This window comes from Hirundo rustica, chromosome Z, assembly GCF_015227805.2.
Source record: "Hirundo rustica isolate bHirRus1 chromosome Z, bHirRus1.pri.v3, whole genome shotgun sequence".
Taxonomy (NCBI): Eukaryota; Metazoa; Chordata; class Aves; order Passeriformes; family Hirundinidae; genus Hirundo; species Hirundo rustica.
Genome location: NC_053488.1, coordinates 70671743 through 70815921, shown reverse-complemented (window position 1 = coordinate 70815921; position 144179 = coordinate 70671743). Strand labels below are relative to the sequence as shown.

General features: G+C 43.1%; 3 protein-coding genes and 1 long non-coding RNA gene across 8 annotated transcripts; 2 read left to right on the top strand and 2 right to left on the bottom strand.

The window, feature by feature from the left end:
• Positions 1-30736: 30736 nt before the first annotated feature.
• On the top strand, positions 30737-63416 carry MTAP (methylthioadenosine phosphorylase). Of its 5 annotated transcripts, none has more exons than XM_040091230.2 (8): positions 30737-30797; positions 35546-35632; positions 40814-40872; positions 43177-43344; positions 48403-48505; positions 52442-52681; positions 53215-53337; positions 62501-63416. In XM_040091230.2, the coding sequence occupies exons 1-8, from the start codon at positions 30762-30764 to the stop codon at positions 62537-62539; spliced, it is 855 nt and encodes a 284-aa protein (XP_039947164.1). In that variant the 5' UTR covers positions 30737-30761; the 3' UTR covers positions 62540-63416. The 5 variants fall into 5 exon arrangements, with proteins under 5 accessions (XP_039947164.1, XP_039947160.1, XP_039947161.1 ...); XM_040091226.2 differs by lacking the exon at positions 62501-63416 and adding an exon at positions 55519-56091; XM_040091229.2 differs by lacking the exons at positions 30737-30797; positions 62501-63416 and adding exons at positions 41205-41241; positions 55519-56093 and having other exon boundaries at positions 35603-35632.
• A 9863-nt stretch (positions 63417-73279) lies between these two features.
• On the bottom strand, positions 73280-75974 carry LOC120765825 (cyclin-dependent kinase 4 inhibitor B-like). The gene is made up of 2 exons (XM_040091018.1): positions 75837-75974; positions 73280-73576 (listed from the first exon to the last, which is right to left on the bottom strand). The coding sequence occupies exons 1-2, from the start codon at positions 75972-75974 to the stop codon at positions 73280-73282; spliced, it is 435 nt and encodes a 144-aa protein (XP_039946952.1).
• Positions 75975-85429: 9455 nt separating this feature from the next.
• LOC120765824 (cyclin-dependent kinase 4 inhibitor B-like) lies at positions 85430-89075 on the bottom strand. The gene is made up of 4 exons (XM_040091017.1): positions 89043-89075; positions 87712-88004; positions 85932-86192; positions 85430-85451 (listed from the first exon to the last, which is right to left on the bottom strand). Exons 1-4 carry the CDS (start codon positions 89073-89075, stop codon positions 85430-85432), a joined length of 609 nt encoding a protein of 202 aa, XP_039946951.1.
• Positions 89076-115259: 26184 nt separating this feature from the next.
• LOC120765662 (uncharacterized) lies at positions 115260-118452 on the top strand. The gene is made up of 3 exons (XR_005704489.1): positions 115260-115368; positions 115830-115943; positions 117523-118452. It is a non-coding gene; the product is annotated as an uncharacterized LOC120765662 (long non-coding RNA).
• Positions 118453-144179: the final 25727 nt, after the last annotated feature.

Sequence of the window (144179 nt, the reverse complement as noted above, 5' to 3'; positions counted from 1 at the left end):
GAAGGTAACAATGATGATTATGTATCTGATGCATTATGGAGGAGGACAGACACCACATAGGAGTGAGAGGCACACTGTATGGTGGGAGACGGAAAAGTTGACATAATGTTTTTGAAATGTCTAAAAGATTGCTTGGAGTTTGTTGTTGAGTGTTTCAATGGCAGCACATGCAAAAAGTACACGTGCTTTTTTTTCCCCCATCCTGCTCTTTTCCAGTTATCTGGTAGTCTCTCTTTTCTCCCACAGGGCTGTCCATGAACTCATAGCTTTGTTAAGAATATACCCATTTTTTTCTGCCCTCTTACAGGTTCTGATTTGTTAGAAACTTCTTATTAGTCATACTACCCAGTGCTCCTGCAGCAGGTCATTCTCTCTTGACCATAGTGCCTCAGAAGTATTGATTTTTTCTGATGGGAGAGGCTGACACCTAGAGAAGAAGAATTAATTACATAGGGCAAATTCAGTCTTTTTATTCATAGACTCCTCCTAACTTACATCACAGAGAATCATGTTAGTTTTTTTTTTTTTTTTTCCCCCAATGAAGAGACAACATGCATATAAAGGCTTTTATTAAAACAAATCTATGTAAAAAGTCAACCAGATGAAAAAGAAAAGCTTTTCTTTTGTTGACAAAAGCAGCTTGCTTCCTTTTCACATATTCTCTCTGTTTAATTTGCACTAGTCCTATGGTCTCCTTTAACCTTTGCAGTAATATTTGAAAATACATCATCTACTGTTGGAATTAAATTTAGGAAATGAGAGAGTTTTTCCTATGAGCACAGGTTTCATGAAGACTGAAGTAAAATTACATTTTTAAAGAGCACGTTCCTGAAACAGTTTAAAAAGACTCTCAGCTTTAAGCCTATGTAAAGTGCCTTAGGACTTGAAGGTTAATGATTTGAGTAATCTGTTGTCTCGGTGCAGACCTGAATTCATAAGATACTAATTCATAGCCAGAAGTGAAAATGCTCAGTTTTGTTCTTTCCACAGTAAAGATGAGAACACCAGTGTTTGTGGGCTTCAGTGGTTTCAAGACACGTAATTTCCTTCTGTTTTGAGCTACATTTGTATTGTTGGGAAATCTAAGAGTGCTTAGTTATGTTGTACTCTGAGCAAACCTGGAGTGAAATAACAGCTTTTTTGAGACCTGATAGAGCCCAATGAGGCAGCAACACAGATGCATCTGTCATGATACTAATTTGAGCCAGCTGATAGTAAATCTCACTAATGTGATTTGTTGTTCTCCTCTATGGGGCAATCAGAGAGAAAGTCCAAAGATGTTCACCTGAAATTGAGGTGGAAGAAATTCTGGCACTGTGAGCTGCTCTGCAGTATCAATTACCTTATCGATAACAGAAGAAGTAGAGACTGGTATGTGAAGAACCTTGACAGCGACAAGAAGTTACCAATATTTGGTAAGAAAGACAGGGAAAGAAAGAAGCTGTGTGGTGTTAAAAAAACTGAAGTGGTCTAAGCTTCAGTTAATATGAGAAAGTAATATTTTGCAGCAGCAAATCAGGAATGGAAAGGGCTGATCTAAACTGCTTGCCAGAGTCACAGATAATAATGTTGTGATGAATGTGTGGGATTTTAAGAGTTGAAGAAATGAAATGTGTTGTTTGGAATAGCCCCATCCCTGAGAAAGAGAAAACAGGCAATGAGACGATCTGTTCAATATTACAGATTGAGAGTCTGCAAGGCAGATAAGCATAAAGAAAGTAGAGAAAGTCTGGCAAAATAGAGGGATGGCTCAAAATCTCCTGAAAAGGTATGAAGGACATTCTTCATTTCTGAGAATGAAACTGGCCTAGAGTAGTCTGTGGCTGCCTTGTTTCTCTCATGTAGCCTTATCTTTTTGTAACTTTGAGGATTAAATAGGAATATCTCATATAACATTAAAAAAAAAATTGCAAACCTCTATTGGGTCAAGTGAATTTATAGACCTCTGTCAGCTAATCAGACATAGTAATGTTTTTACTCATTTGAAGAGTGTGTGAACTAAGCCTGTACAAATATTCAGTGATGACAAGTGTCAGGTGTTCAGTGATATTTTAACCAGGGGAAAATTAACCTAAATATTATTGGAAGCAAAACCATTTAACAAGAGACATGGTTAAAATGGTAGTGAGGATGGAGAGTTACATTCTGTCTTGATCACAGGGGGCCACGCCTGCACAGCAATGGATAGCCTCACAGGGACACTGCAGCTCTCTGAGCTTTCATTCCACTTATTTTAGCCTCTTATCTTAGCCGTGCAGGCACTGCTTCTGTATACATAGCCTGGAAACTGAACTGAAACCATAGGGTTTCAACTATAACTCTGGTGTTAGTTCCTCTCTTTGCCCATTCCTTAACAGCCTGTTACGAAATCTGAGTCCATGCAGCAAAGTTCAGAGATATGTTTCACAGAGGCAGAGGAAGGAGGCTGACAGTGAGGCTGCAGAGAGGAGCACCAGCATCCCTTGCACTTGTGCAAATAATGTTCAAGGGACCTCCTGGCCATGCACTGTCCTCTGCCCAAGCCGAGAGCAGGGCTTCCATCAGAGCTAGGCATTTCCCCTCCTGGAAAGAGGATGTGTTGTGATGGGAAGGGGTGAAGGGGATGTAGCACATTGAACCACATAAAACTGGCTTTTATTAGCTGTGCTCCTCACTGGCCAACTGCTCCAGCTGCAGTTTTTTAGCTCAGAATGAGGATTCCAGTGGGCTTGGGCTCTGCTTCAGGGCCATGAATGGCTCAGTGTCCATCTGTAGGGTCTTCAGTTAGCTGTCAAAAAAAAAAAAAAAAGAAAAAGCCGTACAGTATGGCATCCAAGGGCTTATGGAAGAGGAGGAACAGTTCTCTTACGGACTGAAGTCTTCTCATCTTTCACCCTCTCTCTCTGCACACCTCAATGTTCTGCCAAGTGTTCCCTCTTAAACAGATACACATCTTTGTCTCAGACTTAATTCCTGTCATCAGCTTCACTTTCTCTGCAATCATCATGTTGAAATCACTAGTGAAGTGTACAAATATACAAGAAATTTTTGCAGTCAGACATGCATCAGGTTGGCTTACAAACAAATGCTTGGAAAATGAAAGTTTTCAGCCTATTAGTGCCTCCCATCTTTGCTCTGTGTGGCAGCTGTGCTCATGTCATGGTTGCTCGTGGCTTTGGAAGACAAAATAATTTTAGATTATTGGCACCAGAAATAATGGAGGGACTGGCTCAGAAGTCTGAGCCAAGCTCCACGCTGATCACTACTCCTCTGGTTCAGAAAGCGGTGTTTGCCTCTGGCTCTTGCTCTACCCTCCACCCTCCAGTTCAAGAATTCAACCTTTTTACCTCAGACAAGAAGCATGGGAACACAGATAACAATTTTTTTATTATTATTTAAACATGATTATTGATCAAATTCACAGAGATTTTAAAGGCCAGCAGTATGTCCAGTGTCCCTCTTCAAAGCCATGCCCCCTTCACACTCACTAAACTGCATCTTGTACCTGTTTTTCAGTAGACACATACAGATACACAGCTGATAATGAGAAAGGTAAACAAGTGAGGCAGAAGCAATGTGAGCCCATAAATGACCTTGTGATGAAGGCGAAGTGCAGTAGTTTTTCTTCAGAACAGAAAATCTAATACCTTTCTTCTTCAGGAAGGTCTTTCTCTTAAGAGACCCTGTAAACACTAGCAGGCAAAAAGGCAGGGAAGGAGTAAGTCATAAGCTGGAGAAGTCAGATGATATAAGTAGAGCTTTTAGTAGACGGTAAAACACAGTACAGGCTGCATGCCTGTAGCATGTACAGCTCCCAGAAGGGCTTCTAGCCCTTTCTCTCTGCTGAGATAATGTTAAGAAGGTCCAGTACTGGAGAACAAGAGAAGGAAAGCAATACACTTCAATTCCTGGCTCGTGCCTTAGGCTATGCCATGGGTGAGATGTGGGTTACTGGAGAACAGGTGGTTTAGATGAAAAAATACCTGTAGGTGTGTGTCATGGTTTGATATCGGCCAAACGTCAGGCACCCATGAAACTGGTTCACTCACCTTCTTCTGCTACAGTTGTACAGAGGAGAGGAAAAAACAATTAATGAAGGGCTCATGAGTTGAGATAAGGACTGAGACAAAAATGCTAAGAGCAAAACAGGTTCAGATTTAAAGGTATAAGGTAAATGTACTATTAACATAATCAGAGGAGAATAATGAGAAGTAAAAGAGGCCTTTAAAACACCTTTCCCCTCTGCTCCCCCACCCCTCCTTCCTTCTCACCAATGGCACAGGGAGACAAGGCATCGAGGTTTTGGTCAGTTTGTTACTTGAGATCTTCTGCTCGCACAAGGAGAGGAGTCTTTTCTCTGCTGTGCCTTCAGGTCCCTCCCATGGGCAGTAATCCAAAACTGTTGTGCCGTGGGTCACTTACCAACAAGGTGAAGTCTTTTAAGGCTGCTCTAGTTTGGAGGCAGGGGCCCTCTCTCCCTATTCAGGTGTCCCACTGGATGACAGCTTTCTCTGGAATCCACCCACTTCAGTTGAGCACTTTTCCTATGGGGTGCAAGTGGATCTCTGCATCCTTCATGGACTTCATTTATTACAGCAGTATATTACTGTACCACAGTCCTCACTACGGTTTGTAGAGGAATCTTGGCTCCAATGCTTGGAGTACCTTCTCCCCCTGTTTTTTTTTCCCACTGACCTTGGTGTTGCTATGTTTTGTCTTACACATTGTGACTTCCTCCTCTTCTCTGACTAGGAGAAAAACTGCTAATCATAGGTACCACAGCCAACAAATTTCACCAATTCAAAGATTCCTGCAGGATCACGCAGTGCCAAGTGGTCCATCTCATCTAGGATCCTCGCTGGATACCTGTCACCTTTTCACCGTCAGCCAGGTGGCCCTGCCACCTTCGCACGTACAGTGGTGGCTGCCGTGGTGCTGGTGCTGTTTGGCATCTCTCTTCATGTGGGGTGCCGGGAAGGAGAAGCTGCTGGCACCACCCCTGCCCTTCTACCCGTAGCACAGTTGGCCAGGGGTGGCCAGGCAGGCAACGCCTGCCGCAGGCTGCGCCAAAATGGTAGTGGCCATGGCCATGCACTGCTGCAGGCTGTGCCAGGATGGTGCCAGGGCAGCGCCTCACCATCCCTGGAAAAAAACTGTGTTTGTGCTGTTTTGATTTTCTTCTTGAATATGTCATCACAGAAGCATTACCAGCCTCTCTACCTGGCTTAGCAGTGTTTCCATCTTCAGAGCCATTAGAGATTGGCTCTGTCAGACATGGTAGAAGCTTCTAGCAGCTTCTCACAGAAGCCACTTCTGTGGCCCTCCCTCGCTACCAAAAACCAGGTTGTGCCAAGTTAAGACAATGTGATATATATGATACTGCAAATCAACAGATCATGATGTGATTTTTGAACCCATACGTACAAAGATAATCCCTTAGTTATGGATGATTCCTTTGGTCTGTATGCATTGACACAAACACCTTGATGTATGCTGATGTGTGCTTACATGTGGCCATCAGGTACTCTTACAAGGGCCATGGGGCAAACTTCCTGTAGGGGTTTTAGTGTTTATTCTCATTCTGTGGGAGGGAGAGATTAGGAGGAAAAAAAACCAAAGCAGGCTTAAGCTTAAAAACGATCAAAAAAAAGTTTTACTAATGCACGCTAAAAGAATGAAAAAAAAAAAAAAGTTGAGTAAAAAACCACTTAAACTAAACTACACTAAACTAAACTAAAACAGAATGACACTTTAAAACTCGCTTCTCTCCTCTTACAAACTATTAGCTTTCTTATTAAACAACATATAAAGACACAACTTGAGATTTTTCAGTCAGTTTCACTATTTAGACATAACCACTCATTACTTTAGGAGAAGAGTCTCTCTAAGATCTTTTTCATGAAGATGTTTGCCATAAGACAAAATAGTCCAGTGCTCCCAATGTCACACATCTGCTGCTGCCCGGTTTTCACAGACTGTGATGTTCTATCAGCAAAGCTTCTCAGTGTATCTGGGGTACTATTTATGAATACTTCTTCTAGTCTAAAATTATCTTTGTCTTAAAGGCTGATACCCAGGAGCAGGGGCTTTAATGTTCCCAAATAAATCTCAATTACATCACCCCTCAATTTTGATTAGAATAGCATTCTACCCAGCAACACTAAGATGCTACAAAGAACAGTCCATTTCTCCATAGTTTACCTTAGAGAAGTCCGGTTAGAAATGTCCACTTCTTCAATCCTATTCCAATATTATTAGTTCTTTCACTTCTAATCTAACTGACTTCATTCAGTGTCTATTCTACGTACCCTCTGTTTTCTTTCTTCTTTCTCTCAAGGAAGAGTTGTGCTTTAAAGGTTCCATGTTTCTAGGAAAGGGTTAAATGTGTTCTGGCCTGCAAGAGCCACATGCACACCCTGGGCTGCAAGAGCTAAAGAGAATGCAAAGCTGTGCTGATGGAGGAAGCTGGTAGAGGTCCTTTTTTCCACCCCTTGGTCTCATCCAGGGCGGCTCGGAGCTGTTATGGAGCTGCAGGCTTTCTTTCTCCGCTGCCAGCGGTGATAAAGCTGGGCCATGTTTTGGCCCCTTCTGCTGCGGTGCGAGCCCGTGGCCAGCACTGCCGAGCTGCAGCCGCTCCTCTTCCCGGCCGGCAGCAGGGGAAAGGGGCTCAGCCGGCCCAGGCCCTCCCTGTGAGGGCAGCGGCCCTCGGAGGCCCGGCTGAGCCCGGCCTGGCCACCCACGATGTCACCTCATGCTGATTCCAAAGCGAGAGTGAGACTGATCTCCAGCAGATTAGTTTTAAATGTCCCCGCCAAAGTCACATCGACATTTCCCATTGGTCAGCTCAGCTGCCAATATCCCGGCCAGCTTTTTGATAGATCCCTGGCCTCCCCCCCAAACCACTCTACAGTGATGGCAGGGAAAAACATTTCACATTTCTCTATAACCAGAAAACAAAATTGTGCCAACCCATGATACTTCCCAAACAAACTAAGGTGTATATTTTGGGGTATGCTGCTGTTACCCACTCTACTTACGTGTAGTCATCCTGCTACGAATTTGCTCCAAAACAACCCGAATGCTTCCTCTGAAATGGAAACACGTGTATCCCCAGGGTTAGCAGGACAGAGAATTTCAGTTTATTCCTCTTACTAAATTTGATCCAGCTAATAATCACAGCTACTGGTGCTTTTGATTTATGATACACAATTGTGTTCAATGACCGCAAAAATAAAGATCACAAAAAATCAGGCATAAATTGAACAAAACACTTGCCGAATGTGAAGTCATATATTGCATTTTATGTGATGTACGTTTTGTGAAGAGTAGACTGTCTAATAATTTGAACACTGAAGAGAGAAACTCAGTATCAACAAGTCATAGTGTTCTCTGACATAGTGGAGAGACTACTTAACTGCTAATAGGACACCTTATATATCCAGGAGAATTGCAAATGAACATTTTCTAGGTCAAGGGTTTTACATGTTTGTCATGAGATTAATTTCCACAAGCTGTCAGGAAATTTTGTTCCCCTCTTTTAGTCATTGAAGAGGAGAGAGCATCCCCAAACATTAACTTGTCTCTTATCTGTGAAAGGCAGAGAAAGTGGGGTTTCTCATATTTTCAGCACCTTAGTGCTCCATTATCATGTTGAAGCCAAAATTTCATGCCAAGGGTCAGAGCTTTGGGTGTGGAACAACTGAAGCACTGGCCCTACCCCGTGAAACAATCTGTGGTTAGCTTTCCTAATCCCTTCCCTCTGATCTGTGTCAGTACTAGAATAGAAACTCCATCCACATATCCTTGGGTTTTATTGTCTCCCAGACAAGAGGAAACTCATTGAAGACCACTTTGTTCCTAGACTAAGAAATGTACATTTGCATTAAAAAGTCTCAGTTTGCTACTCAGTGAGCTGTGCTACAAGACCAATGTATTTGCCCCCAAACTGCTATGCCAGAAAATAGCTGGGTTAAGAGTCATTTAGTCAAACTGCTGGCACTGTTAAAACTTCTACTTGATAAGGAGAAAATTTTCCATGTTATTGCAGTTTTTTGTTGTCTTTGTGCATTAAGTCTTTCTTTACAGACTAGAGAATATAGCACTCTAGTCCAGAAAAATGAATTTGAATATTGTGTTCATGGTAGTATTTGAAATTGCTCCATCAAAACAGGTTTCTTTAGGTACTTATAATTAGTTGCTAAACTTAACATGCCATGAAACAGAACAGTAGAACCATCACTGGTAATCACAACACATCTTCTATTAGACTTCCTTTACATATATATATATATACACACACACACACACACACATTCTGTTCATTTACGTCTCCCTTTTTAGACCACCTGGAACATTTTTGAGAGGCAGACTTTGCTACAAGCTGTTCGCCCATTCTAGCATGTCAAGTTTCACCGTGTGAGCTGACACCATATTAGAGGCATAATTGACAGGTGCCTCCAGTGGGGGTGAAATGAGCACAGGCAGAAACTTTTACAGAGCTCATCCAGGAAATTAATTATGTTGCAGAGCTAGCAAGACAAGCTCTGGTGGTGAGGAGGCATGAGAATGCAGAGATATTGCCCAGAAAAAGAAAAACAAGTTGTTGTTATTAATATGCCAGGTCTGTATAAGGATATTTAATAGCATGTGCAGTGTGATAGCTTATGCAACTGTAATATATAAATATAATGCAAGCATGACAACAGTGTTTACAGTTATGGTGTAGCACTGTTCAATTCTAAGATAACAAAGAGATGACTTTGATGATGGCAGTGGGTATCTACAAGAGCCTCAGCAGCATGCAGTCATGGAAGAGTTAGCAGTACCTCGCTATGGTTACGATTGCTGCATCCAAATCCCTGGATTTTTCTGGTGCTAAGAGGTCTGCAAGATCCCCCTTTTGTTCCTGAGCATCCCTGTTAATATCTTAAGGCCTCAGGATGTTCCATATGGCCAGGATAATCTGTTAAAGGGCAGAGCCACCATAGCAGCTGACGCTCACGACCTGGTGGTAACAATGCTGGCCCACTCCTGCTGACCCCACCTTTGTCATCCTTGAGTTTTCCATTTAGCTGCTTAGACAACATGACTTATGGCTCTCTGGCCTTCATTCACTCCATTTTCTGGGCAAATTCATCATTACTGAATCACTTGCTGAGCTGCTCCAAAAGTAACACATCATAGCATCTTCGTATTATCACATCTTCATCCTGCAGCTCTTCCCCAGGGCAGACCATTCTCCGAAACTGCTCAAAGATCAGAGGTGATCTCTGCTTTCATCATTGCGCTACATATCCTAACCATGCTATTTTTGCACTTCCTTGTTCTGAGTTCTACAAATCATATTAAATGAGCAAGAGAATAAATCTCTTCATGACAATATCAGCAGTTCAGTTGTTGTCTTACAAATACATTGATAAGGACAATAAAACAGAAAAAAGTATTCTGATAAGAAAGAACAAAATAGCAGAGTTTTGAAGAAATAAAAGATGTAGTTTAAGCAAACAGAAGTCATGCAAAACACAACAGGATGCCATCTTAGCTTTGCAAGGTTGACAAAGCAGAAGTTATGCAAAGCAACAATATTGCACTTACTCAGAATGGGCGTTGATAAACAGGCACCTAAAAAGGACACTGGACATTGAAGACAAACCCCAAAGGATTTCCAGTAAGGTTTGCAACTATGTAAAATTAACAAATACACATTGTGTCCGGTTGTGTCCCCGCTCCCGCTCCCGGTGGGAGCTGACCCCCAGCTAGCTCGGGTCAACACAGACACAAAGTTTCCAGTTCGTTTTGGCTTCTCGGCTTAGCAGCTGGACCCAAAGGTGACAGTCAACAGCAGCAGAAGAGAAAAGGCTGTCTCTCAGCTTAGCAGGTTAAAAGATGTTTATTAGCAGAGATCTCCAAGCTCCGAGGCGAGCGGCTGAGAGCTTCCAGGCTGAGAACCCAGCGGCTGAGAGAGCCTCTTCCTCCCTCCTACCCCCTAAAAGCAGGGGAGGGTCCCAGGGAGGATACAACAAGACAACAAATCAGGGGATTCAGGGGGTAACAAGGTGTGCCCACCCCCAAGCTTCAGACCACTAAAATCCAGAGCCAAAGGAATTTCCCCCAGGCTACCTATCACCTGAAGCCCTCTCCTGGAGATTTCACAATCCGGGAGGGACCCCGGGAGTGATAGACAAACTGCCCCAGAGAGGGGGGTTGGGGCAGAGGGGATGTTACATGTCATGTGAGGTATGGGATGATTGACACAAAACACCTTATTATACAGACAACACAAAAGGGATACAGAATTGTGGATACAGTGAAACGAACCATAACATAAACTTCTTACAAAAATCTAATAAAACAGTTCTGCACCACCACAACACATACATCAAGTAAGCAGGGATAGCCAATGAGTATGTCATCAGTGTGTATGATAAAAACTCGCAGTTTTGAGCATTTACCCAGTGCTCAGGGCATTCAATTATAGGGAGGATACTCCAAGTGACCAGCATACTGCAATAAAGAATGCTGCTTCCTAGTACTGTGTTAGAAAGTTTTTATTCTTCCCAATATAATTTGCAATTTACAAAGTAAGCGTCACCTTATGAGCTCTCTGACCATATGAGCTCATGGACCATTTAAAGTGAACCAAGTTTACTTTTGACTAAGTATTTATAATAAATCTGATCCTACCTAAAAGGTTGCAGAGTTGGGGCTGAACTGGGCAAAACACCTACAGCAAAGTGTATGACTCATCAAGTTGGTTTTGCTAGGACAGGAGATGGTTGTTACTGAAGATTCTGAGAAGGAGGACTCGAGATGCAGGACCCCCATCCCTGTCACTCCCTCAGAACACAGCTGATTAAGTTCACTGGTGCTTTTCCTCTCACCCAGCCAGAATCCAGTGCGGCCAAGAGCACTTCAAGCATGATTTCACCTACTTTTAGGTTGTGTTTTGTATGCACTTACTGATATTTTCTAACAAAAAACTCCCACCCTTATCTGAATGCAAAATATCTTCCAGATGATCTTACTAGGAGACAATACTTGAGCAATGATTTCCCTGTATTATGACCTTTCAGCATTCACATATTTGTTTTCTTGTTCTTCCAAGGCTCTGGAAATGAGTATCATTCCAACCTGTAATTAGTGATTATTCCTCTATGAAGCTAAATCCAATTTCTAGAAGAGCAGTTGCATAGCTACTGCCTAGTAAAATATGTGACATATATTATATCTAATACATTACATTCTATCATACAATCTAATGCATTATATTCTATCATACAATATATTGTACTTACTACAATATATTGTATCATATATTGTGTTGTATTCTATTATGTCATGCAATATATTGTACTTAATACAATATATTGTATCTTTTTCCAAATGTGTGTGTATAAAGATATTTGGAGGGGATTTTTTGCTAGTATTTCTAACAAAACTGTAAAATAAAACCCAGTAAATGTTCCAAAAACTTTTTTTTTTTTTTTCCCCGCATCCCATTTCTGTAGAAATTGAGTGTTTGGTCCAGGCAGAACCTGTAATTTAGCTGTTCCATGGCTCACATCACCTCTGAGTCACATTCCCAGAGGGCCCTGCAGCTTGCACGATTGACTCCCCCTACTGCCTAGGTGTCTTTTGAGTAATGTTATGTCCCTTATCACAAAAGCTCTTTTTTTCCCTGGGAAGCTGACCCTAGAAAAATTTGGTGAAAAAGATTGTCAAACATAAATTTGGTGAAAAAAGTAAGGTATCTTAACATACAGCAGAGTGGAAAGTTATTCTGAAATATATTCTTGATTAGATTTTAGACTGCAAATATGCTTCAAACACTTTTTAGCTTAATAAAGTACATTTGGTGGAAGTAGCCATTTTTTCAGCATGAGGAATTTGAGCTTTCTTTTCTGCTTTTCAGTTACAGGGTATTGTGGCCTCACTCTGTTTTATTTACATTTGTGTTGAAATATCTCCCTACAATAATAATTTCTTCTAAAATTTGCATATTGTTAAGTACATTCATGAATGTATGTCTGTGCCCAATTTTCAGAGAAGACATTAGCAGATCGTTAATCATTTGCACACATTTGCTGTTAATTTGGTGATTGAATTTATGCCAGCCTTACCAGAATGAGTTGTCACAGAGAATTAGTCACCTTTTTTGCATTACATTGGTGACAGAGGAAGTAGAACTTCTGGGAACTATCCAAAGCTCTATTAGTGGTGGTGGTAGGTCTACACATCTTTCAAATACCTCCAGGGATGGTGACTCAACCACTTTCCCTGTTCTAGCCTGTTCAAGTGCCTGACCATCCTTACGTGGAGATAATTTTCCTAATATCCAATATAAACATCCCCATGTAAGACTTTTCCCCTCATCCTGTCACTTGTTACAAACCTCATGCCCCTAAAACCTCCTTTCATGTAGTTGTAGAGAGAGATGAGCTGTCCCCCAAGCCTCTTTTTCTCCAGGCTAAACAACTTCAGCTCCCTCAGCTGTTCCTCATAACCCTTGTGCTCTGGACTCTTTAATGCACTGGCTCTTAAATCTGAATTTACTGGGTTTTTGGGGTTTTTTTTAAGTAATTCTATCCTACACTTTGTCATTTACAAGACTCAATAACCTCAATAACTAAGCTGTCAATAAACTGGATAAAATCAGCATTATACCACTACCCAGTCCCTTTTACCAGTTTGTAAATATGTTTCCACCAATAATTTCAACCCTTAATCATTGCAGTCTTGCCAACAAATCTTGGTAGTAACAACCTATATAAGAAATTGCAATTCCTTTCTGTATAACTATGTCACGTAGGAAGACTTCCAGATCCTCAACATTTTCTTGAGCTTTATGCATTAATATGGAGGTAGCTTATACTAACTGCTCATTTTTCTTGCAATAGTTTTACCATTCAATTGTGATTATATTCTTCTTTCACAGATCTCAAGCTCCATCAAGGCAATGAAGTGTTTCCTGCCTGGAAAAGTCATTCCATATTTGTATACAAAAGTAATCAGAGTATCAACTGCTAATTATGAGGTGAATGTTTTAAGTAAATTTACTGGGTTTGCGTGGCCTGGTTTTGGTAGCAAGGGGTGGCTACAGTGGTGCCTTCTATGAGAAGCTGCTGGAAGTTTCTTCCATGGGCCAATCCCTGGTGGCTCCAAGAATGGACTTGGCGGTGGTCAAGACTGGGCCAATTAGAAATGATGACAACTCCTCTCTGATTACATATTTAAGAATTCAAAACAAAAAGGGGTTGCAGGGTCGTAATTTTGACTAGAGAAGAGCAGAGAGAGAACATGTGAGGAGAGCAATGCTACAGACGCCAAGGTCAGTGGAGGAGGGCAGGAGGTGCTCCAGGCACAGGAGCTGAGATTCCCGTGCAGCCCGTGGTGCAGATCATGGTGCAGCAGCTGTGCCCCTGCAGCCCATGGGGATCCCTGAGGGATGCAGAGACCCACCCACAGCCCATGGAGGAGCCCCATGCTGGAGCAGGTGGGCGCCTGGAGGAGGGTCCCATAGGAGCTCCAGTGGAGAGAGGGCCTTTGCTTCCAGGCTGGAGCAGTCTGTCCTAGGAGGACTGCACCCTGTGGAGGAGTGACCCACGCCACAGCAGTTTGAGGGGGACTGGTGCCCATGGGATGGACTCGCATTACAGCACTTCACAGGGAGCTGTTGCTCCTGAGATGGAGCCACATTGGAGAAGATGGTGAAAAACCATCTCCCATGGGAAAGACCCCGTGGTGTAGCAGGGGAACAACTCTTCCCCCTGAGCAGTAGGAGAAGCCTCAGACGATGAACTGATCAAAACGGAAATATTGAGTCAATTTCCTTTTATAGAACAGTTTTCCTTAAAAAAAAAAAAAAATTATATACTTTTCCTTAAGGGTTGTTTTTCTCCTCATGCACAATTTATGAATAATAATAATGTCTTACATTTTACAGTCTTTTATCAGGAAATACGAATTAATCAACAAAACAGCAACTATTCATTCTGTTTTGCGTTATATTGATTATGATGTTGGTGTGCAGCTGACAGCTAATTGGAGAGACAGAGAGAGTATTTAAATATCAAATACATTTCTTCAGCCTAGTCAGAAAAGTTGCTCTGCAATAACAAGCATTTCTCAGGCTGAAAGAAGTCAGTCAAATGATTGCCAGGTAAATCTGGTGAAAATGTGCCAGGCAGAGAGTAGTTTATTTGGAATAGTATGATCAAATACCTAGAAAATTTTATCACAGAATCATGAAAAATCATTGAAACTATACAAACTAAAATTTATTCCAGTGCATAATTTCTTGGAAAAGCTTGTTGCACAAATGTATTTGCCACAGTACTGGAAATAGAGTGTGCATCAAATGGTTACCAGAAAATCTGTGGGTTTTCTGATTTCTGGGGCATTTACTTTATTGTTGTTGTTGTTATTGTTGTTTTCTTCCAAAAACGTCAAAATAAATGTGGAAGAATTCGTGAGGCAAATTGGAAAGACAGAACGAGATGAGCAAAACAGAAACTGGGGAAAAAAAAAAGGAAAATGTGAAGGGTGATGTAATGGTGACATTGTTTGATGGTCATCATAGTGGTGATGCTAGGTTGATGGCTGGATTTGATGATCTCAAAGGTCTTTTCCAGTCCTAATGATTATATGATCCTAAAAGATAAGAATATATGATCTGAGCTTTACAATGAAAATAAAGGAAAAAAGTACAAAAAGTAATAAAATGTGCTAATAGAAAATAAAACAATAATGGAGTAAATCTGTACAACTGCCCTAGGATACATTTTTCCTCCTATTAGCCTGTGGGCTAAATCAATAATTTTTTTTCAGAAATTCCATTTTATTTTATTTTGCCCAGTCATTATACCATGCAGAGATGAAAAACATTATCTCTGTTCAGAAAGGCTACCTGTTACTACTTTGGCCAGAATGTAACTAACTAAAAGAAACCTGAAGACTGGTTTTCAGGTTTTTTGGTGTTTTTTGGTTTTGTTTTGTTTTGTTTTTCCTTTAACAAAAAAATAACAATGCTTCAGCATTCTCGTTTGGAAGAAGACGTTGGGAAGAATTGTTTATTAACTGTCTCTCCCTGTTCTAACCAGCCACATGTTTTCACAAGTCTCAAAGGAACCAGTATCTTTGAGACTTCTGTCCCTCTTGGATTGGAATGGCATTGGACAGTAATGTAAAAAGTCAATAGAAGGAGGTGAGAAAGAAAGGTGCAGAGAAACAGAGAGGCATAATGGTCAAACATGTCCAGTTCTCTCCAGGTAAATTCCCTAAAATAAGTATGTGAAGCAATACTTAAATTTTTTCTATTCCCCTATGCCTCCTTTCTCAATTTTGTAGAGAAATGTGGAGGCCAAAAACTGAATTGAATAGCTACATTTGTCTGTCAGAATCACAAGACTCTCTTCTCTCTGTACAAAGTGCAGAGATCCTTTCACATGAAACCAGCACAGGCTCTGTTTCCATAGGTCTTCTTCCTTTGTGGTCCAGAACACATGATACTTTGTGGTACCAGAACACATACAATGCAGAGCATGAACTCATAGTGTGAGTACTTTGCTTCCTTTTCAATTTCTTACGGCTTAGAAAGATAATTAAACAGAAATTTCCCTTAACAAGAATATCAGCTGAAAAATAAATTAGATATTAGGTCAAAGTGTTTGATGTTGTTGCTTGTTTTTCTTCCCTTCCATAGCCAATACCTTTTGTCTTATATAACAAGTTATTATTATTATTAGGCTAACTTCATTCAAAAGTCTGACTCAGCTATTAATAATACTGAAGATAAAGGAGCACTTACTGCTGGCTTTCAGATGGGTTTTAAGTTATTCTGCTCTCACTGAGTCAGGAGCTCTTTGCCAAGAGCTTTTGAAATCCTCCATGTCTGCCATTTGAACTTGTGCCTTTTTCACAATAGTAAGCAGCACATTCAGACCCTCCGTAAGTACACCCACATACCATGTCCTGCCTGCTCCCACATCAATTTACATTTACTTTGTCATTCTGCCAACCTTTCTTAATTCTACCAGTCATCCTTCCTTTCTGCAATTCAAATGAGTCATGGAATCCTGCGATCTGTTGTAACATAAGAAGTTTTCCTAAATATTTGTTGAAAACGGTTTCCTGAGAGTCTCACTACAGGCAGTGACTTTAAGTACTTTCTAAATAAGATCTTGAGGATTAGTTCAGTAAATGTATCTTCATTTAGCAGTTGAAGTACCCTAGCTCCGTAATGCATCCCACAATATTTTTGTGTTTTAGCTCCTACCTTAATTGATAAAATGTGGCATATCCTGTTCCAGGAGTGAGAGAAATGCTCTTCAACCATGTGGTCCCTCAGATTGTAAATCTCTGTATTTGGTCGGGGTGAGACGGAGTTAATTTTGCCACAGCAGCCCTCCCAGTGCTGTGCTTTGCATTAGTAGCTGGAAAGGTATTGACAACACAGCAGTGCCTAGGCTGCTGCCGAGCAGCTCTTGCACAGCACCAACCTCACTTTCCACCATTAGGCTGGGATGAGCAAGATCTTGGGAGGAGACAGAGCCAGGACAGCTGACCCAAACTAGCTGAAAGTATATTTTATATCATATTATGGCTGGTCAGCAATACAACAATACAAGATAAGGAAAGGAGGAGGAAGTGGTGGGAGGGAGATGACATTTGTTGTTATGATGTTTGTCTTTCATGGCAATTGTACATACAGAAGCTTTACTTCTCAAGAGGTGGCATTACCAGCTGGTAGGAAGTTGAGAATAAATCTATTGTTTTCCTCTGCTTCCATATGCAGCCATTGTTTTTACTTTATTAAACTACCTTATTCTTGACCCATGTATTTTTTCCATCTTCTCCCCTCTCCCAGTCTTCTTAAGGAAGGAAGTAACAAAGTGGTTTGGTAGGCACCTAGTGTCCAGCCAGGGTCAACCCACCACAAACTTCATTTTGCACAAATTCTAATCACAGGCCTTCTGTGAACATAACTAAAGACATCTGCAATGTGTTTCTGCTTTGCTTCCTTCTAGACCTCTGCTTACAGCTGCAAGGTTCTACACAGGTAACAACTTTACAGTGCTAGAGCTCATTAAACTCAAATGGTCATTCATTACAGTAACAAGACACATCAATCACCACAGGATAACCCTGCTCCTTTCTTCACATAAAGATTTCTATTAATTGCTTAAACAAAGAAGTTCATCATGTGTCTTGGTTTGAAAAGACAGGTGTCTGCTAAGGAGAGGCAGGCCTCTCCAGGAAATGAGGAATTTGAATCCTTCTCTCCGTGTTATTATAATTTGGAAGATTAAAAAAAAAAAAAACTTTTCAGTCAGAACTATGGGGAAAAGGAATAACAGTCCTTTACTAGTAAATATAACAGGACAGACAAAAAAAAAAAACCAACAGCAATTATAACAATAGTAAAACAGAACCAAGAACCCCGAGGGCAAACAGTGGAAGCTCCGGTGCTGATGGCTGGAAGCCGGGCACGGTGGGCTGTCCTCCGCAGGCAGGGGGTGTCCTCGGCAGGCAGAGGTGGCAGTGCCGGAGAAGCCGCAGCGGCGGGACTCGGGCTCACCCAAAATCCAGCAGGACAGTGAAGAAAACTCCGAATTCCTGGGTTGCTCCAACAGATGGTAGAATTCCCAGGACCAGACTCCTCCATTACCCGTGGACTCCAGGCAGACAGCAGTGGCCCGATCCGGTGCTCCCCCGGAAGAAGAGAGCCGCGAGACCCCCCACCCTCAGCTCTCTCCGGGAGCTTTTTCTCCCTCCCCCAAACTAAGTTATCAGCTTCTTTTGTCCAGGTTAAGCACTCAGCATTTAGTCTCCTAGCAACTTGGGAGGGGGAAAAATCTACAGGAAACTTAACTCTCAACATTATCCACCCCGAATTTTTTCCCACACCAACATATTATATTGAATTTAAACCTTTAAATAATATACATATATATACATGTGAATATAAATACAGACACAGTCACAGTGTTCACCGAAAAACAAGGTCCCCTTGAGGTATGCAGCAGGTGTCTCCATCCTTTTGCATCACTCAACATGTGCAGCCAGGTCCCTCAGCAAAAACAACCCCAGGAGCGGGATTGTCTTTGCTGGAGGCAGAATTAATCCAAACAGTTTTTCCCAGCATTCCTCTCATGTGTACTACCGGAACTTTATCTCCATCTCTTGTTCCCAGGGGCTCAGATTGGGCGGGGCCTGCTCGGCTGGTAGAACCTCGAGTGTTCACTAACCAGGTGGCCTTTGCTAAATTATTCTCCCAGTTCTTGAAAGTCCCCCCACCTAGTGCCTTCAAAGTGGTTTTAAGCAGGCCATTGCATCGTTCAACTTTCCCGGCTGCTGGCGCATGATAAGGAATATGGTACACCCACTCAATGCCATGTTCTCTAGCTCAGGTGTTTATAAGGCTGTTCTTGAAATGAGTCCCGTTGTCAGACTCAATCCTCTCAGGGGTACCCTGTCTCCACAGGATTTGCTTTTCAAGGCCCAGGATGGTGTTCCGGGCAGTAGCATGAGGCACAGGGTAGGTCTCCAGCCATCCAGTGGTGGCTTCCACCATGGTCAGCACATAGCGCTTGCCTTGGCGGGTTTGGGGAAGGGTGATGTAGTCAATCTGCCAGGCTTCCCCATACTTATACTTGGACCATCGCCCGCCATACCATAGGGGCTTCACCCGCTTGGCCTGCTTGATGGCAGCACACGTCTCACAGTCATGGATAACCTGAGAAATACTGTCCATAGTTAGATCCACCCCTCGGTCTTGTGCCCACTTATAGGTGGCATCTCTGGCCTGATGACCTGAGGCATCATGGGCCCATCGAGCTAGGAACAACTCTCCCTTGTGTTGCCAATCTAAGTCTATCTTTGACACCTCTATGTTTGCAGCTTGATCTCCTGCTCGTTGTTTCGGTGCTCCTCATTAGCCCGACTCTTGGGGACATGGGCATCTACATGACGGACTTTGACAGGTAGCTTCTCTACCCGAGTGGCAATGTCTTTCCACTCATCTGCAGCCCAGATTGGCTTTCCCCTACGCTGCCAACTGGCCTTTTTCCACCTGTCCAGCCAACCCCACAGAGCATTGGCCACCATCCACGAATCAGTGTAGAGGTAGAGCTTTGGCCACTTCTCTCTTTCAGCAATGTCTAGGGCCAGTTGAACAGCTTTGAGTTCAGCAAGTTGGCTTGACCCACTTCTCCTTCAGTGGCTTGTGCAACCTGTCGTGTGGGGCTCCATACAGCTGCTTTCCACTTCCGGTTCATCCCTATGATGCGGCAGGAACCATCAGTGAAAAGAGCATAGCGTGTTTCTTCTGCTGGCAGTTGGTTGTATGGTGGACCCTCTTCGGCACGTGTCACTTGTTCCTGCTCCTCTTCATCTGTGAGACCAAAGTTCTCACCTTCCAGCCAGTTTGTAATTATCTCCAAAATCCCAGGACGATTTGGGTTTCCAATGCGGGTGCGCTGAGTGATGAGGGCAATCCATTTGCTCCATGTGGCGTCGGTGGCATGATGGGTGGAGGGAACCTTTCCTTTAAACATCCACCCCAGCACCGGTAGTCGGGGTGCCAGGAGTTGTGCTTCTGTGCCAATCACCTCTGAGGCAGCTTGAACTCCTTCATAGGCGGCCAAGATTTCCTTCTCTGTTGGAATGTAGTTGGCTTCGGACCCTCTGTAGCTTCGGCTCCAGAATCCCAGTGGTCGGCCTCGAGTCTCCCCAGGCACCTTCTGCCAAAGGCACCAGGACAGGCCATTGTTCCTGGCTGCTGAGTAGAGCACGTTCTTCACATCTGGTCCCGTCCTGACTGGGCCAAGGGCTACTGCATGAGCGATCTCCTGCTTGATCTGGGCAAAGGCTTGTTGCTGTTCAGGGCCCCAGTGGAAATCGTTCTTCTTGCGGGTGACCAGGTAGAGAGGGCTCACAGTCTGGCTGTACTCAGGAATGTGCATCCTCCAGAATCCTATAGCTCCTAGGAAAGCTTGTGTTTCCTTCTTGCTGGTCGGTGGAGACATTGCGGTGATCTTATTGATGACCTCAGTGGGAATCTGTCGCCGTCCATCTTGCCACTTTACTCCCAGGAACTGGATCTCTCGGGCAGGTCCCTTGACCTTGCTCTGCTTGATGGCAAAACCAGCTTTCAGGAGAATTTGGATGATCTTCTCTCCTTTCTCAAACACTTCCATTGCTGTGTTCCCCCACACAATGATGTCATCGATATACTGTAGGTGCTCCGGAGCCTCACCCTTTTCCAGTGCAGCCTGGATCAGTCCATGGCAGATGGTGGGGCTGTGTTTCCACCCCTGGGGCAGTCGGTTCCAGGTGTACTGCACGCTCCTCCAGGTGAAAGCAAACTGAGGCCTGCATTCTGCAGCCAGAGGACTGGAGAAAAAATGCATTAGCAATGTCGATTGTGGCGTACCATTTTGCTGCCTTGGACTCCAGCTCATACTGGAGTTCCAGCATGTCCGGCACAGCAGCGCTCAATGGTGGAGTCACTTCGTTCAAGGCACGGTAGTCCACAGTCAATCTCCATTCTCCGTCAGACTTGTGCACAGGCCAGATGGGGCTGTTGAAGGGTGAGTGGGTTTTGCTGACCACCCCTTGGCTCTCCAGCTCACAAATCATCTTGTGGATGGGGATCACGGCATCTCGATTTGTCCGATACTGTCGGCGGTGCACCGTCGAGGTGACAACTGGAACTTGTTGCTCTTCTACCTTTAGAAGTCCTACTGCAGATGGGTTCTCCAACAGTCCAGGCAAGCTATTCAATTTCTTAATACCCTCTGCCTCCACACCTGCTATTCCAAAAGCCCACCTGAGTCCCTTAGAGTCTTTGTAATAGCCATTCCGGAGGAAGTCTATGCCCAAAATACACGGGGCCCCTGAGCCAGTCACAATTGGATGTTTCTGCCACTCCTTCCCGGTCACGCTCCCCTCGGCTTCCAACAGAGTCAATTCCTGTGATCCCCCCGTCACCCCGGCAATGGAAATAGGTTCTGTCCCCACATATTCCGATGGTACCAGGGTACACTGAGAACCAGTATCAACTAAAGCTTCATATTTTTGTGGCTCTGATGTGCCAGGCCATTGGATCCACACCGTCCAATAGACCCGGTTTTCCCGTGCCTCTCCCTGGCTAGAGGCAGGGCCCCTCTAGAACCGGTCATTATTCCCTTCCTGGGCATACATGGTAGAGGTTCCTTCACGGGGATCTGACATATCATCCTCACTTCTATAATACCTGGCAGCCTGGTCATGCGATGTCGAGGCTACCTTCATCTTAGTGGAACCCCCTCGGTTGGTGTTTCTCTCCTTGAGCTCACGCACCCGTGCTGCCAGGGCAGAAGTGCGTTTCCCATCCCACTTTCCCATGTCTTCCCCATGGTCACACAGAAAGTACCACAGGTCAGCTCGTGGGGTGTACCCTCTCTCTCTGGCTGGGGGCTGTTGAGCTCTGACTCTGGGGCCTGTAACTCGCACAGGTGCCACATGGGAACTGTTCCTCCTCACCTCCTCCCTCACCTCCCTTATCTCCTCTGTCACCTCCTCCATCCTCTCCCTGAGCTCCTTAGCCACAGCAGAGACCTGAGCCTGCACTGGGCCACTGATGATACTCTCATAATTTCTAAGCTTGTTGGCTACAGAACCCACTGTCTCTCGGTTGTTATCAGGATGAATTGTTGCAATGTATGTGGCATATTGAGATGGTCCTAGAGTTGCCAGATTCCACAGCATTTGCCCTGTGCACCTGACTTTGTCGGGGTCATTATCATGCTGTCCACCCCTCCCAAAGAGTACCTCCAGTACTGCCACTTCTCTCAGCTGTTGGATCCCTTCCTCAAGGGTCTTCCAGCGCATTCTATGATGGTGCTCCTGCATTCTGTCTCTGTGGACAAACCTCTCCCGTACACCCATTAAAAGCCGCTCCCAAAGGGAAAGGGGCCCTGGCTCCCTTACGAATACCTGATTCACACCTGAGTCCTGGGTCAAGGGTCCCAAATTCCTTGCCTCACTACTATCTAGTTGCACGCCTGTACTTATAAGGTCCCAGACCCGAACTAACCAGTTTGTATAAGCCACACGTCCCCGCCGTGCAAGATCTTTTTGCAGATTACGGAGACTTTCATATGTCAGGGATTCAGTGATGATCTCAACCTCTGACTCCCCCCCAGGTTGTGAGGGCCCTCCTTTCTTATCCTTGTTGCCTGGGTGCTCTGATTTCACCTTATACTTCTTTGTTTCCACAGGGGCCACTGCTGCTGTCTGTGGCTGCCCCTGTGGTTCAGCTGGAACCTGGACGGTTGTAACATCTGTGGGTTCTGCTGCTGCACCATCAGACTCTCCTTTGTCGGGGCAGGGGGAGGGTTTCCCAGCAGCTGGGGCTAATGAGGCTACTACAGGGGAAAGGTACTCCCTCAGCATCTGGCCCATCTCACGGATCTCCTTCACCCAATCTGGGTGGTTTATTCCTGAGGCAGGCTGTGGGACAGTGTCAGGCTGTGGGATGGGCTCAGGCTGTGGGGCAGTATCCTTATTCTCTAGGGTAGGTATCAGGGTGGTTATCCAGGCCAGTCTGCCCTTATCTCTAAATGCTAAACAGAACAGGCATACCAGCAACACCAGCCACTGTATGATGTCATTAACATTCAGAGATTTGAACCCTTCAAAGACTGGTGGGGTAGGCCCAAAGAGCTGGGTAAAGGGTTGTGAAAAAATTTCCCCCGGTGTCATTTCTTCACAGTAGGTACCATTGTTAAAGTAACTCCAGAAACACACCGTTAGTGTATGATAACCCTGAATCCATGTGCCTGCCTTCCAGAGGAAATTAAAAATCCACTATTTCCTCACTTCGTTAACCCATATAGCAAAATGGATGACAGCCACAGTAACCTTAGTTACAGGGCCCATGTTTAGAAAAGGGCCTGCAAATGGGAGAAATACGGTCACCACCACATGCCACCCAAACCAGGTTAAGGCAGACCACATGATATCCAGTACACAACAATGTAGGCACTTAAGAACTGTTATTCCTTTTTCTCTCAATGCCCCACGTTGGACACCAAATTCCGTCTTGGTTTGAAAAGGCAGGTGTCTGCTAAGGAGAGGCAGGCCTCTCTAGGAAATGAGGAATTTGAATCCTTCCCTCTGTGTTATTATAATTTGGAAGATTAAAAATAAACCTTTTCAGTCAGAGCTATGGGGAAAAGGAATAACAGTCCTTTACTAGTAAATATAACAGGACAGACAAAAAAAAAAACCAACAGCAATTATAACAATAGTAAAACAGAACCAAGAACCCCGAGGACAAACGGTGGAAGCTCCAGCGTTGATGGCTGGAAGCCGGGCGCGGTGGGCTGTCCTCCGCAGGCAGGGGGTGTCCTCGGCAGGCAGAGGTGGCAGTGCCGGAGAAGCCGCAGCGGCGGGACCCGGGCAGACCCAAAATCCAGCAGAACAGTGAAGAAAACTCCGAATTCCTGGGTTCTCCAACAGATGGTAGAATTCCCAGGGCCAGACTCCTCCGTTACCCGTGGACTCCAGGCAGACAGCAGTGGCCCGATCCGGTGCTCCCCCGGAAGAAGAGAGCCGCGAGACCCCCCACCCTCAGCTCTCTCCGGGAGCTTTTTCTCCCTCCCCCAAACTAAGTTATCAGCTTCTTTTGTCCAGGTTAAGCACTCAGCATTTAGTCTCCTAGCAACTTGGGAGGGGGAAAAATTCTACAGGAAACTTAACCCTCAACATCATGTTAAATAAATCTACTCCTATTAAATGAGAAAATAGGGAAAAAAAGATGTTTTTAGAAGCACAGTAGTGACTCCACAGGGTTCAGAAACATGTTAAACAGTTTATCCACATGGCAGGTTTTTGGCTCCTGTTTCATTCAAGCAGATCAACTCTAGAGATAATCTGTCTTCTGCTGCTTCCCTTCTGCTTTCCAGAGTTGTTTGAGAATTCTCTGAAGTAATTTAAATTTAAAGCTGTCTTATGCATTGTCTCAAGGAAAGTTGGGGAAGGTTTGGCAAAGCCACCTCTTAGGAAGAGAGAGGTGCAGATGGTTGAGCTGATGGGTTTGGCGGGGGTTATGAGTGCACAACAGCATCAGAGTGAGTCCTTAATTTAAAATTAGTTCAAAACTAGGATTTGGACGGCTACTACATGTCATTGTTTAAGAAAGCTTGGAGTCCATAACGTAGTCTGGCTCAGTGGAAGAAGTATCGGATTGGGAGAGAAAAGACATGGGATTCTGCTTCCGCATTTTCATTGCTCAAGCATCTTCAATTGCTTCTGTCTCCTCTCTGCCTGTTTGGATCACCATAAACTGTAAACTCTTTGAAGCAGAGACCATCTCAATACATTCTGTGTAGTTACAAATCACTGTCTCAATACTTTTGCTCATTTACACTGAAGATTTTTCCTTTCAAAGATACACTGATGGCTACAGCACAGCATACTTTCAGAAGATAAACACCCTGCACATCAATACTCTTGAAAAGGATGTTGATGCCATGAACTCTGACAATATTTGACGGTAGTTAGTGAATTAAACTGTATTTTATACTGTCACCTTGCCATCTCAAGCTTCCTTTATTATTTTGGAAGATGGCAATAAAAAGAAGACATTAAAAAGCCTTTTTTTTCATTTAACATGAACAGAACTAATATTTAATTGCTATTTAAAGCTGAATGGTGAGCTAGAAAATGGCGTACACCACAGTTTATCCAACACTGCCACACAGGCTACATTAGCAGAGAAGCCACCCACAAAATAATAAGGAGCTATTCTGCTGTGAGAGATGAATCGTATTGCTGAAGGACATAATCTGTATCTACAATGGGCACACATGTAAGAGTGTTGTGGGTTTTATTTGGCACAGAGCCACCACATATTGGCTAGAAGACCAACCAGATAAAACCTCAGAACAAAGCGTTAAATGCTCAGAACCGATTCACCTCCACAAAGGATCTGCTGGACCAGGGATCTAACCATAGGGAAATGGTACTGCAAGCCCACTAAATGGGAGAAGGAAGAGGCATGAAAAAGGTGAAGATCTGGCCCCATCCAGAGCACAGCTGTGTGGGATGGGCGTATAATAACTGAAGGATAATTAGGTCAGCAAAGAAAGGTGATGGCCAGGGGGAGGCAGGGAAGCAGCCTGCGTCACATGCCTGAGTCACTGCACCTCCCGGGCCAGTCCCCTGGGAAGCAGTTTACAATTACCCAGACCTAACTCTTAGTCATCAAGACCATACAGAAATGCTGCCTGAGCAGAGCCAAGGAAGGCACCTAAAGTCGAGATGCAGTCAAAGAGGGTTATGGGAAAAAAAATCCAGATGGGGTTTGAATAACCATACCTCATCATAAACCAATGAAATCATTTAGGCCTCTGTTTTTCATTCTTCTCCTTTTAACACCTATGTGGTGGGAGCTAAACTGATATGTATGTTAGAAAAAATGCTGGAAGTAGAAGCATGTGGTAGAGGAGCAAGTTCCAGCTGAGTCTCATGGGAAGGCAGCTTTTGCTCTAGCTAACTACATTAGTTTTACAAGCACTTCTGTGCACAGGTGATATGGATGCAGTCATGTACCTCATGAACAAAAACTAATTAACTGCTATGTGGACCCAATTAGAGAGAATCACTCACATCCTAACACTAGCAGGGCAATGCAGCTATTAATTGATGATCATATCCTGTCACAATTTCCTACATGATCTGAGGTTCTCTTTTCTTTGTAGCACCACTGAAGATAATGGGAATTTTGAGCCCATACATTACAATCCGGAATAAAAGTATGACCACATTAATTAGAGTATGGATTTTATTTTCTGAACTAGCTTATGTCAGTAATGTCAAAAGTCAAGATTTTGAATTCCACTATCTTATCTTGCAGATTTTATGTACCTGAGCTCACAGTGTGTGTTTCTTTGCATGGATGCTTTCAGAATTATATCAGTAAATTATCTGTAAGATGAAAAATTCTCTTTTGTAAATGCCAGAGTTGCTCTGTCTGTGGGCTGTGCAACCTTCATTGAGTTAAGGTTATTTAGTGCACGAAAAGCACATCACAGCTTTGAAGATGACGAGGTCATCTTCTTCATGGTTCCTCCTTGGGGAAAAAATCATGCTAGAAAAGGAATACTCTGATGTTTGTTTTGCTAAAATGGTCCATTCCACTTGATTCAAATTAGGGAAAACCCAACAGCTCATTTTACAAATGGATGGACCAATGTAAAGTGTTAAAGTCACACAGCGATCAGTGTAAAGACAGATGTCTTCAGCTCCTGATAAAGGTATTTTGTACTTCTTCAGTCAGCCTTTTGCTGGCAGGCTTTTGAGGGTTCACAAACCTCTCTGCTCCATGAGACATCTGTAGAAACAATAAACTAGTAGTTTAGGTAGTGGATCACAGTAAAGGGTTGTAAACTTAGGTTTTCAGATATTCCTGAACTCGACTCAGACGCTTACATACAGTATTTAATACATAAGCTTATTTCTGCTTTAAAAATTATTTGCCCTAACACCAAACACAGAAATTAATTTTTCTTTGAAGTCAGTTGAAATCATAAATCATTATTTTGGGGACAGGGACCAGAAAATTGTTTCCAGTACAGAGGAGCAAAGATGAAGTTAACATGGAATTTGAAAGAGAAAGTTAGTTTCACAGTAAGAGCAAATGGCAAATATGGGCTTCCTTTTGGGGTCAAATTTTGTCTGATACAGAAGGACACAGAATACCCTTAACACTCCATCACTATTGAAAACATTCTGTGAACTTGTAGGGCAGAAACAACAAAGTCTACAAGCAGTACAGCTTAATGGGAACTCTTGACAGTGAGATCAGCATGAATCAAGGGAGAAGGTAAACCGGACTTGACTGAGGCTTTATTTTCCCTTCTTCCATGCAAATACTGTTTCTTTGAAGTAACATTAGCAAAAGCAATTCAAAGCTCAGCTATGTGTACACAGCTCTGTTATTTCTTTACAGCAACTTTTGTTGTAATAAAAAAGGTAAGACCTTTTACCTTGATACAGAGCTTTTCATCTTCAAAGCATTCTCAGAGATACATTCTAGCTAATCTGAACAACTCTTAACACAGTTAAGGTTGATTACCATCACGATTCTGACTTCAGGAGGGATAGGGTTTAAATTACTTATATGCATGAAAATACTTCATGCCCAAAAAGGGATTAAAACTCAAGGGTCACTATGTCCTAACTGCCCACAACAGACCTTTTATCAGCTTTTGTTTGTACTGTGAAGAACTACCTACTTATACACAGACTGTTTTCTATATTTACCTAAATAATACACTATTTTTGTAATTAAAGTGTTTCTTACGCTAATATTTCTTTTCATTTGATCAAGGTTTCCAAGCTCTGTAAGCCCTGTGACCAAAACAGCTCTAATTGTTGTGGCTGAATTAAATTGTCAGGTCTTCCCAGACTTCTAAGGACTTTCAGGGTTTTCAGGTATTGACTACATACAGACTTCCACAAAAATTCCCTTGAGACATAAAAAATTACTTTACACTTAAGTTTGAAAGCATTCATCTGATATATAAACTACATATTTTCATCTAAAGTTCTTTTATGTTTTTGGAATGGTGGAAGGTGTAAATGAGACAATTTTTACACATTATCTTAACTTCAGCTTAAGGAAACATTGCCCATGAGACAAAGCCAACAGAAATGCTGAGAAATCAAAGCAGAGATTCCAAGTAACTGCCCATTTTCTTTTAGTTTTGAATAAAATGAAACATCATTTAACTGTTCCTTTTTATTCAGATAGATGGATTTACAGTTCATCATTAAGAATATGAAATACAAAGTGTAATCTCTGGGAAAATACAGAGCTATTGCTTTATTTTAAGGTGTTCTTTTCTGTAATGTCATAAATGAAATTGTGAACTGAAATTGCAACCTTTCTAGTAATCCTGTAACAAGCATCTTTTTAATAGTTTATGTTCATTGTGTTTTCCTGAACACCATGGGTTTTTTTGTTGGGATGGTGTTCAATCACCTGCTTCCAGTTTCAAATTGCTGCTGTAGAAATCTGATTACCCACAATGATAATGCTAGTGTTAAAGATTTCTAGATTAGAGTTTCCTAATTAACAGTCACTGAACCGGATTTCACCTCTCAATCCTACAACAATATTTTAATTTTAAGCTATTAAAAACTGAGATATCAAAAGCACATGGTGTACAGAAATGAAAGCACTTAAAATGTTCATTTCACAAAGCATTAATTTTTTTCTGTTTCTTATCTGTGACTGATCAGTTAAATAACTTTGAAGGCTTAAATACATGTAGTCCTTTAATCTAGGTTATAAGAAATGCGAACTCACTAATTGTTGATAAACGCCTCATTTGAAAAAGTGTAAAATTTCACACTGATAGAGGTTTTCCTTCTAGTAAACTGCTAAACTGAAATTCACATGGTATCAAATGTGAAAAAAATATTTCAAGAGTGCAGTTTTTTAGCTCCTTTTCTCATTCTGAGCTGTCCATCATGGTCTGGAGTGTGCCAAAAGAGTTGCTCCGACCAGCCTTCATCAGAAACTCCTCATGAAGCTTCTTTTGAGCTTCCAGATCAACATTTCTCTAATATCTGTGTCATTAACAATCCAGCGTGAGAAGTCTTTTCGGCTTGCTGCTCAGTGTTCAGATTTAATGTGGATATATGGGGAGCATTACACAGAGCAATACTTGTACACACAAAGCATCAGACAATCCACAGGTATGAAGTAAAGTGTTTTAAAGGGGAACAAGAACCTACTTTTACCTTCCAGTTCCTGAGAATGCAAATAGTGAATACTTTCATACTATTTATGCAACACAAACTCTCAGATTTAGAAAGCAAATATATTGCATGTAATTGTGGTCATAGATGAATACTGCAACACAACTGACACAGCTTTTTATAAGCAATTCAGCAGAGAACTGTACAGTCAAACAAGAAAGAATTGCCAAGAATTACTCATTAAAAGATTCTGTATGCTAAAAGCAGAACATATGCCTTCAACAGAACAAGAAACACATGGTAAATTTCAGTCGTATTGCGGTATCATGGCTACACACTGAAGCCATAAAAGAAGTTAGCTACAACTTCACTTGAAAAACTATTACTTCAACTGAAGAAGTTAACACGTAGCATCACTCATGTTCTTCTTCCTCTCTTGATATCATAATTTTCCAAAGTGGATTTCTTATCAGTATGCTCTTCATTTTGACCGGCAGTAAGAAGGTTTCAGCCTCGCTGAGAAACATCCCAGTGGTGCACAAAGATCACTAGCACACACTGAAGAGAGTGTTTAAAAAAAAAAAAAAAAAAGTGTTTAAAACATGTTTAAAGCTGCACAGAGTGCACAATCCAGCTGAAGCACGAGTTCAGCACTAGCTGCTACTGCCTGAAGTTATTGGGAATATACGTTTCTTTTGGTATACATTTGGTATACAAAGAACTGCCTCAAGATCTTAGCAGTTAAAACGTAGACATGTACCCAGCGACGAATCTGAGCCTGTATTTACTAGCAGATGTGTGACATTTTTTTAACAGGCAGGTAGCACTGAGTGGCATGTGAGAATAGCATGTGAGAATAGCATGTCTGGGTGGCCAAGGGGTATCCAGTAGATACAGCTGCTTTAAATTCGTCACACTTTTACAAGCAAGTATTTCCAATTAACAAGACTGTGGCTGCTTTTGAAAGCTATGCATTTTATTAAAAATATATAGAGATTTATAACTACTTAGAGAAATAAAATACATAAATACATAAAAGCTATTGATGTGTCTCAAAATGTAAGACTACGGTACGGTAACACAAATGTTCCTCATAAATGTGTGGACTTGTAGCAACAAGAAAAATACCACAGACAGGAAAATTTTAATTATTGATATACAATAAAAGTGTTTATCTTTTTCTATCAGTTGAAGCTCTATTTAGCTTGGAGAGCTAAACACACATAAAATTTCTATGTATATGTACTTCAAAAATAAATATTTTTTCTTTTTGCAAAATGTGCTCCACTTTGTTTTCAGACACATTTTTGCACATTGAAAAGACAACCCTTAATTTGGAGCACATTAATACTCTAAATTAAGTGGATTTTTTTTTTTTTTTAAAATAACAAACCTCTTTTAGTTAGTTAAAAATGTTCTAAACGAGGAATTTTCATGTAGGTTAGAGCTAGAATTTTGGTCTAATTTTGCCGTTTCTGGCACTCCAGGGCTAATTAGCACTTTCTCGCTTCATGTCACTGTTTTATAGGATGCCTCAGAGATTTTGCGATGCAGTTTAGCTCGACTCCTGTTGGCAAATTCAAGTATTTGAATCGGGGGGGGGAAGTCAAATAAACCGCTGTGTTTCCAGGAATACGGAAAGATGGTCTGACTGAAACACAGACCTCTGAAAAGTCTTCAGAGAGACCGGGCCAGGGCCTGGCAATCCGAGCACACAGTTCGACCTTTAGGTCGACGAATTATTTCACTCACACCAACGGCAGCGCCACTCCTGCTCCACGCAGCGGAGGCTCCCAGAGTCGCGTGCAGGTGTGAAGGATTAAGAAGAAAGCAAGACGGGCGCCCCACTTGCGAATCAAGCGGCATTAAGCGCGGCACGGCTCTCATTCACCTCACGCTCCGCTCCTCCCGAGCCGGCCGCGCCCCACGGGCGGCCCAGAGCGCGGGCGGGTGCTGCCCCCTGCCGGCGGAGAGCGCCCTTCCTCGGCGGGCTGAGCGCCCCCGCGGCGCCGCCCCGCCCTCCCGCCAGCATGGCCGCCGCCGCCACCGCCTCGGTGCCCGTGAAGGTAAGCGCCCTTCCGCCCACCCGCGCCTCGGGGGGAGGAGGTAGCGTCCGTCGCCGCCCGCAAACCCTCCCCGCCGCCGTCTCGGGGCGGCCGCGGGAGCGAGACGGCGCGCGCCGCGCCGCTGCCCTCCCGGCGGTGCCGAGCGTGTGCCGAGAGGCGCTTCCTTCTTTCCTCTCTCCCCCCTGCCCGCTACGTCCTTCCCCGCTTCCTGCCGCCTTCCCACCCTCCTCCTGCGCCGCCTGCCGGGAGCGGGCCCGGGAGCGCGGCGGTGCCGCCGTGGGGGGCGGTGCCCGCCCGAGCGCTCCTTCGCCCAGGCCCGTGCCGGGGCGCCCGCGGCCGTCCCGGAAGAGACTTTTTTAAATCCGGAGAAATCCCCTTTTCCGGATATCTCGCCCGCGTGCGGCGTGTTGAGTTTGTCAGTGACGGAGATCGTGGTGGGTCAGTAGCTGTGAGCTCTGTCTTTAAACGTGCACAGAACTCTAAGCTTGTGCAGAATTGAACAGTGCAAAACTTCCTCTCTTCAGACTTGTCTCTAGTGTGATTGAAGAGCTGCTCAGAGCGGTGATGGCACCAGGGGCGAGCAGGCCGGTGGTCAGGCTGAAATTTGAGTTTTTACAAGCTATGAATGGTTTTTCAGTGGTGAAGTAGAAAAATACCAGTCGTTTTGGTGCATAGACAACAATTGCAACCTGTCTTCAATGTACAGATTTAATCTCTTAAGTGTAAATTATATGCAACTCGATGTTTATCTCCTTTTAAGCAATATTATCTGTAATGCCATCCTTGCCACTTTCTTGGTATCCCCCAAAACAGAAGAGAGGAATACAGAAGGATTTGTTGGTGATTAGTTGTCAAAAAGACCCATAGGTGATAATGATATGTACTAGTGTTTTAAGACCCACAGATGAACAAGTGGAGGCTGTTACTGCACTGATACCTCTATGCCTTTGGCTTAAACCTACTTGGAGAAGTTCACCAAACACCAGGTGAAGAAAGGCATGCACTTAAGTGTGATTGTTACTTGGACTTCCACAGAAAAATGGGTTTGATTTTTGTAGTTATTGGTGTGATAACTTTTTGTTAGGTTTCACTTCTGTTGTTCTTCATCCCAATGTTTGAAATTCACTCTAGTGTAATGCCATTTTACTTGAGATTTAATTCCAGATAACCTTTGATACAGCCTCCATTAACTTACACAGCTTATATCCTTTGTGTCCCTTTGTAGGATGCAGGGTCTGGAATGGAGAACAGTTTTACCTCTTTCCATTCTTAGGTCATTCCTAGGTGTGAGGTCTGTCCTCTGGCTTCTGAGGAAAAGTGAAACTCTTCTTCCTTGGTCACATCCTCTCTGTCTTCCCATATTTTAGCACCTGGGCTGGTAGGTGGGAATAGAACTTAACTCCCCTGATGTGAGTATTGTGGTTTAGACATTGTGCTCTCCAATTTAGCATTCCCACTGAAACTACTCCAAACCACGCATCTCCCCAGCCCCTGCAGCAGAATGAGAGCAAAGTTGAAGGCACAAGAGATGAAGATCATGGGTTGAAATAAGAACAGTTTACTGGAAACAACAAGATAAGTAAACAAACAGTAACATAAACCATATAATTGGGAGAGGTGAGCAAGTTAATATGCAACTGCTCACCACTATGCAGAGCCCAAAAATACCCAATTGTCATGCTACCCTGACCGAGGACCCCTTCCCCTGTTTCTGGAAAATGATACAAAGTCATATAGAATAACCTGTAGATCCTAGTCATGGCCCTCCCAGTCTGCTGCAAAAATTAATCCTGTCCTGGCCAGAACCAGGATGTAGGCTATCTCTCCCACTGAGCCTAGAGCATCTGCATTAGTTTTGATAATTCACTAGAAGGTTTGGAAAGCAGAATTTAGTATGGAGTCAGATTTTTGTGTCTAGTTCCCAGATGCAGATAGTATTTCAGGAGATCATGTAAACCAGAGGAAAAATAATTGCCAAGCAAAATTAATTTTAGGATTAGAATTGCCAGCTCCAAGTTGACCTTACATTACTGGAGAAGCAGCTACTTCAAAAATCTCTGCTGGCCTAACTTTCCTTCTACTGAATTAGCTCCCTGGTGAATTATAAGTGAGCCTAGCATTTCTCTAGCCGGTGTTGCCTCACGTGGCCCGGTCTTGACTTCCGCTGAGATAAGTTTGCAGTGGGTAAGAATGCAGAACAAACTTAAAGTAGTCTAGGTCTTCTGTGCTTTAGGTTCTTCACTGTGAGAGCTGTGAATATTTTGCAAGCTCATTGCAGTCTGCTGTTTCTGACAGCATGACTATTGGTGTAAATGCCTACGCAGGAACTGAACCGTGCAGCCAAAGCACATACTGATGTCACTGCAGCAGCAGGGTTATGGAGCCTGAGAACAAATTTGAGAGCAACCATACCAGGCCTATGCTGCCACAGGCCAGGTGTGCTGCTTTCTGTACAGGAATAACTTTTATGTCGTGCATCTGCTGCTGCTCTCTTCAGCATTGCATGCTTTTCCTCAGTCCCAACAACTAACTTTGCCAGATATAAAAGTTCAGTTCTCTTTTGAATCCTAAATCATAGGGCACTGGTAAAACAAGTGTTATACCCAGCTGAAACTAGTAAAGTTGCGGAAGGAACGTGTTTTTTTCCTAGAGAGGAAAAAATAAAAAAGGCACCATTTTGGTTCTGTCTTCTGTTAATGCAGCAGTCATACCTTCCATGAGTCTTAAGGCAATTTGTTATTCATCCTAAAATGTATGTAGTTTTCAGGATTTTCATGAGCAATCCAAGTCAGAACCTTTGTGATACCTAAGCAACGCGAGTAACGTGGGGACAGACCCATCAATACTTCTGTGTGTTCCCTGAAACTTGTGTATACGTGTATTCAGGGTCAGAATATGTGGGTTAGTACTGCTATTTTCCTTTAGCCCTTCTTCTCGTGCTCCACAGGGGACTAGCAGAAGCAGGTAGGAGATTGGCTAAAGCTATCTCGTGGAATCAGCCACTGGGTGTGGAAAGCTTTGTTAAGGAAATGTTTCTAAGTTAGGAAGACCGCAGAGCCTCTGCTTGTTGAAAAGAAGTGCTTAATGAGCCAGCTAATACGGTGATTGAATAGATAGGGTCTCTATGAATGTGAAAGTATGAAAAAGCTAGAGTAAGAGGCAGCTCTTTGTGCATTGTGGAAGGAGGGTGTTGTTTGTTGAAGTCTGAAGGTTTTACTTGGGAAGTTTTCAGTTTTTGTGGTAATAAGTTATGTCAGAATGGTTCAGATTTTGTTCTTCCCTGATAAGGAAATCAGTCATGATATGTGATACAAACTTTGCAACAACTAGTCACATTGAAGAAAAAAGAAGCACTCCTTTTCTCTCTATGTGATAAAAGGTGACATCACTTTTAAATACTATTACTTAGCTTTAATTTGTGAAAAGCTTGACAGAAACAATTCTGTCGAAAGAATTACAAGTGTTCTGAACTCATGAAAAAACTTGACTTGATTGAAAATCTAATTATCCCTAGGGATACAAAAATCAAGTTACTTTTCAATGATGAACTAGAAACAAGAAAAATCAGATGCATTTTTCTTAGCTGAAATATGCAATCACAGGCAAATCAAAACACAATAGGGATTTTAGTTGGGAAACCTTAGATTTTGTCAAGTCAACACAAAAGACACATTTTTTTCCAAAAAGCTTTCTTTCTTTTGGAGTTACAATACAGTATAGAAATGCCTGTGTCCTGGTTACAGCTATAGTAAAGTTAATTTCCCCTCAGTAGCTGTTCCAGTGCTGTGTTTTGGATTCAGAAGAGAATGGTGTTGATAACACGCTGATGTTTTGAGTTTTGCTGAGTCAAGTTAATCCTAAATCAAGGACTTCTTTTTTCCCTGTCTCATGCTCTGCCAGGGAGGGAGTGGAGGCGACATGCAAACAAAACTGGGAGGGAGCATAGCTGGGACAGGTGACCTAAACTGATTGAAGGGATATTCCACACCATGGGACGTCATTCCCACTGTATAAACTGGGGGAGTTACCCAGCAGGTGGCCATTCTGGGTTTGGGAATAAGGGTCTGGCATTAGTCAGTGCGTGCAGAGCAGTTGTATTGTGCATCGCTACTTTTTTCCTTTTTCCCTTTTTTATTGTTATTACTGTTTATTACAATTATCCTTTTTACAACATTTTACTTTGAGTTATTGAACTTTCTTATATCAACATACAAGTTTTACTTTGATTTCACTCCCCATTCCACTGGAGTGCAGGAGGAAAGAAGGGATGTGTGGTGTGTAACTTCCAGCTGGGCTTAAAATCATAATAGCCTGATATTCAGTATAGTGGTTATATGTAAGATTTTTGTCCTTATAAACAAGAAACCTTTGTTTTAATGGGCTTTCTACATGTATTTCTCAGTCATTACAGGCATTCCCAAACAGCAGTCTTAATTTTTATACTGGAAATAAATGTTTAATGGCACATCTTTGTGCATTTTTTCACAGGTTTTGTTTTGTTGTGTTTTTTAATTTGGTATCTTAAAGAGGAGAATCATGGGGTAAGAAATTGGCAAGCTAAATAGAGTTGTCTAAAATCAGGTATTTGAAATTTGCTTTCTGGAAAAGTGTGGTGGGCATATTATGCTTTGTTGATCTGTAGTCTAGCCTCATCTTGAGAAGATACATTGTGTAGCTGCCTGGTTAGTTTTTCAGACATGCAGTTAAATGTGAATTGCAAGAAGACTAATACGTACTTTCTGTGTAAGATTGGAATTATCGGTGGAACTGGCCTGGATGATCCGGATATCTTAGAGGGAAGAACAGAAAAATATGTAGACACTCCTTATGGCAAGGTCTGTATAACGTTTTTATGTATTACTGAATTTTTTTGCTATTTTTCAAGATACTTGTATGCTTTAAGAATTTTCAGACTGATAAATAAATGTATAAAGGAGGCATCAGTACAACTGTTTTTAGTTGCTATGTGTCATGGGATTCTTAGTTTGTAAAAACAAAGTATTATTGCAAAGATGATGTGCAAAGGAGACTACAGGTCTTCTCATTTGTAGATTGGGTTAATTTAGAAACTCACTCCTGAGTTTACAGTCAAGAGATAAACTATCTCTTTCAAATTTGTACTGGTGTGTGACCTGTGTTGTCTGTCAGATTGGTCCAGGAACGTTTCTGAATTGCAGAACACTGTCCTTTGAGGTGTATCAGACACCATTTTCCCTGTAACTAATGAGTTATGTTTTACATACCAGTGTAAGATCACACTTATAGCCACATAATTTGAAAATAATTTGAAAATGAAGCTCTGAAACTGTTTTTGTTACACTGGTACATCTGAACAATTCTCCTTTACATTGCTTCTGTCCTTTTCCTCAGCAGAAGGGAGTGGTGGCTAGGGCTGTTGCTCTGTACGCAGCGCTGAGTGTCTTTTGAAGGATAATTCCTGGCACAAAGCATTTATAGTACAAACAAGCAAAACAAAGAATGAGGGGATTTTATAGGCAGAAAATCAAGGGGGAGAGATGTTCTAGTTGTTGCAAAAAGCTCATAGAAGAATTGGATCTTAGGTAATCATGTTGTAAGACATGGGGAGTCTGGGTGCTTTATAATTGCTATTAAAATTGTATCTTATGCAATCTACCCATGTACATTAAAAAAAAAAAAAATTGGTATCTGGTAGCAAGTGCTATTTTGTGACTGGAAGCTTGCTAGAAAACTCAGTGGTATGATGTGTGATTGAAAACCAAATCCATGCCTCCACTCAAAAAATGGTTTAAATTGGAGTGTAAAGAGCAAGAGTTTGTATCCACACCATTCAGGAAGGGGAAGGAGGTAAATATTACAGGAAGTGAAAACATAGTCAGAAGAATGCATTTGACTTTTCTGTTATCTTTCAAAATTAGTTAACAAATTGTAATAGAATGAAGGGAGCTTACCCCCACTATTTTCTATACTCTGGTTTCCAAAAGTAGCCAGCTTTAGTCTGAAGGGGAATCCACTGGCTAAACCAAGCCAGTTGCCATTTCATTCCCCGTTTCTTGAGACTCATGGATGTTCATCACAGCATGGATATGTTTGGAGACTGCTGGCAACGCAAAAGTAATACTATGCTTGTAGCAGATATTAACTGAAGCTTTCCTGTCTAGGATGGATGGAACACTTATGCCTCACAGGGTTATGTTCAGATCAGAATTATGGGCACAGTGGCAGCAGAGCATTTGAAGGTCTGTCTGTCACAGCACTGAGATGCCACAGGATTTGGGGGATGCAAATTCTGCAGTACAGTACACATTCTGCAGGCCAGCCTACAGTAGGGTTCAGGATTCCTGAGAAGAATAGGAGTACTTCCAGGGTGGCTCCTAGTTGTCTTTTTTTCTGTGTTCTTCACAAAATACAACATAAATAGCAGAAAATTAATGTTAGTGCCTGTTGTGGTTTGCGAGAGACCTTGATCAATGGGACAGTCTCTGTCTGAGCCCGCATATTACGCATTTAGTATAGGGTGAACTTAAGAAAAAGAGTTCATGAATATTTTTTCTTTGAGGGGGATGAGAATACAGCTGCGATACCATGGTATGAATCCAAGCATGAATTTGATTTCAAATTGCTCCATTAAAAGTTTTTATTATTTTATCATCACTCCTGGCTATGACTGAGATAACAGTAGAGAAGCACAGCACTTGGAAAGAGCTTGTGGGAGGAAGAGAGCAGAATGGAAGTATACACTAGCTGTGTTACATGGTTAACACATAGTTTGAAATGTTTGTTTCTATAATTTTATGCACTTATCAGTAGATGGTCCAGGCTTATTCAATTCCTTTACCAGTAACCTGGATGAAGGGATAGAATGAACCTTAAACCAGTTTGCAGATGACACGAAACTGGGGGGCATTGCTGACACACTTGAGGGCTTTGGCGCCACTGAGAGGGACCTTAGTCTGGAGGACTGAGCAGAGAGAAACCTGATGGGGTCTAACAAGAGCAAGTTTAGAGTCCTGCACCTGGGGTGGGAATAACCAAGTACCAGCACAGCTAGGGGCTGACCTACTGAAAAGCAGCTCTGTGAAGGAGAACATGAGGTGGTGGTGAAGATGACAAGTTCATCTTTTCAGTCAGGAGGGCTAATGCTGTCCTGGCATTCAGCGGCTAGAGTGTGGCCAGCAGGTCAAGGGCTGTGATTCCCCCTCTAGCTGGCCCTGGGAGGCTACATATGGAGTGCTGTGTTGAGTTCTGGGTTCCTCAGTACAAGAAAGACAAGGAGCTACTGGAAAGGGTCTGGCAGAGCCGTAGAGGTGATTCAGGGTCTGGAGTGTCTCTTTTTTGGGGGAGAGACTGTGGAAGCTGGGCCTTATTCCAGAGAAGAGAAGACTGAGAGGTGATCTTGTCGGTACCTATAAATATTTCAAAGGTGAGTGCCCACTGGATGATACCAGACTCTTTTCAATGGTGCTCAGTGACAGGATAAGCAGTAATGGCCATAAGCTAAAGTACAATATGAGGAAGAATTTCTTTACATTAGGGGTGGCAGAGCCCTGGAACAGGCTGCCCAATGAGGTCATGGAGCCTCTCTTGCTGAAGACACTCAAAAACCTCACCTGGATGTGTCCCTGTGTAGCCTGCTCTAGCTGAGCCTTCCTTGGCATAGGAAGGCTGGATTAGCAGATCTCCACAGGTCTTTTCCAACCCTAACAATTCTGTAATCGTGTGATCCTTATTTAATGTCTTTTCATGAACCACGATGCGGTATCTGCAGTTCTTTTCTTAAACTGTCCGCTCACCACTTAGTAGTGCTGTCTTTGTTCCAAGTATTTCTTTTTCTCTTCCATTTTTCTAGAAATCATGTGCCAAAAAGATACTCAGTATATCACTTGGAAAATGTGCAGAATGCAATTTGTGGAAATCAGTGCAGTGGTGTCAGGTGTCATGTCTACCAGACGGTACTGTTACTCAACCATCCTGAAGCCTTTTGAAGTGCTACGATACGAAAAGATAGGGAAGGAAACCCTGACTGCAGCAACTAGATTTTGAAGCCTGTGAATTTCAAAACTGTTATGTTCTTTCTGCATTGTCAATGTATGCCATAATTCAGTGGAGTTCTGTGATGGGAATGAATATCAAACTACGCCAAGTCTTTTGAAAATGGGTATAAACGTAAATCTACCTCTTGCAATAAACTTTAATCTGTAACTTACAAAGCAAAGAGTGCAGTCTTCAACTTACTTACCTTTTTGATGGGAGGCAAGAACTTTTGCTGGACATCCTCTTGGGTTTTTAAGAGTGTTTCTGTAGTATTTTGGGGACTTAACTCCACAATTTTAATAAGAGCTTATTTCCTTAATACAGCAAATGTGTGTAAATAAAACAAAATCCCAAATGCTAATTTTTGTGAACCTTCCTTGTTATGGAAAGTTGCAGTGGCAAGTTGCCTTGGCCACTAGACAGCAAGGCTTTTGCCCTGTGTGAAATTTCACTCTTAAAGCCATGTTTGTTTGAGAAGAGTATATGTTATATAAAGATTAAACACTTAAATATCAATACTTTAATATTAAAAGGAGTCTTGGGGAAAAAAAAAGAAAAATAATTCATAATAACTACTAAACAGTAGTTCTAAACATACATTTAGTGTAATGTGGGTTTTGGTTTTTTTGTTTGTTTGTTTGTGGGTTTTTTTGGTTTTTTTGTTTGTTTGTTGTGGTTTTTTGTTTGTTTGTTTGTTTTGTTTTTTTTAAAGTATTAAGTGTCTGCCAGAATTTAAACATTGGTGATTGAGTAAGTTATGGTGCTTTGGAGAGCTTTCACATGGATAATTACCAAAAAGAGTTGTGCAATAAGAAGGTGATGTTTTTATTAGAAATGGGTGTCTTTAACATGAGACTCCCATGCCACTTAATTGTCAATCTCTGCAAATTTTCAAGTGTAAAATAAAATCAACAGCTGTAAAACTAAACACTAATTGAAATCTTGCATCTAGCATTACAATTTTCTTTCCTATCAAGTAGCTGGCAACAGAACATTTCTAAGTACAGATGTGTGAGTCAAAACATGAACTTCTGATCAGTAAATAAAACACGATTTTGTTAGTAGCTGTTTTAACAAAAAGGAAAGCTATGACATAGTGTATTTCAGATCCCTGAAGGCCAGGAGCAGAACACAGCCCACAGAGCAGTTAATTTATTGTAATGGTGGCTGATGACTTGGAGGCTGCCTCTCATGGCAGGATCACCCATCCATGTGGCAAGGTACATGTTTCAGCTGGACAGCTAAAATAAAAATTGGTCTGTTGTCCTGGTTGGTTGGTAGTCAGGAAGATTGTATTTTCTTGTGTAGCTGTAAGAGAAGTCCCTGGCTGAGCAAATGCAGTGCTGTTCTGCCACTTACGTACCAGAATTTCTCTGTTATATCATATTTCATTTCCCAAAAGCAGGACTCCTAGCAGCAAGGAAGAGTGAGTTTTTCAGGAAGCTGGGAGTGAGTGAGGGTTGAGTTGGAGGAATCCAGAACTCTTCACAAACCTACTGCGAGCCCAAGTTAGGAAGGGGACAGAGAAGAGAATCGTGAGTGTTATGGAAAAACACCGATTAAATGTTTTTTATATTGGAAGAGGGGTTTAGTAGAGAATGGTACCTATTTAGCAGAAAGAAGCTTAGGAAGTTTACAGGAAAAAGTAAGTCATGCTAACTAATTTGATGGTAACGCATGCTACAATTTTTTGTGTTTGAAATACTCTTGATATATTAGAAAGCATTACAGTTTCAAACCCCAAAGTAAAGAGTTGCAATGTTAATGTTAATATGAACACAGAAAATTTGTAGTAATCCTTTCTGTCTCAAGTTTGATCTTCCTATTCCAAGCTGGTTTACTAATCTGCCATAACAAATTACAGAGCTAAGCTCATGAAAATGTGAGAGTACAATGGTAATCAGTATTTTCTTTTATAACTGTTGCACTTATTTTTAGGTAGTAGTAAAGGTTTGTAATGTGATTGTCAAGCAGTAACTCATTTTTATGTGCTTGTTTTGCAGCCATCAGATGCTTTGATTTTGGGAAAGATCAAAAATGTGGACTGTGTGCTCTTAGCAAGGTAAGTGAGCATTTTAAGGGGTTTATATTTTGCATCTTCAGGTTTTCTCAGAATTTTTTCTCTTTTCATTAGGTGAAGTGAATTTCTGCTCTGATATCATCTTGCTCTCTGGGGTTGCTAGCAAAGTCTGGCACAAGTTTGGTTTTTTTCGTAACCAAATTTGATGCTGCAAGGACTGAGAGTATTAAAAATGCTGTCTAGGTTATATAAAAAATCCAGTGGGAGGTATTGCCCTAGTAAGAATGTGAAGTCTGCAAGACCACCTGCTCTGATGGTAGGTGGATGATGCTGATAACCTTATTAATTAATTAATCTGCTCACTATGTTTGCAGATTTCCTTTGTGAAACAGAGAACATGTCTGCTTCCAGGTGAGCTGTGTCCCTAGTACCACTGTAAACTACTCCAAATCATTCCCTTAGATTATCGAGGCCTCTTGCTGTTAACAATTATTGCTTAGGGGGCTGCATCCCCTGCAGTTCTCCCTCCCTGTATAATTTCTGATGTCATTCAGACATCTTTTACTATACTTGAAGAGACTCTGGAAGCAGGATCTGCAGATGAATGTGTGGAAATTTCACACTGGTGTAACTGGATGGTTAGGACCACCATACTACTGGATTGAATGTAAGAATTGGCCACATCTGGGCAGAATGGCCAGAGCAGGTGCTGATAACAGAGTCTATCAGCAGGCCAAGTCAAGGTAATTAATCAAGTATAGGATCCATCCAAGGAGTCCAGGCAGGAGCTGTAGGAGGTGAGAGACGAGGCTGTAGTGTGCGTCTAAGGCCCATCCGTTTCTGGAGACAAACTACAGCGTAGGTCTGCAGGCTGTGAGCAAGACTGGGTTGGGGACTAGCACGCTGTGGCATAGCTCAGGCCAGGAGTGAAGACTGGGGCCTGAGCTTGGAGGCAGGAGCATCCAGGCTCACAGGCTTCAGGGGTTTCTGTGGAGGCCCAGGGTGAGACTGGCCAGGGCACTTAGGGCCCAGTGGTACACTCAGGGCCCCGATTCTTTTCATTCCAGTGTTCTTCCGTTAAAGATACTGACTGCTAACCATTTCTGCAACTACACTTCTGTCTGTGATTTTATTTTTCTTATCTCTCATGGACTTTGCTCATGTATTTTATTACAGCTGGACAACATTTTTCTTATTTTCTCAAATGAACTGCTAAGTCAAGTTCTCATAGCTGTACTGTTTCTAACTAGATCTTGGGCCACAGATGTCTGAACAACTTGCCTATGGTTTACCTCCTCCCTGGGATTTACGACCATTCCTATAGAAACCTTGGGAGTCTGTATTTAGGGCTAAGGTACCTGCAAATTTTTCTTTCATGTTTTGGCTTCTGAATCAGATTGGGGAAGAAAGGCATGTATATTCTATAAAAATATTATGACAGCAACTGCAATAAAATAACAAATCTGTGTGCCTAGTAGCTTATCAGAAGTGCTAATGACAACATGGGAATCCTGACTGACAGTGCTTGATCATGTTGTGCGCAGTTCCTGAATTATCAAATTCTTAGGACTTTTTGACCTCTGAAAAACATCATTGATAAGTTAAATTCCTTCTTTTCTCTTACATGGTTGAAAATGATTTTCTAATATGTTTAGCCATGTAAGTGATGTGCTTCTGTAGCAAAACCAGAGCTAGCACAAAAGCTCATGCTTATAAGACCAAGTATTTCCTGTCTTGGTGAAAAAGAATACTGCAGCAGTGTGAAGACATTCTTTTCATTTATGAAAGCTGTCAGATGACCTAAAGATCAATGAGAAAAATGTGACAATTCTTACTGTTTTCTTTGGAAAGATGACAGATTAGAGCACCATATTCTGTGGTGTGCCACTCTTTGGGAGAATGCAAGCTACGCTTCTGGGCAGATTCTTCTTTCTTCAGCAGAAAATTTTGGAGGTGTATATAAATCTTAAAAACTTCCTGTAATGTGTGGAAAAGGGATATTAGAATCTATGGAACTGACTTAGAAGATTCAGAGAAAAATGCTTATTTTAATGTTGAATCTGCTGAAGTATATTTGAATTGTATTTTTAAGATTCTTTTCATTACAATCTTGAACTTAAAATTTTGCATTAAAAAAAAAATTACACCACTGCTTCTTAAATTGAATTCCAGGAGCAGCTCAATACATTTAGGAAAACAAAATACACTGGAGGTAGCTGAAATGGTCAGTTCCACTTCCAGTATTGTTAGGGGAAATCTATGTTCCCTGAAATTCTCCTTATGTGGGAGACGGAAGGCAATTTCAGTCTGATTTATTTTACTCTCTTGCTTCATGTATCTTTGCAGACATGGAAGACATCATACAATTATGCCATCAAACGTCAATTACCGTGCCAATATCTGGGCGTTAAAAGAAGAGAATTGTTCCCATGTATTAGTGACTACTGCCTGTGGTTCATTACGAGAGGAAATACAACCTGGTGATCTTGTCATAATTGACCAGTTCATTGACAGGTGAGTAAGAAGGAGGAAAAAGAGGACAAGTGGGGTTAAACCATATAATAACATGTTCATGTTACATTAAGTTTTTGTAAAATAAGATGATAGCCTCAGTTCTTCTGTCAAAAAGTGAGATTCATACAAGAAAATATGATTGGAAATGGGAATGCAATTATAAGAAGTTCGATTCTAAGAGACACAGAAGTACCAAGCTTTGAAGAATGGCCATAAATGATCTAAAGTATAAGTCTGTGGGAAAACTGTTCAGAAGTAAAAGAAATCTTCTATTGTCAGATGTGGGAGAGAAACGTGAATAAGAGCACAGGCCATTCCAAGCTTTATGAAGAATCTGAGATGAAATGGAGAGGTGCAAGAAGGCATAGTAGGAGTCAGCTAGGAAAGTATGTGTCATAATAATGAGGTGTCCTGCAGAGGAGAGATAAATGCAACACAGTAGCAAAAGAGAGGTGGTTGTTTTAAAACAAGAATAGTTGTTTGCATATCTTATTTATTAAGAATCATAAGGAAGTAAATTTGTTTCCAAAGTCTCTGTACAGCAGCCAGTCCTATCCTCCTTGATTATTTGACTAGAAAAGTTCAAGCAAAGCTGGGGCAAAATAAAGCTACATTTAAGATCACCAGCAACACCAATAACTCAAAGATCTGGTTACATGTTTTAAAGGTAAATTTACTTTTAATACATGTAGATGTATTGTATCATGAGGTCTTATTTGGGTATTCTACCTAATTTGAAGTTTTAAAACGGCTTATGCAGCTTCTTTGGGCATTTGTGGTGCTGCTGGTAATATTTCATTGCCAACTGATTATGTAAACCTATATTTGTTCCCTGCACTGCAGTGCTATTCAGATTTTGACTTACTGACTTTATTTTTGTGTGTGTACTGAAATGCTTGTTTTCATGTGAGAGTGGGGTTTAGACACAGTGTATCTAAATTACTAAGTACCCTGCAGGGGCAAGCCCCATATAAAATGCTTCCTCTTATACTAGACTTGATTTATGGGTGAATATCAGCTATATTGCTGACAGTGTTTTTTTTTTTATTTAGTATTGATACTGATTTATGTAGGAAAGATATTAAACAGACCTGGGGACATGGTTTGGATGATTGTGAGTCAATCAGTTTTTGTGACTACATTATCACCTGACAGACTCCGGGTAAGTGATGGGAGTCTCTGCCGTTGGTGAGCCACACCTGGAGTACTATATCCACTTCTGGGCTCCACAGTGCAGTTTGGACATAGACATAGACATAGTAGAGAGGGCCCAACAGTGGACTATGAAGATGTGTAGGGACTGGAGCATCTCTCCTAAGAGGAGAAGCTGAGACAGTGGAACTGTTCAGCCTGGAGAAGGCTAGACTCAAGGGGAATATTACTAATCTATAAAATACCTGAAGGTGCATAGAAGAAGCCAAGCTCTGTCTAGCAGCACCCAGGATCAGAGGCAGTAGGAACAGACTGAAACACAGGAGGTTCACTCTGAGCATCAGTGAGAACTTTTTACTGAAGGTAACTGAATACTGGCACAGGTTGCCCAGAGAGGTGGCAGAGTCTCCATCCTTGGAGATACTCAAAGCGTCAAAGGGATATGGACCCGTGCAGCCCATTCTAGGTGAACCTCCAGATGCCACTTCTACCTGCAACTGTTCTGTGATCTGTGTTTTCATTTAGAGTTTATTCAGATGGTCACCAGTAGTAACGTGTAGCCTATTTATGAGCAATGTTTCATTTGGGCAAGTAAGTTTTCATTTTGATGCCGGCAAGTAGAGACTTGTTGTGACCTGTTTAATGGCATCAGGAAACCAAAAAGCTTCTTAGAAAAGCGTGTGAAAATGTTTCACATGTAATATGTAATATGAATTTAAAAATCATCCCAAACTTGCAGTTTAATTCAGAAAACTGATACATTGTAATAGTCTGTCTCTTGACAGCTGAATTTCTGTGTCTTTTTCTCATCATGTTGTATGCCAGGGAATGTTAAACTGCCAGGTCTTTGGAGATGGGGTCTGAGTTTAGCCCTTCACAGCAGTCTAAGAGTGATTGCATTATATAAGTCATTATGCCAACACTACTACTGATGGAAAGATATTTTCATGGGACAGAATATTTTAGTTATCCCCCAAAGTCTGAAAAGGTGGAATTTTTCTGAAATCCCTTCTAATGAAAGATCAGGGTAATGCAAACACTGTTAATAGTCTTTGAAAGAAGGTACTGGCTAAATTTGCAAAAACAGTCAATTATTTTTCTTGAAAGGTATTCTGACTTCTATATAGTGGTTAACCCATGCCAGGCTGTACATAGGAAATAAATTGTGTACTAGGTGGCAAGGATTTGCTTAGGCCACCATTAAAATCAGTGCCTTTTATTGTCCAGGTGACTTTTAGTATCTGGACTCTCTTTATATATATTCTGAACAGGAAGAATTCCTATTCTCAGTTCTCCTTACAGGTGTGAGGCAAAAAGAGGGAATAGTGAATAGGAATGGGAGAATAGCTAGAACTGAGCAGTTACTGTAGGCAGCTACTGTAATTTGCTCTCCTTGGGCAAGCACACTGTGAAATTAATGACAGGGTTGCAACATAAGGAGTTATGTAGGACTTCTGCCTAGCATGGATTTACTAACATTGTGAAACACTGAATCGGTGTAATTAGAGCTATATAAGATTTCCAAACTTTTGAGAGCCTAATTCTGTGGTCATTACCACACCTAGCATTTGATTCCATATATGGTCTCTGCTTTCTTTATGCTTATTTTTTTGTGTATTTAAACAATAAAAGATACCTTTTATTAAATAAGTACAAAAGTTCATATATTGTGTTGCTTCCAAATCCAAAAATAACCACTTGCTACTGTAGGCTGCAAAAGTTGTTCTTTAAAAAGTTACTTCAAAAATCTAGGATAATTTTTTTTTTCTACTTTGACTCCTGTTAGTTAATTGCAGTACTGTTAGTCAGTTGACTGCGTCAGATATAACTGGGGGCTTTTGAATACTTCCTGTTCGGTTTGCTGCTCATATTTGCTAGGAAGAGAAGAGCAAGACAGTAGCTACTTACTAGAATGTCTGAACTCACAGAGATGCAGGAAACAGCTTCCTGTAACAGCTGCCAGTTTTATTGTTTCTGTTCTCTGCATCAAGAGCACAACTACAATTATTGTATTGTTACACCCTGTAAATTTTTTTGTGGAAGTTTCTTTCAGTGTCTCTGAAGATGCAGAGCATACTGAGACAGCTTTTTATATGCTTATGCCGCTCTGGATTTACATTTTGTTCTTTAATTACCAATAGTTTGATAATTCAACACAACTGGAAGAAGGAGGGAAAGTGATGATAGAAGTGGTAGAAGGTTGTTTGTCACAGATAGAATTGACTGATTGTTAATTTATTTGAGTTGTTTTTTGCTTCCTAGAATCAGTCATAGTCAGAATTGCCAGAAGATCCTTTGTTACTGTGATAAAACCAAAATGAAGGAGCAAAAGCCACCTTATTGTCGGATTAGAAGTGTGGCTGTTGCTGCAGGTACAGGGGCTTAGTGTGGTTTAATTTCCAGGTGGGTTTAAACTACAACAGATGCAGAAATTATCTAAGTGTGAAACGTGTCATCCATTGCTCAAAGCAGTCTTACTGTTGTTACTTTGTCCCGTGCAGTTTGTATGAATGGTGCTAACGTAGTGGGATTTCTTTATGAGAACATGTAGTGATCAAGCCGTTCTCTTCAAAGAACCCAGGGTATCTGAAAGATAGGTATTAATATTTATGCATATTAGACTTTTCCTTGGGCTTTTCTGACTGAAAGTGCCTGACTAACAACATCTGAAATACTATAGTGCAGGAAATGGATTGTGGCTTTTACCATTTCCTCCAACTCTAAATAATTCATTAGTAGACAAAATAGAAAAGTGTGAAAAATCACATATATTCTATTTGCAGCTTCTCAGTATCACATAAAGGAAAAATTAACCGTAATTAACACTACCATTCTAATGGTAGTGTTAATAGTGTTTCAACTATTTTTACAACTCTTTCCCATTTTTCAGATGTTTTTAATTTGTCCATCTCTTTCCTGTTTTGTAATTGCATTCTTAAGTGATGCATATTTTTTGTCAAAACCTACTCTGACATATAACTTATATTTAAAACCTTCTTCTAAATATTTCCTAGTGACTTTACTGGGGAGCTGTTATAAAAAGTATTACCAGCAGATACTTTGTATTTCAACTGTCGATTGAATTTCGCTATTGTCTTTATTTTCTCCTGTAGAGCACAATATGTGACATACTGCAGGGATTGTTCCAGACGATTTGCACCATCCAGTTGGGTGACTTAGCTTGAGGCAGTACATTGGAGGGTAAAGTGGTAGTGGGTAGCAGTTCCATGTGCTCCAAAATTGCATGGTGGATGGTAATTTCAACATGTTTAACGATCTCCACGCATTGAAAGAAGAGAGAAAGAGGATTCTTCTACTTGGAAGCTGCCCACTCTCTGTGTGTGTGTGTGTGTGTGTGTGTGTGTGATCTTTCTCAGATCATGAAGACATCCTGTTCCAAGGTTTTTCTTGTTGAATTCACACTTCCTTCATGCTGGAAGCTGTTCCTGTAAATTCCCATCCTTTCAATGTAGGAATGTGGTGATATGAAAAAGTTCTATTTCTAGTAGCCTTGTGGTAATTGAAATTTTATCCCTTCCCTTTCTTAAAGCTTACTTACACTTTTTTCCAGGGGTTACACGCCTCACTGTTAAATTAGCTGATTGTTTTGTAGTAGAATTGCGTCACAATAGGGCTGTTCTTGTCATTTAGGAACAAATCAGCTTTTCAGTGTCTTGGTTAACAAAAGATTTTCATAATGAATTGACAATGAACTAGTGGAGTAACAGTTTTATACTCTTCAGCTCAATTCTCAAACGTTTGTACAGCAGAAGAACAGGATTACAGGTGGTCACTAATACCATACTGATTTTTTCTTCCGCTCCCAGGGATTCTCTGTTTTTTGATTTGTATCAATTTGTATTGCCTTTCTGTTGTTCTCGCTAAGCAAGTTTTCCGCTTTTCTAGGACAACTAAAAGACACTGTACTTTATATGATGGACAGCATTCCACTCTCTCAGGAGTATGTCATATTCCAATGGCTGAGCCATTTTGCACCAAAACCAGAGAGGTTAGTGAATTCTGTAATAGTATTAAGAAATGTTACTTTTATGGCACGTATTTGTGATATATTAGTCTAATTTGCATTCTTAGAATGCAGAGGCAATATGCACCTCTTCATCCTGATTCTCAGGTACATCGTGTTATTAAGGTTGAATATAACATTTGGAAGACATGGGAAGTAAAAGATCTTGTATAATCCCTTCTTAAGGGAGGTATGCAGAAGTCTGTTGGCAACATAGATTTTCCCAGAGTCTTAATAATGGGACATGAGATCTTCATTTATCAAGTAACCAGCCAAGAAAGCAACAAAGTGAACGAAGCAGTTAGGATTGGAAATTAGTTTCATTTTTTTCTGAATAAAGCGGCACCTCTGATAGAGGCACACTGCATACTTAAATATTTAAATAAGTAGCATTTTAACATTCACAGAAATTGTAGTGTTGCCTTTGTGTGCTTTTGTGCATTGTAGAGATGGGTGGTGGCGGAGAGTAAAGGCTTAGGATGTTAAGTGGTGAAACAAGCCAAATTATATTTGCCTTTTATTGCTAGTTGTTGCTCTCAGTTATGTCACTTCAAGATTTTCAGACTTCTCAGACTAGAGAGTGTGAGACACTTCTGTTTTTCAGTACCTTTATAAGCTTCTGGGACAAGTATATCTTATTAAATATGTCAGCTTAGTGTATTCCCAGAGTTGAGGAGGAAGGAAGGTGAAGATTAAACTGTGTATTTTGTGGTATTGTGGAATGCTCTGATCAGGAGCTGCAAGAAGGTACATTCTTCAGAGGAACAGGAGTACTTAAAGAATCAGTAGTATTCATGTAAGTGGCCTGCTCTCTACAATCAAGACAAAGCTGAATTGTGAAGCAGGTGGCACAAGCTATACCCAGAGCATGGAGTGTTTGGGCTACTGAGCTATTCTGCTTTTGTCGCCAGGTTGCTTCAGTCATTATGTGCTATTTTTGTTAATTGGCCTTACTGTGGTTTAGAACTGACCACACTGGGAATCAAGGTGTTTTGCAATGAGCTAAAGATATTTTAAGTCTTATGAAGAAAAAAACCACTGCATATTATACATGTGCATGCTTCTGCCCTTCTTTCATTCATCAGTAAATTATGCAAAATAATACTTTGCTTTTTCTTGCAAAAAGAGCCTAGCCACATGCTCTTATCAAAGGTTAGTTGACATTTAGTTGCTTTCTGCTGTGAGCATGATGTCATGTCACAGCAGATGCAAGTTTATTAAGAAATGGATTAAAAAATGTTATTACTTTGGTGATTGGAAGAACTTCGCATTGTCAGTTTTTAAAAAAGTAAGTCTTGAGACTGCAGGGAACACATGGCAAGGCTAGTTTTCTTTCAGTTGTTAACTAGATAGAGATTTTGGGGGGATTTTTTGAAAAGCCATCAGAGAAATGTGCCATTTCAAACAGAGGAAAAGCATTTAGGTACTTTCCAGTCACACATTTGATCATTATTATCTTATTAGCCTGTGCATTCTAATGAGCCTAAGAGTATTTTCACTTCATTTGAAAATATCAGATAAAAGTGATTTAAATTTTTTCCTGAAACTATGTCTGAAAATCGTTGGGATAGTTGCAGCCCAGTTTCTACCAATTCAGAGGAATTTCATAGACAAAATCAATAATAATAAAAAAGTCAAAATTGTGAATGTGACATATTTAAGGAATTTTGCATCAAAACATCTGAAATCAAATTGTATTGCATTTGTGCAAATATATTAAAATTATTTGGTTTAATTGGTTTATGCACTGTAAATGAAATGAGACTCTAAATGGAGTTTATCTTTTTCTCTTAGAAGTTTTGAATAACATAGGGTATCTTGAGTATTGGTGCTTTTAAAAACTGAGGTTCAACACAGCATCTTATAGGCAGTAAAGCTGGGACTTCGTAGAGAGTTTCAGAAGGGTACTGCTCACCTGTGGTTATGTCAGTTGGTCTGTTAATTTATCAACAGTGTAATTAACTGGCAGGTATTCAGTTAAACATATATTCAGAATTAAAATCATCAATAAATCAAAATATTAGGTGTGATTAATGTTAGATCAACTTACAGCACAGAATGAATCACAGAATATTAAGGGGTTGTAAAGGACCTTAAAGATTATCTCGTCCCAACTGCCACCACCATGTGCAGGGGTACCTTCCACTAGAACAAGTTGCTCAAGGCCTTATCCAACCACGCCTTGAACACTCCCAGCGTTGCAGAATCCACAACCTCCTTGTGCAGTCTGTCCCAGTGTCTCACCACCCTCACAGCAAAAGCTTTCTTCCTGATTTCTAACCTAAATTTTTCTTCTTTCAATTTGCACCTGTTATTCCTGGTTTTATCACTACAGTTCCTGACAAGGAGTCCTTCTCCACCTTCCCTGTAGAACTCTTCAGATACTGGAAGGCTGCTGTGAGGTTTCCCCACAGCCTTCTCTTCTCCAGGCTGAACAGCCCCAACTTTCTCAGCCTGTCTTCGTAGGGGTGGTGCTTCAGTCTTCTTACAATTTCGTGGCCTCCTCTGGACTTGTTCCAACAGTTCCATGTCTTTCTTACAGTAAGGACCCTAGAGCTGGATGCGGTGTTCCCGTAGGGTCTTACCAGAGTAGAACAGAGTAGAGCAGAGGGGCAAAATCGCCTCCCCTCACGCTGCTGGCCACGCTGCTTTGGATGCAGCCCAGGATCCCAATGGCTGCCTGGGCTGGGAGTGCTCATGGCTGGGTCATGTTGAATTTTTCATCATCCATTGCCCCCAAGTCCTTTTCAGCAGGGCTGCTCTCAATCACTTTTTCCAACCTATAGGTGTTTCAGGTGTTTCCAGAACCCAGGTACAGTGCAGAATTACCTGTTTACATGCATCTGCAATGGCAGATGTGGGTACTCCAGCTTCATTTATGTGGTTGTGCTGCTCTGCAAAATCCACTGCTCCACACAATCCACTGATCCACATGCCAGGGAGAAGGCATCCCACAAGGTCATGTAACACACTTGAGCTGTTGCTGCTTGTTGCATCTGTTTGTGTTGCGTGCAGGCTTCTCAGAGTGTTTTGCAGGGAAGCTGTTCCACATGGCATAAGTCATAATGCTAGGAAGTTGCTTCTGGTGGTATCAGGCTAGGTTTTTCACTCCTGCTGTGTTGTAAAAGTCATTCCTGGCTTACCACAATTTTTGGTGGTGCTTTTGTTTTCTATCTTTTTTTTTTTTTGTTGATGGCCATTTTAAATAGATGTCATCATAGTTCTTTCACTTTCCTACTCAGGACAGTGATGGGTATCCTAGTCCCATTTAGCTAGGCTTGATAGCCTCTTATTCCCCCTGGCATTATCCAGGCCAGTTACCAAGAGAGAATTATTACCAAGAGAGGATTATTCTGCCATATATGAGGTTCTCATTTGAAATAAAAAAACTGATAGGAAGTACATGCTGTATGTCCAGTATACAGCTGGGCCACTAGCATGGGAGAATGTAATAATTTTTGTACACATTCCCAGGGTACTCTTTTGAAGTATGTGCTTGTAGAGTTTTACTTTCAAAATGTAAATTTCCTTTTACTGTTTTCACTGACTCAGCTCCACCATATAATAATGTAGTGCTCAGTGGAATGCTTTTACCTGCAGTTCTGCTTGCAGTGTAGGCACAGTCTAAAAGTGCAAAAAAATTCTGTTTCCCAATCTTCTTGGTCTGCATTGGAAGCGGTAATCCGACTGATACTAACAAATTCAGATGAGTTCAAGTACATGCCTGTTGGCAGAATGATTAATTTTTCTTGTTGGGTGAGGAAAACAATATTCATCTTTGGTTTTGGACAGCTACAGTTATGTGAAATATGACTACCTTGTATAAAAGCTAACTTCTTTTATGTGAAAGATTTTGATGGGATGCAAAAGCAGTGCATGAGGGGAATTATTTCCTTTCCTGGACATTGGCGTGTTTTGTAGGTTCTTATTGAGACTGCCAAGAAGCTGGGGCTCCAGTGTCATTCCAAGGGGACAATGATCACAATTGAAGGCCCACGTTTCAGCTCTCGAGCAGAAAGCTGTGTGTTTCGCAGTTGGGGAGCTGATGTTATCAACATGACTACAGTGCCTGAAGTGATTCTTGCAAAGGAAGCTGGAATGAGTTATGCTAGTATTGCCATGGCAACAGATTATGACTGCTGGAAGGAACATGAAGAAGCAGTGAGTGAAACTTTTTTTCTCTGTGTTATCTAGAGGGATTTGGATGAGAATGTGTGGGTTTTGATAAGAGATGACATACTGTACTAAATCTGTCCTTAGTACATTGGGTACATTAGGATCCCTGAATGATTGATGAATGATTGTGAAAGTAAGAATAGACTCAATTGTTGCTATCTTATTCATTTTCATAAACATGCCTCACTACTAGCAAACCTTTTGTTTCCTGTTGTCTGAATCAGAGGATCTGTGAGTATGAAGCTCCTGAATTCTGTGTGTGATTGTCTTCCTGTGATTGGTCTGATGTTTCTTCTTTTGCAGCTCTCTGCAGAACAATGCATATGCCTTCGTTCTCCTATTTGTTTGCAATACACAAGTATAAACCATACACACACAGAGGAAAAAACATTTGTACTATCTAAAAAGACTGATATTCTAAGGCTTCACTTTTTCACTTCTGAGTTAAATTTATTTGGGTGTTTAAAATGTGTGCCATCAAAATTGAGAGATGCCGCTCAGTTGTATTGTATTTCTAGGTTTCAGTGGATAAAGTTTTAAAGACGCTGAAGGGGAATGCAAATAAGGCTACAAGCATACTTCTTACTGCTATACCTCAGATAGGTTCCATGGAATGGACCAACACCCTGCACACTCTGAAAGTAAGTACGCAAATGAGGCTGATGAGTACCAGGGACAGTGTATGTGTGCACACGTAACACAGGTGTATGTTACAGGATGTTTTTGCTTAAATCAAAATATTTCAGAGTAAATGTTTCAAGAAACCAAATTCATTCAAGCAGGGCAGACAGATTCTTGCAAGTTTTGTTGCCAAGATCTAGCTTCAGTTTTACAAGTTTCAGTTTTGGAAAAGGTTAAAAAAAAACAGATAGCTATGTACAGTTGATGAAGTGAGACATCAACCATAAGATGTTCATGAGATACAAAGTAAGATACAAATATATGTGAGTATCCAAATGATACCCTGATCTTGGATCTTGGCACAAAGGGGAGTCAAGTGGAAGAGACTGAATTGAACCAAAAGCATTATGCTCACTTTAAAATGTATAAGAGGAAAAGTCTTAAAAGGTATGGGTAATAACCAGTTTGAAGTTACTAGAATTGTGTTCTCCATAGGTTTTAAGTCCAAGGTTCATGAAAAAATATGGAAAAGAGAAACATTTTGTAATATATTGATGAGGGAGTTCTTAAGCAGAATATTTCTTAGACAAGGTTTACTTGTGATTTTTATTACCTGTATTTCCCGGGCATGCTTGAGATTCATTTGTGGCTATAACAAAGAAGGAAAAAACAATGTTAAAATAGTTGGGATGTCTATCCAGCTTCTCAACAAGATTTTTTTTTGACTGGGTTGAGATAAGGACCAGGAGAGATCATTCATCAAATACTGTCATGAGCAAAACAGGCTCAGTTTATAGTTATTAATTGGATTTGTTGCTAACAAAATCAGAGCAGGATAATTCTACCCCTGGCCTCTAGGAGTCATATATTCAAGAATTATCACCAGAATTAGACTCAACATATAATTCTTTGTTAGAAAAACAAAAAGCTACTAAACTAAATGAAAGAAAAAATTCTCAACACTAAATCTAAGGCATAATTGCTACACAGAACTAAAAAGACAAATTACACAATAAATCCACCCCTAGATTTTTCACTGCAATTACAATACAAATTCCCCACTACATTCTACTTAATTTTGTGATGTAATACTTGTTTTCCCCAATTAATCATACCTATATGGAAATAATTATTTCTCCCAATTAATATCCTTATGGCAAAGTCCTCATGATTGCCTGCATTCTCCACCAAAAGTGTCACAATTTTGACACTGGCCAAATGCCAGTGCACCCACGAAAAATCATTCACTAATTTCCTCTGCAGTAGTCAAGCAGAAGGGGGGGAAAAAAAAGAAATTTAAAGGTTCATGGGGTGAGTTAAGGCTAAGGAGAAAACACACTAAGGGCAAAACAGGCTCAGTACTTAAAAGGTGTAAAGAGAAATTTATTAACAGAATTAAAAGAGGATAATGAAAACTAAAACCTTTAGAACACCTTTCCTCTTCCTCCTCCCCTCCCTCCCCAGCCCTTCTTTCCTTCCTACCAACAGCACAGGGAGACAAAGCATGGGGTTTTTTGTCAGTTTGTCACCTCCAAAAATCTTTCTTCATTTCACTTAGGGAGAGGAGTCTCTTTGGCTGTGTAATGGGGTCCTTCTCACGGGAGATAGTTCTCTGTGAACTTCTCTAACATGATTCTAATTTTCATGAGTAGCAGTCCTGTTCAACCTGCAGCAAAGTGAGTCCATCCCACAGGCAAACAGTTTTCCCACAACTGTTTTTTTGTGGCCTGTTTAGTTTGTGGGGTATAGTCTTTTAAGGATGAGCTGTTCTAGCTTGGAAGCAAGGGTCTTCTTCCTCTGTTTCAGGAAGAGTTCTCTCTCTGTTCAAGCCTGTCACCAGATCACAACTTTTCAGCATCCATACGCTCCAGCGCAAGCACCTTTTTCTCAACGGGCTACGGGTGAATTCTGCATCCCCCCCATGCACTTCATGAATTACAGAGAAAGAGTTTGTTATATTATAGTCCTCACCACGGCTTGCAGAAGAATCTCACCTCCGATGCCCGGAGCACCTCCTTCTCCCCCTCCCTCCTTATCACCAACCTTAGTGTTGCCATGCTGTTCTCCTCACGTGTCTTCATCTTTTCCCTTTTCTCTGATTCATGAGAGAACTGGTGTCTATAGGATTGTTTGTTCTCAAGTTCTATCAATTGAAAAGTTTTTATAGAGTTCCACAGTGCTGAAAGATTGATCTCCTCCAGGCTCTGCATCAGGGAATTGCTTGTCATGCCTCTCGCTGTGGTCACATTGTCCCCACTGGCGCCGTGTGGACGACGCCAGCCATCATGACCCGGCTCCATTTAGTGCCTCTCTTTATGCAAGGTACTGAAAAGGAGAAGCTGCTGCCACCGCTTCTGCCCTTCTGTTTGTGGTGTGGCAGGCTGGAAGTGGCCAGGCAGGCGAAGTCCATTGCTGGCTGTGCCAAGACAGCGGCGGCCATGTGGCCCCAGCCACCCCAGTCTCGTCTGCGGGGTTGCTCCCGGCACCGGCTGTGGGGCCGCTCTCACTGCCGGGATGGCCCCTCACCTCATGGTCTGGCAGCCCCACCAGGAAGGGGACTGGTGCCTCCTGCTGCCACCCCTCTAAGGAGAGGAAGAAAAGAAGAGTTCTTGTCGTTTTGTCTTTCTTAAATACATTATCATAGAGGCATTACCAGGTTGTCTAATTGGCTTAGCGGTGTGCCTTTTCTCAGATCCAGCCAGTGATTGGTATTGCCAAGCACAGAGGAAGCTTTTAGCAGCTCTTCACAGAAAATCATTTTTGTGGCTGGCTTCTTTCCTCCTCACCAAAAATCATGCAAAACCACCACAGTTGTTTGTCAAATACTGTCATGAGCAAAACAGTCTCAGCTTAGAGAGATATTAATTGAATTTATTGGTGATAAAATCAGAGCAGGGTAATGAGAAGTCAAATAAGCCCTTAAAAACACCCTCCTCCCACCCCTCCCTCCTTCCAGCTCTACCTCCTACCCCAGCAGTGCAAGGAGACAGGGAATGGGGATTATGGTCAGCTCATCACATGAGCATGCTCCCACTGCTCAAGGAAAGGTGTCCCTCTCCTGCTGCACCATGGGGTCCTCCCACAGCATACAGTTCTCCATGAGCTTCTCTAACATTGCTCCATCTCATGGGCACCAGTCCCCCTCAGACTGCTGCAGGGGGGGTCACTCTTCCACGGGGTCCGGTTCTCCAGGCCCCAGCCTGGGAGCAGGGCCCTTCTCTCCATGGGTCTCCCACGGGGCCACAGCCTCCTCCAGGCGCCCACCTGCTCCAGCACGGGGCTCCTCCATGGGCTGTGGGTGGATCTCTGCATCCCCCATGGATCCCCATGGGCTGCAGGGGCACAGCTGCTGCACCATGGTCTGCACCACGGGCTACAGGGGAATCTCAGCTCCGGAGCCTGCCCCTCCTTCTCCATTGACCTTGATGTTTGCAGACCTGTTCTCCCATGTCCTCCCTCTGCTCTTCTCTGGTTGCAGTTACAACTGCACAATCCCTTTTGGGTTTGAATTCTTCTTAAATATGTAATCAGAGAGGAGCTACCATCATTTCTCATTGGTCCAGCCTTGGCAAGCAGCACATCCATCTTTGAAGCCACCAGGGATTGGCTCTGATGGGCATGGAAGAAGCTTCCAGCAACTTCTCACAGAGGCCACCCCTGTAACCCATTGTTACCAAAACCAGGCCATGCAAAACCAATACATCATATCAGTGATTCTCATCTCCAGTTTAGTCAATGTCATGATGGGAAGACATATGTGGTAAGATTCACCTGGGACACTTTTTAAGCATAAATGACCAGGTCATGTTTGTAGAACTCTAACCCAAGTTCTTGAAATTAGTCTTTTGCCAGTTCTTAACTTAGAAACCAACTTTTCATTAGGAGTGCCTGAATAATCTTTATGACTCTTTCTCACCTGATTATCTGGAACAGTTATTTTAATGTTCCCTCTATGCATATGAGAGTGGTAACTGACTTTTTCCTTTACCTTTTGCATCCATTAGGAATGGATGCATAAGGGAGGCAACAAAATCACTGTTGCTTCTTCCCTCTAATCCACAGAAAACATTTTCAGAGGATGGTACTGCACTTTTTAATACAGATACCTGTCTATACAGCAGACTCAGAGTTTCAACAAATAATGTAAAATCTGCTAGATATTTCTCAGGTACTTTTTTTCATATTGGCATGAAAGGAAATGGTTCCCAAGTCTGTTATGCAGCTTAAGTACTGATGAATCTGTCTTGATTTCTGGTAGGTATACTTAAGTGAACAGTGTCCTCTTGTGTTACTTTGTGTGATTGACTTGAATCTTCACTGGGAGTGAAAGAGAGCTGGCACTACATTTGCAATGTTCCTCTTTAATGAATACCAGCTGTTCTTTCAGTTCATTGTCAAATGCTTCTTCCAGCTCAGTTCCCTAAGTACTGTTTGCGGAAGTAAGAAAATATGATGCACCAGAGGAAGGGTCACTCTGTCCTAATCTTAACACTTTTTCTCTTAAATATCTACTGCCTCATATCAGTGATGACTATTGAGATGGTTTCACTTGCAATTCTTAGGTGTTTATGTTCTTTGCAGGTAGGTTGAGAAAGGGAGTTGATCTGAAGGCACTGGAAGGGCTGAAAACAGCCAGTGGGGTTTGATATTTTATATCAAGAATGTAGGAGCCACATGTGTTAATGACTTGAAAGAACAAGAACTCTGGAATAGTGAGAAATTCTGTAGCTCCAGAGGCTTTGGAGGCTTCTGTTAATTTTACACAGGAACATCAGGATAGGCTAAAAATCTTCCTGTTCGGAGAATTCCATGGTGATAAAGCAGATGAAGGATTGGTGTTAACGAATTGGAGAGGCAATTTTGCAGGGAAGCAAAGAGAAAGATACATGTATGTGCCTCTGTACAAGTGTGTAATTGAACCATAAAGAGTTTTTAAAAACTATTGTCTTGTTGTGGACTTCAGTATATTTTACAGCAGGAATTTTGAAGGCCAGGTGATAGAGTTTTTTGAACTAATCTGTTTTGGAGGCACCTTTTCCTAGAGCTTGAAGGCAGCACCCTCTTGCATGCCCTGTGGAAATGTGTTAAGAACACAGACAAGGAGCAAGCTGAGTAAGACTACAGCTGGTACGTTACTATCAGTGACAGCATATATGCAAGCCACAGCTGTGCATCTCAAATGGGCATTTTCAAATGTCTGTTTTGATGTTGGGGAAGCATATGAAACAGTAAAGCTCTACATAGACACAGTTTTTCTTTAACAAAATCTGTAATCTGGCTGCTATGACAGGAGGAACTTCACCTGGCAGGAGAAAATGTGCTGTCAGTCTCTGCCCACCTGTATTTTTCTGTCTCCTTCCGTGGAGGTATTCATCCCAGATCAACACACATTCCAGTGGTGTCACCTCTGAATGTCAGAGTAATCTTTAGGAAAGACTGCAGTGTTGAAACAAAATGTCAAAGGGCTGGTTTTTTGATAAAGGATAGACTCCTTGCCATTGCTTTTCTTTGATGTATCATTTAATCTGTGGTATGTTGGTGAGTGTAAGAGTACTTTAAAAGTTACTATTTTTTAACTGTCTAAGATGTCTTTAGGCCAGTATTCCCTGGTGTAGTGGATTCACATTCACTAAATTCTGGTCTTAGTACTCACTCTTTTTCTGTGGGAGAGAGACTAGGAGAAAAACAAAGCGGGCTTAACCTTAAAAATGAACAAATAGTTTTATTAACACACATTATAAGAATAGAAAAAGAAAGTTGGAAAAAAACTAAAACAGAATGAAACTTCAAAAACACTCTTCCCTCCCCTTACAAACTGTTCACTTTCTTACAAAACAACATAAAGAGACAAAACTTGTAACTTTCAGTCAGTTTCACTATCTGACAATAGTCTTTCATCAATTCGTTAGGAGAAGAGTCTCTCTTAGAGTCATGGATCCCACTGACAACCTAGAACAGTTCTCTTGTGGGTTTTAAACTGTCACAAAAACAACCGCCTGGAGAAACCTGCCTTTGTGACCCTCCCAGGAGCAGTTTCCCAAGCTGCTTATGGGTCATGGGTCTTAGACTTTTGCATACTGGGGTGTCACCTTTTAAAGATGAATAACTCCAAAGCAAAGGATTCTTCACCTCAAGGTACAGTGATATCTTCTTACTTCTTCACTGGCGCAGGGGGCTTCTCATCTTTATCTCTGTTCAAGCATCTTATAGGATTAATATTACTTAGTCCATCACAAACACCTTTGCTCAAATCCACACACAAATTAAAACAATCATCTCCCCAAATGCTTATCTTTCCCATGATTTAAAGGAATGATCTAAATACAGAGTTCATTTCCATGGCTCAAGTAAGAATGGAACAACCAACTCTTCAACCCTCTGTCCCAGTAGTCTTTTCACTCTCACTCCACTGACTTCATGCTGGTTTTTTCTTCATGTTCACTCTGTCTCTTTCTTACTCTCTCAGAGAAGGGCCAAGCTCTGGAAGCTTCATGTTGCCAGGAAAGGGTTAAATGTGCCCAGAGTCTTTGTCTCTCCCTCTGTAGCTCATGGTGTTAGATGTTCAAGGCCACGCTGGTGAGGGAAGAAGAACTCACAGAAACATCAGAGATCAGAGCACCCGGGCAGTCCGGAACCACAAAAAAACCAGGCAGGATCATAAATGCCTTCTCAGCTCACCCCTCGGTGTAAATTGGGATGACCTCAGCCTAAATGGTGCCCATAGCTCTTACCAGAGGCCTGGCAGAGATCTCTCCCTGCTCCAGAGAAGTCTGAAGAAAGTAGTTGTTGTAAAGCAGCAACCTCTCCTTCCCCCCACCACCCGGGAGCCGATGGAATCCAGCCAGGCCTCAGGCCAGCTTCCCCCCAAAAAGGGGGAGCAGCAGGCCCAGCTCGATGTTACCTGTCTCTCTCTGGCCAAAGGAAAGAGGAAAAAGGACCCACCTACAGGAAATCAAAGGGTTTTCTATGGTACTTCCCGAAGTTGTAGCCAACAATTTTCAGTGGTCAGAACAGATGCCAATATTCCAACTAACGCTCTGATAGGTCTTTGTCCTTTCTAAAGCAATTCCCAGGTCCTGACCGGGAGAATTATTCTACATTCTTCTGTAACTGAGAAACCAAACTGTACTAACCCATGACCCCTGGCTTTCTTGGTGTAAAGAGCTCATTTTCCAGTGTCAGGTTAAAGCCCTCACTCTTTCAGAACAGGGTATGACCACATGGTGTTTATGTAATGTGTCAGGAAACAGATGTTGCTGTTGATCACAGTGGTCCAAGTGATTTCTTCTTGGTCTCAAGGAATTTTCTGGATAGGCTGGTCAGTCATGGATATACATAGATATACAGCTGGAGATGCTGTTAATTGAGAAGAGTTGTTTAGTGAGGTAATAATTACTGGCAGTTGTTGCTGTAATCCTCATGAAATTGTGGCATTCAGCATCCTATGCAAGTAAGGCAAGTAGCAGTATGGTTGCTGGAGTTCAGGTGAGTGTACTTGTTTTTAATCAATGAACTAGTATGTATAATCTCATAGGAGACAGCTCTGAAGAGTCAAGGAGCTCCAGAAGTTTGGCAGGTCTTTAAAGGGAGCATTCTCCAAGCACACTGCTGACCCACAGAAAGACTGTGACTGTACAGGAAACACCTCTAGTGCAAACATGAAGCGTTCAAGGGTTGTAAGCAGAAACAGGCTACAAAGAAAGAACCCAGATGGAAGTGCAGGTGTGTTAGGGATGCTTTCAAGACAATGGGAGCTTGTCCACAGTTGACAGTTGGAAGAGATGTCAAAGGTAACAAGAACTGCAGCCAATGCATTGATAACAAAAACTTAGCACGTAAAACATGGGCTCATTGCCCATGAAGTAAATGAATTGGTGAGAGCAGACAATTTTGTATGGGAACTAATAAAGTAGATTTTTTTTTTTTTTAATCTCTGCTACAAAAAGTATTAGTGAGAAAAGAACTGTCCTGTTGAAAAGAATTTCAGCTCATCATTTAACTGGGAATTGAGCTCTGTACCCATGAGTATCCAGAGAAAATCTGTACTATAATGGTAAAAAGAATGTCCTCTTAGAACTGAGATTTTTTACAGTGTGGCTGTAAGAAGTTCAGCTTGCAGTAATGTGTTAGAGCTTTTGTGAGTGCTCTTCAGGTAAATTTCTTGGCTCTCTGGGAAGCCTGCTGGTACTACCTGCCATTTTCTTGAACTTCTGTACTAGCCTGTGAGAAATGGTATTTGTCAAATCTCTGACACAAGGAATAATGCTGTATTTTGAGAGTTGTGGTAGGTGAATACTCTAGGGTCATTGAAATTGGGTAAGGTAACTGTAGATGTGTTTCAATATACTTCATCAGGGAGTCACTTGGGCATTTTATGTGATTTGACAGGTAACAAGTTGAAGGGCACAAAGCTTAGGATTTTTTCAGTCATTTTTTTCTAGTCTATCTCAAACTGAAACTTACATTATAAGTTCTGTATGTAGAACTCTAATCTTGTAAATATTTTTGATTATATTCTTCCTCAAAAAGTTATCTCAGTGAAATCAGTGAATGTAAGCATGTGATCAGAGTATATTAACTCAGGTGATTAAAGCGGAGGAGGAAAATTCATCAAGGCTTCACTTCAAGTGTAGTTGCATCGATCAACATGCAGGGGTGCTTGCAGGCCAAGGATTTCTCACAAAAGTTGAGATTAAAACGTTTCTCAGACCTTGCCCTTGAATGTGGCTGGTGTGAAAATTGCCTGTCCCTACGTAACTTGAGTAGTTTGTTCACTCACAATCAGTGCCATCTGACTGGTTTCTGTTCTTGATAGCTGTACTTCAGAATTGATGGAAAGGCCCGTGGAAGTCACAGAAAGCATGCTGCACAATTTTTCATTTCTAGTCTGTGAGGACAAAGTCCATAATTTAGGGGGTTTGCAATATGGTTGTTTTTCTCTATACCAACGAGCCTATCACATTGCTTTGCAAAAGTTGTAATGAAATCTTGTGTGTTGTATGCCCTCCTTGTAATTATATTGACTTCTGTGGTGTTGGAAAAAGTTGGAGATAATATGCACATGAAAGGAGTTACACCTGTTTGTAACCTAAATGGAAGCTACATGGTCTGCCTTTACAATGAAAAATAATTCTCTCTGCATTGCCAAAAGAAGCATTTATCTCGTGTGGCTTTGTATTTCAGACAATGGTGCAGTGTTCAGTCATCCTCCCAAAGCAGTAACAACCTGGATGGACCTTGAAGTTTCAGTGCTTTCGAGGAAGAGTGGATCACTTTTGAACTTTCAGAGGTTATAATATCTTCAAAAATTGTTACAAGCTTAAAAGAATGGACTAAACAATAACCAATGATCATGTGTAAGGCTGCTGTTAAAATCTTTGTTGGTTTGATCACATAGAAGATGGTTAAAATTAGATTTTGAGTATGTTTTCATCTATAAATAGCCCTACTGGCAAACTCTGTCTGACAGTGCTCAGAGCAGAAAAATCAGTATCCTCTATTCACTGGTACCTTTTAACCGATGGTAGAAAGGAAAGTCTAAGTAATACTGTTGCAGTTTCATAAAACGAGATCTAAGAAAGCTGATTCACAGGCTATTTGTGTTGCTGTTTCTACCTCCCATCTTTTCCTTCAACAAGGCACATGATTACAGTTCACTTCAGAAACATAACAGAAAAACTGAACAATTTCAAATTAAAATTACTATTTTTATACATTATTCATATTTTTTATTCCAGTGATTTTTTTAAAGCAGCATATTTGTTTTGTGTGCTAGAAGACATGGTTTAATAATTGTGGTGGTTCTGTCACAGCAGCAGTTGTATAAAAAGTCACTGTTGGAGACCAAAATAATACTTAAACAAAATTTGTGCCTGGAGATGTATTTACGTGACTTACAGAACTGTACTTTGCTGACAGTGTCCCAAGCATTCTGCTGGCCATTTTCCGCTTCATTGAACAGCTCCAGTTTTAGTTCCTGTATTAAGTGATGAACGTGCTTGAGTGGTTTGAATGTATGCATTTCAAAATTTTAATACAGTTTTATTTTAATAAAATAACCTGCTACTTCTTGTCTAGTAAATAAAACAAATGAAATGTATGCTTCTCCAAGATGTATGGAAACTGGGGGTAGGGGGCGGTTTATTTACTTGTAGTCTTTATGTCTCACAGTGATTTTTGGAACAGGTTGGTGATGATACCTTGTAAACAACATTTTCAGAAAGATGCTTTTTAAAAAATACTGTGCTGCTCAGAACTTTAGGTTCTATGTCCCTGAACAGCAGAGATTGCTGAGGCAGGAGTGGATCAGAATGCAAGGAAAAGATCAGAAACATGAAAGGTAAGGATCCTCATAGTACTGTAAAAAAAAAAAAAAAAATCCAAAGGAAAATAGAAGAAAGCAGGTACACAAGCATTTTAGCTTCATAGTCTTTTTCTGTTAGACACCCAGTCTACGGCTGTGAAAGCCTTTAGATCTGGATGTATTCTTCCTAGCAAAACCAGTAGAGATGCTTTTCAGATACTGGCGAAAATAGCTTAACCAATTTTCTGTATTTCCTAATGTTTTTTTTTAAGAACTTGGATTGCAGGAACCAGAGCTTGAACATACTTCTCATTACTTTCCACTGAGCCAAATCATATATCTGGCCTTAAGAATGGTTTCCATTTTTGTCTTTCTTCCGTAGGCGCTTTTGGTGAAATGGATCAGAGCCAGGAAATTCGTATCTGAGTGTTCTAAGAGAATGTTTTTTCAGGATGTCCATTTTCAATCCCCTTGGGTTGCTCTTTTTGCATTTGGTAGTGACATAAAATGGTAATTGTTATGCTACTCTTTTTGTTTGTTTGTTTATGTACTGGGTACTTAGTGTCACAGGAGAGTGGCACGGAGCAGGTCCATAGGTAGTAGGTTCTGTTACACATTTCTATTACAAATTCTTCATGTGCCAGGCTAGGTGAGAACACTAGGTAAGGATGGCTGCATTCAAAGAGTTACAGTCAACAGTGCAGTGTCCAGGTGGAAACCAGGAGAAAGTGGTTTCCCTCAGAGGTTTGGGACCAGTACTGTGTAATATTTTCATCAATTAAGTAAGGCAAAAGCGCCGTGGTGAGTGAGGGAAGGAATGCCATCCAGAGGGACCTTGACAGGCTCAAGGAGTGGGGCCCAAGTTCAACAAGGCCAAGCAGAAGGTGCTACATTTGAGTTGAGGCAAAGGGGTTGAGATCAGCCTTATGGAGAAGGACTTTGGGGTGCTAGTGGATGAAAAACTGAACATGGCCCAGCAATGTGCACTGACAGTGCACAGAAGTCTAGCTGCATCCTGGGCTGCATCAAAAGCAGATGGAGGGAATCCTCCTCCTCCTCCACTCTCATGAAACCGTACCTGGAGTATCGCATCCAGCTTTGTGGTCCTCAGTAAGAAAGATGTGTTGGAGCAAGTCCAGCTGAGGACCACAAAGATGATCAGAGGGATGAAGCACCTCTCCCAAGAGGACAGTCTGAGAGAGTTGGGGTTGTTCATACAGGAGAGAAAAAGGCTCTAGGGAGACATTATAGTAGCCTTTCAGCATATAGAGGGGGCTTATGAGGAAGATGGAGAGAAGCATTTCGCTACAGAGTGTAGTGACAGTTTTAAACTTAGAGTGCGTATATTTAAATTGGATGTAAAAATGGTTTTTATGACGGGGCTGCTAAGACAGTGAAACAAGTTGCTCAGATAAGTTGTGGATATCTTTGGAAGTATTCAGAATCAGGTAAACAGAGTTCTGATCAGCCATGACTAGTGGAAGGTGTCCCTGCCCATGGTAGGAGGATTGGGCTATATCTCATTGATGGTTTGGGCTGGAAGGGATCTTTCTGTAATACTTACTTGCTCTGTCAACACAGGCTTGGTACTTAAAAGTATTTCATGCAGAATTTGTGTATAAAGTCTGTAAAACTCTGGTAGTGTGTAGTATGTTTTTTGCAAAGTTCAGTTGTAAGTTTTATACTCTGAAATATGTTGCAAGTAATTTATTCATAGGACTACAGACAGAGATGGTAACTGACAAGAAAAGCATAGGGTAATGTTTAATTATGTAAAGATAGGACCAAATATAAGTGATTCTAACTGTCTTTCTAAAAACAGTCTTAAGAAATGTATTTATTGTAGGCAGAACTGCAGGTGTGGTAGGAAGAAGATACAAATTGTATGTATCATATTACTAAAACCAAGTAAAAATTCTAACAAAGAACCATGACCCCTTCTTGAACTCAGAATATGTCTGGTTTCACAAGAATGAGACAGTGATGAGGCTTTTTTTCTTTTTTTCTTTTTTTTTTTTTTTCTTTTTTGGGGGGCGGAGGGGTGGGGAGTGAGGGCGCAACTCTTATTCAGTTCATTTGCTGTGAAGTATTTGGAGTACTGCTTTCTGGTGCAGAGTACTGATGTAGCTCCGATATCATAACATCAGAATCAGTGTTAGCAAGGCTCTTAGAAAATTGTACCTTGGCCTATATCCTGGTAAATGGCTTATCAGGATATAGGATAGTAAATTGTTGCTGTTGCTGAGTTTTAAAAATCCGAGGTTCCAAAGTGTGGCCTCTGAGCTTGACTGATACCATTGCTCGTCTTACAGAGACTTCAGGGTTTCTGTTTGTTAAGTACGAACATGTTATACACTTCTGGTTTTACACTAACATTCTTACACCAAATGCTGTCTCCTAGAAAAATTAGCAAAGCTTTCAGCAGGAAGCCTGTCTGCTTTCTATGTATATGTTTCGCAGACTACTTGAAAGCCTCTTCTAAACACTGGTCACTTCAACACAGGTACCTAAATAGTGAGCACTGAAGCAAATGAAGTAGCTTCTCGGTGGTTAAATTACATGTCATAAAAAATGGATTAGGACCATGGAAAGCTTAATAAAGTATTAGCTAGTGGAATTTTACCTTAAGTTTTCCAGGTTTGCTTCTCGTTCTCCAGCAGAATTGTCCTAAACTTACTGATTTGTGTGGCCTGAATGCTGTCTCGACTTTGGTTGAAGAGAGCACCCCTAGAGGTAGCAGGAACTGCTGAAGAGCAGATCAGTCTCTCCTGCTCTGCATGATATGCCTTGGGGAAACAGAGAAATGCAGCTGGGAATCAGCTGCAGTGGGTATATGAGAAACAAATGCTCAAAGCCTAATTTTCTTTCCCACATACACAGAGGGAAGACTGGGTAGAACTGAGTGCATGCAAATGGCACAGATGCATAAAGCAAGAGCTATGTCAATATTGGGCAAGGACCAGGAAACACAATAAATAGCCAACTGATTTCTTACTCAGTTTTCAGCTGGTGTCCAAAGTCAGAGACTGGAACTTTATTAAACAGAGCTCTACGCAGACCACAGGCAGAAATGTCACAGCAGGGTAAGTTCAACACGCAAATGATATGCAAGAGAAGATGTACACTCACACAGACAAGCTGTTGTCTAACTGTCTCTTCAGTGATGATCATTAGGAGTTCTGCCTTATCTTGGCATAGGTGTCCCAGGCAGCAGAACTCCTGCTTTGAGTGAAGAGACTTCTCTATTTGGACTCAGTAGCATTCAGCTCCCTTGTCTATATTCCAAGCTCATGCTTACCTGTGTCATGAGCACTTGCTCTCTGAGTCTGGACTTGCTATTATCGCCTACCCCAGTCTTCATTGACTGGATGTATTTTGCTTGGCCCAGCTATCCATGGCTTTTAAACTCCTTTTGTCTTGGAGGAGATATCCCTTTCTTTTGCTCAGAGCATCCTCCGGTGTGCATATTAGCAGTATATTGTACTGGTGACAATGCAATACTCTGGGTTCAAGTATGACAAACTAGACCAGGAGTCAGGCCATTAAATTTGCTCATTTTCTCATTTTTCCGTTTTCTCTAAAGCATTCTTTGCAGCCTAACATTGACCTATCTTGCTAACATGAGATTGTCCACTCATATCTCATTTTCACTGATCTAACACTTCACACTCTTTCATGCTAATATCTAAAACATCTCTCAGAATTTGTACAGATGGCATATGATATCAGAATTGAGTTTTTGTATTAGTATTCAAAACACATCTGAGAGCAGTTGCTGTTCCCAGAATGAACCAGCAAGAGAATACTTTGTCTATTGAAACCAGATGAGTATCAGTAAGAGGAGAAATTAATTCAGGAGGTGCTCAGCATTGGGCGGGATCAGCCTTCTGAGGTGGAAATTCTGGCTTAACTATTTTAATGACTGCTTCCTCTCCCCACTGTCATTGCAATGTTGGCTGAAGCAGGACAGTGCAAAAGAACTGGAACTAACATTTGATCACACTTTTGCAAAAGTTTGCCATTGTTTATTTAGGTGATTGACAATTTCTCCACCACCTTTGCTATGAATTGGCTCAGGCAATTTGTGATGCAAAGACCTGTGGAATGATTAGGCATACTTGAAAGTATGTTTTCAATCTGAACATGGGGGTGTCATAGATGAGACCCAGCTGGAACTCAGAATAGTGCCTGTTGTAAGTGAAACATATCCTAGAGGACACATGAAGTCTGTCCAGTTGTTTGGTTTTCTACAGTGTGGTTCCTCTAGCAAAAGAAGGAAGACATTTCATCTGAAATCTTTTAATTTGACCTTCGAATCTTAATAGTTAGTGCTTTATAGGAAGCAACTTTTGTATGGGTTTTTATCAAGTGCATAATAAGGTTCTGAAATATATTTTTGTGTTTGCATAACAGTCAAACATTAAAATCATTCTTTTGCATCTGCCTGAAGTTAAACTGACAAGATAAGCTAGGAGGATGGTGGTAATAGGAGTTTCTTTCCCCTTAATTGCATGTGAGGACAGTGGAATGAATAATCTTTCCTTGGATCAGTTTAGTACAAATTCTCCACTCCATGGTGTTGCTGGTACCTTGGGTTGACTCTCACTTTCTTCTCTGGCCCTTAGGCTGCTCGCCATCTAAAGAGAGAACAGATGTAAAAAAACCAAACAAACCCCATAAACATAAAGCCATCAGTGTTCAAGTGCTTGTTCTTATAGGCAAAAAAAGCCTTCTCACAAGCTGCACCAAGCAGGATCCACTGTTTGGTTTTAAATGCCTCTGCTCATCAGTCACACGCATTGGATTTCTGCAAGGATGAGTGTTAAGAAGCCAAACAAAACCATTGACCCAGGCTGACGTGGAGTGGAGTAGGGGTGAGTGTCCCTGGTGCATCCATTCAGGCACAGGCAGCCATGTTCGTCCCTGCTTCCCCCAGGGGAAGCTCTTGAGCTGGGCCTGTGTCTTTTCTCCCCTGTTCTCGATACCCTCCTCCTGGCTCTCGGCATGCTTGTTTTCTTACCTGTCAACAACCAGCATCATAGAGAGAAAAAGGTGCTGATGCTGGCGCTCAAGTCAGAATGTTTCTTGTTGAAAAATCATGAGGGAGTCTACTTCCTGAAAGGAGTGACTGCATCAATGGCAATGAAAGCTACATAGTTCAGTGGTGGAAAGTAGGATATTTCTAATACCATGACCTCTCCTGATGGTGTCAGCTAAACCCTAGATGTTTTGTGCCCTTGGTCCTTATTAGCCTGAAGCTATAGGTGAAAATGGGGCTTCTCACAGCCTACTCTCAATCCTGAACTAACACTCAGTAACAAGAGCAGTGCCAGATCCAGTGGCAGTCATCTGGGTACCTTTCTGGGAGGCAGCCTGACACCTTTAGTTGCAAGATTCTTGGTTTTCAACTTCTCTGGACCACCTCTCCTTTCACTATGCCTTCTTGGAGTTTCTCCATCACAGAAACACTCTCTTTGCAAGTGTTCATACCAGAAGTATAAATATGCATACAAATACATAGTAAGAGACAGTAATGTGGAGACATTGGTCCTCTGGGGACATTTCCACAAAGAAAGTGTTCTATCTTCTGCTCATACAGTATTTTAAAGTACTTCTGCCTCTTTCCTGTGAGTTTAGGAAAAAAAAGAAATACTTCAGTGAGTGTTGGTTTAGGATTGCGTTGTGTTTTCAGGCTGATTTTGGGAGAAACCATCCCATGGGGCTCCCTCCCCTCCCCCAACTGGTTCAGAAAAAGACTTCCTCAGAGAGAAGTGGAAAAAGACTGTTTATTAAACAGGCAAAGCACTCCCAGCACAACACCCGATGACAAGAGCTTCATGCCGCTTATGGATGGGTAACAAACTTAAAGAGAGAAAGTCTCCTCTTGAGGATCGTCACTGTGCTCCATCGCTCCGTCTCCGCTGGCGCTGGGAGAAAAGGAGATGTGCAGGGCTGGTCTTGGTGGGGTGGGTCCCCTGTGAAGGCCCCCGGTGCTGCCCCAGGTCCTTAGTCTGGAAAGATTGGAACGGTTCCGAGGAGAGGGCAAAAAAAGGAAAAAAAGGGGAAAAAAACCGCTTCAGCTATTTTACAGGGTCTAACTACACTAGCACTAAACTAACTAACTCCCAGGGAAAAAAACAACAGAGCTTCTTTCGTCTTGCCGTGTTCCAACTCCCCCGCTTCAAGGTCACTCCGATGAGCAGAGTTTTCCTGGGGAAAAACAAACAGTGCTTCCCCTCCCCTTTGCACCCAATAGATGATTGGGGGATACACAGTCACCCTAGGACATTCCACCCCTTATCCTCATATTGTTGATTTACGGACAAAACTAACGTATATTCCACATTGTGTATTTATCCACATAAAACTTCTATCCAGTCTCCCTAAAACAAAACAAAACAAAACAAACAAAACAAACAAAAAAACCAAAACAAAACAAAAAACAAAACAAAAAAAAACAACAAAAAAACACACACACACACAAAAAACCACAAACAACAAGCAGTACCCATCATGCTCCTGTCACGTTCTATACTGAGCTACTGAATTTAGGCCTTAGGCTGCAGGGCAGCAGGATTTTTCTTTCACTTACTTATACCTTTAATACTTGTTCATACATTCAACACTTAACACATACCCTCTCACTTACACATTTTTTTCTATTTTATTTTGCGTGGTTTAATGTACAGACAATGGCAATAGCATCCAGCAGACAGTGATGTTTACAAATTATTCTCACTCAACAATTAGATCTCCTTGAGGTACACATTGTGGTGTTCTATTTTTATGCATTATCTATTGTGTGTCACCCTAGGACAGATTGGTTGAAATCTGATCAAAAAATAATAAAAATAGAATGACTAGATATATCATCTCTTCCCTGGGAGTGATTCCCCCACCAGGGCACTTAGAAGACACAAATGTCTTCAGAGGTTCCCTCTCTGGCATTTGGTACTTTGGCTTGCCTTTTCCATCTTCAGATCCTCACTTTATTCTGTAAAGGGCTATGAGCATTTCTATTTTCTTCCTGAGATTTACAATACGTGAGGTTTATTTTCTGTGTAAGTAGGCAATGAAGTTAATGTTATTTCCACACCTTTGTTCCAGGCAAGGTGGGGTGATGATTTCCTTTTCTACTTTTTGTAGAAAATTTGTGAAAAACACTTTTTGTTTTTCCTGTTTTCCCTGAAGCTTTCAAAGATTTTGAACACAGCACTTAAAGCCTGTGGACCTTTAGACACAACAAACATGGGTAAATTTGGAGGGGATGTTGCCTGTTGTAGAGCTTGGGAATCATGTTCTAAAAGAGTAATTTTTCATTGTGTGTAATAGCAAACTCTGTTTTTTTACGTGCCATTACACCTGAAGGTATTTTATTAAAGTTTGGCAGAGGACACCACAATAGAAAAATATCTTGTCAAATTATTCAGATGTTGGCATTCGCACACAATTGAGGTGTGCTTTTTGTAGCACACAGCACTACTGCGTCCTTGTCCAAAGAATGAACCACAATTACACTACCTCTGAAATCACCATACATAACTCCATGCCTAGAACTTTCCATCCTGTTCAGGCAACTCCCCAAGGAAGTATTGGGCTTTGGTGGCTGTGAGGCCAAAGCCTCTGGGAAGGTTATACGTTTTTGGCACAGCTTTCCCGAGTGGGGAGAGACTGGTGAAAGCCCCGTTGGCATTCCGGTGTGAATGGGATACCACTCCCCCTGCCATGTTTCGGAGGGGACTTCTCGGAGCTCTGGCCCTCCCTCCCACCCGGCAGGGGTGGGCGGTCTGCAGGCAGGAGGGCCGGCGGCAGGGAGCGGGACGGCGAGCCGAGAGGCTGGCACGGATGATGTGTGAGTGGATGCTCCGCGCCCCGCCGCGCCAGCCGAGCTCTGCCAAACACCTCTCAGGCGCCAGCCCGAGAGGTTGAACTGAGCTCCCGACCCCCTGGAGGGTCGGAAGGGAAAATGAAAAGTTCATTCACAGAATTACAGACTATTCTGAGTTAGAAAGGGAGCCACAAGCATCGAGTCCGATTTGTCCCACCCGCACTGGCCCAGATGGGTTTGGTCTCAGACGCCAAACATCCTCTGTGATGGGGCTCACTCTCCGTTTGTCCCCCAGGGAGCTAAGATTTCACACACACACACCCCGGGGTGGGGTGATGGGGGGAGGAGTGTGGAGAGAAGGGGCGGGGGTGAGGGGAGACTGATTCCCCATCCCTGCTTCTATTTTAAAGAAAGGGGTCTGGCTCTGCTTCGAGACCTGTGCCCCTAACCAACGGAAAACTCTCCGATTTTTAAAAATACATCATAAAATTACATAAAGGAACAAAGTGCAAGTGAGCTTTCTTTTTGCACTTAAAGTGTTGGTTTCGATAAGGAAATAGATTATTTGGGTATTTTTAAGTCTTGTGTGTGTATGCTTAAATAAGGTATATCTGCAAATGTCCTGTTATCCAACCTGCGTGATAGTGCTGTGTGTATCCATATTTATTTATGCAGATACACACAGAAAAATTGAAAGCAACGAATGAAGTTGAAATAAATAACATGATCCAACTAAGTATGCTGAATACAGAACCATTAAATAGTCGAACATGAGGAGTGAATTATTTTTAAGCCAATCTTTTTCATGTCTTATTACTGAATAATAGCAGGTATTTAATCAGACATAAGTGGTATGAACATAGGGGAGAGGACAGAAATTACACAGGAAAAGCAGAAAACAAAAACCAAAATGTGAGCAAAGATCCCGATTTATAACCAAACTCGGTCGTTTTTTGTTGTTTTCAAATATGTGGTTTAGAGACCTGGAAAGCTGTCTTAAAAATAAGAAGCTAGTTGTCCATATCTTCTGAGGAAATGGGGTCTCCAAATGCAAAACCCGATGCAGTAACTAATTGATTGCCAATTGTTTTCTCACAAAAATTTCCATAAATACAGCCACACAAAATGTTTGTATTTTCTAAACTGTAATGCTGATCAGCGTTAAAATTTTTACTATTCAATCATTGTTGTATCTTGGTGTTCAAACTCTATGTTGAGAGGGCTGGTGAGAAGATTTGGGGATTAATTAAATTTGTGAATGATATGGCTAAATTGTTCACTATTTTGGAGTACGACAACAAAAAAGGATTTCAAGGAACAACTTAAATACAAAGCCTTGCAGGGTAGTGAGCAAGCCAGTAAGGGAAACATAGCGCTCTCACTTCTCTAGGCAGCTTTTTTTTTTTTTTTTTTTTTTTTAAAAAAAAAAAAAAAAAAAGGGGGGGGGGGGGGGAAGCGAACATTTAATATTTTTTTCCCCCTAGAACTCAGAAGAACCGTCTGCTGCTTGTGCTCTGCCCGCTGAAGAGCACGAGAGGGAGAAGCAGGAGCGCTAGTTTTCATTGTGTTTTGGATTTTTTTTTTTTTTTTTTTTTTAAATTTTTTCTCAGGAAATTGAGCAGCACGTGTCTTCTTGCAGAAGCGGGAGCCGGAGTGCCCGGGACGCACGAGAGGAGCCCTGGAGGTAACGGGACAAAGGAGGACTTTTCCCAGCAGTCGGACAACCAACCGCGGTGGCTCTCTGGTGACTCGGCGGCAGGGATCCTGGCGGGGAAGTGGGCTGCAGGAGACGAGGGTACCAGGACTCGGCGGGACGGCGGGCGCGGGCGGGTCAGCGCGCAGCCTTCTCGGCGGCCCCCCCGGTTCCCGGCAGGGGCGGCGGGTCGCGCAGGTACCGCCCCACCGCTCCGTGCGGGCCCCCCGCCGCCACGTCGAGGGGCAGGCGGCCGCGGCCATCGGGTAGGTCGAGGCGCGCCCCGGCCCGGTGCAGCGCCGCCAGCGTCTCCAGAAAGCCGGCGCGGGCCGCGTCGTGCACCGGGAAGCAGCCGGTGCGCGGGTCCGGGCGGTTGGGGTCAGCTCCGCGCCGCAGCAGCAGCTCGGCCACCCGCGGGCTGCCCAGCATCATCACCTGCGGGGAGAGACAGCGTCAGCGCCTCCCCGTCCCCAGCACCGCCTCCGCGGAGAGTCCGGGGGGCAGCAGGGGCGGGCGGCGGCCGGACCCGCGTCTCTTTTGGGGAGTAATTCTCCTGTGCCTGCTACTCGTAGTCGTGACCTGCATATATTGTGACAGCCGTTTGCCATCGTCCGTACGGGCCCCTCCCAACTCGAGATGGTCTATGATAAGATAATAAATTTTAAAAAATATTAGCTAGTGGTTTCCAGACTAGGTACAGCGCATGTGTATGTTCTGCTTCACGTTTATATACACCACGGTAAAAATGGTACTTGTGGTGTGTGTATAAGCATATATATGTACACACAAAAGTTTATACGCAGATACTGACGCAGCCGTGTGTGTGTGTACACATAGTATAGATAACGTTTCTGTAATGTACCCTTTATTATATAATAAAGAGTGCATGTATATATATAATAAATACATTAGACATACACATATATTCAAAATACATTAACTATATTTATACGCATAAAGAGTTTGTAAATATTCGTATACTACATATATACACCATGTGTTTTTGTGACAGCCCTGAGGAACCTTGCATTAAGGGCGCTGTCACTTTGAACGCATTTTCTATTTATCGACGGTCAGCACAGCAATGGGCAATGCAGCTGGGTGTGGCTCCTTTCGGCATTCTGTGTGGGTAATTCCGATTTTTCTCTTCCTGAGTTTCGGAACAAGTTTTTTTTTGTTGTTGTTGTTTTGGGTGTTTGTTGTTGTTGTTTTGCTTTGGGGTGTTTTTTTTTTTTTTTTTTTTTCTCTCTCTCAGCTCTGCCCTCTCAAAGGTGTGAGAGGAGCTGCTGAGCGCTCACGAGCAATCCATAAAACATGGAAAATCCCGAATGATGGCAAATTCGTATGACATTCTGCTTTTCTGCCAGTATCAGAAACTTTCGATAATACACGATTGAACAAAATCCAACGAAAACCCCTAATCAACCAAAATAAATTTGCACATGGGGTTTTACTTCCTTTACTGTCCTGGTCATTTGCAGTGGACTTTTAACTACCGTAAATTGCCACTTAACACATTGAAAAAAAGATTTTAAGACAATACTTTTTTCTGTCAATTTCTTTCTCGGGACTTTGGTTTGTGCACTTCAAATAATTTGGTTTATTTATAGTAAAAGTGTGAAAATACTTATAAATATCATAATATATAAATTCCCGATATTAATATTTTCAGAAAGAGAAAGAGGGTCCATATATTCGAGTGTCAGCCATTTTGCAAGTTGCTGACAAGAGAAAGAGAACTTAGTCTGAAATGAGGAAAAGGAAGAGATAATTTATAAAAGTTTGGAGATTCTTTTAATCGGTAGTTTGAACATAAAACAGAAATAAAACGTTCACTCAGAATAGCTTCCTGAGAGCCTTTCTCTGAAATATACTTCAGAAAAATATTTCACTTTTCATGTAAATTGGAAGGACCAAAATGGCTATTCAGCTTAGCTGATGAATCATTAAAACTAGAAACATCTGCTTCGTGAGATACACAACTATAGTTTAAATCACAGTATATTAAAAGTTCAACGAACATTTTAAAAGTGTCTACTTAAGCATGTCCAATATAACACACTTTTAATTCTCAAACTGCCTGGAAAGCAACTCTACTAGTAATTCTAACATCTATCAATAAATACTGCCACTATTGACGGTTAGAGAATATTGAAATTACTACTACTAAAAGAAGAAAAAGAGCTGACTACTAATATATACCGAGGTTAAAGTTACAATTTTTACCACTACAGTTTCTCGGTTCTTTGTTTACGAACATACTAGAAAGGGGTCCTGCTTCGATTTCCTTGGGGAAAAAAAAAAAAAAATCGGTTCGGGCCGTATTTTAAAAATCGAGAAAAACGCACGAAGTGCAGATTCCCCAAACCTATCTGGATAAGTCATCTGGAAGCGGTTTTTGCAGTCCCGCTTGTCCTTTTCAGTATTCCCCGGAAAAATTCGTTTGCTGCCAGCGGTTCCCCGCTAAGCTCTATCTGGTATTTTCAGGACGGGTTTATTTTAAAAAGTAAAGGGCCCGTTTCAATTCAGACAGCTGCGGCTGGAGTACGGTTCCGATCATAACAATAAAAAGTCATTCTAAACACGAAATACCCATCCTTCCCCCATCGCCGTGGCAGAGCACAGCTTCCCCCCTCCCGGCGCGCCCCTCCACCCTTCCCGTTTCCAGCTACCCCCTCTCCCCCGCGCTCCGTACCTGGAGCGGGGTTCTCCCAAGGACGTTGGTCCCGTTGGGATCCACGCCTGCCTCCAGCAGCTTCCTCACCTCTTCGTGGTCCCCACGGGCGGCGGCGCTGCACAGGCGGTCGCCGTCGCTCCGGAGGGACCTCTCCATTGCCCCCCCCCGACCTGAGCCCCACGGCCGCCGCTGGCTTTGCCTCTCCCCTTGGCTGCGATCTCTCGCGTCGCTTCGATCCAGCTCCTCCTTTCCCGAGGGCAGCGGCCCCCCTCCGCTCCCCTCCCCTCCCACCCCACTCCCTCCTGCCCCTCCCGGCGGGGCGGGCGCCGCAGCATCCGCTCTCCCCCCGGCTCCCAGCGGCTGCGGTGAAATCCGCGCTCCCGCCCGGGGCGAGGGGCACCGGGGCAGGGCAGCGGAGGACCGCGGGATGGCGGCAGCCGGGTCCCCAAGCACGGCACCTCGGGGGCTATCCCCACCTCAAGTGCGGGCGGCTCTCGCGGGGCTTTCCTCTCAGCGGGGAGAAGGGATGGGGGCGGCGGCCTTGCGCCCCCAACCTCTCCCCATACGGGGGCGGGTTGCGAAGGCAGGGGAGTGGGGAGCAGGCCCACGGGCAAACAGCTCTCACGGCAGCTGCCTCGGCCGGGGCAAGTGGGACGCGTCACGCGAGTATCTACGCGGGGAATCGACCACGTGACGAAGGGACGACGGACCTGAACTTTGCCGGGATAGAGAGGGGCTTTTGTAAGGGTGATGGCTCTGGCTTCCGGCTCCGAAAGGGGTCCTGCCCCGCCCGAGCCCCTCCGAACGGTGAGTCGGGGATCCATCCCTCCGTCCTGTGCCTGCCGAGAGCTGGCGGACCGGAGGAGGAAGGGACCGGAGAGAACAGGATCGCTTCAGCCTGGCCTAACCAGAGCCTCCCGGGAGCAGGAAAACCGCGGCGAGAGCCCGCCAGGGTAAGGTGCAGCTCCAGCAGCGCAGCCGGAGGCTAGGCAGAAGAATCGCGCCTTGCAGCTGTAAAGATCCCCAAAATCCAAGCATCTGGCTCCTCCCCTTGGCTTTCCGCCAAGCGTCTCCCCGAGGAGGCGTGCAAGCCTCGAGAAAGCCTGTGACACAGACCCCCGCCCAAGCCACATCCCCCCCCCCCCCCCGCCTCCCCGCGGCCGTCGAGGGGGACCTGGTGGTGGCACCCACGACCTGCTCAGTGAAGTCTTTTTTCCGCCACCTCCAAGTTCCGGGCAGACCTCTATAAGAGGCAAGGGGAATAAGGGTGTTTTTCAGGGCCTCACGGTCGTATTTTCCATTTTTTTCCCCCCTCCCCCCCATCCCTCAAAATGTCGGTTCCCTAATCTCTTTTTTTTTTTTTTTTTTTTTTTTTTTTTTTTTTTTTTTCCCCCCCAGAAGACCGCTGCGATGCCACAGAAGAAGTATCAGAAGTATCCAGTGTGCTGATACAACCCCCAAAGAGCTCTGCATAGCTTAAAGAAGAACATGGTGATTTTATGTCGACATTTATTACTAGCCAAAAGCAGAGGCATCCTCGGATGAGGAGAAATAATCAGAGATTTATCCCTGAACAGACAAGTCAAGGGTTCACTAAAATGTCGTCATTTAGTGGCTTTCTGAGCCTCCCTTGCCAAGTGTCTGGGGCACGTGGCATTGCAAGATGAGGGTCCAACATTTAAGGCAAGACCCTCGCTTGCTTGTGGTGAACTCCCACCACACCATGGGTTTTCTACAATGCATGGTGCAAAGCGGCCCTCGGGACAGATGGACAATTTAAAATAAATAAATAATATTTTAAAACCCCAAACTTTTAAAAGAGTGGATTTTTTAAAGATTAAGTCTTTAAAGTACAGTCTAAGAAATTAAGATGACCACCCCCCCCCAAAAAAAAAAAAAAGAAGTAAAGTATCTTCCCGTTCTTCTTGTGCGCTCTGACATTAACAATAGCAATGTAGAGATAAATCCAAGGCGAAAACCTCGTTGATTATGTCTGTCAGGTGTCTCAAAATTTCATACCAATAGTGGTGTGTGGCAGGGCTGCATGTTATCACTGCCTAGCTTTGCTTTCTGTGAAATAGTACTGATCATGGACTTTATGCACTTGTATGTATAAATATAGGAATACATATATTTTTGTGACTATATAAGCATAAAAATAGGTTGGATTCAATGACCTTAAAAGTATTTTCCAACCTAGTTAATTCCGTGAAGAAAAAAAAAAAAAAATGCACACTCACATGTCAATATATTTTCAAGTGAAGATGTTGTTTCAAATCAGAGGGCTTGTCTATATCTCCATCTTCACTAAATTATGTTGAAAGCTAAGAGTGTAAAACAACAAATACTGTTCCATTATTATGTCCCAACATTACCGACTCTCCAAATCTCATATAAAACTACTAGAACATTTTTGAGTCACAGCATTTTAAGTTACATTATTGAAATAATGCCATTTCTTTCCCCTCTATAAGAAAATCTCATATTATACAATTCTAGAAACAACAAAGGATCTCAAATTAATCAAAACATAACAACACGGAGTCATATCTGCAGTTAGGGTAATAATAACACGGCCGATGCTAGTGTGTTTTTAAAAAGAACCTTGTATTGCACTTCTATTTCGGGGGGGGTGGGGGGAGGGGGGGAGGTGAATCCACCTTTTCTTCCAAATAAAGCTTACTGCAAAGATATTTTCACGGGAGCCAAAAAAAAAAAAAAAAAAAAAAAAAAAAAAAAAAAAAAAAAAACCCCAAACACAAACAAAAAAAAAAAAAAAAACAAAACCCCACAAACAAACAAACAAAAAAAACCCCACAATGAATCACGTTAAGCAGTGTACCTATCCCACATTTCTGCTCTTATTTAATTTTAGAATCATTATTCAACCATACAGATCTTTGACACTGAAAACAGATAAATTTTAATACTACACTGCAGTAATCCTGCAAATTGTTCTGAGATGTTTTGATAAGCATAAAGGACGGAAGAGGTAACTTTCAGTTAACAAATGCAGCCATCTTATGCCCTGTTTAAGGCTTAGCAAGTATTACCCTTTCAACAACAGCACCAAAATTTTCAAAACATTTACATTTTATCTAACAAGTATTTTGATAATTGGTTCAGGGGTTAATTAAATACTATAAAGAGACAAACTATAAAGAACATAATATTGGGATTTCCTAGCTTGTAGATAGGCAAAAACGGCACAAGAGAGGCAGAGGCAGGAGGTGCAAGGGAGAGGTTGCATGGAAGTAACTTGTTTTATGGGGGGGAGGCAGGGGGGGGGGGATAGTTGTTCTGAGTTACACTAAAAATGAAGCAATACCCATGTACAGAAATAACGTAACATTATCATTTTCCTCTTCACTTTAAAATGTCAGAATATTTGCAAAGATATTTATCCTGATGACACATATTGGTAAAGAACAGGAAAATCTGTCAACTCAATTCTAGTCATTGAGAAGTTGTGCCATGGGGGCTTCTATTGAACTTAAAAATTATCTAAAAATTATCCCGAACAAAGTCAAAACCAAACCACACACAAAAGCTCAAACATAACTCAAAGAAACTGCAATAATAACGAATAAATACTTCACAGAGTGTATTTTACAACCAGAGATTGTTTAGGGTTGGAAAGGACTTCAGAGATATTACTTCCAATCCCACCCCACTGCCCTGCCTCATCCACCCTGGTCTTGGGCACTTCTAGAGACTGAGCAGCCACAACTCCATTCTGTGTTACTCTAGACAGTTACAAAATTACCCCCAGGTATCATATTTTTTGTAGGGGTTTTTGGGTTCATTTTGTGGGTTGTTTTGTTTTGTTTTTTTAATTAAATTTAACACTCACATGTGTCTTACTCCATCCCAGGCCCTGCAAAATGAGATTTGTAGTCTAGAGCTAATTGGCATTTTAGAAAAACTCGTTCTCCTCGATTAAATGCTCAGAAGAAGGGGACAAAAAAGTAGCAGTACTTACTGCAAGTGTGGAAATAGAGTGACAAAATAATAGCCACACTTCCGGATCCATAAGGGATTTTTGTCCTTGCTATAAAGAATTTACTTCGAGGTGATTAGCACCCTCATACTTATGTTTGTATTTGAGATTCATGCTTTTCAGGTCGGGCAGAGTTTCTAGTTTCTTTTTCTCCCATTTAGTGTGAAATGAAGAAATGAGGCCTACTACAAATACAAATACAAACACAAATACAAATTTAAAAAAAAAAAAAGAAAAAAAAAAAAAGAGGCATTTGAAGGCAACAAGGAAAACTGTCTATAGTGTCTGATTTATATATTTATAAAGATGTGAATAAGTTTTTATGTGTGTGTGCCTGTGTGTATGGCCCCACACTTCTCATTCAAATAGCACTGGAAGCAATCTAAATAGACAGTGGAGCTGCAAAACTCTGAATTACTTTACCTCCACACCCCGAGTCCTATAGCTTGAAAGGTTAAAAATTTTATACATCTATTTATACATGTATAAAATAAATTGTCTCTATTTTTGAAGTAGTTTTGAAGCAAATATTTCTACTGCTCTTCCATCTCTGTTCTTTTCCAGTCTGTGTTGTGTATTTGAGGAGGTTGTGGAATGCTCTAACAACCCTCTATAAGGATTTTGCAGAATAATCCTCAAATTTTCATCAAAATTAATATTCACTTTAGCTTCACTGTATGTCTAATTATTATTGTTATTTTTTTTTCCGTGTGATAATCAATGCCTAGATCCATAACAATCCGATTTTTCACTCTGCAATAAGGAAAAAGTTCCTAAAACTGCCTGAGCCTCCGATGTCTCTCAAGGTCCTTCATATGAGTGTATTTTAATTATTCTTTCTGACGCTGCTCGGCCGCTCTGGCTCTTATTTCCCTTATTTTATCAACGGCGAGCGAAGGAAAAGTAGGCCACTGTATTTCACAGTCGTTTACAAGAGTGGAAAATAATACACTCGGTCGGAAAACAGTGGCCATTTTCTCTCTTCAGAGCAATAGCTATGTTCCTTGTTTGCAAGGAACTGTCTGAAAGGGGTGGTAAGGGGCGGTGGGTTTATATTTTCGTAATAAACTATACAGAAAACTCCTCAAAAAGTGGGAAGCAAGGCAGAAATAAATTACAGTTACTTTTCAAGACATTTTCTACTGCGTTAAAAACAAAGAAACAAAAAACCCCAACACTCACAGAAACACCCCGCCTGCAGTAATCTAACGCGTTCCCGGTGCCATCTGAGCATGGGATGCGGAGGGGTCCCCACGGGGCCCCACCGGCGCTGGGCCGCCGCCTCCCGCTCCTGCCGCCCCGTCGGGCCGCCCGCGCCGCCCCGCTCCCGGCGTCCTACCTGGGCCGGGGGCTCCCGCGGCGCCTCCGCCGCAGGACCAGCTGCAGGGCGAGGCGTCGCGGCCCGCGCCGCCCCAGCGCCCCGAAAACGCGGCGGAGGATGCGCCAGCCCAGCGCCCAGGCCCGGGGCAGGCTGCGGGCGCGCCGAAAGTGGATGGTGCACCTTATCCGCGGGGTCATGGGTGCGGGGAAGCCGCGGGCGCGTAGCGCTACAAATACCTCCCCGGCCGGGCCCCACCGGTGAATCGGCCCTCTCACCCTCCATTCATTGGAGAGGATTTTCTTTCTTTTTTTTTTCTTTTTTTTTTTTTTTTCCGTTTAACTAATTTCGACTCCCCATTTCACTTCACCTCCCTACCCCTCCCCTACACCCCGCTCTAAACTCCGCCCATGATGATGGCTCCCGACTCGAAAGAGGGCAAAGTCAGCGGGGGATGGGGACGAGGGAGATCGCCGGCTCCTCTGCCCTCCCACTGTCTGGTCCCGGGGAGCAGCGCTACCAGACGGGCGTGGAGACCGTCCAATCGCAGGGCGCTCCCCTGCTTTCAAATAAAGCCTTGACGACATCTCCTTGCCCTCCCACCGCTCTGCCCCTCCAAACACACCGCCTCCCGCTCCGTTCGGGGACTCGTTCGGGTTTTTTTGTTGTTGTTGTTGAGTTGTTCTCGGACCCCAGTCCCCCCGGGAAAGCCCCGACGGGAAGGGGCCCTGCAGCGGCGCCGAGCGCTGCGCTGGCACTCTCAGAGCCGGCTAGCGGATCGCTACCGCTTTAAAAGCGCGGGCCAGTGTTGGCCCGGGCGAGTAGCTATTTCCTTGTCACATGGCCATTTGAACGCGACGCGGGAGCGCTGCGTAGCGAAGCGGGGGTGGGGAAGAGGGGCCGGGGGCGAGTGGGAGAAAAGAAAAGAGGATCGCAATATCCCCGCGCCGGTCGCAGAAAAGGGTAATGAACTGTTCCCCTCCCAGCCCCCGGGCCTTCTCCCCGTTCGTGCTCCGCGGTGTCGGACCTCTTCGCTTTCCCTTTGAAGGACGAGGTTTTGGAGCGGGGCCGGGGAGCAGCCGAGGGTCGCTCAGAAGCCTCAGTCAACCTGCTGGCGCTCCGCCGCCCGCACGGATCCTAGGAAGCACCGGGGAGCTGCCCAGACTCGCGACAGCCAGGGTGCTGAGCCAGCTCTGCCGCCGGGCAGAGCATCCCTGGGCGGTGGAGGGGGTTACCGCTATCCCACCGTCCCGCTCTTCACCCCAAGAATCCTTCTGCCAGCGTTCTCCCCCCGCCCCCCGGTGCGGGTTACCTCCGTGCGAGGCGTCAGGAGAAGAGAGAAGAGGCACGGAGAGCGCCGTTTCTGCCGGCGCATCTTCGCCCTCCTCGGGCGCGGCGGGGCCCGGCTCGGCTTGTCAGGGCTTGAGGCGGCTGGGGAGAGAGGTCGGGGCGGCTCCAGGACTGCAGGGAGCGGCGGAGAAAGCGCCGGGAGGGGACGCAGAGCGGCAGTCCGCCGGAGGGCTGGTGACATAAGGGCGCGCAACATCCCCTCCACAACAAACACCTCCTTCTCTCAGGCGGACAAAAAGTAATAACTCGGATGTCAACAGGAGGGTTCTCCTGCCCCGGCACGGAGTAACCCCGACAACAATGCTGATAAGGAAAGCCCTGTAGTGGTTTATTTTCAAGTCCGATTTCAAGCCTTGGAAACTGAATGAGTAAAACCGGCCATTTCAAAATGAAAGCACCTTTCGAGAGAAGTGGTTTTGGTGGTGTGGGGGTTTTTTGTTTATTTTTTGGTGTTTGTTTTGTTTTGTTTTGTTTTTTGTTTTTGTTTGTTTGTTTTTCTTGTTTGTTTGTTTGTGTTTGTTTTTGTTTCTTTCCTTTTCCTGTTACTTTTTAATCCTTTTGTCCCCTGCCATGATTACTGCTTCCCGATAGGAAAGGCAAAATTAAGAGAAATGAACGCCTGCCAGTGATGTTATGATGCAGGTGCCAGAGCAGCAGTGAGAGGATGTACCGACAACTTTGGCAGTAGAAAGCGAATACCCATCAATGCTGAATACATGGCCGGTCCGGGGCTCGTCCTGCACAGGGTGCAAACCCTGCTGCAGAAGGCTCGGACATGTACTCAGTTATGGTGGCAATATTAAAAATAAAAATTGTGAGTAATCTACAGCCTTAAACATAACACTTTTAGGGCTTTCTTGGTAAAGCATACTGCTGCCGCTGTTTGTTGTTAACTGTGCTATTCTACTTTTCAAGGAGTACTTCAAGTCCTGGAGCCGCTAATGCTGCTGCCAGAAGAAAAGGTGCCTGTGGAAGCTCCTGCAGCCAAGCAGGATCTTGCCGGTGATCCTTCCATGGAGTAAGTAGTCCCCACCACAGGCCTGATCTGGGAAGGGGAATCGGAGCTACTCTGTGAGGCAGATTTATAGCAATCAGATATTTAGCTGCTAGGTTTTGAGGGCATACTCTGCTTATTTGGTGCAGTCAGCCTAGCAAATTGAGGGTTTGGGGTTTTTTTTTTCCCCCCTGGCAACTTTATAGACAGTAACAGCAGTAACATAATGTTACTATTTTTGTTGCTGTAGTTTCATAAGCCTTAATGGGAATGCTAAAAAAATGAAACAAAATCTGATTCTTGGAGAGAATGGCAATTTAAAACAGGAATACTGGTCCAATTGAGGATGGAAATGAAGTTTAATAGAACCTTACTCTTCTATAAGGAGTGTGGCCAGGCTCTAGCTTTCTCCTATCTCCACACCTGGTTGCAGCTCCATTCTGGTTCCCACAGGCATAGGATGTAGGCACTTAACTTTTACATCCCCAGTGTTGTCCTTGGTTCAGCTATGTCATGTTCTAGGGCAAATTACTAAGGTGTTATAATGGCATATTATAAGGTTACCTGTTTTCTATTTAAAGATAAGCATAGAATATATGTTCTAGACATTCTTACAATGAAAAATTGTGACTATAGACATAAGATGACATAAATGGTACATATTTTATATACATATAATTTCGTTATAATTAAACCAAGAAGCATAATCAACTAAGCATATTACATTTAAAAATACTTCATAAGCAAATACATTGATGCATAATCATAACTTTTTACATATGTGTGTTCTGTATGTGTACCACGTATATTTTATATAGGTATTACAGATACATTACGTACATTAGTGACATAACTAAATATTTTCTAGTGTGACAACAGATACGAAGTAATTATAGAACATGTGTTGTACGAAATTACATTATAATAAATAACATGTTCCAACACGTTACAAAAAAAAGGTATATACGTTGTTTTTCATGTTTATATATTGAAATACCTGGGGGTTGGATACTCAGTAGGAATGCAAAACCCAGATAAACATTTTTCACCTTTTCTACAGGTAGCTCTGCAAAATGCCCAAGTTAGCGCTGGGGCACAAGACCTGAGCTCTGTCACTGCCTCCCTGGCTTTCCTTTTTCAGCCCCTAAGGTGCAGGACGTGGGAGCACAGTCCCACTTGGGTTCCAGGGAGGGAGGCAGGGTCTACCGCTTGTGCTGCACCGGCTGGGAGCACCGTTCCTGCCGCCTGCCTCACCGCCCGGCTGGCTGCTGTCTGTGCGCTCCCTCAGCAAACCTCTCTGGGGGGCTTGGACACTCGCTGTGCTGAGAGTGGGTCTCCCCGCCTCCTCCTTTCACCTCGGCACAAGGCTGGGCTGCCGCTGTATCTTTTTCCTGGGGTGCTCACATCCAACTCCCCCGGCACCGAAGCAGCCAGTGAAACATATATCGATTGTCACATACTATATAGCCCCCCTCCTCCTTCACCCACCAGCAGCAGAGTTCTTTCAAAGGTCTGCTTGTTTCTTTACCAAATGTATCACCTCTGAGCATCTTGGGAAGCACTGGAGTCGAACTCAGATGTATGACTTTTAATATTTCGTTTAGAGTTGCCTTGGTTTTACAATCACGTGGTTTTTTAGAAGTACTATAACGCAGGGGAGGTCACTTGCAAGTTGTTAAAACGAATTCTTCAACTGGGGACTGCATCAGGCTTGCAGAAACACACATCTCTTCCTATTTTCTCCTTCCAGGTTCTGGTCATGATTGCAGCCTACACCAGGAGAGCCACGGATGCGCTGTCGATACGTGTACAGACATGCGCAGCATCTTATGCGGTTTTAAGAAGGTATTTGCCAAAGCTTCAATCACACCAGGAGAAGAACTGATCCTGCTGTCCAGCCGGTTTTGCCAGAGAGAGGCAGATTGGCTTCAGCACCCCTTCAGTTCGGTTTAACCAAAATCAAAGAGGGAGCTGTTGGGACAGGGAGACCCTGAAACCCTGAAACCTTTCCCATCTTCTTCAGATGGAGGGCTAACAAGCATGAGTGGGGGACTCCCGGGGAGCAGGAAGTCCAGATGCGACCCCATCAAAACAGAGGAAGGGTTTGTTCCACCATATTTCTGTGCGGGGATTTTCCTTCGTATTTAATATTCAGTATTTGCTATTTAATATTTTCACATTTAGTGTTTTCTTACCCTGTATTTCATACTTCATACTTCGTATTTCACATTTCTCTTCAGTGTTTGGACTCTTGTGTGAAAAATGGGGCCTGCGGAGGGCCATAGCATTTCCAGTGCAGGATAATATACGGGCATGAGTAAAAAATACTGTCCTTCGTGCATCCCAGCAGGGAAACGCGATCCGGGGTTATTCACAGCACCGCATGAGTATCGTTCGACTTGGTGTCTCCCGACTCGGGCGCGGGCAGTGGTCCGGGGAAAAGTTAGGCACGGCAGGGGCGGCGGGTCGCGCAGGTACCGCCCCACCGCTCCGTGCGGGCCCCCCGCCGCCACGTCGAGGGGCAGGCGGCCGCGGCCATCGGGTAGGTCGAGGCGCGCCCCGGCCCGGTGCAGCGCCGCCAGCGTCTCCAGAAAGCCGGCGCGGGCCGCGTCGTGCACCGGGAAGCAGCCGGTGCGCGGGTCCGGGCGGTTGGGGTCGGCTCCGCGCCGCAGCAGCAGCTCGGCCACCCGCGGGCTGCCCAGCATCATCACCAGCGGGGAGAGACAGCGTCAGCGCCCGCCGCAGAACTCAGACTTTCTCGCTCGGCCCGGAAGGACCAGGGGTCCGTGATGGAAAGAAGAAGATCCGCGGGCGAGGCACAGAGGTGTGCTCAGGCCGTGCCACGAACGGCGGAGAACATGTACCCGTCGGGGGAGTTTTGCCGCCTTGGAAAACTCTCATTTATCCACGACAGGGGACAGGAGGAACAGATGGGGCAGAGAGGGTCGGGACCCCTGTCGGGGTCGGGACATGTGGATGCGCACCGAGCCTGCTCCGCGACTGGAGCCGGCGGGGTCGGTAGGCTTGGAGCAGACGAACCAGGGCAAGGGGCACGCCCGTCTCCGGCGCGCTCCCACAGAAACCCAGATCAAGTCCCAAGTCGATTTGCACCGGACCCCGGGGAACCGTGCCGGTCCAGCGGCGCCCGGGGACCGCCGTCGTTCCGCTCGCATCCGTGACACTTCTCCAGAGGGTCCTTGGCGAGGGGAGACGCGTAATGCAGGGAACGCACCGTGTCTGCGGGGCTGCACCCGCGCTCCCCTCACCGTCAGGAAGAAAATGAACCTGTTGCCTGACCCGCGTGTCCAGGGCAGTACCAACGCGTCCGGCAGCCCTGCCCCTCCATTTTCTAAACTGGATTTCCCCTAGCGCACCCAGCAGTGAGGTCAGCACAGGGGCTAAGTTCCTGCCTCGAAGATTGCGGAGAAGAAAAAAAAAAAAAAAAAAGGCACTGGAGCACTGCAACTAATACCTATTTCGAGTGAAATACACCACCGACATTTTGTAGGAGAGTGTTTCGCAAGCACGGGCAGTAAAACTTAAATATAGCTTCTCAGATTATTCCAGTTTCGTTTTATTTTGATATTTTAAGAAAAAGCTGGCTAGAACTACCTCGAAAATTAACTCAGCCTTTATAAATTTAACCTCTACTACACCTCTGGGCGCTGCGTCTACCTACACGTTCATGCGAGTGTAAAATGTGGGCAGATTGAGTTCCACAGGGATTGCTAGTTGTCTACCTGCAGCGTCAGCTGGGCAAGGTTGTCGCGGACCGGGTGTTTTCTGTTCACCAGAGCCACCTAATACCCCTTCTCCCCGTGGGATCGGAGACAAAAATACTAAGTCATATAAAGCAAAAGATGAGGTATAACGAAAGGAAAATGCATGCAAACGTGACTTGTTCCATTTTATTGCACTTTTTTTGCGAGATGAGCATTAAAGCTCTCGGATTTGAGTCATCCTATCTCAGCTGGGTCAAATAAAGTAAAGGGTTGCTGAGACTAAAACCTTCCGATTTGCGGCCATCACCGCAAGACTTTCTCCTTCCATAGAGACGACAAGAACCCCTCTGCCACGCCGCCTCGACAGCCGCCGAGCACAAGTGAGGTGGGGCGGCCTACTCCGGGGCGCCGGAGGGTCCGCTGCTGCCCCGGGGCTGCCGCCGCCCCTCTCGGGGAGGGCACGGAGGGCCGCTGCCCTTGCCCGGCTGCCAACGGTTCGCCTCCCCACCTGGATGGGAGTCCTGCCGCAGGAGTTGACGGCGTTGGGGTCCGCCGCTCCGCCCAGCAGCTCCCCGAGGCGCTGCAGGTCCCCGCGGGCGGCGGCGTTGGCCAGCTCATCCGCCGCCCGGCCCGCCGCGCCCCGCACGGCGCCGCGGCCGCCATTCGGCCGCCCCGCGCTGCCGGCGGCAATCCCGGCCCGCGGGGAGCGCCTTGCCCATGGGAACACCCGGCCCGTGCCCCCTGCGGCCCCAGCCTCGGCCCAGAGGTTCCCGCGCAGTGCTGTGGCCGAGGCCGCCTCCACCTGCGAGGACGCGATGGAGACTCCCGGCTCGCCTTTTCTTCACCTGGCTGGTGCCGCCCGGCCCATCTCCGTGTCACCGTCGGCCTCGCTCGCCCTGACAGGGCGGAGCGACCTGCGCAGCTCTTCGACGGCAGAGAGCGCTGGGCTCCTGGGCGGGCAGCCGGCGGCGGGGCGGGCTCTCTCTGCATCTTTTATGTTCGTCTATTATTTTATTTTCCGGGGCCTTCTCTTGAGGGCAGCAGCGTGTTAACCAGTGCCTGACCGCCACGAGAGGAACAGGGGCAGGGAAAGGGGAGGAGCAAAGGTAGCAAAAGACTTCAACGAGAGCGGGACATTAGGAAGTGAGTGGCCCCGGGACCGCCGGCCTAGTGTCAGCAGGGCCCCTTCCCCTCGGCGCTGCCTCCTCGCCCCCTCGGGACACCCGTCGGCACCCGTGGCGCGGGAGGCGGAGGTGGCCGCCCCTCCTTCTCTTCCCCTGGGTGAGCTCCGAGCTCCTGTTTCTGCTTTTTTAGTTGGCAGGGACACTTACACAAGAGACAGCGGGCGCAGCGACGCCGACAGCCTCCACTGAGACACGAATCGCGGCTGCGACGTCTCCACCCCACCACATAAACGTTTTTCTTTCTTCCCACCACTCCCCCACCCCCGACCCTCTTCACACACACCTCCCCCCCACACCCCCCCCCGCGCTCCCCGCGTTGTTTGGGTTTTTTTGGTTGGTTGGTTGGTTGGTTGGTTGGTTGGTTGGTTGGCTGGTTGTTTTTTTCCCCCTCTTAAAGAAGTTGCAAGCCAAAGCAAGGCCGCGGCGAAGAAGCAAGCCCCGCACCGCCGCAGGCCTGCTGCGGCCGCTTCCCGGCAGGCAGCGGGGCGAGGCGGGCCGCGCCGGGGCGGAGCGCGGGGGAGCGCGGCGGCAGCACCACGGACAGCTCCCCCGCGGGCCCGCTGCCCACCGCCTCGGCCCTTCCTCCGCGCCGGGGAGCGCCCGGCCCCGGACCTGTCCCTAAAAGTACCCTTTCTAAGCGCCCCGAATGTACGCACGGGTGAAATGCGATATCGAGCCGTGTCGGGCATGTTCCTAAAACTGTACTGGGCAAATTCTTCTTCATCATTACACTTTTCCTACTGTTTCTATGTTTAGATAGGTAGAAATGAGTGGAGTTTCACTCACAATAATTTGTGAAGAAATTGTCGCTTCTGGTTAAATAATTGAGCATTTAAACATGATCTGGCGATTTCCTTGGGTTTGGCTTTTGGTTAGTTTGGTTTTGGTTTGGCTTGGTTTTCTTTGATCTTTACTGATGAGTTTTCCATTCAAGTACCAGATGCCAAACAGATGTGAAAATAAAGATGTTCCAGATTGTTTGCATTAAATAAAAGGAAACAAATGGAATAATTTAATCTATACACCCTGGCATGTAGATCACTGTACAGTGGAAACACCCAAGCTGTGAGCAGTATAGTTAAGCCTTGAAAAGAATTCAAGCTGATCTTTACAGCAGCTGTAGTAAAGAACAGTATTATAGGATCAGTTTCATAGAGATAGTATACTGATCCTGATTCTCAGCTACAGGGCAAACAATAAATAAAAAGTATTCCGACAAGGCTTTGATGCCAGTGATATATCCATAAGGTAAAAATAATCATGTCTGTTGAAACTGTGTGAAAGGTTTAGGTGGGGCACTTTATTTTAACATAGAAAAAGCATGAAAATAATGTCTAAAGAAAGATAAGCTTCCCACTTATTTGTTTAACTTCTTATTCCAAGGCTATGTGATAAATAAGATAACCATGCCACAAAATATTCCTTCACACTGCTTTCTGAAAAGGGAGTATTTCCTACCAACCTCATAAAGTAGCACTGTCAAATATATATTAATGACAAATTAAGGATTGCTTCACAATTTTCCTTGCAGATTGGAAAAACCCACACTGTGCCATAAGGGAAGACTTCCATCCAGCAAATTCATAAATGTTCCCTTCTCCCTTTTCCAAATTCATATATGCCCATTTTCCTGACCAAGAAAGGAAACCCTGTCCATTAGCAAAACATGAGCTCTTTTAGCTGGAAACTGCTTGCCTTGGTGCTGGAATCTCAGAGGGTTTTTTTCCTTTTGTTCTGAATATGCATGTGCTGTCTGAAGGACAATTTCACTGTCCGGTTGATGGTAGCTTTAAAGAAGCTTCTACACTGTTGGAAATTACTTCTTCCTATTTCAAAGTTAATAGTGGAAAGGTAAATTGAACAATCATGACCTTAAAACAGTCCTTTAGGGAGGTGTCACACTTTCTGTGCTGCAGGTTTATTAATTATGTATATGGATAGTGAAAAAATGCCAAATAAATACAAATCTCTTGGCAAGTAGAAAGACCTTGCAAGCACTGCAAGAATACAACTTTCTACAATCAAAAAGAAGAAAGAGAAACATTGATAGATTCAAAAAGATACATTAGCATGCATAATGTGTAATCAACTTAGTATTGCTCAAAAACACCAGCCAAATTTTTCCTGGGGAGGAAAAAAATATTGGCAGTTTGTCCTGGATATGTTTTCTTCTAACTTACACCCTTTAAGTACTCACATTTGGAGTAAAAGGTTCTGTTCTTCCCTTTCCTGGGTCTCTTTCTATGGGAAGTAGGAAAATAGCCAAGACTGGTGACTTTACATTCTTTTTCTGGATCAAAATATAAAGGCGAATAAGCCAGAAAAGAGAAACATCCTAGTTTTGCACTTCTTTCAAGTGGAAGTATAAAAACACAAATTCTAATTTAGTTTGTCTCTTTGTGATGTTACTGACAGTATTTTGGAAGTTCAGTTTCTCTTTTTTTACCCAGTTGTTCTTTATGTATTATTTCAAGGAAAGTGGACATCAGCACTACAACACATGGCATAGACACCCTTCTGGCAATTTTATGGCTATTTGCCAAATTGTGTTTGCAATGAGCTCTCTGCGTGCACTATTACTCTTTCTGAGGTTGTACGTTTTGCAGATGAAACTTGAAACTTTTTTTCAAGTTTACCTTGAAACTTGCTCCTATATGTGAGAAACACTAAAAGTAAGAAAGGATCTTTAGGAGCTGAAAAAGCAGGCCTTAAAACAGAAAAAGCTGAGAACTCAGAATTTGCTGCAACTGAAAAATTGGAAACTAAAGATACAGTAGTATAACAAACAAAGACATGGGAAACAAAGGCTGAGTTTCTAGGTTTGGCTTGAATAAATCTTAACACTGCCAAAAATATATAGACAAGATAGGTCTTAAGCTTAATAAGCTTAAGTATTGTGTATTGTTAATAAAAAAGCATACAGTGAGCATTGTTTGAAGCAGGTGTACATGTGCTATAATTGATTGGCTAAAACAACTCTCTGTAAGCTTTAGCAGTATATTATTGGCTGAAAAGGTTTTAAGATGCTCTGTAATGAAGAAATTTGCAGCTGCTGCTGGCAGGCTGTGAGCTGCTGTTTTTTCTCTCAGTTGTTCCCACCTCCTGTAATGAGACTGATGCTTCATTAAAAGGATTGAGAACAGCTACCCTGGCAGTCCCATCCTGTTCCTGCCCCATCGCTGACACAAACTGGTGCCCCTCACGAACTCTGCATCGTCAGTGTTGGAAACCCCAGAGTTAATAGATTAGGATTCTCTTTCCAAAGTAAAGAGCTGCTGCTTCTCACAGTGGACTTTGGATGGAATAAGGTGAGAAAGATATCTGGGGAACCTTAAGATGGGACAGCATTTGTCCACACACTGATGGGACATTTTTAACCAGCTTGAGAGTCTATTAAAAGATAAATCTCTTACAGATATCCAGAAAGATGAACTGAAAAACTTGCTGACTTGGGTGATTGCAAACTTTCAATCTAGAGACCTAAAGTCTGCCTTCACTTATGATTTCTGGAATAAGGTTAATTGAAAAGTGTATAATGCTCTTTCTGTTAACAGAGATGAAACTGTGACTAAATTATTTCCTGTATGCCAAGCATTGCTGGAAATTTTTAAACAGACAAAATCCGTGACCCCACCTGCGTCCAACGCTGAACCAGCGGCGGAACAGAACGACTCTGTGCCTCTTTCGGTGCGTCAGACTGAGTGCGTCTCCTACCGCATCTCCTAGCAATTCTGTCATTCCCGCGGTGTCTCAGAGGGGGTTTCTAAATCCCTTCACTTCCCCTTGCGTGTCCGTAACCCCTCGCGATCTCGCAAAGGGTTCCTTCCGTCCTTCCTGCATACCAACTCTGGTGTCCGATCCTTGTATCGGGTCCTTCCCTTACTTCCGAATCTCAACCTGATTGCTTAACTACTTCAGCGTCGGGAAACCCCTTTTCGTACCCCTCAGCCCAGCCCCCTACCTCCGTCGGTACTTTGCAAGCCTCCTCAATCAGTTTCGGTGCCTCTGCAGCCTCTTCCCCCCTCTCCCGCCATCGAGTCCACACAGCACAGCTCCGCAGTCTCCGTTCTTTCCCCCTTCTGCTGCCTTTCAAATCACGCGCAGCTTCACCGCTTGGGCGTCAGGGTTTCTCGGGGACCCAGCTCGTGGACCCCGCGATTGCATCCCCTCCACCTGGTGTGACCAACCCCTCTCATTCCTCGTCCCACCCAGCCGACACCATGACTGCTTCGGTTCCCTCCATCCCCCGACAAAGTCTCTTAGCTCCCCTCAACCATCTCTCCAGCTTTAATCCTACCTCACAGCCACACATTATCTTTGCAAACTCATTACAAGCCCGCATGCAACCATTTTTCGTTTTGTCATAATACCTTCACCGCTGCTTCGTGCATTTAACCGGCTTTCTCAGTCCTTGTGTCCACAGCTGCCTCTATCACCTCTGGTATCGATGCATTCGCAGCCACCCAGGCGCCTTGCCAACTTCTACCCGTTGTTGTGGCACCGGCGCACCCCGCACTGCCCTTTCCGGGGCAGAGGCGGCTTGGAACATCTCCGTTCCCGGGGCCTGCCTCCTCGCCCCCGAAGCGGGTGGCGGCGGACTGGTCCCCGTTCCCGGAGGGGCTGGCTCCGCTAATTCCTCTGCAGACGCACTTCTGAAACAGGAGGAGGGAGTTTCCATTGTTAACAGTATGGGGAGTTCTCAAACTTTTTCTAATCCTTAGCTTGGACAGCCAGCCCAAGTTCTTCAGCCTGAAGCCACACCCCAAATGCCACAAGCTGCAGTCACAGCGCAGACGCAACCAACGCTTACAGCACAGACGCCTGTCACTGTTCCTGGCTTACAAGAAGCTAAGGCACCGCAAGACGGTGGTCCTGCTTCACCTAATTTTTGTCCCACGAATTCAACATAGTGTCCTGATTTGCCCCAGTCCAATCCAGAGGCTTCCTCTGTTAAGCGGGGAACCCTCCAAAAACCAATCTGGAAACCAATTCACCGTGCTTAACTGCTTGGTCTGATATCAAAAGAAATCTTAGACAAGATAAGGATTCTGGTTCTTCAAATGAAATTTTCCAAGCCACGCCTATAAGATATGGTAGAAAAAAAATCAAAATCCCCAATATGAAACCGTGTCACATCTTGTTATTAAAGAACTTAGGCAAGCAGCAAAGGATAGTTGAGTGACCTCTCCTTATTTTATTAACGTGGTGAAAAGTATTTTTAATTTTTATGAGCTTGTTTCAGCAGATTGTCACAACGTGGCTTCCATGATTCTAACCAACTTGCAGTACAGGTTGTGGGACTTAAAGTGGAGAAAGCAACTCAACGAGTTAACTAAAAAGTATGTGGGGGGTCCTTATGCTCATTTTACTGTTGCTCAACTAGCAGAAGATTCTCCATATGAAAAGCCCAAGCATCAGGCAGCTGAAATATCTAGGGTTGTACTTGAAGATATAAAGAATGCTGCTAGAAAAGCCTTGCTCACTAATTGAACCAGCAGGTAGTCACATTAATGTATGTTTACTCCACAATAATGCAAAGTGAAACTGAAGACTATGGTGCCTTTTTTAGATCGTCTGACACAAGCAGTTGAAAGGCAGTGTCCAGATGAGCAGGTGCACCCCTACGTCCTTCAAAGTCTTGCTTTTACTAATGCAAATGATGAATGCAAGAAAATGATTTTAGCTTTGCCAAACCAATCCCCAACTATCCCTGAAATGCTTTCAGCTTGCAGTAAGCTTGGCACACTGCACAGCATTGAGCTTGCTAAGGTACAACCTCTTGGGGAGCAGATTGTAAAATCTCAGGATTCAATGGACGAAAAGTTGGAGGAAAATTTAGGAGATAAACTTGAAAATGTCCTGGAAGCACAAACAAAAGTTATTGAAAAACCCTTGCAACTGTAAAAGTAGACCCTGCAAAAGGGGCTTGTTTTACCTGTGGAAAACCTGGACACCTGAAAAAGGATTGTCCTGCAACATCAGCACAAACTGAGACCCCCTCTGTTTGCCCTTGATGTCAAAAAGGGAAACATCTTGCTAAATTTTGTCGTTCTCAGTTTGACATTGATGGTAATCCTCTGTCGTTAAACTCAATAAAGAGCGTGAGCCACTGCATCATGAAACAAGTAGTGGCACCTCAGTTGCCAGATGCCCAGACATTATACATGCCCCAGCCACCCATCCCCCACGTGGCTCCATCTTATTACCCCCACGGGCAAGATTTGAGCTGGCAACTTCAAAATTAATATGCTTTCTAACAGATTTTTGTTATGAAGGTATTCCTGCAGGAATCACTGGAATTTCCCAACAAAGGCGAGATTTTTTAATTATAGGCAAGGACAGCAACAGAATGTTGGCACTTTCAGTTCTTCCGGCTGTTGTTTCAGTAAACTGTAATGAGAGCTAAGAGTTTTAGCTCTTGAATTCAGTGTTCCTATGGTAATTCAACCAAAACCACCTATTACTATTGCTTTTGTTTTACCCATGGAAGCACCTAAACAAATCGTTGTGCCCAAAAGTGTCACCTGGAAGCCCTACTCCAGGTCTTGATATCTTTTGGGTGAAATGCGTAGGCCGTAACAGACCAGAGCTAACTTGTGGCCTGACTCACCTTGGTAGAAGAGTTTATGTCACAGGCATGCTGACACTGGTGCTAACGTCACTGTGATATCTCACAGATTTTGGCCAAGTGATTGGAATGGATACCCTCACAGGGATTAGAGGTACCACTGTGCATCTTCAAAGTAAATCCATGATTACAGGTCCTGAACGGAAGACAGCTACAGTACATCCCTTCGTTGTGCAGAAGTCCCTCATCATATGGGGGAGGGACATACTGTCCTATTATGGAGCAAAATTAGAAGTGGGCCTGTTATGGTGACCATACCGAGACCCACCATTTTAAAGTTGTCATGGAAAACTGATAACCCTGTTCGGATTGATCAATGGCCTTTATCAGAGAAAAAGCTGAGTGTTCTTAAAAATCTGGTAAAAGAGCTGTTACAAAAATATGTCACACTCACGAATAATCCCGGAAATTCACTGGTGTTCATCATGCACAAGAAGACTTCTGACTCCTGGAGATTTCTCCATGACCTGAGGAAGATAAAAGGGGTGATCAAGGACATGGGACCTCTCCAGTCTGGAGACCTTTATATCAGTGATTCCTAAAGACTGGTGTCTCATCATGATCATTTTAAGGGACTGTTTTTTCAACATACCACTTCATCCAGAAGATGCCCCGAGGTTCACCTTTTCAGTTCCAGCTATCAATCAAGGAGAACCACTGCAGAGATATCACTGGAAATCATTACCACAGGAGATGAAGGACTCTGCACCAATTTGCCAATATTTTGTCACACAAGCTCTCTCTCCAGCTTGACAGAAGTACCCGCAATCCATGATTCTACAGTATATGGATGATTTGCTCATTGCAGTACCAACACGGACAGAAATGGAACAAACTCACAACAGTGTTATTGCTGAAATTCAAAATGCCAAATTCAAAATTTCTACATCCAAAATTCAAGAAATCCCAGCCTAGAAATACTTGCGTTGGAGGATGACTGAACAAACAATCACACCACAGAAGATACAACTCCAGGCCAATGACAACACTTTGCAAGATTTACAACAACTTCTAGGTGAAATTAATTGGGTCAGACCTGTTTTGGAAATTTTTAATGATGAATTTGCCTCATTTTTTCACTTATTAAGAGGAGACTGTGACATCAAATCTCATAGGACTCTAACACCTGAAGCTCAAGCAGCTCTTGAAAAGGTCACAGAAATTTTTCAAAGGAGACAAGCCCATTATTGTGCTCCAGAAAAACACTTCTTCCTTGCAGTTTTGGGAGAAAATTTACAGCTCTATGGTCTCATTTTTCAATGAGACCCTTCTGAAAAGGATCCTTTGTTAGTAATGGAATGGGTTCTTCTTCCTTACAGGTCCCAAAAGACAACTTTTACAACTATGGGAATGACAGCACAAGTTGTAATTAGAGCTAGAACAAGATTGTTAACTTTAGCAGGTCAATATTTTGCAGTTATCTATTTGCCTTTGAAAAAATTATCTTGATTGGGCATTACAAAATTCAGATGATTTACAAAATGCATTGTTAAATTTTTCAAGTGTTTGTTCTATTCAATATCCAGCCCACAAATTGTTACAAGTAAAATTGAGTTTTAGAGAGAAACCTATGTTGAGTGAAGAACCTTTGAGTGCGATAACTCTCTTCACTGATGGGTCAGGTAAAACACATAAATTGGTAGTAGTATGGTTAAATCAAACAACTAAAATTTGGGAATCAGACATTCAAACAGTACAAGGCTCTCCTCAAATTGCTGAATTAGCCACTGTGGTTAAGGCCTTTCAGCGCTTTCCACAACTCTTCAATTTAATTACAGACTCTGCATATGTTGCTAATGTAGTTAAAAGAATAGAAGGGTCAATTTTGAAGGATGTTAGCAATGATAGCTTATAATGTTGGCTTTCATGTCTTTACACAATTTGGCATCACAGAACCCACCAATATTTTATTTCTCATATTAGGTCTCATTCCTTACTTCCAGGATTTCTGGCAGAAGGAAACGCAAGAGCAGATAAAATGACAACAATAGTTTCAAACACTTTGCCAAACACTTTTGAACAAGCAAAACTAAGTCATGCCTTTTTTCACCAAAACACACAAGCAGTTGTGCGTACGTTTCGTATTTGCAAAAGTTAAGCCGAAGCCATCATTAGTACTTGGCCTGATTGTCAGCTTGTGCAACCCCCTGTTTCTACAGGACCTGTCAATCCACAAGGTTTGCAAAGCCTGCAGTTACGGCAAACAGACATCATTAAATACCCTTCCTTTGGGAAATTTAAAAATATCCAGGTGTCAGTGGACATGTTCTTGGGTGCAGTTTTTGCCTCTGTCCACACAAGAGAAACAGGTAATCATGCTTTTCAACATTTTTTTGCAAGCGTTTGCTTCATTAAATACTCCCCAAGGGGTAAAAACAGACAATGGCCCCACATATATATCTCAAAAAGTGGCCACAATTTTTAATGGATTGGGGTGTGCATCATGCCTTTGGTACTCCTCATTCCCCCACAGGTCAAGCAATTATTGAAAGAACACATCACACATTAAAGCGAATTTTAATCAGCAGAAGGAGGGAGTAGAGATGCCAATCTCACCACAGATGAGATTGAGTAAAGCTTTGTATGTTTTTAACTTTTTAAACAGCTCTTTTGCAGAACCCGATCCACCAATTTTTAGGCAGTTTTCAAATAACACACAGGCAAAACTGGAAGAAAATACTTCTGTTTCAATTGGGAACCCTGAGACAGGACAAACTGAAGGTTCTTTTTGACTAATAACTTGGGGCAAAGGTTACGCTTGTGTTTCTACATGTGTAGGACCTAAAGTTGGTTCCAGCAAAGAATGTCAAACCATATCATACACAAGAATGCGCTGACAAGCCCAAGAGCAAAGAAACAAGAACACAGATGTGAGCCAAGCAGAGAGGCTACAGGTCATGCCTGACCCTGTGTTCACCTGTGGAACCTGCAAACCTTAATTTTATGTTGATGATAAATATGTGTATTGTTGGTTTCCTAGAGCTCTTTTGTCAAAACTGTGGTTTCTATTGGGTTTTAGAGTCAAAAATATTGTATTCCCTCATTGGTTTCCAACAGGTGAAATTGTGAAATTACTTTTTTTTTTTTTTTTTAATGCAATCATTTAGGCCTTAGGTAAGATTGGAAGGAACAAGAGTAGAATTTGTGTATTGAAATATATGGAAAAGTCTTTTGCCAAAAAATAGCTCACAAAAGATATGGAACAAAATCAAGTACTGACTGGCTTTGCTTTCATCCTGCCGTGTAGATTTACCTGTGGAGCAATTAAAACCAAATGTTTGGGTGACTTTAGCCAAGGCAGCGTGTTCGGACACCATATGCTTTTCCAATTCAAACCCAGGAAAGTCATTTTCAACCTCGCTAGTCAGTGTGCCAGTAAAAGTTTTGCCAATACCTATGTATTATGACCCCTTGACCAAAAGACAACTTAATAGTAAGCCAGGTGAGATTGCTGACGTGAGCAGTCCTGTGACTGATTGGGACATCTGGACCAAAGAACTTTCAAAAGGATCTGTGGAACTCCAAGAATTGGAAATCCTTGGTTCTTTAACAATGGATTTCTCTCTTACATTTTCAGATAGCAATTCTGTCTCGGTTTGAGAGACAGGTATCTGCTAGGGAGGGGCAGGGCCTCTCTAGGAATGGGGAATTCCAATCCCCTCCTTCTAAGTTATTATAATTTAGAAGATTAAAAGGGCTTTTTTTAGGCAGAGGTATGGGGAAAGGAATACAGTTATTTACTAGTAAGTATAACAAGGTAAACAAACAACAACAACTACAGCATTAATAATAAACCAGAACCAGGAACCTCAAGGGGCTTTGTTTCACAAAGCTTGGGGCAGTCTGATTCCTTGGGACTCTGAGAGCACCAAGCTGGAATGATCGAAATCCCCGGGCTGCTGGCTGGAAAGGCAGGATGTCCCCGGCAGGCAAAGGGGTGTCCTGGCAGGCAGAGGCGTGTCCTGGCAGGCAGGGGGGTGTGGGGCTACAGTTTAGCCCAAAGAGCAGTGCTGAAGAAGCTGTGACTCCTGGGTAGGGCTGGCCAAGCTCCTGCAGGGCAGGCAGAGGAGCTCCGAATTCCTGGGAATGCAGATGATGGTAATCTCTCAGGATTGGACTTCCTGTTGACCGTGGACTTCTGCAGCAAACCGCAGCCTGGACATGCTCTCCAATGCCCAGAGCAAAACCAAAAAACACCCAGCTGCCCCAGCCCTGTCCTTTTCTCTCCCCCAAAACTCATGTGATCTCCCCCCTCCTGACTGGCCACATCTTTTGTGTTGGTCAAACACCATCTAAGCACCAGTACTTTATCTCTTAGCAGCTTACGGGGAAAAATTCTTTAAGACAAAAAGAGACAAACCTAACCCCCAACAAATTGGCAAGAGAATGATTCTCTGAGGTGTAATATCAATCCCATTTATCCTGCTTACAGGAATTTGAGTTTTTGTGTAATTATTCAGATAATTGGAGTGGACTTTCTGGGGTTGATCAATAGCCACGACAATTACCAAAAGGATACTAGTTCATGGAGATAGGGCTTGGCAAGATATTCCATCACACCTTGAAGGTGGTCCGTGTAGCATTCGGCAACTAACTGTGCTGGCACCTAGTGCTAAAACAGTCATCAAGAGAAAACATAAAGGAAAAAGTTTTGCCTATCATGACAAAAATTGTAAGAGTGATTTTTTGCCCTTGAATGGTACAAAAAGAGTTTCAGCAGGTTTGTTTTTACCTCAGCTCGCTTCTGCCATGGCATTGAAACAGTTAGATTGAGCTGGATATTGGCTGAGCAAACAGGCTAATGCCACATCCATTGCAATCAGTGATATGTTGACAGATGTCCACAGTGTTAGGCATACTACCCTTCAACACAGAGCAGCCATTGATTTCCTTTTACTGGCACATGGACATAGTTGTGAAGAATTTGAAGGCTTGTGTTATCTGACCGTTCTGAATCTATCCACAAAAGCATACAAAAGTTGAAAGATTTAACAGCTCAAATCAGAGAAGATGATGGATCATGGTTAGATGATTTGTTCAAAGGATGGATTTTGCACGTTGGTTGAAGGAACTTCGTAAAGTAGGTTTGTATGTGTTGGTTATTTTGGTTTTGATACTAGTAGTGGTACCTTTTATACTTCCGTGTGCTTGGATGAGCAGAAGCACCAAGGAAGTCTGTAGTGGTGTGAGAGTGGTTTTATTAAGTAATTAAGCTATTTTTGTAAGATTTTTAAGTTATTTTTGTAATGGTTCAGTTCACTGTACCCCCCTGTGTTTTGTAATAGTTTTCCCCTTATGAGTTAGGTATTTAAGCAGACGTTTTCTGTCAGTCATTCCTTCCCTGCACCTGTCCCTGTCAGTTCCCCTCCCTCTCCTCGTGGTCGCCCTGTCTGTCACTTCAGGACCCTTCCCTGGATCTGGAAAGATCCAGGAGAGGTGTTGAGTGGTAGGCTGGTGCCCGGGGAATCCCCTCCTACCCTCCTGTGCTTTGTTAATGGTTCAGAAGTTGACACCCCTCTTACCACCCCTGTGTTCCCTGGTTGGCTGACCCGTTGTCAGCCCTCCCCCATTTATAAGTGGCTGTCAAGCTTTGATTTCTGCTTTCTCTGGGCAGCAATGGTCTGAGGTGGAGCTCCTTGCTGGACTCCCCTTAATAAACTACCTTCTACCCTGCCTAAAGAGAGACGACTCTTTTTCTGTCGCCGCAGTCACAACTCCATCAGGTCCACTCGCTGGTGTGGGGAACCAAGAACTCACCGGCAGGAGGTTACTCGCCCTGCCTGTAACCCCGACCGATCCTCGCTGTAGCAGTGCAGAACTGAGCTAGCCTGCACGCCTGCCAGGCGTGAGAGGATGCTGCTATAGAAGTCCTTGTTGTTCAAGGGAAAGATGTAGAAAGTGTAATCATAGAAAGTACTCAGGATCTTACAAATGTAGTGGATGCAAGTGTAGACATAGATGAAGGGTTCAATTTGAGACCTTGGAACAGAAGAGACTTAGTAGAACAATAAACAGCAACTACTACCAGATTTAGCATAAAATCCTTGGATTAGACCAAACCTTTTACAGCATTAATTGCTGTGTTTTAAATTTGCAATGCTTAAAATAAGCAAGAGAAATGCCTTAGGTGAGCAAAAAGAAATATGTTATAGTAGAGCTATGTAACATAAGGTAGTAAATAAGCAACAAAGTCAAGGAAATTACTTTGTAGTTCAGCCGAACAGGGGAATTGTGAGAAACACTAAAAGTAAGAAAGGATCTTTAGGAGCTGAAAAAGCAGGCCTTAAAACAGAAAAAGCTGAGAACTCAGAATTTGCTGCAACTGAAAAATTGGAAACTAAAGATACAGTAGTATAACAAACAAAGACATGGGAAACAAAGGCTGAGTTTCTAGGTTTGGCTTGAATAAATCTTAACACTGCCAAAAATATATAGACAAGATAGGTCTTAAGCTTAATAAGCTTAAGTATTGTGTATTGTTAATAAAAAAGCATACAGTGAGCATTGTTTGAAGCAGGTGTACATGTGCTATAACTGATTGGCTAAAACAACTCTCTGTAAGCTTTAGCAGTATATTATTGGCTGAAAAGGTTTTAAGATGCTCTGTAATGAAGAAATTTGCAGCTGCTGCTGGCAGGCTGTGAGCTGCTGTTTTTTCTCTCAGTTGTTCCCACCTCCTGTAATGAGACTGATGCTTCATTAAAAGGATTGAGAACAGCTACCCTGGCAGTCCCATCCTGCCCCACCGCCAACATACCCACATTCGGTTATCATGTTGGATATATAATTTGCTTTCTTGTGGCTCTTTGATAAAACATTCTCCCAGAACAGCTTAATCAGTGGTAGAGAAAAGTACTCTGTTAGAAAATGAACAGCAACAAAACCAATAGAACCCTCCCACTCCTCCAAAAAACCAAAAAACAAGCCCTAACTCCCCTCCCCCCAAAAAAACCCCTCAAAACAAACAACAACCAACCAAACAAGCACAACCAAAAACCCCAAACAAAACAACCCAAAAGCCTGAATTACTTTCTTATGTTGAAGAACTGTAAGCTACCAAAACACCAAAACCAGATGCTAGCCAACTACTTTGTCTGCAAACTATCCCTGATTTTGTTTTTTGATAGTAAGCTTTTTTTCCCAATCAGAAAGGGTTCCCTGATCCACAGATGTCACACTGGTTTGGTCCTGTGGTATATACTATGGAAATCCTGATACACCACAACATCAAAAAGGTATCTAGATTTAGGGTTTTTTATTTATCTTTCCCTTTTTAAAAAACTTTCATTTTGTATGCCTTTGCTTTCAGAGGTACAGCTGGCTGCAGAGAAAGACATGAATGCAGGATGTGGGACACATCATTCAGTTCACAAAGTCTAGCTCAAACCCAGCTTTGTACCTGTGGCATCTGTGGCAATTGCAGCAAAAGTTCTTAGAGTCTAAGTAATAATTCTCATGTTCCTGTCATTTAACTGTACAGTGCTGAGGAAGTCTCTCTTTCTCTTTGGCTCACATATATGTGTAAGGATTGTGGTCATAGACCTGAAGGACAGCGGGAGAAAAACTACTGAATTTAATATGTTTTCAGTATAAAAAGTCAAACTATAAAACCTTCCATATACATTGTCCATGGGATTTGTGATTCTGCAGTTCCAGGGAACAGTCATCCACTGTCTGAAGAAGAGTGTGAATCAGGCAGTGTGCTGAGGGCTAAGACATGCTTAACATGTCAGGCAGGCCATCTCCCATAATCAACAGCTATGATGAAAAGTTGCATAAAATTTACAGTTAACATTTAATCAATTCCCAAAGTGTATGTACTTGTATAACCATTGTTAATGACAAGACTTCTGCCAAAGCTGCAACACACCAGTCAGCTTGCATTGGAGAATCAGTTCCATTGCACGAGATTTTTTGATTTTTATCAAGAGTATGGCAGCCAAAATCAACAAAAAGCTATTGATTTCTCACTACAGTTGGGCTGCATGCAAGCACACTGAGGTTCTGTAGGTTCAATTTAATCTGGCAGTAAACTATCCTTATTGATTGATGCATTTTTATTGCCCACAGGGAACAAAGGCGAAAGATTTCCCAGTTACAGTCAACGCATATTCAGCACATGCTGAATTTTTCCAAATGAGGCTGGGGTGTAGGTCAGAGGCAGAGCAATTTGGTACATTATTACAACAGACGGAAATTTAGTTTACCTGAGCCCACAGGCATCAAGGATTAATTTTTTTCAAATTTTATTCAGACTGTATGTCAGCTGGTTGCAAAGTGAGCTTTGCTGTCTGAGTGTTTAGTGAATGTTTCCGAATTTCTGGCAGCTGTGCCTGTCCTACCTTTAAGTAAGGAACACAAGAAGAAGATTAAGATATTTTTTAGAGGCTGACCTGTGAAGAATTTGTATTAAATTAGTTTTGTCCCGCTTTTGTAAAGCCCATGAAGTTTTGAGAAAAAGAGAAGTATTATGAGTTTTCTTTCCCTCTAGCCCAACTTGCTTTGTAGGTCAGCTTGAAAATTAGTTGTTAGGAGTACCAAATCTTATTTTCCCAATCTGTTTGGCAGACTACTGATGATAGGAGGAGTCTCTATTCAGTGCAGCTATTGGAAACCCAAGGTATGAGTCACATATATAACATGCTTTAAATTATCACACTATAACTCCAAGCAATTTAGGTGATCTTTAGCTTGTCTCTTAATTTATAATCTCCTGTGGTCATATTTTCAAGCCTGTTTCATAAAGCTGGTATCTTTCTTTTACTTAATCACATAAGCCCATAAACTGTGAGTATCAAAAAAGCAGGAAACAGGATAATGTCACTGCTCAGACTTGTGAGCAATGGAGACATTAACTCAGACTGGCAGGGAATCTAAATTGCTTATTCAAAGAAATGAGCTGGTTTTTGTACACTTTTTCAAGGCACTTCCTTACATGGTAATTCTCACTACACGACTATCCCATGTTGCCACCTCAGCAAAATGCTTTCCAAATGCCCTTCTGTGGAGTGATCAGGCGCTGTTCACCTGTCTGTCAGCTTCTGGCAGGCTCCTCTCCGTAGGCACCTCCTCACCCCAAGGTAAGGTTGAGACAGGCTGCTCTGTGCTGCTGTGTGTTCCTTTGTGCTACCATGTGCGTCTGCAGGCATGTCCTACAGCCTGCAGCCCAATTCCTTTTCATCTCTTCCCACACAGACTGGTCACACCAAAGTACGTAAAAATTCATCAGAATAGTGAAGCATTGGTTTGACTCTAACCATGGTATTCTTTCTTCAGAACATTCATTAAGAGCTGGAAGTAGGTGTTTAGCTGAAAACTAGACTATTTTCAAACCCAGAAGAAATTTTCTTGCAAATGCTGAACTTTTTTGCTTCTTGTCATGTCATAATTTCCCCTATTCAGCTGGCTTCATACAGTCTTCTAAAATAAAGGAGGTGTTCACTCTGATAAGTCAGCTTTACCTGGTGTCCCTCAGACATCAAAAATAAGTCTGCCCACTAGCTTGCTCTTTTGTTATTTGCCATTCAAAGCCCTTTTGCAACAGCTAGAAAGTGAAAACATGGATATGCAGGTGATGCCTGAGGCTTTTGTCAAACCCCACCCTTAGGCAGGCAAAAGTATGGGTTTCCATGCTGCAAGAGAGATGGTACTGTTGAAGTTACTGTAAAACATTTGTGTCAAGACACTCTGATCTCACTGAACTTGCCTTAAAATATTTGATATTTAAAACACACATTTTTTAATCTAGTAACTGACTCTTTGATAAATTACAGGACAAATCTCTTTTGGCTCAGAGAAGGAAGCTGTCCTGGTTTGGGACAAATTTGGGAGAAAACCCCTGTATAGGATCCCTCCAAGGAAGCAAACCCACGTGGCCCCTCCCTCCAACCGGTCCGGAAAAAAAACCCAAAACCCTCTTTGGAGAAAAGTGGAAAAAACTATTTTACTAAACAAATGAAGTGCATACAAGTATAAAGAATGAATAGTATGGAACAATAAAACCTCTCCTTCTGAAGTGAGATGGCAAATTGAGAAAGTCCTTGCCGTAGGTGGAGCTCGGCTCTCTCTCAGACTCTCCTCAGTCCCAGTCCCTCCGGCGCTGCTGGAAAATGCCGAGGTCCAGCCCCGATGGGCCGCAGGGGCAGCCCCCAGTGCTCCCCTGGGTTTTCAGTCCAGAGCAGGTTTAAACAGTTCCAAGAAAAAGGAAAAAAACAGTCCAGGGAACTTCTCTGCCCTAGCTAGCTGAAACTAACTAAAAGCAAAAAAAAAATCTCTGTCCTGCAGTCTCTCCAAGCCTCCGCCGAACACGCTGTCCGCCGAAGAATGTGGAGGAGTCGGGCAGTTTTCTCAAAACAAACTCCGCGCTTCTCCTTGCTCTTAGAACCAGTCTTAAAGGCACAGGACTCAATATACAGCACAAACAGAACAGACGATTGGGGATACAGGCACCATAAAGTTACCCTAGGACATTCCACCCCTTGTATCCCCATATCGTCAATTTACTAAAACTAATATATATTCCAGCTCTACACACACATACATCTATATAAAAACAATATGCAATATACAGCTACATACGGTGGCAGTACCATTCAGCACACAGTGATAATTACACATGGTTCTCACCCAACAATCAGATCTCCCTGGGGTACACATCGTGTGGTTCCATCTTTCTGCATTACCCACCATGTGCAGCCTGGTCCCTGAGCAAAGACAATCCCACGGATGGGATCCTCTGTACTTGAAGCAGAATTGATCCAAACTGTCTTCCCTAACAAACCTCTTACATGTACTACTGGGACTTTCTCTCCATCTACTGTATGTAGGGACTCAGATTGGGCAGGGCCTGCTCTGTTGGTGGAACCTCGGGTGTTAACTAACCAGGTGGCCTTTGCTAGATGCTGCTCCCAGTTTTTGAATGATCCCCCACCCAGTGCTTTCAGGGTGGTTTTTAGCAGTCCATTATATCTTTCTATTTTTCCTGAAGCTGGTGCATGATAGGGGATATGGTACACCCACTCAATGCCATGTTCCCTAGCCCAGTTGTTGATGAGGCTGTTCTTGAAATGAGTTCCATTGTCTGACTCAATCCTCTCAGGGGTACCATGCCTCCAAAGAACTTGTTTTTCAAGGCCCAGGATGGTGTTACGGGCCGTAGCGTGAGGCACAGGGTAGGTCTCCAGCCATCCAGTGGTGGCTTCCACCATGGTCAGCACATAGCGCTTGCCTTGGCGGGTTTGGGGAAGGGTGATGTAGTCAATCTGCCAGGCCTCCCCGTACTTATACTTGGACCATCGCCTGCCATACCATAGCGGCTTCACCCGCTTGGCCTGCTTGATGGCAGCACACGTCTCACAGTCATGGATAACCTGAGAAATACTGTCCATGGTTAGATCCACCCCTCGGTCTCGGGCCCACTTATAGGTGGCATCTCTGCCCTGATGGCCTGAGGCATCATGGGCCCATCGAGCTAGAAACAACTCTCCCTTGTGTTGCCAGTCTAAGTCTATCTTTGACACCTCTATCTTGGCAGCCTGATCTACCTGCTCGTTGTTTCGGTGCTCCTCATTAGCCCGACTCTTGGGGACATGGGCATCTACATGGCGGACTTTGACAGGTAGCTTCTCTACCCGAGTGGCAATGTCCTTCCACTCATCTGCAGCCCAGATTGGTTTTCCCCTACGCTGCCAGTTGGCCTTTTTCCACTTCTCCAGCCATCCCCACAGAGCATTGGCTACCATCCACGAATCAGTGTAGAGGTAGAGCTTTGGCCATTTCTCTCTTTCAGCAATGTCCAGAGCCAGTTGAACAGCTTTGAGCTCAGCGAGTTGGCTTGACCCACCTTCTCCTTCAGTGGCTTGTGCAACCTGTCGTGTGGGGCTCCATACAGCTGCTTTCCACTTTCGTTTCATCCCAATGATGCGGCAGGAACCGTCAGTGAAAAGAGCATAGCGTGTTTCTTCTGCTGGCAGTTGGTTGTATGGTGGAGCTTCTTCAGCACGTGTCACTTGTTCCTGCTCCTCTTCATCCATGAGACCAAAGTTTTCACCTTCCGGCCAGTTTGTAATTATCTCCAAAATCCCAGGGCGATTTGGGTTTCCAATGCGGGCGCGCTGAGTGATGAGGGCAATCCATTTGCTCCATGTGGCATTGGTGGCATGGTGGGTAGAGGGAACTTCTGCTTTGAACATCCATCCCAGCACTGGTAGTCGAGGTGCCAGCAGGAGTTGTGTTTCAGTCCCTACTACTTCTGAGGCAGCTTGAACTCCTTCATAGGCAGCCAAGATTTCCTTCTCTGTTGGAGTGTAGTTGGCTTCAGACCCTCTGTAGCTTCGGCTCCAGAATCCCAGTGGTCGGCCCCGAGTCTCCCCAGGCACCTTCTGCCAAAGGCTCCAGGACAGGACATTGTTCCCGGCTGCTGAGTAGAGCACGTTCTTCACATCTGGTCCCGTCCTGACTGGGCCAAGGGCCACTGCATGAGCGATCTCCTGCTTGATCTGGGCAAAGGCTTGTTGTTGTTCAGGGCCCCAGTAGAAATCATTCTTCTTGCGGGTGACCAGGTAGAGAGGGCTCACAATCTGGCTGTACTCAGGAATGTGCATCCTCCAGAATCCTATAGCGCCAAGGAAAGCTTGTGTCTCCTTTTTGTTAGTTGGTGGGCACATTGCTGTGATCTTGTTGATGACTTCAGTGGGAATCTGACGCCTTCCATCGTGCCACTTTACTCCCAGAAACTGGATCTCTCGAGCAGGTCCCTTAACTTTGCTCTTCTTGATAGCAAAGCCAGCCTTCAGGAGAATCTGGATGATCTTCTCTCCTTTCTCAAACACTTCTGCTGCTGTGTTTCCCCACACAATGATGTCATCGATGTACTGTAGATGTTCCGGAGCCTCACCCTTTTCCAGTGCAGCCTGGATCAGTCCATGGCAGATGGTGGGGCTGTGTTTCCACCCCTGGGGCAGTCGGTTCCAGGTGTACTGCACGCCCCTCCAGGTGAAAGCAAACTGAGGCCTGCATTCTGCAGCCAGAGGAATGGAGAAAAAGGCATTAGCAATGTCAATTGTGGCGTACCATTTTGCTGCCTTGGACTCCAGCTCGTACTGGAGTTCCAGCATGTCTGGCACAGCAGCGCTCAATGGTGGAGTTACTTCGTTTAAGGCACGGTAGTCCACAGTCAATCTCCATTCTCCGTCAGACTTGCGCACAGGCCAGATGGGGCTGTTGAAGGGTGAGTGAGTTTTGCAGACCACCCCTTGGCTCTCCAGCTCACGGATCATCTTGTGGATGGGGATCACAGCATCTCGAGTTGTTCTGTACTGTCGACGATGCACTATTGAAGTGGCAATTGGCACTTGTTGCTCTTCCACCTTCAGAAGACCTACAGCAGATGGGTTCTCTGATAGTCCAGGCAAGGTATTCAACTGCTTAACACCCTCTGTCTCTACAGCTGCTATCCCGAATGCCCACCTAAATCCCTTTGGGTCTTTGAAGTACCCATTTCGGAGGAAGTCTATGCCCAAAATGCATGGAGCTTCTGGGCCAGTCACAATAGGGTGTCTCTTCCACTCATTTCCAGTCAGGCTCACATCAGCCTCCACCAAAGTAAAATCTTGTGAACCCCCTGTCACCCCAGCAATGGAAACAGATTCTTCCCCCACATGTCTTGATGGAAGTAATGTGCACTGTGCACCAGTGTCAACTAAGGCCTCGTATTTTTGTGGTTCTGATGTGCCAGGCCAACGAATCCAGACAGTCCAAAAAACACGGTTTTCCCTAGCCTCTACCTGGCTAGAGGCAGGGCCCCTCTAAGCCTGATTATCCTTATTTCCTTGGGTAACCGGAGCTGCTTCCTTCTTGCTGGAACTTCCTCTCATAGTCTTGCCATCCAACAATTCATGCAGCCGTTGTGTCATAGCATCAGTAGATTCTCCATCCCATCTTTTCATGTTTTCTCCACATTCACGCAGGAGGACCCACAGCTTAGCCCGTGGGATGCCTTTTCCCTCTCTATCTAGGGAACGTTTGCGTGTGGTGCCAGAGCCCCTAACTTGTACTGCAGAGATCTGGAGAATGTCCTGCTTGAGTTCTTTGTGATTCTCCTCTATCTTGTCTGCTAATCCCCGCACCTGTGTTTCCAGAGCTGCAATTCTTGCATGTGTTGGACCATGCACGGCATCTGCATATGTTCGTAGTTTCTTCGCCATATCAAGCACGGTCTCCTCTGTCTCATCCCGCTTCATTATTGCTAAAGCAGAGGAGTATTCTTGTGGCCCAAGTCGTACAAGTTTTCGCCACATCACAGGTGTACATGGTACCAAGTCGGGGTTCCTAGTGTTTATGTCATCTGAGAAGACAATTTCCGCCACTGCCATTTCCCTCAAGCGCTGGATCCCTTGTTCAATGGTTTTCCACTGGGTTTGCTGCATATAGAGATCGTCGGCACACAGATATCTTTGTGCCACACTTCCCAGGACCCGTTCCCAGAGACTGCAAGGACTAGCCCCCCTCATCATTTCTTGGTCAATAACTGGATCATGTGACAGGGATCCCAGATGTCTCGCTTCAGTGCCATCCAGTATTGTAGCCTCGCCTGCAGCATCCCAAAGACGGACTAACCAACTAATTATAGATTCATCAGGTCGTCGAGTATAATCCTTTCTTAGGCCACGAAGGTCCTTCAGGGAGAAGGACTCAATAGTATCTCCTGCTCTTGCAGCAGTTGGTCGGGCTCCTGCTCTTGCAGCAGTTGGTTGGGCTCCTGATGTTGTAGCAGCTGGTTGGGCTCCTGATCGTGTGCTAGTTGGTTGGACTCCCGATCTTGTGCCAGTTGATTTGGCTTCCGATTTTGTATCAGTTGGTTCGGCTTCTGACTGTGTATCATCAGTTGCTTCAGCTTCTGATTGTGTGTCAGGTGGTTTGACTCCTGACTGGGTGTCAGGAGGCATTGAGGATCCTTCACCTGAATCATCGTCTACTGGTCGATCGGTTTTGTCCGTGTGCTTCTTTCCCTTCTTTACTGCAGCAACTGCCGGTGTCTTAGCCTCACTGTCTGGTTTAGCTGCAGCCTGAGTGACTGATTTATCTCCCTGCTCCCTTGCCTCTATCTGCTGCCCTACAGTGTTTAGCAGTGTGTGACTCATTCTAGAAAAGCTATAAACTATACAGAGGAAAGTCACCAGGTGGAATACCAGGGAGGTGGGGTCTTTAACATTCAGGAGATGCTGAACCTTCTCCAAAAGTGATGTAACTGACTCAAAAGAGAAGAAGGAAAGAAGAGGCTGAAGAGCCTCATCCCCTACTCCTCCTCTAACAAACTGGGTGCAATTGTTGATAAATCCCCAAAACATGCTGCTGGAACTAGGACGCAGGGTAGGACGAAAAAACCATAAACTGAACATACCCAGAACAAACTCCAGTATCTTTATAAGCTTCTTATAAACCATAATCACCGAACCCAGCAAAATAACTATTCTAATTTGTGCATCCCTAGTGTAAAAGCTGTATGTTAGGGACAATATTGGAGCTATTTCTGGGTAAGAAAACAAACCTAGGGACCAGAAAGGTATTAAAACCTCAAAAAAGCCTAGGGAACAGAAATGCAGAAAAGACTCCATTCTAAGAGACATTAGGAATTCAAGAAGCAACATGGCCACTGACTGTTTAATCCCCACCCAAAGGACAACCAAAAAATGCAGTTAATAATAATCAATACAAGTTTTTTCCACTCTCTCGAGCCCCACGTTGGGCGCCAGTAGAGAATATGTCCTGGTTTGGGACAAATTTGGGAGAAAACCCCTGTATAGGATCCCTCCAAGGAAGCAAACCCACGTGGCCCCTCCCTCCAGCCGGTCCGGAAAAAAAACCCAAAACCCTCTTTGGAGAAAAGTGGAAAAAACTATTTTACTAAACAAATGAAGTGCATACAAGTATAAAGAATGAATAGTATGGAACAATAAAACCTCTCCTTCTGAAGTGAGATGGCAAATTGAGAAAGTCCTTGCCGTAGGTGGAGCTCGGCTCTCTCTCAGACTCTCCTCAGTCCCAGTCCCTCCGGCGCTGCTGGAAAATGCCGAGGTCCAGGCCCCGGTGGGTCGCAGGTGCAGCCCCCAGTGCTCCCCTGGGTTTTCAGTCCAGAGCAGGTTTAAACAGTTCCAAGAAAAAGGAAAAAAACAGTCCAGGGAACTTCTCTGCCCTAGCTAGCTGAAACTAACTAAAAGCAAAAAAAAAATCTCTGTCCTGCAGTCTCTCCAAGCCTCCGCCGAACACGCTGTCCGCCGAAGAATGTGGAGGAGTCGGGCAGTTTTCTCAAAACAAACTCCGCGCTTCTCCTTGCTCTTAGAACCAGTCTTAAAGGCACAGGACTCAATATACAGCACAAACAGAACAGACGATTGGGGATACAGGCACCATAAAGTTACCCTAGGACAGAAGCATAAAGTAGAATATTAGTTCCTATCTAGCTTGCATTCCACTTTTGAATATGGGCAGTTTTTCCTTACTTTCTTATGATTTTTTTTAAAAAATGTGTAATATAGCCTCAGCATATGCTGGCAAAAGTAACATCAGGTAACTCCAAAGTGTCAAGGGATGAGTTTTGGGTCTGAACCTGGACCAAGGCCAAATATGGGGATGTAGTAAATCTGACTAAATACATTCAGTATTTAGTAGGATTGATGATGGAATGGTGTTTGAGGTTTGGATTCCTTTATTATTCTGCAGTTTTTAGATACAGCACTGCCCAGTAGGACTCATTATCCAGTTAACTGCTTTGCAAAGTGTTTACACAAATAAAATAATGTAAAATATTGAGTGCATATTACGTATGTGCACTCTTGGTCCATTTAACATGTGCTTTTTAGAGTGCATATTTACTGCAGAAATGTTGATGATGGATTAATCAGGTAGTGGAAAAATATATTCCCTACATCTCTAAAACACAAATTAGTCTTTGCCTGTAAAGCACCTTGGGTTCACTGGTGTTTCTGACTCATGTCTTGTGACCTGAAGTGTATCTTTTCTGCAGTTCCTTTCTAGAACCTTTCTGTATGAATTCTATGGTTCTACAGTGTTGGAGAGGATGAAATAGGAAAACCTTACAAATATGATTCCTTGGCAAAAGATTTTAACAGCATGAAACCTATGAGTGAAGTAGAAATGAAAGCAAGCTTTGAGATGTAGGATGCCAAGGCAGAAGACAGTGATTGAGTTAGCTGAAGACAAGATCCCTGTTGATTGAGCAATATCCCTAACAGACAAAAGGATGCCAAATGTCCAAGGGGGAGGGAGCCTGCCAAGGTGGCAGGGGAAAGGAGTCTAGAAAGTAGCTTTTAGGGTTTGGAATGTGGCACAGTATGGTAATGTAGTAGTTCCTGTAGGCTGTATGTAAATTCTGTAGCATTTGTGTCTTGTACTGGTTCGTTAGTGTAAGCTAGAATATTCAACACAGACAGAGATATAATGTATTGTTACAAGAACTGAGGCCTCTTGGCTTGGGCACGCTTTTAGCTGTGGCTGGCAGCTTAAGTAAAGCCCTTGTACTCATGAGCTATGCAATAAACCACATGTTTCAAGAGCTGCCCTGGACTCCAGAGACCTCTCATCGCCGTCTCCACTATCTCTACCACACTACAGTTTCTCCAGTTAAACACTCTGTTTTATAGGTAAGGTTCTATTCTGTTTAAAAAATTTCAGGAGTTGCTTGTGTTTTGTTTGTGTCTGTAAGCACAACTGATGGTGAAAGTTAATATCCTCCACATAAAAACAGGACTAATCATGCAATCAAACCTGGTAATACATATGTACAGTTATTTTAGTATTTACTGACAGTGTTTTCTATACAAGAATCTCTATATACAAAATTCAGCTATAGAACACCTTTATTATCCATAGCTGTCGTAATTTTGGATAAACAAGGAGACACCATGGTCACGAAAGGCCCACCTTGATACTCTGTTCTAAAAGGCCATGACCTTGGACTGCAGATGTAATGGTTTTATTTTTAACATGAGAACACAGATGCTTTCTGTAAATAGAATAATGAAAGAGATTTGCCTTGTAATTTATCAAAGGGTCAGTGAGTAGATGGGACAATAAGTGTCTTTAAAGTGTCAAGTATTTTAAGGCAAGCTCAGAAAAATCAGAGTATTTTGACACAAATGTTTTAAAGTAATTTAAATTTATAATATGACGATGCTGGAATTTTTGTGCATATATGATCTCATCAAACAAAATGGCATTATTTTATAATACATACATAGATTATGTGGTTTTAAACAAAATAAGAGATCATGGTATGGTTTCAAACTAAACTATTTTTACCTGAGGAGCTCTCTGTTGTCTGTGTTTTATGTTTTGCTTATTAGACTGGTTAAGCTGTAAGATTTCTATCATTAAAACTCCTTTTTGGCTAACTGATTTTTTTTTTTTTTTTTAATTGTAGTGCTAAAGACTGTGAAAACTTTGTGTTGATGGCTTAAGTTTTAGTTTTCATATTTTCTATATTCTGTACTGCATTAGTATATTGCTCTGAATTTCATATAAAGCGTTAGCAAGTTCTCCTCACAGTTTCCTTAGACAAAACAATCCTTTTCCAGCCTGAGAAACAAGGACACCATTGCAGCTTCAAGCCCAAAAAGTATCAGCAACAGCGAATTGAGGAAAGCAGTCTGGGAGAATGGGACTTCATAACCTGAAGCTGTATTTGGACAATTAACCCCAATATGTAAATGGACCAAAGCAGGTAAAAGTGTGAAAACATGGTACCCGTTGTACATCTTGGGTGCAGCTTCGGCCAGGCTCTTGTACTGCCCAAGCGTATCCTTTGAAGGCCTTTTCAATAAATACCTACTTTATTCCTTTAACACTGTCTAGCCTCTGTTCTAGGTGGCCTTTCAAGGCATCAATTTCATATTGCATTAAAAATTTCTTAGTAAGCAGTGTTTTCTAGAAAAGCTTTGGTAAGACTACCTGTCACAGAAAAATCCTGTTTAGAAATGTAGACTTGGATATTTTTGTTTATGAACAAGTATTGTTTTCTCATGGTCAAGGAGACACTGTGATTCTGGAGATTGTATCTGCAGGGTGGTAGCAGACTCCACACGGCCTGCAGCCTCAAGGTGCTCTCTTAAAAGATGAGTCACCCGACTAGCCTTGTTTCTTGCTTCATATTTCTATTCAGCTTGGTTAGATGTAGTCACTGTAGCACTATTGCCTTTGGTGAAATTAATCCAGCAAAAGCATAACTATCTATCTGTTAGCCACAGAGGGTGCTCAAAGTGAGGAAAAGACAACTAGGTTTACCACTCTGTGTGGGTGTGCCTGTTGAGTTTTCTGTGAAAATAAAAGCATGTCAGGAGGATTTTAATGACAAACAACCATTGGCATCCCATTTCAGAGGCTGGAATAGCTTCTTATTCCTTCATTACTTTCCTGCAGAGGCTTAGTAGTTAGCCATGCAGCAGCTGCTGAGCATAGCAGGAGTATGTACCTAATCTGCTGCTTTTGCTGCTCTATGGATGCTGCAGTGCAAGCTGCCATGTGTGCTATGATGAATTACCACATGCCATTTTTGGGGGGATTTTGGGGACAGCCTATGACGGTTGCTATCAAGCACATTTGGACATGTGTTTGTTTTCAAGTTACATATTCACAAAAGGCCACTGTCCAGGAAACACAGGTGTTTTGTTTTCTCTTTCATCTGGAACGGCACTGTGCCCTCCTGTCACAGGATACTTTCACATAAGTTACCATTCCTATAATCTCAGGTACCCTTAACCACTGTGCAGTATTTATTAACTCCCAGTTTTATTTTAGTACAAAACCTGATTGAAAGTTTCTACTGAAAAGGAAAGATGGTTTTATTTACAATAAGGGAAAGCTGATGGTTTGTTTTTGTGTTTTCGCCATTCAGTTACTGATTTCTGTTGTGTTTAAAGCATTTTCCACACACTGTGTAATTGTGTAATCTTGCACTGACCTGTAATGTACTAACACAGTACATCTGCTTGATTGTGCTAGCTGCTCCCTTCAAAGTCTAACATTTTACAGCTAGGATCCCTTCTTCTGTTACTGTCACAGCAAAACTTTGTTAAGTGAAGGGCAGCTTCCTGTCTGATTTCTCCGAGTAATGACAGGGTTTCTGCAGCTGAGTTTCTGTATCTGGCAGGACAGCCTCCTTTGCAGATGAAAGCCATTAACATCCCAGGGTAGGGCCTGCTTGTCATGTCTTCATTAATCAGGCTTGCATCAGCCCTTCTGGTTGGGCTCCAAAGCAGTGACTGTACCAAGCTGAGAGGCAGAAACCTTGGAGTGTACTGCCTGCTGGAGCTGGTGCAGTGCTGGCCTCCCAAGAGTGGGTTAGTTTCGGCTGGCGTCATTTTCAGTGTGTAACATTCTCAACAGTGTGTATCAAGCGCAGGATTTCCTCCACGTGCTCTGAACCCTTCCATTCAGTTGAGTGTGAGGGCTTCTGAATAGCAAAGTTTTATGTGGCATTTGAAAAAGCAAATTTTAAAAGTTGAAAGAGTAGTTGCTTAACAGTCAGTATGTAGAAATTAGAGAGTCTAGGAAGACTTTGAGAATTGTTCCTTATAACCTTAAGTTCATCCTTTTGCATTTTCTGATTTTATGCATACCTATATGGCACATGATGGTGATGACCTGTGGCCATCCTACGTTTATGTGCTATAATATCTCTGATATTGCTTCAAGGTGACAGCAAAGCAGAGCACCACTACTGTGAGTGTTGTATGAATAAGGTCTCTAAAATAAATATAATATGTCCGTTTGCTTATTTGTTTGTCCCTTCTTCCCCCAGGGAGAAGCCTCAAGAATAACCACCAGGACTTCCAAACACAGAGGAAAGAGCACAGTGAGGAAGTGATTAGCAAGATTACTGCGAGAGATGAACTGACAGTAGTGGAGAAACAGGGTATGTGGTCAATGTGACATTCATCTGTGGGTAGAATTAGACTTTTCTGTACTCTTTGCACAGTTATATTTGAACATCCATGTTTTGTTAGACTGACTTTACTTCCACAGTTTCCATGCCCTACCTCCCGATTTCAAAGCCAACGACAATTTTTCAAGCATATGCTTCTCGAGGTAGACCTTTACTCTCTGCAATCATTGCTTTTACCGGGGGATAACAAACACGGTGCCTCATACCACACCTGCTGCCCTGCCTCGCCCTGCAGAGTCTGCAGCCTCACTCCTTGCCAGGAGCGGAACAGCCTTTTTTGGTTTTTTTCATTTGTTTTAAAATTTGCAAGAGCAGCTAGAAAAGCTGCCAAATGCCGTGTCTCAGGCGGGTGTGAGTTTTAGGAGAGGTACGCGTGCCATCTAGAGGAAGCGCGGCCGCCTGAGGAGAGATGGGAGGGGACGAGGACACGCGGCGCTGCGGGTTTGGAGCAACCCGAAAGAGAACATGGGGGACCCGCAGAAAAACCCCCAATACCCAGCAGTGATAGAATCCCTTCGGGAAACCTCAGTAAATGGCCTGCTATACCTCTGTGTTTGCAAGGCTTTTGCATATCCCTAGGAAAAAAACACTAAGAATGTTGTACTCTTTTCTATTCCAGTAAAAGAGAGAATGCCTGTTGGCATATTTTAGTAGCCCTGCCATTTATTAACGCTGTACAGTTCCTAGGACATAGAATGAAACAGCTCCGACCTAGCAAAACTAGATTTCATCCTTCCTTCTTGCTGTGTCTTCTTTGTGTTTTTGAACATTGCACAGTCTGATGCTTCTGGCATGTAAGCAGACAGAAAGTTCAGTAATGGTTGGTTATGAGGGTGTTAGCATCTTGGGAGCAAGTGACAGAACCTCATAACCTCATTCCCCATACCCCGGATCTTGTAAGGTAGCAAAAATTAATACCTTTTCAACTAGGACCTATGCCAGCAAGATGAAGCTGTGTGAAGATATGTGCACAACGTTTCTTGTGGGTAAGGAACCCTCAAACACTGAGGGCATGAATCGTCAAGCGCTGTTGGAACTGCAGAGCAAGGTTTCAGTGTGGCAGTCATTGCCTGACAAGGTCAGCTCTCTATTTTCAAATCACCTGTTATAAGGAATTGACCTTGTTAAAGGAAACTGTCCCATCCCAGGGCCTTAGATAAGGAGCAAAGAGTTAGAAAGTTAGATCTTATTAATTGAAAGTCTGCTAAGCACTGACTCCTTGGAGATATGTACAAGCTGAGGGACAGTGAAATACCCTATGACTGCTGCTGCAAAATGTATTGACAACCAGCTTGTTGTGTTTGATAACTTTCTCCTGAATTTATTGTCACATTAGAATATTTCTGAATAAAACTATCATGACTCCTTGGCTTTAAAGAACTGAAAAATCTTCCCAAACCTCATTTCCATATTGCTTGCAAAAAAATCTAGAATAATAGCCAGTACAGTCTATCCACATTTTGAAACCTACCATGACTTCTCTGATAAGTAACCAATACTAGGGCATGACTAAGGAGAGGCAGTGCATATTTGTCTTGTTTTTTTTCAGTGACCTCATTTGAATGACATCAGCCTCCTGACAAGGGTTCCACTTGAAAGGACACTATAACATCTAGTGGCTGTTTAACACCATGAGGTCTCCAAGTGTTTACTGCAAATTGAAAACCAATGAACAAGGACTGTGAAGTAATTTGTCCTGTAGGTACTTCCCTTGCTCACTGTCCGAAGCTGAGGAATGTGCAAAAACAGAAGGGCAAGCTCAGGTTACAACTCATGACTTGTCTTCCACTGCATCGGAGTTTCTAACTGGTGCAAATGTTATGAGGCTTCTCCACCTGTGTAAGAGGAACAAACAGCCTCACCCGGCCCCCACCAATTTACATCTGTGGTTGCTCAGTATCATCCTGTACAGCAGCAAAAGTACCTGCATCTGGGACACTGCGCAGCAGCAAGAAGCTACATTGGGTGATTGTTCTTGCAAAGTAGGTACCTTGTGACAGCATCCTGGCATTCTAGGACATCTCTGCACATATCAGGTGGCACACACAGACCACAGACATACTTGCACTACCATGGAGATACCTGGTTTGCTTATTGAAGTCAGCATGGAAGTGCTTTTCATTGCTAAGTATTGCATTATGCAGCTGCTGCATTCTTTTTTCTTCATACCCATATAAGGGGAAAGCCATGTAAAGCAAGTCTGAGACATACACACACAGGTGGTGCCTCTGTACGCAGTAAAGAGTCTGTTTTCTGTTGTGTGTAGGGGAGAGGTAAAGTTCTCCTTCCCACTGCAGGGAAGAAAAATACAGCCTCCCCAACATGACAAGGTGACAGATTCACTTCTTAGAAGAGAATGTTCTTAGAAGATGAGTGGTCAAGTCACGAGTAAAGGAGACATCAGAAGATGAGGAGGTGGCTACAAGCCTGATTTTCTTCCCTGAATTTTTTTGTCAGATAGCATTGTAGATGAAGTCATCTCTGGGTCAGGCTTAATATTAAAAATTAGATGGGGATGGGGGGGAGGGAGGCAAGGGGTAAAGGGGAGGGGAAAGTCCCTTTCTCTTTTTAACAAACAGAAGGCTTTCCAAACTGGGAAATGTGGTTCTTCTGTTAACCCATCATGGGTCCTGCATCAGCAGGCAGAGTTTTCAACTGAATCACTTTGATCCTATATATTCCTGGAGAGAAGACAGTTTTGACACTGATCAGTTCACTTTGTTATTTCCAAGCACACTCTTGGGCCATTATGGAATTCTGCAGCCTAGAGAAGGTGCTCACTAGGAACTGAGGCTGGAGTTTGGTTTTATTTTGATTTGCAGTAACAAGAGAGACAAAGCTCAGCAGAGAAGTAAATTAAAATTACATTCATTTTGAATAATGCTTTCTATTTGTGCCATGTTTTGTTCCAACAAACCAGAGTTGCTTTTGCAAGCAAGATGTGTAGGGACCTTGTAGGACTGTAAAAATATAAAAAATTCTGCAGAAAAGGGTTTTTTTGTAAGATCAGTGGCATAATTACCTATAGGTCTCTGTACATTTCAAAAGTAGATTTTTAGTTGAATATGTTTTAAATAAAAATATTTTCAAGAACATGCCACAGCTCCCTGTTAGAATACACAATGGTTGATCTCTAAAACCACCCCCCAAATTCACAGGGAAACACTATAGAGAAACCAATGCTATAAAACACTTTTATCCAAACAGACATTGGTACTTAACTTTCTATTCTGAAAAATAACCTATTGCGTACTATAATAAATAGGATTAAATATGAAAATCTGCTATGGACAAAAATACTTACTTACCCCTGACTGATCATGTTTAGTAACATGGGGTGGTTTAAAAATAATTAAACATTTAAGGAAAAAAAAAAAAAAAAGGTTGTTCATCAAATACCAAACTTAATATTATACACAGTGTATCTGAACACTGTGACTAATGGAGAAATATTTTTGAACTATCTCTTGTAATGAAAAGATTTGTTTTAAAATATGTCTTAAATGGCTTGAAAAAAATGCTCATGTTGTGTGCACAAACCCGCTTTATTCAGCAGTAATTCTTGGATTTAGCCCTTGATAGGGTTGAGATGCAGGAAAAGTGAAGGATTTGACAGCAGGGGAGCTGTAATCCATAACAAGCATCTTTTTAATATGGGGCCGTAACCACTATGTGACTTGGAATGGGAGAGCTGAATTTGATTATTTTTTTTCTGAGTGCCGGGAGTTACCACCACATGTGCTAATATTCTCACTAAAAATGTCTTTAGTGTGTAAGATGTTGAGAAGAGATACTGCACCACAAAACTGCATGGGAGGTTCCACCTCTAGCTTTGAAAGTTCCCTTTTGTTAAGTCATCACACAGCACAGGGTGTTGTCTTCTCTCTTTCTGTAAGCAATTATATCCTACTCTGTTTCCTCATTCTTTGCTGATTTATACATGCTCAGGGAAAACATGGGCAAGTCAATCCTGGGAAGTCAGCCTTGCAAGCACTCAGAAGAATGACCATACTCTTACCAGATGCTTTTGGAAAGCTGCACATACCAATTCTGCTCCTGATTCCCCAGTGTGAGGGTCTGTCTCACTTTTGCTCATTCATATTCTGCAAAACATCTGAAAACAAAGAACTTAAAATTTGTCACAGTGAGTAGCAAACAAGAAAGAAGTTACTTTTTACATGCTTGCTTTGAAAGTCATCAGTTTATTTTAAAAAACATGTGTTTCTGAGCCATGTATTAAAGCCCTTTTCCTTTTCTAAAACTTTCTTCTCACACAACCTTGTTCTGAAACTGAGTACTTTTATTTCTCTGATGATTTCTTACCTTTCTTCTTTTTGCTGTTTTCTTTTTGTGGGACACATGGTAGTTCAGCTGGAAGGAGAGAAACTTCAAATACTAGAAATTAGATTATAGATCAAAATAGCCCTAAATGATTTGGAATAGCAAGTTTTGGCTCTTCTTTTCAGAGATACAACTTTACCAGTTGCTTTAAAAATCTCCCAGCCCAACTTAAACCCCATTTTTTCACCCATTTTAGATACCCCAGTAGTGTAGCCAGGATTGTTAGAAGCTGCATCACTCAGTGGGCAGATTACAATATGATTTACACCAAACCCACCTTCTTCTTCATTTGGGTGCCTTCAGTGGAGATGGGTGGTACTTTTTGTGCACCTTTGTGCTGCTTACTGGCTGACGTACCCCAATCAGAGAAATGGGAACTCATACGTTTGTTTGTTTCTATTGGCGCTTGGGAGTACAGTTGCAGCTGACTAAATACTGTGATAATCTTCTTCTGAATTACTAGTTTTGATGTATGTATGTGCCAAGAAAATTCACTTACTGCAGCGAGTAAAATGTGTCAAAACTGTGCTCGTGGGTAAAGTGGAAGTGGCAGTGTAACCACAGCATGCCATGCATACCACCAGTTGGTGTAAACTGTGGTGGAAGCTAACACAAGCTTAGGCTAATGGGGCCTAGCTAGGGACCCAGCCCAATGTTTCCCACTTACAGATTTTATCAATCACCTCTAAAGCATAAAGTTTGGGAAGATAGAACCCACAGTTCCATTTCTCTACTTTTTCTGTTTTTAAAGTGTCATGGATGTATTTCTATGTGTCAGAAAAGGCAGCTTACATAGAAAAAAGAAACCTTCAAAACCAAGACATATTGTAGGGGCTTAGATCATTATTACTTGTGGGTCATTCTTCTTGATTTTTTCATTAAAAGAGATAGCAATTAGATAATAATGAAACAAAATTCACCAGCTGCTGGATGAAATTCAAGTCTTGCAGATTACTCTTTAACCTTCTGCAACCTTGTAAAAACTGTGGTCCTGTGAATTTGGAAATGCTGTTAGACCTCCTTAAGCAATAACAAAAGTGCTGGAAGGAGCCATATGCAATCTTGACACAGACCACTGAGTTCCTGTTTCTGTCTTTTCCAGAAAGACAACTGGCTTTCATTTCCCAGCTTTCCCAGCTGTTTGTCATTTGAAAATGAACAGAGTAAAGTGTCATGGTTACTTCAGTGCCAAATTTATGCTCTCGTGATGCTTGCTTACTCATTTTTTAGACTTAGACTTAGGATCTTAGTGGTCCTCAGCTGTTCCTATCTCCCAGCACCTAGGTTCAATGACAGTGCCTCTAGTAGTGAAAGGAAAGGCTCCATCAGGAAAGGAGACAGGGCTTAGGTTCTTATTTTCACAAAGCAGAGGAGCATCAGTGGGAAAGGTTGAAATATTTCAGGCTCTTTAACTTCTAACTCTTTCTGATTTGTGCAAGAAAACAAATTGATTTTTTTTTACATGTTTAAGGATCTTTATGTGGTTGTGATTTGTAAGCTGAAACAACAAGGTGTTTGATAAGAAGACACTGATTCGCAGTAGGAGGGGTATGAACAACATGAGGATCATCAGGGCCAGCTTGAGTTGAAATAGCTCCTCAGATATCCCTACAGACTAATGAATTCTCTTCCAGAAAAGAAAACTTAATGCAAGTTAGGACAATAGAAAGGAACATAAAATCAACAAAGTTTAAACTGAAATCAGGATTAGTAGTACTTCTGAAGTATAAATGCTTAAAGCTACAAGAACAGATAATAAGGTTTTCTAGTTCAGCAGAAACAGAGAGACTGAAAGCCAGTTAGAGACATTTTTAGCTTATTAGAAGATAAACCCTGATACTGTACATTTATCCTTTCATTTTGCAACATTATTTTCCTGAGTAAAGTTATAGACATATACTCCATGTTTACTATCTTCAAGCAATAGAGATATTGTGAAAGACAATTCCTATGCAACAGACACTCTGTTTAACTCTACATGTCAGGTAAGAAGACAAAAAAGATAGATGAGGGTAGGGATTGAGTTCTAGTTTGAGTCTGTTCTTTGTTCTGTAACATTAAACAAACTCCTGAATTTGAATTAATTTTGTTAGTTGCACATGCTTATTCTCATTTCAAAGGAGTTGTTGGAAGGATTAGCAAGGAATTTATAATTATCTTTGCTCTCTCTCTGTGTTGAAAGACATGATTCTGGGAAGAGATGGAGTCTTATCTCAAGAAATTTTTTTCTGTAAATTTCCATGAGGAAATCACAACCTTCTCTAATTTTCTGGTCTATTGGAAAGTATCCAAACAGCACTGGAGAAGTAATCAACACTTCAGCAGTTTCTGACCAGACTTATTCCTGAGCTTCACTGATTTCTTTGTACTCTGGCTTGTTTCATGCCATAACTGGGTCATAATTCTTCATGCAATTCCTTATGAAAGAATTACAAAATTCTTAATACAAAATAAGAAATAGTCTCTTAGGTTACAGAACTCCAGATGTTTCTCTCAGAAGACTTGGGCATGAGATCAGATGTTCATACGATGGGCTCTCAGCCATCAATCACCACATTCCTGCAAACTGCAGCACCTGGGCAGTCTTACTGCAGTGCTGATAGGTACACTGTTTTGCCTTGGCAGTGGTGGCATAAATGGATAAATGGAATTCAAAGGGACTGACTTCATTGTTACAGTCACAACAAACAGAGGATTAAGGGTGTGTGTTCTCAATCCTTTCCCTTGCAACTTTTTGAAAACAACAGTCATAAAAGGACTTGAAAATTTGAGTATTGCAGGCTCTTGTTCCCCATAGGTTCAGCATAGGGAGAGTTTTTATTCTGCTCTTCTGTCAGAGAAGGGGTTGTGCAGATGAACCAGGCTGCAGTGTTGGTTAAGAGGTAAATCTGGAAAGAATGTGTTGTCAGTGCTTCACATATGTCATGCAGCAAACATGAAAGAAAGGGAGAGAGGTACCTGTCAGCTATTGGAGAGGTTCAGCTATCGAATATATCGCAGCAGAAGTTACCATGGATTAGTACGTACCAGCATGAAGGGAAAATCTTGCTTTTCCTCTTCAGCTGCCATATAGAGGTACCTGTCACTCTTTTTTATCTCCACAGGATTTTATCTCCACATGGGTGCTCCACGGCACCATGAATTTCTTCTTCTTACCTCGTATCACAGCTTCATTGCCATCTGTCATCATACCCAAAACAATTAGCATCTCACATGCTGAGCTTCTCCCACTCATATTGGCTAGTAGACAGGGCTGAATTTGAGGCATATGTTGAGGTATAGCCATATAAACCTGAGACAAATTAGGGTTTCATGGAATCACAGAACCATAGAATGGTTTGGTTTGGAAGAGACTTTCAAGACTTTGTAGTTTCTTCCCTAGTCAGAGGAAAGGAAACCTGTGGTGGTGCAGAACTGTTTTATTAGGTTTTTATAAGAAGTTTATGTTATGGTTCATTTCACTGTATCCCCAATTCTGTAACCCTTTTTGTGTTGTCTGTATAATAAGGTGTTTTGTGTCAGTCCTCCCACTCCTCACCTGACTTGTAACATCCCCTCTGCCCCAACCCCCCTCTCTGGGGCAGCTTGTCTATCACTTTGAGGAGCCCTCCCAGGTTGCAAAATCTCAGGGAGAGGGCTTCAGGTGATGGGCCCCCTGGGGGGAATTCCTTTAGCTCTGGATTTTAGTGGTCCGAGGCTTGGGGGTGGGCACACCTTGTTACCCCCTGAATTCCCTATTTGTTGTCTTGTATTATCCTCCCTGGAACCCCTCCCCCGCTTATAGGGGGTAGGAGGGAAGAAAAAACTCTCTCAGCCTCTCAGCTTGGAGCTCTGAGCCTCTCTGCTCCTCAGCTCTTGAGCTAATAAACATCTTTTAACCTGCTAAGCTGAGAGCCAGCCTTTTCTCTTCTGCTGCTGTTGGCTGTCACAACACTATTGGGTCCAGCTGCTAAGCCGAGAAGCCAAAACGAACTGGGACCTTCTGTGGCTGTGCTGACTCGAGCTAGCTGGAGGTCAGCTCCCGCCCGGAGCGGGACGGAACCAGACACAGAAACCTTCCGCTAGACCAGGTTGTTCAAAACCATATCCAAATTGTCCTTGAACACTTTCAGGGAGGAGGGATCTACAGTTTCTCTGGGAAACCTGAGCCAGTATCTCATGACTTTCACAGTAAAGAATTTCTTCCCAATAGCTAATCTAAACCTACTCTCTTTCAGTTTAAAGCCATTCCCCTTTGTCCTGTCACTACACACCTTTGTAGAACAGTCCCTCTTCAGCTCTCCTGTAGCTCCCTTTAGTTACTGGAAGGTGTTATAAAGCCTCCTTGGAACCTTCTCCTCTCCAGGCTGAACAACCAATTTTTTCAGCCTTTGATGATAAGGAGGTGCTCCATCCCTCTGATTAAGTTGGTGATGTCCTCTGGACTCTCTCCATTAGGTTGATGACCTTACTTTGGGGATCCTAGAGCTGAAAGCTCTGTCTGTTCATATCTGGTCTCATGTCTGAATCCTTTACTTACACTCATTTAAAAGTTTGATGAAGTCTTGAGTTGGAATAACAGGACGCAGAACTTGAAACAATGCTACAAATTACTAGGGAACAGACCCAAGGGCAAAACATTTTCTTTTACATTTTATGAGCAAAATGGTGACAGTTTCTTTTTACATGTATTCAGGATAGAAGGTTGTTGGGGAGGATGAAACTAGAAAGCTTTATAAATATGACTGCTTAGATTTTGAGAATATGAAACCTATAAGTGAGATAGAATTGAAAGCAAGTTTCGATGTCTGAGATGTCCTAGTTACCAAATGTCTGGGAAACAATTATATGGCCAGCTGAAGGTAATCCCCCCCTTGATTAAACAATGTCCCTTACCTACAGATATGTCCAAAGGTCAAATGGAATGTCCTGTCTCACCCCCAATGTATGGCTCATCCCACGCCTGTAACCCTCCCCTGAAGTATCAGGTATCTGTAACCCCATTGGCCCAAGTCCTGTTCCAGCCCACCTTGAAGCCCCCTGATAAGGGGTGCCCGAGGGGCTGGACTCTCTCTTGCGACTTCCTCCCAGGGACCTTCCTCTTGGGATTTCCTCTCCCTACCTCTCCCTTCCCCACTCCCTGGGGCCTGCCGCAAGTTGTGCCTGGCAACTCCAAGCTAGGCCCCACACCCTTTATAATAAACCACATCTTCTAATACCTAATTTCGGAGATCTCTTGTCTAAATCCATCCAAACCGTCTGGCAGAGCCTTATCTACAGAAGGTCTTTCCTCTATCAGGGTTTTATTTGCAATGTTAACTAACTTGAGTTTGGGGTTTCACACATGCTAATGCAGTCACAATTTGCCTCAGGGGCAAAATGACCAAGGTGTGCATCTGAAAAAAATAGAAGCTGATACAAGACTGATACTGAAATGAAAGAAATAGAAATAGAAATAGAAATAGAAATAGAAATAGAAATAGAAATAGAAATAGAAATAGAAATAGAAATAGAAATAGAAATAGAAATAGAAATAGAAATAGAAATAGAAATAGAAGAAGGTCAACCATGTAAAATATATCTGAATTGCCAAACCCAACATAACTGCTTTTAGAACTGTGTAGGAGAAATTTCTCTAAATTGTTTCCTATTGTGGATCTGATGGGCTGTTGAATAGTGTCAATTTATTCTTTTTCACTTCCAGCTGACCTCATTTATAAGAGCTGTGTTTGGTGAACGCCTCTGGAAAGAAGAGAAATGTTGAAGAATCCTTACTTCAAAAGCAACTGAATGTGCTCAAGGAAATGTGGTCCCAGACACTGGGGGATGCCATGATACCTGTCTAGACCCAGAGGAATGAGCAGGGAACCTTGCAGCAGAGGTTCTGAAGGGGGCAAGATACATCCAAAAAGTTGTAAAGTTTGGTCTAATCATGAGGTGATTGGAAGAAAAATGTCTCAGCAAGTTCACCTCAAAGCTCTGGTAAGCTTGAAATACCATCAGAAAAAGGGCAGCTGAGACTGGTAAGACTGCATCCTTTCCAATCTTCTTCCTATGTTTACAAAAGAAAAATCAATTGCTTCACAGAAGGAACTTGGTCACCACCAGTCCTTGCTGGGCCAGTGGTGTTAGAGTGGTGCTCAGTCATTACTGGATCTCAGAGCTACCTAAACCCCTGATGAAAACTTCACATGGTCAGGTGCCAGGTAGGCAATTCACCAAATTCAATGACCTGGTATGAGTTTTACCAGGCACTAGGAAATATTTGCAGAGGAGGAAGTTTCAGGAGGTAGAAGACTCTAGAAACTGCCAAACAGCTGGAAAAGTGCATCTATTCACAGTTTACAGACACAAATTTTTCCTGGTGTTAGACAGAGAAGTAGGGTTAGGTGATACCTTTCAGGCTCTGTTTCACTTCCTTCTCTGTCAAAATTATGGCCAGAAGTGTGAAAAAAACCCACAGTTCAACTCTTTTTCTTCATTCACCTGATTTTAACTGAATCTTGAAATAGGTATTTGTCTTCCTTAAATATCTCCTTTTGAATGTTCTCTGCTTTGTCCAAGATATGGAAAATCTTGGTGCTGTCCCAACCTGTGCTCTTATTCGCACTTCTGATACTGTGCCATATTTTGCTTCAGGAGAAGGGTGAAAAACTGGAAAACATTTGTTGGCATCTCTATTTTTCTCCTCTCCTTGCTACTGTGAAATTAGCATTTCACTATTAAATACTAACATTATTTGAGCTGTGCTTTTTTGGTTTTTTTCCCCCTGATGAAAACACCCACAGTTTGCATACCTCCCATAAAGATACAGCTTCATCCCTTCTCCAGCGCCACAGCAAATGTGTTGTAAGACTGTGTGAGGGAATTCTTGAAACATTCCTGAATATGTGTGATTAAATATGTCTACCACGAAAGAGTTAACTTTCTCCTGAGAAAGTGCATATGCTACTTCTGAGCCTTCTGGGGACTTCATGAAGTCTGGGATCATTTTAGATAAACTGGGTTTTTTTGCCCTGTTTTAGAAACATCAGATCCAAAAGTTTTGCTGACTGCAGAGTATCAGAAAGGAGGAAATGCACCTGTTCATGTTTTCTCAAAAATATTCTTCCCTAAATGACTTTAAAAAAGCCGCAGAACTTAATGGCAACAGAAGCAAGGGCTCATGGATACAGTAAACATTAAGTATTGGCTTGTGCTGCCTGATGAAAAGACTCTTCTGAGAATAAACTGTGAGGTAGTCTTTTCATTTATCTTTGTTCTGGGAAAAAAACAAAACAAATTTCTCATTTGTTTGCTTTCTGGGTAATGTCTACCACTGAATCAGTTTACATTTTTGTTTCCATTTTAAGAGTTAAGAAGCTTCTAGTCATCTTTGCAAAAGTAAAATTTTGCCTATAAAAAATACTTTTAAAATGTATAAATTTTGTAAATTTATAAATGCATAAATTTTATATCACAGAATCACAGAATTTTTAGGTTGGAAGAGACCTTCAAGATCATTGAGTCCAACCCATCTCTAATACCTCAACTAGACCATGACACCAAGTGCCACATCCAGTCTTTTTTTAAACACATCTAGGGATGGTGACTCCACCACCTCCCCAGGCAAGCCATTCCAGTACTTTATCACTCTTTCAGTGAAAAACTTTTTCCTAATATCCAGCCTATATCTCCCTTGTGGCAGCTTGAGACTGTATCTTCTTGTTCTGTCAGCTGTTGCCTGAAGAAAGAGACGAACCCCCAGCTGTCTACAATCACCCTTCAGGGAGTTGTAGAGAGTGATAAAGTCATCCCTGGGTCTCCTTTTCTCCAGGCTAAACAACCCCAGTTCCCTCAGTCGTTCCTCACAGGGGTTGTGCTCCAAGCCCCTCACCAGCCTCGTTGCCCTCCTCTGGACGCGCTCAAGCATCTCAACATCCTTCCTAAACTGAGGGGCCCAGATCTGGACACAGCACTCGAGGTGTGGCCTCACCAGTGCCGAGTACAGGGGAAGAATGACCTCCCTGCTCCTGCTGGCCACACCATTCCTGATCCAGGCCAGGATGCCATTGGCCCTCTTGGCTACCTGGGCACACTGCTGGCTCATGTTCAGCTGCTGTCACCAGTGCCCCCAGGTCCCTTTCCTCCTGGGCACTGTCCAGCCACACCTTCCCCAGCCTATAACGCTGCAGGGGGTTATTGTGGCCAAAGTGCAGCACTCGGCACTTGGACTTAGTAAACCTCATCCTATTGGACTCTGCCCATCTGTCCAACCATTCCAGGTCTTTCTGCAAAGTCCTTCGTCCTTCCAACAGATCGACACATGCTCCCAGCTTAGAGTCATCTGCAAATTTACTAATGAAAGACTCCATGCCTTCATCCATGTCATCAATAAAGTTATTGAACAGAACTGGCCCCAGCACAGACCCCTGAGGGACACCACTGGTGCCTGGCTGCCAGCTGGATGCAGCACCGTTCACCACCACTCTCTGGGCCCGGCCATCCAGGCAGTTCCCGACCTAGGGAAGAGTGCTCCTGTCCAAGCCACGGGCTGACAGCTTATCCTGGAGTGTGCTGTGGGAGACAATGTCAAAGGCCTTGCTGAAGTCCAAACAGACAACATCCACAGCCCTTCCGACATCCACCAGGCGGGTCACCTGGTCATAAAAGGAGATCAGGTCGGTCAAACATGACCTACCCCTCCTAAACCCATGCTGGCTGGGTCTGATACCCTGGCCATCCTGTAAATTCTGTGTGATGGCACTTAATATAAACTGTTCCATTATCTTGCCAGGTACTGAGGTCAGACTGACTGGTCTATAATTACCAGGATCCTCTTTTGCACCCTTTTTGTGAACAGGTGTCACATTGGCCGGCTTCCAGTCGTCCGGAACCTCATCAGTCAGCCAAGACTGATGGTAGATGATGGAGAGTGGCTTAGCAAGCTCATCTGCCAGTTCTCTCATCACCCTGGGATGGATCCCATCTGGTCCCATAGATTTATGGATATCCAGGCATTTCAGCAGTTCTCTGACTGCCACCTCTTGGATAATGAGGGGACCATTCTGCTCCCTGACACCATCTACCAGCTCAGGAGGGCAATTGTCCCGAGGGCAAGTCATCTCCTTACTAAAAACTGAGGCAAAGTAGTCATTAAGCACTTCTGCCTTCTCCTCATCTGCAGATATTAAGTTCCCTCCCTTGTCCAGTAAAGAACAAAGGTTGGTCTTACCCTTCCTTTTACCATTAATATATTTGTAAAAACATTTCTTATTATCCTTTACAGAAATTGCCATTCTAAGTTCAAACTGAGCTTTGGCCTCCCTAATTTTTTTCCTACATGCTTTAGCAGCTCCCTTAAATACTTCCTGAGAGATCTGACCCCCGCCTCCAAAGCTGATACGTCCTCTTTTTATTCCTAAGTTCCTCCAAAACCTCCTTGCTCATCCAGGCTGTATGTTTACCCCGTCGACTTACCTTTCGGCACACAGGGACAGCCTGTTCCTGTGCCCTCGAAATCTCTGTTTTGAGGCATGCCCAGCTTTCCTGTACTCCTTGGATATATATATATATATATCATACTGTGTATACATGCACAGCAAAGTGTGAAACAGGAAGTTGCAGAAGCGCATAAATTTGAAAGGGTTTGCTCTTTAAAACATTGAATGGAAAAACTCATGGCCTGTTTTAGTCATCCATGTCTCAGTGAAGTTATGCTCACGCACTGCAAGGACTGCAACCAGATGACCAGACATTTTCTTTTACAATGCAGTTATTCCCCTTTCTTTCTGATCTGTGCCCTACACACAGTGCTATCAATGTGGGACAAATCTGCAGTGTCATTACCCCTTCCACATAAAGTTCTTTATGTAGATGCTCTTTCTAAGCACAGGACAGTGCAATGTCCACAGTGCTGTTGGTAGATAACTCTAAAAAAGAATCATTGCTTCTCAGCTGAACAATTTTACCGTCCACCAGGCTGTTATTGCTGGTGACATGTTTGTCATAAAAGGGTTGGTGTGCCCAGCCTCCTTGGCAGGTGGTCAGTCCTGGGAAAAATTGTGGGTTTGCACTGCCTTGTTTGAAGTGCTGTGCAAACACAGATACTGTTTCAAATAACTGTTTGAGCAGAAGAGGAGAGATATGGGTGGGAAGGGACGACATGAGAAGTAGGAGCTGGAATCTGCAGTGGGAGCATATGCAATGAGGGCAGGAAGGCTATTCTTTCTGTTTTACTCCATTTATACAAGCGTACCAATCACACCAACACTGTCTGCCAGTTTCAAGAAACTCTCAATACTCCCACCTGCTGCCTGTTCCTTGAGACTGTAAAATAAAAAACTGTCCCAACCTCCTGTCTCCAGAAGCCATATTGTCTGAGCTATGGGCTGCTATCCGTGTCTTTGTATTCCCCAGTATATGCAGTTTTACCGCAGAGCAGTAGAATTGGAGCATTTCTGGTCCCTCCTTTGCACTACTTCTCACTGTTTTATCTTGTTTCTTCTGCCTTTGTTGAGAAGGTATAGCATGCTTTTCTTCTTCCCAGCAGACCTGAGCTGTAAAACGTTCTTGAAAGGCTGTAGGGTGCTGACTCAGGGCTGGTGGCCACACCACTTTGTGTCAGTGTTGACATTACCCATGTGGTGGAAATCACATCAGAGTGCTGGGCTGGTATAAAGGCGTGTTTTAACAGCATAAAAAATATTAGTCCTTTAAAACAGTGGCCTTCAAGGAGGAGCACATGACCTAACTTGTCTCCCTCCAAGGAAACATGCAAAGACTAGTGCATGTAATTTCCCAGAAATACCAGATCTGTCTGGGTTTGAGACGTTGGGCCTTTTTTGTAACCAGACTAGCCTGAGAGTGGCAGCACATGAAACAGAGAGGTGTATTGGTGTAAGGTGTGTCCCCTTGGGACAGAAATAAATGATACAGAGCAATACATATTCTATTCACTGTTTTGTTGTAGATATATAAAGACTGCTGCCTTGTTTTCTCCTTTTGGTCAGTACACCTGGCTTTTGTTCTCAAAAAAAGCTTTTCATTTGAGACTTCACACACTCTCAGTTTGTACTAAACTGAGGATTTGGAGGTAGTTCCCTGGATAAGGATACCAATGGCATTCTCTTCCTTGACAAGATTGCCTTCCTTTGGCAAATATTACTATTTCTCCCAAGCTTGGGAAAGTCATGAATGTTAAGCTTCTTGGAGGAGACAGAAGCAGAGATGAACACTGCATAACAGTGACAATGCTTTTCCTGTTACACAGCACATACTGAAAGCTGTTTCTGAAGAAGTTTGAGGAACCTACTAAGAGATCCTATGTCACAGAATTTGGGTCTGCAAGAAGACTGCATTAGAAACTTCACAAGGGAACTAATCACACACAGTCTGCTCTTTTCCTTCTGTTCACTGTGCACCTTCTCTTATAAAATAAGCTTGAGTTCATTCTCTGCCCACCAGGCTGCAATCATCCACTGTATGGATGATTTACTTTTCAGTAGTTCTCTACCATGAAGTCTGAAATTATGAATTATGGAGGCTGGAAGGAACCTTGGAGGCCTCTGGTCCAACCAAAAAGCCCAAGGTACTATTCTGGCTTGAGCTACACTCCGGCTGAGTTCTACATTTGCACAGGATCACAGAATGTGTAGAGTGGAAGAGACCTTCAAGATCATTGAATCCATCCCATGCCCTAACACCTCAGCTTGACCATGGCGTCGAGTGCCACATCCAGTCTTTTTTTAAACAAGTCCAGGAATGGTGACTCCACTGTCTCCCCAGGCAGACTATTCCAGTACTTTATTACTCTTTTTGTGAAAAACTTTTTCCCAATATCCAACCTCTATTTGCCTCGACACAGCCTGAGACTTTTGTCCTCTCATTCTGCCAGTTGCTGCCTGAGGAGAGACCAACCCCCACCTGACTATAGCCACCCTTCAGGACACTTCTGAGTCTCCTTTTCTCAGCTCCATCTCCTGTGATTTGCAAGCAGACTCCCTTCATGGACCCCTGAACTGACTTTGTACCTTATCTCGTTGTCAGCAGCATGTGTTACTGGTCACTGTCAACAGCCTGACACCATTGTGGGCGCTGCCTGTGTTGGGAGCACGCTGTTTGTGTCCACCATGGGGTGGTCCCATTTTTACTGTGCCTTTCTGACAGTATCAGTGAGGATGTTACTGAGAAGCTGCTCCTCAGAGCCGCAAAGAGCAGAAGAATTAAAGGCAATGGATTGCAATAGGAGATGCTCAGCCGGATGAGAAGGAAAATGTTTTTCCCCATGAAGACAGCCTAACACCCAACAATGCAGGAGAGGCCAAGAGAGGTTGTGCCATCTCCACCCCTGGGGTACTGTCAACCCCCTGAGTACTGCCAGCCCAAGCAGGATTAAAATGCCCTGAGATAGGTGGTCTGACCCCATGGCTGAGTCTGCTCAGGGCAGGGGTTAGGCTGGAGTCTTCTCAAGTCCCTGGTGGACTGCATGAGTCTGTGATCCTCAGCCTCGTACACAGTATCTTCAGATGTTCTGCTGTGCTTCTGTCAGGAACAGGAGTGTTTGTGTGTTCCTGCTGAGGAAGTCAGTTCCCTCTTCTGAAAGCTATATAGTGGTTTCAGCAGAAGGCCTCAGAGTTAGAGGGGGATGTGGAGAAACACGTCTTGTGGGGTTGGGGAGCTGTCTTTCCAACATGAACTAGCAGCTGCAAGTTGACTTATTTGGCAATAGCAATAAAACTATTTGTCTGATATCATGGGAGAATGATGCCTATTGCATTTGAAGTCTGTTATTTTGATTGTTCTTGCTCTCATGGTGGGTTTTTACAAGAAGCTTGGTCACAAAGTGAATTAAAGACAGCCCCCCAATCTTTTTGAATACCGGGTCAGTTCTTTTTTGCAAAACGATCAGTAGAAATAGGTTTTGTAAAGCATGTGAAACTGAAATTAAATTTTTAAGATATGGCAAACTGAACTGGTGACAGGAAACCTCAAGCACTATATTACTAAGCAATTAATACCAAGTGACTTTCAGTAATTCCTGGAACTCATTCACAGTATTACTATATTTCTTGGTAATTTTGTGAAGGTGTTTCCATCTGCCTGTCTTAAATTCTTCGTACTGGCTCCATTTGAAAAACAAAGTATTTACTAGAAGAATATTTTAACACAAACAAAGGAAACAGAACAGAAGAGGCCTGAACATTAAAAAGTAGATCATTTAAATGAAAAAGCTGTTGGGCTTACTCAGTAAGCCCTTGGCAAAATCCAGCCTAAACAAAACATAATGACAGAATGGGATGATAGACTAGTAATGTTCTTTCAGAGCAGGTCTGAAATGGAAATATCAGCTGCAAGACTGCACTGTGAGGAGCACCATGTGAAGTGCCTGCAATCCTCAACACAAGGTGTGGAGCTCAGTGGTTGAGATGAGCCCTGGATCGCTTAGAGGCTGCAGATATTATTTCTAGTTGGCAGCACTAAAAACGGGAAGGTGTTTGCCTGCCTGTTGTCACAGCTAGATGCATGTACATATCCAGGATTATGAGAACTCCTGGCTCTTTCCCAGTTGGTGACCAGGGACAGCATCTCTTGAAGCTTCCTGTGAGATGAAACATTAAGGAATGAGAAGGAAAATAATGTGTTAATCTATGAGACTAAGACATCAACCACGTAAAACTGATTCTTGTAGAGGTCTCTATGAACCAGTGAGGGTATGGCTTAAAGGCAGAGCTTCCTCTTCTGTTAGAAGGACTGCACTCATGTCACATTTGTTGGAGAATTTTCTTCTCCTTCTGAAGTGGATTTCTCTTGTACCTGTTTCTTCTTGATGTGAGGCACTGACCTTTTTTCTTGTATGTGGTGCTTGGAAATGCAAACCACCAGAAGTCTCTATTCTAAGTTTCTAAGTCCAAAGACTTTGTAGGTATATTGTTTAGCCCCCGTGGCTCATTTTACCCATTCACAAAGTGGACACTGTGAAAACACACACACAGGCACCACATTTGTCTTATCTGCCACACAAGGCAAGGAGCAGTTTCAGGTTTTGGAGAAGTCTTGATTTTTATAAGTCAAACTTACATTTTCTGAAAGAGATAATCTGCCATGAGAGGGAGCACAGTGGCAGCCTAGGGGAATCCTAGGACTCTTGGTAAGGCAAGAGATCTAACCTGCAGTATTTTAAATTAACTGCCTCATACTTCAAGGAATTGCCACTTACTGATGGAGAGGTGCTTTCTTCTCATTATTATTTTTACTGAGCTGGTGATTTTCAAGGTGTATTGCATTGTAAATTTCTTTATTTAAAATTTAATACTGAAGGATGTGTGTTCAATACTAAAGACAATAAAGGAGATTTAGGTGGGTTTCTTCAGTTTTTGCATGTGAGTATAGGGAAAATGCTTCCATCTGGAGCAAAAAAATAGACACGCATACATGTGTGAATGAGAGATAGCACAAAGCTATTTGTGCTTTTGCATTTGCAATATTGAGACATATGGAAGTAAAGATGTCTCCAGTAGCATAAAGGAGTACTAGGAGACTGATGGGAATGGTACTTAGATTCCAAACCTCAAAGAGGTACTGCCAGATGACAGCCTTGCCAGCTTCTGTGGAGAGGGCTTATGAAATTATCTGCTTAGTTTTATATTGGTTTCTTGGCTTGAGCTGGTCTTCCTGTGAAAAAGCTAATGTTCTGTGTTTGGAAGGTTTTGGATTTCAATTTTAAAAAGTCTTAAGCTTTTTTATAATGTTGTGCCATTGAAACTGAGTGTGTTTAGTCCTGTCAGTGCAGGGAACCATGAAAACAACATTAACAAAAGAGTAATGGAATTCTAATTTTTGCTCATTTCCTTTACCACACAAAAAAAAAAAAAAAAAAAACCCAAAAAAAAAAAAAACCAAAACAAAACAAAAAAAAACCACCAAGAAAAAAAAAATTGCTTTGAGATGATCTTAGAAGCAGTAATAAAAAGATATTTCCATGGGGAAACAATATATTTTTCTCCCTCTCTCATAGCTATGTTTCAAGTACTTCTTCCATTTAAAATGCTTTGATTTTTGATTTGTAGTTTCTCCCTGTGATTGGGAAATGTTTATTTTTTTTTACACAAAAATTCTCCCTACTTCTTTCGAAGATGGTCTCTGCACTTGACTTCAGGTGTTAATCTTGGCAAGGAACCTCCCAATTATTCGGTATTTTTAAAAGCAAACCCTGGTTTTGCATTTCTCAGAAGAGGAATACAAAATGCTGGCTGTATTCCAAGACAGCTTGTAGTACCTTTAACTGTAAGAGTTGAGAGCAAGGTGCTAAAATACAAAAGTATTCCAAGCATCAGTAAAATAATTTTTATTGTGATGTGCTCCAGGTTGGCTTTGGAGAAAGGTGTACATGTACAAAATGTAATCTGTGTATCATTTGTACGTGGCCTCTAACATAACATATTATGCCAAGCAGCCAGGAGTACACTTGCCCAGTTTGTCAGTTATAATCTGGGGCTGTGTATGTTGCAAGATTTCAAAGCTTACTTGCTGCAACAAAAGCAGAAACAAAATAGGACCGTTACTGCACCCAAGAACCCCAACCTTCAGTTTTATTTCAATAGCAAGTGAGCATTCAGAAGACTTCTGATGAAGGAAAACCCTCAAGGAAGCTCTCTTTCGGCTTTGTTTCTTCTGTGCAGAGGAGCAAAGTGAAGTGTACTCAAGAATGGAAAGCATGAAAAAATACACCTGGGAGGAAGGAAGAGGAGGGTAAGAGGAGTGAGGGGTATAAGCTGCTACTGGAACATTCTGGGATGAGGAGTATGAGAGTGGGAAAAACAGGCTTGAGGGGAAGGTTGTGGTGGATCACCTGAAAGAAGTCTAGGGCTGTTACGGCATGGACCTGACCAAACTTGAGTTTGATCGGATGAGTGTTAACCCATGGCCAGCCTTCTGTAGAGAAGGCAGCTTCCACCCTTCTGCACTTCAGCTCTCAGGCTCTGTTAAAGAATCACAGAGCCACAGTTTCGCAGAATCACAGAATGTCTAGGTTGGAAGAGACCTTCAAGGTCATTGAGTCCAACCCATGGCCTAACAACTCAACTAAAACATGGCATTGAGTGCCACATCCAGTCTTTTTTTAAACACATCTAAGGATTGTGACTCCACTGTCTCCCTGAGCAGACTATTCCAGTACTTTATTGCTCTTTACATAAAAACCCCTTTTTTCCTAATTCCAGCCCGTATTTCCCTTGGTGCAGCCTGCGACTCTGTCCTCTCGTTCTGTCAGTTGCTGCCTGAAGAAAGAGACAAACCCCCAGCTGTCTACAATCACCCTTCAGGGAGTTGTAGAGAGTGATAAAGTCATCCCTGGGTCTCCTTTTCTCCAGGCTAAACAACCCCAGTTCCCTCAGTCGTTCCTCACAGGGTTTGTGCTCCAAGCCCCTCACCAGCTTCTTTGCCCTCCTCTGGATGTGCTCAAGCATCTCAACGTCCTTCCTAAACTGAGGGGCCCAGAACTGGACACAGCACTCAAGGTGTGGCCTCACCAGTGCCGAGTACAGGGGAAGAATGACCTCCCTGCTCCTGCTGGCCACACCATTCCTGATCCAGGCCAGGATGCCATTGGCCCTCTTGGCCACCTGGGCACACTGCTGGCTCATGTTCAGCTGCTGTCACCAGTGCCCCCAGGTCCCTTTCCTCCTGGGCACTGTCCAGCCACACCTTCCCCAGCCTGTAACGCTGCAGGGGGTTATTGTGGCCAAAGTGCAGGACTCGGCACTTGGACTTAGTAAACCTCATCCTATTGGACTCTGCCCATCTGTCCAACCATTCCAGGTCTTTCTGCAAAGTCCTTCGTCCTTCCAACAGGTCGACACACGCTCCCAGCTTAGAGTCATCTGCAAATTTACTAATGAAAGACTCCATGCCTTCATCCATGTCATCAATAAAGATATTGAACAGAACTGGCCCCAGCACAGACCTCTGAGGGACACCACTGGTGACTGGCCCCAGCTGGATGCAGCACCGTTCACCACCACTCTCTGGGCCCGGCCATCCAGGCAGTTCCTGACCCAGGGAAGAGTGCTCCTGTCCAAGCCACGAGCTGACAGCTTATCCTGGAGTGTGCTGTGGGAGACAGTGTCAAAGGCCTTGCTGAAATCCAAATAGACAACATCCATAGCCCTTCCGACAACCACCAGGTGGGTCACCTGGTCATAAAAGGAGATCAGGTTGGTCAAACATGACCTACCCCTCCTAAACCCATGCTGGCTGGGTCTGATACCCTGGCCATCCTGTAAATTCTGTGTGATGGCACTTAATATGAACTGTTCCATTATCTTGCCAGGTACTGAGGTCAGACTGACTGGTCTATAATTACCAGGATCCTCTTTTGCACCCTTTTTGTGAACAGGTGTCACATTGGCCAGCTTCCAGTCGTCCGGAACCTCATCAGTCAGCCAAGACTGATGGTAGATGATGGAGAGTGGCTCAGCAAGCTCATCTGCCAGTTCTCTCATCACTCTGGGATGGATCCCATCTGGGCCCATGGACTTAGGAACATCCAAGCTTCTCAGCAGTTCTTTGACTGCCTCCTCCTGGATAACAGGTGGATCATTCTGCTCCCTGACACCACCTACCAACTCAGGAGGACAGTTGTCCTGAGAACAAGCCATCTTCCCACTAAAGACTGAGGCAAAGAAGGTGTTAAACACTTCTGCCTTCTTCTCATCTGCAGTTACTATGTTCCCTCCCTCATCCAATAGAGAACAAAGCTGGTCTTACCTTTCCTTTTGCAGTTAATGTATTTATAAAAATATTTTTTATTAGCCTTTTCAAAAGTTACCAAATTAAGTTTGAATGGAGCTTTGGCCTCTCTAATTTTTTTTCCTGCATGCCCTAGCAACCCCCTTAAATACTTCCTGAGAGATCTGACCCTCCTTCCAAAGATGATACATCCTCTTTTTATTCCTAAGTTCGTTCAAAACCTTGTTGCTCATCCAGGCTGGACATTTGCCTCATTGACTCATCTTTTGGCAAAGAGTCTGTTCCTGTACCCTCAAGATCTGTTTTGAAGCACGCCCACCTTCCTGGACTCCTTCATTTTCAGGGGCTGGTTCCTAAGGAACTCTCTGTATAAGTCTCCTAAATAGGCCAAAGTCTGCCCGCTGGAAGTCCTACAAAAAAGTCTTATTGATGTTCCTCCTCATATCACCAAGAAACAAGATAGAAAATCAAAACAGCAATATTTTTCAAGGACAGGGAAATCAGAGGGGTTTGGTTTCAAAGTTCTGTAACAGAAACTGAAGTTTTAAATTTTAGTTAAGAAAAAATCCCACCTTTAAATAGTGATTGAACATTAAGAATTTTTGAGAATAAATTTCCCTTGAAAATACCACCACCGTTTAATTTTCAATGAAGCACATTTGTTTAATGGAACTCTGTATTTCAGGAGGAAATATTTAGGTCTACAGTTTGTGTCTGTTTCCTGAGACCAGGGCTGCTACATCAGATTTTGTTTTGGGATTCTCCTTGTGCCTTGGGCTGTAACCACAAAGTAATGGCCAATGCTGTGGTAAAAGTAGGTCTGTTGTGGCTTAGTTTTCTCAGGGCAGTATCTTGAGAGAGGGGGATAAAAATCAGTTCAGAGTGTACCACGGTGCAAAATAAAAGCTGATGAGCCGCTAGCTATGCTTTTATGAGAAAGTGCTGGGGATTGACGTTGGTGAAACACCAGTGTACCCATGAAAAATCATTCACTCATTCTCGTCAGCTTCCTCCTTTCCAGTAGGGGGAAAAAATTTAAAAGGGATTCATGAGTTGAGGTAAGGATTGGGAAGAAACATTCTAATGGCAAATCAGGCTCAAAACTTTAAAAGTATAAAGAAAAAATTATTAACAGAATTAAAAGAAGATAATGAAAATTAAAATACATGTTCAGAGCACTATTCCTTTCCGCCCCAACTTTCCTTTCTCACCCACAGTGCAGTGAGAAAAAATATGGAGTAAAACTAATATGGGGTCAGTTTGTCACATCTAAAAATCTTTCTTTGGTTCACTTAGGGAGAGGAGTTTCTTTTGCTATACTGTGGGGGTCTTTCTCACAGGAGACTATTCTCTGTGAGCTTCTCCAAAGTGGTCCTAACTTTCACAAGGAGCAGGCCTGCCCAGCCTACTATGAGACCCTCCCATGGGCAAAGCAGTTTTCTCGTAACTGTTCATGGGCCATTTAGTTTGTTAGGCATAGTCAAAGGATAGTCAGGGTGAGCTGTTCTAGCTTGGAAGTGAGGGTCCTCTTCCTCTGTCTCAGGAAGCAAGAGCTCTCTCTCTCTCTCTCTCTCTCTCTGTTCAAGCCTGTCACCAGATCACAACTTTTCAGCATCCATACGCTCCAGCGCAAGCACCTTTTTCTCAACGGGCTACGGGTGAATTCTGCATCCCCCCCATGCACTTCATGAATTACAGAGAAAGAGTTTGTTATATTATAGTCCTCACCACGGCTTGCAGAAGAATCTCAGCTCCGATGCCCGGAGCACCTCCTTCTCCCCCTCCCTCCTTATCACCAACCTTAGTGTTGCCATGCTGTTCTCCTCATGTGTCTTCATCTTTTCCCTTTTCTCTGATTCATGAGAGAACTGGTGTCTATAGGATTGTTTGTTCTCAAGTTCTATCAATTGAAAAGTTTTTATAGAGTTCCACAGTGCTGAAAGATTGATCTCCTCCAGGCTCTGCATCAGGGAATTGCTTGTCATGCCTCTCGCTGTGGTCACATTGTCCCCACTGGCGCCGTGTGGACGACGCGAGCCATCATGACCCGGCTCCATTTAGTGCCTCTCTTTATGCAAGGTACTGAAAAGGAGAAGCTGCTGCCACCGCTTCTGCCCTTCTGTTTGTGGTGTGGCAGGCTGGAAGTGGCCAGGCAGGCGAAGTCCATTGCTGGCCATGTAACAATGGCAGCAGCCACGTGGCCACTCCTGGCCGGCTGCACTGCAAACAAGGGCAGAAATGGCAGCAACAACTTCTCCTTTCTGGTGTCTTGCATGAAGAGAGGTGCTAAATGGAACTAGCGCCACAGCTGCTGGTGAGGCCCACATGGTTCTTCACTGCACCAGGATGGCCCTCCTGCGCCATGATCTCAGTGGCTGCATTGCAAAGAGCCCCAGCCCTTCTGAGAAGGGGCCCCAGCCCCACTTGGAAGGGGATCCTGGCCCCACATAGAAGGGGTTTGGTGGCCCCCTCCCCACTCCCCAGAGGTAAGGGAAAAAAGAGAACTGTCCATGATTTTTCCCTTTCTTAAATAAATTATCGTAGGCACGTTACGAGCTTTTCTAATTGGCCTAGCGGTGTGCCTGTTCTCAGATCCAGCCAGCAACTGGCTTTTGCCAGGCACATAGGAGGCCTTTAGCAGCTCCTCCCAGAAAATCACTTCTGAGGCCGGCTACTTCCCTCCTCACCAAAAATCAAGCCATACCAAAACAAAAAAAAAGAAAGAAACCAAAACCTGCAGTGGTTCGAATGCATCGTCCCCAAAACACAGTCTTCACATGCAGGGGGGAAACAGCTTGTCTTGGCAGTCTGTGGCATAGCACCTTCTTTTAGTTGCCCCAGTCCCACCTACTTCTGATTTTGGGAAAGCATGGACATTCACACCATGTACCAACAGTGTAACATTCCATGAAAATTTTGGTGGCCATAGAGACCTCTGTCTAGCCAAGGAAGGATCCAGACAGAAGGGCATAGATGAAGTTAAATAGCTTTAGCTGAAGACTTTTGGGGACAAAGCTTGCTCTTGGGGATTTGTTGCGGTTTCCACCTTGTGCCTCAAAGTGCTGGCCCACAGGCTAGCTCAGCCTCACCGCGGCTCACGCTTAAGGGTCAGGGTCGCAAATTTTACCTTTCTAATGGTCTTCTCCATATAATTTTTAAATGAAAGAGAGGAAAACAAAACATGAGGGTGGTCTGCAGTCTTACATATTACACGATTTATGTCTCACTGCAGCAGAAGTGGTATGAGTATTTAGAAATTATTATGAAATCTAGATTACTCAGAAATCTCTTTCCCAAAAGGAATGCAAATGCACTGATTTACACCCACTCTCATCTGGCTCCATGATCAGGGTGGAGCTTGCATTTGTTTATCTGTTAAAATAAAGCATATTTTGATGGATTGCAGACTGAAAATTTGTGGGGTCTGAATCAATGTAATTGAAAATACTTGTTTGCTTAAGAAAAAAGAAAATTACATCTCACAATTTCTGGAGTAAGCCATAATACAGAACATTACTGCATCTTTTTGCTGCTTTTAAAGGTACACATACTGTTCTCTTAATTAGTTTCTGTAGAACTACATCAGTTCTTATTAGAACTGATTCAGTGCTCTGTAACTAAAAAATAAAATCCTGAAAACTACTATTTGTCACGTCCTTTTCATTTCACTTACACACTACAATTACGAACATCCAGAAAGTTTTAAATAAATGAAGTTGCTTTGCCATGTTAAAGCTGTGATGAAGTAAGTTAAGATAATTGCACTAGATTTGATATGGAAATGAAACTAAAATTTTGGTCCAGGAAAATAATTTGTCATTGTGGAATTAATGTCACATTATCTTAAAGTATAGTTCTGAGGACAGAGGGGGAAGGATAATATTGAAAATAGAAAAATACACTCCCAAACATAGAAGATTAGAGAAGATATGGTGACATCAATCTGTGTGGGTGGTGGTGCAGAACTGTTTTATTAGGTTTTTATAAGAAGTTTATGTTATGGTTCATTTCACTGTATCCCCAATGTTGTAACCCTTTTTGTGTTGTCTGTATAATAAGGTGTTTTGTGTCAGTCCTCCCACTCCTCACCTGACTTGTAACATCCCCTCTGCCCCAATCCCCCTCTCTGGGGCAGCCTGTCTATCACTTTGAGGGGCCCTCCCAGGTTGTGAAATCTCAGGGAGAGGGCTTCAGGTGATGGGCCCCCTGGGGGGAATTCCTTTAGCTCTGGATTTTAGTGGTCCGAGGCTTGGGGGTGGGCACACCTTGTTACCCCTGAATCCCCTGATTTGTTGTCTTGTTGTAATCCCTGAACCCCTCCCCCGCTTATAAGGTGGCAGAGAGGCTCTCTCAGCCTCTCAGCTTCTCAGCCTCTCAGCTCGGAGCTCTGAGCCTCTCTGCTCCTCAGATCTTGAGCTAATAAACATCTTTTAACCTGCTAAGCTGAGAGCCAGCCTTTTCTCTTCTGCTGCTGTTGGCTGTCACAACACTACTGGGTCCAGCTGCTAAGCCGAGAAGCCGAAACGAACTGGGACCTTCTGTGGCTGTGTTGACTCGAGCTAGCCGGAGGTCAGCCCCAGCCCGGTGCGGGACGGAACCAGACACATGTGTGAAATAAAATAACCAAAGATTCTTTTTAATAAAGGGTATAGGTATTGTTTCAGGCTATTTGTGTCACCAATGTGGTTGTTTCTAAAGGTTTGCTTAGGCCAAATTTTAATATAAGCAGAACATATTTCTTTAACAAGTACGTTTTTTGGGCTGTCTTAGTATCTCACTGAGAAAGCTATAGAGATCAAAAATAGCATGTTGTAGGATATGTTCATCTTAAAAAAAACAAAACGTAGCTGCTTCTCATCCACATGCTTAAAAAGCAGACAAAAGTGCATTTTCAGCATGCTTGTCCTTGGCTGTTACTTCAAGGATTCTCATATTATTTTGGGTGAAATGCTTATTCCAGTGAGGTAACTGATAATTTTGGCTTTTCTTTAATGAGGTCTGCAATCAGTCATCTATATTTAAGTATTAAAAATTTTGGAAGTTGAAATCCTTGAACTCAAGTGTCATTGTTTCTTGATTGCTCACAGAAAACTGAATTTAGAGAGTATGAGTGATTATAATATCAAGAATAAATATTGTATTTTAGTATTTGAATTTTTGAGATATTTTTATTAAATAAGTCCCAAATGAATGTATTTATGTGGACCAGTGGGTTATTTTTTTACATTTTCACATTAAAAAAAGTGTTGAGACTCCTGACAACAAATTCCCTTCCCACATAATATTTTTCCAGGACTATAACCTCCAATCCTCAGGCACTGTGCTGTCAGCAGAGGTGATCAGAGTTCCAATGTCCCCCTCTGCTATTGACTCTGCTCTGGCTTATTTCATAGCCCTGGCAACCAGTCTAGCACCCTTGGATATGTCATTGCCTGGTGTAAATTGTCATGGTGCCACGTAAGCCATTAGCACAGGCAGTGAGGCTCTGGCTCCATGTGCCTTGGTTTACTCTCATCATTAAATGAGCAGAACTGGTTGTGCTTGCCAAGTGCATTGCCCTCAGTAAATAATGAACAGACGTCAAATGTTCTGGGCCTCTCTATTGGGGAAAAAACCCAACCACCCACCAAAAAAAGAAGCGGCAGGAATGGGTTGGAGTGGTGTTATCTTGAGAAATCTTCATAGAGGTGGCAGGTATTCTATTAGGAAAAGGAGCTGTGGTAAACACTGGTTACTCTTAATTCCTCATTAAAGTATTTTATTACAGATCTAAGTTTGAGCCATTCTTTTGGAGTCATGGTAATGGGTATATTTGGCACATGTAATGTTTAACTTGCAGTATTTTATTTGCTCAAGATTTCAAAAGCTTTATAAGTTCAAATGTGTGTTGTAGGATAGAAAGTCAAACAATATCTGAGTTCCAGTTGGGCTCCAGGAAGACACAAGATTCTTACTTATCTATTAAAAAATAAACACTCGCAGCAATATTTTGTTCAGTACCAGTAGCTGCTAATTACTCTTTTGCTACATGGTCTGAATTACATTTTTTTCACATAGGAAGCTATCAAGTCTCTTAAATACAGTATTATTCATACAAACCAACCCTACATAATGAAAGTTACTTCTGCAAAAGGGCTCCTTGAAGCTTAGACTTTCTTG

What these genes read in the sequence shown, in the direction of transcription:
- MTAP (XM_040091226.2), top strand. Translation starts at nt 30,762, where the DNA reads ATGGCCGCCGCCGCCACCGCCTCGGTGCCCGTGAAG. An exon ending in CCGCCTCGGTGCCCGTGAAG is followed by an intron (nt 30,798 to 35,545) that starts GTAAGCGCCCTT and finishes TTTCTGTGTAAG; the next exon opens with ATTGGAATTATCGGTGGAAC. An exon ending in TTTGCACCAAAACCAGAGAG is followed by an intron (nt 48,506 to 52,441) that starts GTTAGTGAATTC and finishes CGTGTTTTGTAG; the next exon opens with GTTCTTATTGAGACTGCCAA.
- LOC120765825 (XM_040091018.1), bottom strand. Translation starts at nt 75,974, where the DNA reads ATGGAGAGGTCCCTCCGGAGCGACGGCGACCGCCTGTGCAGCGCCGCC. An exon ending in TTGGGAGAACCCCGCTCCAG is followed by an intron (nt 73,577 to 75,836) that starts GTACGGAGCGCG and finishes CTCTCCCCGCAG; the next exon opens with GTGATGATGCTGGGCAGCCC.
- LOC120765824 (XM_040091017.1), bottom strand. Translation starts at nt 89,075, where the DNA reads ATGCCCGACACGGCTCGATATCGCATTTCACCC. An exon ending in CTCGATATCGCATTTCACCC is followed by an intron (nt 88,005 to 89,042) that starts GTGCGTACATTC and finishes GCGTCCTCGCAG; the next exon opens with GTGGAGGCGGCCTCGGCCAC. An exon ending in TGCGGCAGGACTCCCATCCA is followed by an intron (nt 86,193 to 87,711) that starts GGTGGGGAGGCG and finishes TCTCTCCCCGCT; the next exon opens with GGTGATGATGCTGGGCAGCC.